This window comes from Chionomys nivalis, chromosome 20 (genome assembly GCF_950005125.1).
Source record: "Chionomys nivalis chromosome 20, mChiNiv1.1, whole genome shotgun sequence".
Lineage (NCBI taxonomy): Eukaryota > Metazoa > Chordata > Mammalia > Rodentia > Cricetidae > Chionomys > Chionomys nivalis.
In genome coordinates, this window is record NC_080105.1 from 24,758,546 (window position 1) to 24,902,724 (window position 144,179).

At 37.0% G+C, this 144,179-nt stretch overlaps 1 protein-coding gene across 1 annotated transcript; it reads right to left on the reverse strand.

Annotated features, from left to right (window-relative positions):
* Positions 1–9,435: 9,435 nt before the first annotated feature.
* Positions 9,436–110,366, reverse strand: Vegfc (vascular endothelial growth factor C). The gene is made up of 7 exons (XM_057752673.1): positions 109,628–110,366; positions 37,220–37,421; positions 35,155–35,345; positions 24,493–24,644; positions 15,463–15,569; positions 14,834–15,167; positions 9,436–9,926 (listed from the first exon to the last, which is right to left on the reverse strand). Exons 1-7 carry the CDS (start codon positions 109,772–109,774, stop codon positions 9,812–9,814), a joined length of 1,248 nt encoding a protein of 415 aa, XP_057608656.1. The 5' UTR covers positions 109,775–110,366; the 3' UTR covers positions 9,436–9,811.
* Between the last annotated feature and the right edge of the window lie 33,813 nt (positions 110,367–144,179).

The window sequence follows — 144,179 nt, forward strand, 5'->3', positions numbered from 1 at the left end:
TAGTGTACTACTCAGCTGTAAAAAATAATGACATTTTGAATTTTGCATGCAAATGGATAGAAATAGAAAACACTCTCCTGAGTGAGGTAACCCAGACCCAAAAAGATGAATATTGTATGTACTCACTCATTAGCGGACTCTAGCCATAAACAAAGGACATTAAGCCTATAGTTCGCAAACCCAGAGAAGTCAAATAACAAGGTGAACCCAAAGAAAAACATATATAGATCCTCCTGGAAGTTGGAAGCAAACAAGATTGCCAGGCAAAAGTTCCTCTTTTTTTTCTACAAGTTAAAATGCCTTCAATTGGGCCTGTTTAATTTCTGTTTGAGTTAAACTTTATATAACACCTAAGACTTCTATCCAGCAATGCACTGAAGGCAAGAGAGATTTCAATGAAACTCATTCTTTTGGTCTGAGGCAGCTAAGATTTTCTTTTTAGATATGATCTCAAGAGTTGATTAGTTGAGTGTATGTAGCTATGGGGAAAATATTTCAGAGAATTTGAAATTGTCCGGCTTTATATAAATATAACTAGCTGTCATAGAAACTCAAGAGGCTCTGAGAGACTGAAAGTCTTCTTATTCTGAAAACGGATGAGGTTAACAGGCTGCACATTTGAGAAAGCAAAGTCAGAGAAGAACTATAGGGACCAAAATCACGTACTTACCATCTTTGCAGGGCTTGGTACACCTCCGATGAGAAAGCTTCTGTCTTAAGTCCTGAAATTCCATTCCATTTGTAATAAACTCAGCATAGGAGAATTAGATTTCTTTGGTGATAAGAAAAAAAACTTAGGTGATAGTGTCAAACATTTTAAAATTGAATTGCTGTAGTAATGAATATTACTGATGGGTTGATTTTTTATTTCTTAAGAGGCTGGAGAGACTGTTCAGCAGTTAGGAGCACTTAGTATACTTTTCTTTTTGTTGCTAGGGGATGACAGGTGTGTGTTTTCTGCTTGGTGCAAGGCACAGTTATGGGTCAGGAAGGGACAGGGTTGTGAGAGAAGAGGGGACCTCAATCCAATTCTTTGTTTTGTTTTGTATTTCGAGACACAGAGTTCCTGTGTACCTCTGGCTGACATGCTCTGTAGACCAGACTGGCTCCAGCTCACAGAAATCCACCTGTCTCTGCCTCCCAAGTGCTGGGATTAAAGGCTGAAGTCACCACCATCTGGCTCAGTACAACTCTTGCTGGTGTCTGGTGCTTGTGACAGCCTGCCTAGTTTACATGGTGGGGTGGGTGGACCAGTAGGTCTCCAGCCTGGCACCAGTGAAGCTTAGGTCAGGAAGGGGCCTTAGCGGTGGCCTGGTCAGGAAGAATGACTAGTTGCTTCTTCATGGGCCAGGCAACCATGACCATGATGGTTCTGCAGGATAGTAGAGGTGTGTGGGGGGGAGGTCGGGGGGGGTTAGGGAGATGGATTTCTGCTGAGTGCTCAGGAGTCTCTAATACTGTGGACATGGATTGAAGGGGAGATTTCCCAAAGATGGAGCTGTCCCACCAGAGGCCATACTTGGCCCTGGGGAGAACTGAGTGGTACAGAATGGCATCTGTGGGGCAGGTACTCAGCACTTCTACAGGAGCTGTTACTGGACAAAGAGGACAGGGATCATTGGTAGTTGTCATGGGTGGCCACGAAAGAGCCCTAGAGAGGGATTGCTATTATGCTTCAGGGCCTGAATGTTATGGAGACCTCTGCAGTGATCCCTGGCATGCCTGGGCACTTGGTAGTCTTGCGGAAGATCAAAATTTGGTATGAGAACCCAGGCTCACCACTGCCTATAAATTCAGCTCCTACAGATCTTCTGGACCTTGTAAGCATTTGCACACATGTACACATGTGTGTGCCTTCATACACATACATACACACACACACACCTAAAATAAATGAAATCTTAAAGCTTCATTTGTTTGTTCGTTTATTCTCATTACCATGTGGCTCCCAAAGACTCAACTCGGCCTGTCAGGTGCGGCAGTGAGAAGTTTTCCCCACTGACCACCTTGCTGTCCCAGCTTTGAAAGTCTTAGTTCATCTAAGAACACAGGCACGAATGACCTTCTTGTTAGAGATTTATTTGTTTTGCATTTTTTTTGTAGGAAGTTTTTTTTTTTTTTAAATTTTAAAATAATCTTTTTCTCATTTTACATGCCAATCCTCCTTCCCTCTCTGTCCCCACTTCCCGCTCCCCCAACCTTCCTCAGAGAGGATAAGGCTTCCCATGAGGTGTCAACAAAGTCTACCATATAACTTTGAGGCAGGACCAAGGCCCCACCCCCTATATCTAGGCTTAGCAAGGTATCCCTCCAAAAAGAATGGGCTTCAAAAAGCCAGTTCAAACACAAAGGATAAGTCCTGGTCCCACTGCTAGTGGCCCCACACACTGCTCCAGCCACACAACTGTCACCCACATTTAGGGGACCTAGTTAGATCCTGTGCAGGCTCCCCCATTATCAGTATAGAGTCAGTGAACACCCACTAGTTCATGTCAGGTGTTTCTGTGGGTAACATGGTCTTGACCTCTTTGCTCATATTATCGCTCCTCCCTCTCTATGACTGAACTCTGGGAGCCTGGCTCAAATCTTAGCTGTGCATCTCTGCTTTTGCTTCCATCAGTTGCTGACTGCTCTTCGGGCTGTTGAGGGAGGGGGAGTTGTTTGGGGGAGGGGGAGGGAAATGGGAGGCGGTGGCGGGAAGGAGGCAGAAATATTTAATAAATAAATAAATAAATAAATTTAAATAAAAAAATAAATTTGACAAAGGAAGAATGTCTTCTCTAAACATTATTTGGCAAAAATGTATTTAAGTTCTTATGGCAACTAAGACTAATATAGGAGAAAAATGCATTAAACGGGGAGTTGAGTGTATAGTAGACTTATGAGACATAGCTAGATGAGGGAAATTGATTGAAAGGAAAAGTTAAAATACATGGTACAACAGTTTTTCACAGAAGCAGAGACAGTTAAGGAATAGGAATTTTGTGTAAGAATAATGTTTGTGCCTCCAACAATTGTTAAAGAATGGGGATTCATTGAAGGGAAGAGAAGGGGAAAAGGAGGAGTCATACAATTATATTTTAAATGAAGATAATTTTTTGTTGTTTTTTTGAGAAAAGATTTCTTTGTAGAGCCTTGAACACTGTCCTGGAACTTACTCAGAGAGATCTGCCTGCCTCTGCCTCCCAAGTGCTGGAATTAAAGGTATAAGCCACCGCCATCCAGGAAATAAAAATAATTTAAAAAATAAGGCCTGTGGATAAAGGTACGGATGTAACTCTGAAGGCAGTAGCTCAGAGAACATTCCGGTCCAGTTCATCTTGAGTTACTTACGTCAAGAGTATACATTTTCCTTTTATCTTTAAACCTGATTTAACACCTGTAGAATTGTTGCCATACATTCTTTGCTCTAAGTAAAATGGCTGGGACATTGGGAACTGTGTGGTGTCCTTCCCTGGGGTCACCAAAGTATGCATCCTTTGATGGGAAGAACTTCAGTACTCCAAGATTTTGACACAATTGTAGACATGTATATATTTATGTAAGGTAGTATTTAGTACATCAAAAGATACTGCTAAAATAATAAAGAAAATGTCATGTTGTGTGGGAATGTCTAGAAAAAATAATTGGCAAATATCTTCAACAAATCCCTCAGTATTTTTACATAAGACAGAATAATAATAATAATAATAAACAACTATAAGACTACATTGATTAAATAAGGGACTAACAATCTGATTCTCAAGCAGGGAAATTAGTGTGGCACTCATACATATTTCTGTGGAAGCAGAAAAAGCATGACTATACACCACTTTTTCCTGTGTTTTTATGCTATTGTGCCTTCACTACCCGTGTGGTGCAGTGAAAGGCTTTTACCAGTTCCTGGGCATAGTGTTTTATTCTAAAAGTGAGAGACTATCCTCTCTAATTATTTTAAACCCATTCTTGGTCTAACAAAAATTTCAGAAATTATTCTGAGAGCATGAAGGGACTGGACTGTGTTCAAATAAACTACACCCTACAAAATAAACTACACCCTTCCGCATATTGAAACCCTAGATTCACGATGCACAGAACACAAATACACATCATGACTAAAGTAAGCTTTTGCTATATGCTCTGTAAAACAAATTGTCCATCATGATTGCCTACCTTGATGTCACAGGAGCAAAGAGCTTCTCATCTCATATGGGGGCAAATAAGTCATCTAACGTGTTAGAGAAAATCCTCAGTGAGATAAGATAGATAAAAAGGTTCTCACATGATCTCAGCTTTCACGTGGAAACATCTGTCCTTAATCTGTGTGGGAAGAGACAGTTTAGCTTTCCCACTGACCTCAAAAGCAAGGCACCACTAGGGATGATGGGGAATGAAACAACATTCTGCACATCCATATGGACAATAAAACTGAAGTTATTTCATCACAAAGATCTTTCTGTGCTATATTTCAATGTTTACTGAAACATTTTTTTTTTTTATAAAACCATGATGGCATGTCTCATTCATGGTCCAACTCACAATTGTTGCAATGGAAAATATAGAATCTTCCTGTCATTCTGGTTCACAAATTGCTGAAATGTTTCTATGCCTCTCAAGGGTTTGTAAATCTTTCCAGTCCCTGTCTAACATGGTAGATGTCCTTAATTTTTTTTTACTTTAAAATCTTTGGATTTTCTTTTCCTGTTTGCCTTTTTTTAAAAAAAAATCCCATCTGCTTTCTCTTCTATATACCTTCTTTCTTTTTTCCTCACTTCATCTCCCTCTTCCTTGTTCTCTTCATCTTAGGAACAAGTTCAAGATCATGACTCTGATCCTTTATTGATGTGTTTTGTGAGGAGTATGAACTTCAAACACATCAACATTAAGAAATGGTGGGGAATACTAAGAGTAGGAGAGAGGCAGGGATCAAGTAGAGAAATGGCTGGAAATGTTCAATAAGGTAGATATGATAATGCCATAATGAAACCTATTATTTTGTGTGTTAAATTTAAATTCTGAAAAGCAGCAATACTTTAAAATGAATCCCAGTCTGTCAGTGCAAAGTTAAGAATGGAATCAGGGAAAGCTGTGAGTGTTTGATCTTGGATACCAAAATTTCATCTGATTCTCAGCATACCTTTAGCAGTGTTTGCCAACATGTTAGAGCAAGGATAAAAGAGGGGACCCAAAATCATGGCTAAAGGGTTACTTCTGAAGAATGAGTGACTATAGAGAGAAATAAACAGTTCCTTAAAAGCAGTAATGGGGGCTGGAGAGAAGGTTCCTCTCTTAGAATACTTGCTGCTTTTACAAAGGAGCCTGGGGTGCAATTCCCAGAATTCCTTTTGGGTAGCTCGCAACTGTATTCCAGTTTCAAAGAATCCTGTCACAATGTGAGGTGTGCATTTTCTCAGCCTTCAGGTGCTCTAACCATACGTAACTCAATCCAAAACATCTTCTGGCCTCTGCAAGCATATGTGTACATGTGGTCCACACGCACGCACACACACACTTAAAAGATTCTAATTTAAAAGAAATATGAAGCATGAACTAGAAAGTGAAGCAAAGCACTCAGCCTTTCTGCCATTCCAGCACTGCTTAAAGTGATGCCACTGGATTAAGAAAGGTACCCTCATTAACATCTTTATTGTTTGCAGATACGGTAAGATTCTGAAAAGAATTCTATTAGAATTATGTATATATGTTATATATATATGAAAGATTGAAATTAAAAATATTTTAAAAAATATACAATGGTGCCAAAAGCATTGCTACAAAGACAAAGGATGTGTGGAACCCTCTAGAAACTGTTTACACCTTTTTGTAGTAACAAAGCTGAGCCTGGTCACAGAGACTATGGGAGGTGAAAGTGGTCGGGTCAGGAGTCCAAGGTTAGCCTCAGCTACACTAGATCTTGTCTGGAAAAAAAAAGTAAATAAAATAAAAGTAATGTGTTTTATCTTTTGTTTTCTCAAGAAATTCTTACAGTATATCTCATGCTGTCCTGGAACTGACTATGTAATAATGGCCACTGGGAGCAAACTAGCAGCAATCCTCCTGCCTGACCCTCCTATGGGCTGAAATTATAGACCTCAATTCCTGTTCTATCAGTGAAATTAAGTATGAAATTCTGCATGGAGCCACATAGAATGGATTGTTTCTCGGGCAATCAATCATAACTTCAAGTTTTGAAAAAGAAGCTTTTAATATTGCCTTACTTTCAGAAAATTAAACATTTACCATTATCTGTTATGGATAGTTCTGTCTTCTGCCTAGGATATAATCAACACCGATGAGTCCACTAAACGAAACTTCTAAGAATTTTGGCCGCTATACATATACATTTGTACATGCTAAATTCTTCTTAATGCCTAACTCAAATTCTATGGTCAGAATGACAGACAACAGCAATAGTTCAAAGTCAATTTCTGTTTCCAAGCCTCTTTCTGGATTAAATACTAGTTATGTACAACTAATTGTACATAGCTTTGGAAGAAGAATACGGTAAGCCTTAATGTCATTCTGCAAAAGTTACATGGTTTTGGTTTTTAAGATATTTATAAAGAATTTCTGCTTCTATATGTGGCAACATTTGACATCAGGAAGTCAGAACGAACAGTGCTTCCTACCTATCCACATTACTTAGGATTAAAGATCAAATTAGAAGGACCGCATAAGGGAAGTAGAGTTTTTATTAATAATTTTACAAGTGAAGCATTTGAGTGGTGTTTCCACGAAGTTCTTAGTTGTGGTTTTGATTTCCCTTTTTAGTTAAGACAAATTGGAACACTACAGACAGGTCTTTAGACACAACTTTCATCCAGTTCTTTCTCTTCAAAGCCTCAAATGCTAATACTCAGGGACATTGGTGATTTTCTTAGGGACATGTCAGAATTTAACATGGTCCATTATTTATAATTCAGTGCCCAATTAGATTGGACTCTCTTACCACAACTTGCCTCTTGAAAGCAATAAGTTGCCATCTCTGGGTTAAAATCTCTGGGTCCTGTAGTTGAGCAACCGTCACTTTCAGTTAAAAAAAAAAAAAAGGACCAAAGAACATCAGTTAAGTATACTGAGAGATCAGCTAGTAATTATAAGCAGTGTTTTAAAATGTGTCACTGATTTTCTTAAAGAGTTATTTGTGCATTGTATGTGCATTTTAAAGGATTAAATAATGTATTAATTTAGAGCATTCTAGAACTCATAAACTCAGAAGATATCTTTTGGAACATCTTCTAATGAAAGTTTGTGCTATGCACACAGCAGAGTCACAGAGAGATGTGTGAATCTGAAGATGTTCCTTCATCCCTATCTACACATTCTAGGTTGACTAAACTTAGACCATAATGATGCAGGATTCTCCTCTGTATGCTGCAAATATGTTTTTATTACCATTTATTTAATAAAGAAGATGTTTTGACCTATGGCAGGGCAGAATATAGCTAGGCAGAAAGTCCAATCGAAGATATAGAGAGAAGGAAGGCAGAGTCAGGAAGACGCCATTGTATCTGATAAAGGAGAAGGATGCCAGAACCTTACTAGTGAGCCACAGCCTTGCGGCGATACACAGATTAATAAAAATGTGTTAAGATGGAAGAGCTAGTTAGAAACATGCCTGAGCCTTGGCCAAACAGTGTGGTAATTTTGTGTGATTACTTGGATCTGGACAGCCCGGAAACTAGAGTACAATCTCCGCTTAAACCATAATTCAGTTTTCCAAAGCTCTGACACTGTGGTAAAACTATTCTGTGTGAACACTCTCACCTGAAACACCCACATGTTCTCACCACGGAGTGGCATTCCTTTTAGAGCAAGGTGTGCACAGATGAAGGCTTGAGTCCAGTTTTGAGAATGACCCTTATTCCCTCTTGTAGAGCATGTGGTGAGGAACTTACTCTTATGTTTACGCAACTCTGTTCTAAGTGGTACACACACGGAGGAAAGGGTATTTTTAGACATTCTAGTAATGGAATAGTTTCACTCAAACAGTTTGTAAATATTAAAACTTCCTTCAAAAGCAATCTGGAAGCTAAATCTTATACAACTGCTTAGCAAAACATTTTTTGCCTTTAGTCTTTTAGACTGAGAATAGAATATTAGATTTCTGCACATGAAATGTTGCTTATAAACTTTCCAAGTTTGGATATATTAGCTGTTGCTGGGAGCTTCTAGTGTTTTCTCAACTTTATCTTTTGGATCAACCACGGTATCTTGGGATTCTTTGCAGAGTTGAAGAATATTCTCACTAATTTTTAGCTTTTTGTTAAATCACATGTGTGGATATTCTAAACAACTGTTCAGCTCTCACCCCAATCCATCTATACTGATGACTCAAAAAACCCATTTATTACAATGTGTTGAAGTGGGATTTTTTTTATGGTCCACATAAAATTGTTTTCAAGCTTCTATGGTAATGTGTTATCTTTGTCTATGCTACTCTTGGTTTTCAATCAAAATTATTACATCGCCAGGGACAAATAATTTTTTTGTCTCTTGAATACTTCTGGCTTTAATTTTTAGTTTAGTGATTCTTTTATTGTTTTGTTTTGCCAATAAATTTTAAGAAACACAAGACTTAGATTGATATTCAAGCTAATTCTTAACAGTCCTTGTATTGGGTTCAAACCTTCTTTACAAAGCTTCAGAAAGCTTACCAAATGAAGCTACAATACTATTTGCTAAACTAATTATTATGTTCCAAATGTATGAAATCAAACAACAATTTATCACATGGATAGTAACTGATATATAACATGTTTTGCTTCATTGTTGGAGCCAATGAGTTGAAAGATGATTTGAATTTTGGGTGAGTTTCAAAGATGGAGAACACTGGATGAACATGGATCATGCTATGCTGTTGGATTCAAAGAGGTTGACCATGATTTTCCTCTTTAAACGATGATGAACTCAGTTTAAACATCCTGATGTTATCAAATTGATTTTTTCTCTCACTTTCTTTCTTTTTCATCAACCTTAAAAAAGTAGGCTTTTTCAGTCACAGTCCACATTTTCTGGCTTTGTGGGAGCCTAGACAGTTTGGATGCTCACCTTCCTAGACCTGGATGGGGAGGGGAGGACCTTGGACTTTCCACAGGGCAGGGAACCCTGACTGCTCTTCGGACTGGAGAGGGAGGAGAAGAGGAGTGGGGGGAGGGGGAGAGGTGTGGGAGGAGGGGGAGGGAAATGGGAGGCGGGGAGGAGGTGGAAAAATTTTTTTCAGTTAAAAAAAAAAAAGAAGTAAGCTTTTCCCAGTGTATCCAGGATGTAAGTTAACGCACAGTGCACTTGATATCTGCTTTGAGTATGCAGAGTGCTCATCACTACGAAATGGAAGACAACTCATAAATCTGTGATGTGAGAATTTTGGAAGATGACATTCCATTTTCTACAACTGGAACATGATGTAATACGGCGATGGATAGAACTTCACCATTTATAATACAATTTTCACTTTATTTTAAACATAGTTTGAATGTTATAAAAATACTGATCACAGTGAGCTTTACCAATTGTTATTGCTATAAAAATGAATGCAGGAACAATATTTTTAGTGGAAATAAATTATATAGTCATTCTTTTTTTTTTTTCTTTTTCTTTTTAAATCACAAGAGAAAACCCTCGGCTGTCTGTCACTGGTAGAAGAGCGGTCTTTGAAGAAGCCTTTTCCTACGAGCACCAGTCCATTCCTGCAGCTCTCCACATGGTTCAGGAAACACAGACTTGGGCCTCTGTTACCGTGGTCCCACAGAGTCTTTCTGAGCACAAACAGTTCTTTCGTGACAACAGTTTTTCAAGACAGTAAAATGATGAACTGAAAATTGGTATGATCTTAGCTCATATGTGGTCTTTTCCAATATGATGGGACACAGCGACATACTTCTTCACTAAATGACAGTCCCGGGTCACAGTGCTTCAGTCGATTTGTGCAGGGTCGTCTGTAACAACTAGAAAAACAGAGAGAAACACATATGGTGAAGACCAAGGTAGAGATTCATGATGCTAAAAATCAGCTTTTATGTTTTCTGAAGTTTAAACCCAGAAAAATTACTAATTTTATTAAAATGTGTTTATAGGTTTATAAATGTTTAAGTGTGTGCTTATGCTTTCGGAACTGTAGGAGAACGGAAAAGCCTTTAAAAACATGTCCCAGTTGCTGACATAACAATGGAAAGATGGGCTGTTGTAAGCATTAGTTCTTTTGAAGTACTTTCTACTTTGTGGATGAAAGTAACATAAAACAGAAATTTTGAAAGTGAATATTTAAGGTCTGCTGATTTCCTGTGATCACATAAACATGGCAATGTTCACAAAAGTCTGGCATGTGCATGGGACCCAGACTTCCAGGCAATTAAACCCAGTCATCTTGGCAGGACCATAGTCTTTGGCTAGCAGCCCCATCCACACTCTTGTGTTTTTACTCAGCAGCTGGCTGGGTAATGGTGGGTAACTCTTCATTCCCCACCTGTACTCTGGATGGTGAGGGAAAACATGATTCGCTAGGGCCTTCTCCACCCGCACTAGACTTCCAGCTGCTGGTAGTGGTGAAAAGACAAATTTCTTTCATTTAATTTTTGGAAGTTCTGCTTGCTATAGTGAATTGACTCTAGCTTTGAAGAATGTTATAGAAGATGAGTACGCCTCCCTGTGTAATGGGCTAGAAAGGAAAAGTGAAAGTGAACTAAAAGAGACCCTTAAACACTTCAAATTTCATCTCATTTGATATGGAAAGGAAAGCATAGCCAATGATTTTTTTGAAGTATTTTAAATTTTTAATTTTATTCACTTTAATCTCTGAAAGTTTCATGTGCATATACAATGTCTCCTTATTACTCTTTCTCATGTCCCTGCCACTCCTAATCCTCTCTACTAGTCCCTCTCACATATTCATGACTTTTACTTTGGCTTTTGAAACATCCTATCATTCATTTTAACCATGGCCAGCTGAGTGATCACTGGTTTGGAAGTATCCAGTAGAGTAGGGGGAAGGACGGGTCAGAGGTGGGTATAAAACTAATGGCAATCATCAGGAACAAAGAATTCAGCAGTAAGGGGCTGTGTCCTTCTAACCCTAAGCCACTATGAGCATCTATAACTACAAAGAGCTCATGATTGGAATGGCTGTGCCTTTCCCAGAAGAATTCTGCAGCTCTTTGCTCTATCTTCCTAGCTCTTACATTCTTTCAGTCTTCATCTCTAGAATGTTCTTAGAGCCTTAGAGCAGGATAGTATAAATGCATTGTTAAGAACTTTTAAAATATTCATAATTACACAATGAATATTTATTTATCAAAAAGGCGTGTGATTTTTAATGGTCAATGACAGCTGATGATTAAGGCAGTAAAATGAAAATACATTCTGCCTTTTTTCATTGAAATAAATATTAAGAGAAATGTGCATATATATATATACTTTACAATTTTCTCTTTTGCTCCATCTATTTGATACCATAACCTATGGAACCATACACTTAGTGTGGCTAGAAAACCAAGGACACAAAGAGTTACAATATGTATAATAACTCAGCCTAGGGATATAGTTCAGGACTGAGAGAATTGCTTCATGGCCACTTGACCAGGACAACCAACTTCAACCTTAAATAGCAGAAAAACAGGAAAAGAATTTATGAAAGACGTGTCATGCTTGTTCAGCAAAGATATATGATACAGATATAGTCTACTCAACAGCTAACATGATAATTCTCTGTAGAAAATTTAGATGTCTGGCTAGTCAAAATGTAGTCTCAAAAGATTCAAATTTGTTAATATATACTAAATTCATTGAAAAAAAAGATTCAATGTGAAACATGGCTTAATCAAGTTTGCTGAAATATAACAGCTGTATTCATTTGGATATAATAGAAACTACCTTTTGGTAAGTACAGTAAAATTGGAAAATGTGTATTATTCAAAATGTTTTTCAAAAATAAGTATTAAGATTTATATAAGAAACTCTTCAACAACACAGGAAAGAAAAAAATATCAACGAAAAACCTGGATTTAGCGGTGACCCATTATGCAGTAACTACAAATGACAGTTCTTCAGAATTAAAAGTGAAAATAAGAACACAAAGTCTCAAGACGCAAAAGATAGCCTCTATTTAAGGAGGTACATGGTTAATGATAAATAGTCACAAGGATACAATATTAAAAATAAAAAGAAAACAGCTTTTATTTTAGATGTTGAAAGGGTATTGTTTGCCCATGTCTAATTTGTGGACGGAAGAAGATATTCAATGAAAGAGAAAAATTATTGAAAATGAGGGCACTAAAATCTCATGTGCTACGAGAAGAGAATAAAAGCAGAAAAATGGTGACATTAAACACACTGGTAGTTCTCAACCTATGGGTCATGATGCCTACGGGGAGTCGAATGACCCTTTCACAGGGGATGCATATCAGATATCCTATATATCAAATATTTACAGTATGATTCATAACAGTAGATAAATTACAGTTATAAAATACCAATGAAAACAGTTTTATGGATGGGGGGGGCACCACAACATGAGGAACTGTATTAAAGGGTTCCAGCAGTAGCAAGGTTGAGAATCACTGTTCTAGATACATATGGCAATCTTTACGGGATCCAAAAACTCAGAGGCTTAAATGCAACTTAATACAGAGACCTCTGCCAGGCTATGGTCCCTCCTTAGACTGGAGATGGAAGAGAAGAGAAAACCAATGCCATACAAAGAGGAGCAACTCCGAGAAACAGCATGAGGTGTTCTCAGCATCAAAGTTAGAAATCTGTATTCTTCATGAACTGAGGGAGCAGGGAGACAGTAGAAGATACTGAGGTAATTTAAGCAGAGGCAAGGCTGCTGGGCCAGTATCGAAGGAAAAAACTAAAACATCCCAAACAGAGGTCTGGATTAAACAGTAGTCATCTTATCTTCTGAGATATAAGAGATACAAATTCAGACATAAATATAGAAAGTCTTTGAGTCCAAGAGCCTCATTTTTGTTTCTTAATGAAAAAAAGTACAAAACCAGGCTGTAATATAAAAACAAGTGACAGATGTTGCAACCAGTAATGACAGAGCCTTTTAAGGACATTTCAAGAGGTTTTCTTTTCCTACAGTCTTTTTTTTCTTTTTTTTTTTTTTTTTTTTTGCATTGGGGGTTGTAAGAGAATGTTTATCATGTTTTGTTTGCTTCAGTGACTTTAAGACAAATTAAAAGTCCTAAACTCTTTTAAAAAAAAGTGAATGATGGAACAGAAGAGATGACTCAGTGGTTAAGTACTTGCTGCTCCTACACAGGACAAAGGATCAGTGTCCAGAACCCAGATAATTGATTTATAACTGTCTAACTCTAATGCCTGAGATCCAGTGTCCTCCATGAGCATCAGGCACCCACGTGGTGCACAGAACACACATGCCTATGGGTAAAATACCCATAGAGGTTAAATAAAATAACATTTCAAAAGTGAATCTTGAGTAATTTTCAATAATTTTGTTTTTAATTTTTAATTATGTGTTTAGGTCTGTGTTTGTCTCTGAGCATGTGCATGTGGGTTCAGCTGACCACAGATGCCAGAAGAGGGTGTTGGTTCCCCTGTAACTGAAGTTAAAGGCAGTTGCGATCTGTTTGAAATCAGTGCTGGAAACCAAAGCCAGTTTCTCTGAAGGAGTACCATGTGTTCTCGATCACTTAGTCATTTCTCAAGTGGCTCGACTAACCTTAAACTTGACAAATCTAGAGGCATCTGAGAACGTAGTGAATCTCAACTAAGGAAGTGACGAGATCAGACTGGCCTATGTCCGTGTCTGTGAGACATTTTCTTAATTGTTAATTGATATAGAGCCAGCCCACAGTGGATGGTACTATCCCTAGACAGGTAGGCTTTGATCCTGCAAGGAAGCCTGATAGCAAGCCAATATAACGTGTTCCTCCAGGTTTCCTTCAGTTCTTGCCTCCAGCTTCTGCCTTGGCTTCCTTGGTGATAGAGTCCAACCTGGAAGTCATATAAGATATAAGCCCATTCTTCCCCGAGTTGCTTTTGGGTATGGTATTTTATCACAGCAATAGAGAGCAAGCTAGAACGTTTATTCAGTTCTCATTAAGAATTCAGTGTAAATATTTCATTTTCAGATAAAATTCTTCAGAAAATGGTGCTGCGTTTTATTTTTAAGCTTTAAAATAATGCACTGGACCCGGTGGTAGTAGTGCATGCCTTTAATCCCATCACATGGGAGGCAGAGACAGGTGGATCTCTGTGACTTCAAGGACAGCCTGGTCTACAGAGCTAGTTCCAGGACAGGCACCAAAGCTACAGAGAAACCCTGTCAAAAAAAAGAAAAAAAAAAAAAAAAAAAAAAAGATGATTCATTTGAAGCATCTGGTCCTAAATTACATCTGAAAGTAAAATTTTTGAAGGCATCAGACATAGACTGCTGAATGCATTTCTAAAATAATATATCTATCCTCTACTCATATTGGACTCTGCTCCATTAGTCTCTTGAACAAAGAATTCGTTTGGGGTATATTCTAGACTTGTGTTTGTGCCTTGATGTTTCTTTGTTGCCTTTGATATTACTCAACTCCCAGAGACCAAACGTACTTATGTAATCCTGGAATCCGTCCACTTAGGAAATCAAAGCAGGAGAATGCTAAGTTCTAAGTTAGCCTGGCTATATAGCAAGACTGACTCAAAGAAGCTAGAAACCCCACAAAAAGTCTATTGTTAAGAAAGAATAGCACTGATTTAAGTAATTGAATTTTTCCCCTCCGAGGGTTTATTGTCTTCATTCAAATAAGCTGCTGCTACTTGAGGTTGAGAAAAACAGCTCCTGGTTGAGAAGACTGCATGTTCTAGAAGGGAATTAGCGTTGTTTACCTAGACTCCTTACCTGCATGTTTGATGGTGGAATTTCTTCCCTTTTAGGAAGCACTTCTGTGTGTTTTCTGTACATTCACAGGCACATTTCCCAGGATTCAGCGGTTGATTTCTAGGACAGGTTCTTTTACATACACACTGGCATGTGTTTTCATCAAATTCTCTGTTGGCTCCACATGAGCTGGGGAAAAGTTTGTTTTTACAGACACACTGGCACGAGTTTCTGTCCAGTTCTTTGTGGGGTCCACAGCTGGATGGCCGAAGCCCACCTTTGCAGACACACTGGCAGGTATCTTCATCCAGCTCCTTGTTGGGTCCACAGATATCATGGAATCCATTGGTTGAGTCTAGAAGAACACAGAACATATTTACCAGACCTTAGTACTTCAGGATGTGGGATTACATACATGCATTCAAAATATCCTCCTTTTTCATTTTTCAGTAATGTATGTAAACACCCTTTAAATAGAAGTTAAAAGTAATAGCAAAGGAAGTAGCTAATATCCTACTTTGTACTCATTTCAGTAAGTGATGAGCAGAATATTGTGAGCATTTAAAATAGAAATATGTTCATCAAAATACAGATAAGATACGGACTGAAGTGGTTTTTTTTTTTTTGGTTTTTTTTTTTTTTTTACTTACCACCCTCAGCATTTGAATAAAAGATAAAATCCTGCTGGGCCAGGCATCGGCACATGTAGTTATTCCACACATAGTTTGCAGGACAAGTTTTGTTGGCTGCTTGACACCTTGGGGGAAGACAAATAAAACAGGAGCTAAAGAATGGTGTGACTGGCACAGAGAAGGATCATTTCCTTGCATGTGCATGTTACAAGTCAAAACACGGTTACAGCAAAGCTTGAATATATACAATAGAGGAGACAAACCATTAGTGTCTCCTCTAAAACTACCCCACCTCACCTGCTCCAGGTTCCAATCTGAGCTTACCCTTATAAGTTATAAGGCCTAAGAGGACTTAAACGTTTTAAAAGCAAGTAGGCGTCTTTGTATAATGACATATTGTTTGCCTTTCTAAAAAATGCAATGATGCCTTCTATATTACCCTGTAATTTCCTTTACCAAATAAAATATATATTTCAGGCAACTCTAGAGGTCATTTGATAATTTTTTCTGGGAGGACTTTTAGTGACATACAAAATTTCATGAAAAGATGTAATATGGTTTATTTCTTATAATAATAGTTTAGGTGGCTTTCAGCTATTGCCTCACTAAAGTACTGCAGCTGTGGTGATAGTCTCATAAAACACATTTACTGTTTTATTTCTGAAGCCTAGATCCTATAGCTCTAATATCACTTGATTAATGTATAATTCCCACTTTCCATCTTTCCATTCCACCATAAATATCCAAGAGCACATTTGGGGTTTTGGTTTTTTTTTTTTTTTTTTTTTTTTGGTATGACTATCTCCTTCCTTCTTTTCTTTCTTCTTACCCTCTTTTCCTTCCTTCGTACCTACCTCCTTTCAATATTCAATATTTGTTTTAGAAAACATTATGAACAAATTGTCTTCAGTCGAGGACTTAAATTACTCCTTGGTCGTTTGCCCTTGGCTAATAGGAACCCATTCATCTTAATGACTACAACATTGGGCACTTTAGTGTGACAAACCTCAGTTATTCACTACTCCACCTAGAATGAACCATTCTTCACAGAGCAATATTACTCTTTATTACCATCACCATCATCATCATCATTATTACTATTACTAATACTTTGGAAAAATGACATTTAGAATCTATCATTTGGGTTTAATCGTGTTCTGTGCCATTATATTCAATTGCTTCTAGATCATCTGAGTCAAATGAAGATACACTCTGCAGCCTGTTCTCCTGGTTAATGTCTATCCAGCAGACACCTTTCTTTTTAATATTCTAATAGTGAGAGCATTCATGAACCTTTACTACTTGACTTGTCACGGACATTGGTGTGGGCGTCAAAGGCAAATATTCACTTAGATATCACAAATCATTCATTTTAAAGCATTATTATAAACAACAGTATGTGGCGAAGAATGCTCCAAAATGCTACAACAAAGAAATGATCTTCAGACACCCTGAAATGTGCTCCAAATGAAGAAGAAACAGGTCACATGCTTTGGATGTTACTAAGAAAAGTTACATAGATTATTCAAGATGATGAAACACTGTTTCAAAAACATCTAAGAAGTACTATGAAACCACACAAGGAATTTGTTTTGGGCTTTACTTTACAGAAAATGCAATTCCAAATTGTGCATGCTTGGCAGAAAGCCCTCACTATTTAGTATAAGGCTGGCTTTGGACTTCCGACCCTTGGCCTCCCCAGTGCTGGAATCACAGACTCACCATCTCTGTGCTTATCTTCTAAATCTGTATATTATAACCATGTCTACTGTCATTTTGAGCATCACCTCTGATGATTTATCAGTGTTTTCCTTTCCAGCAGTCTACAGCAATTCTAAGGAAGGATCTATTCACATGTTTCAACATGGCAGCTTGTCTAAAGTGTCCCATGTTTCAGTCTACTTAGGGAGTCTGTTACAGGGAGTTTCTTGATTTAGTTTAAGTCTGACCTGTTAATCGCTATATTATTTTATACGTCATGGAAACTACAGTCTCTTGTAGAGCGTGAAAATAGTCTAGATGATAACCAAACAAGTATATGTAAAAGAATTAATAATTGATAGATGAATATAAAGCTTTTTAAGCATCTTAGATGCTTTCAAAATGTGTCTTTTGAAGACACTATGATTCATGGTAATTCATCAGAAATTAGACTTGAGGGCTAATTAAATTGACTGTATGTTTTCCCCTTTAAAGTAAAATTAAACATGTTTGCCACACATATTTTCTGCAATAAATATATAATTTTATGGGAGATAAGCATGTATGCACTTTTAGGCAAAAAGAAGAGCACTTATGTCCAAAACAAACACAGGATAACTAGGATTTTCCGTATGTTTAACTTCATCCTAACAAATTCCACTAAAATACTTGGGCTTCAACAGTCTTTATACAAATAGCTGCTTGCTTTATCCTGTGTATACTACATGCCTTTTGTTTTTACTCTTAAAGATAAAACATATTTACTTATGTGATAAGGAGTTAAGACTATGAGAAGTGTGCTCATTCTGATCCATACCCCAGTGTGCTATTACTTTTTTGTTTATATATTTTTGTTTATATATTTTAGTATTTCTTCCTGGAAAACAACCAAAACCAAAAATCAACACAAAGGCAACATGTTTAAACCTTGTTTGTGCACTTGGTATTTCTCGGAACATGCCATACTATCCTAAAAAAATCCAGTTAATCCTAAGGGAAAATCTCTACCCACTCCATTATTTTGTCACTGCGGTGGTTTGAAGGAGGGGCTCCCTATAAGTCACAGATTCTTGGATATGCGGTCTCCATTTGGTAGATGTTTGTGGTTTGCTAGAGGGAGTGACATTGACAACAGGTTCTGAAATTTCAAAAAAAACTGATGCATTTTGAGTCAGAGTTCTGATTTCTGCCTGTGGATCAAGTTCTTAGCTGTTGCTCCAAAACCACACTTCCATCATTCTCGCTAGGATGGTAATGGGCTATTATCCTATGGGCACTGGAAACCCTCAAAGAAACTCTTTTTTTTTTTAAATTGTTATTTTGGTTATGGTATTTTATCACAGCAATAGAAGAGTAAATAATAAGTCATTATTTTATATTTTAGTTTAATCATAAATATTCATTGTTCCTGATAAATTTAGAGTATTTATCAATTCTATAAACAAATATCAATAATTTTGTATGTATATTCTATCCAAACTTTAGCCTCCTGCCATAAAATAACCTTTAGTATCCTTCTACAAGTGGTGACAGCGCATATAGGTTATAGGTAGACATATAATACAATGATGACAAGAGAAAAGATTCCATTTTCATTTTGCCAAAATGTAATTTATCATACACTTGTCTGATGTGGTATTTTTCTAGTCACTGGTTACAGCTCTTATGTGGAACATGAAACCAATTAAAGAGTCAAAATACACATCTTAATCCCAGCATGGTGGCATATGAAATGAATTCCAGCATCTGAAATTCTCAGGGAGATACATCAGGAGTTTAAGATAATCCTCCTAGACTATATAATAAGCTTGAGGCTAGCCTGTGCTCTGTAAGAAAGCTTCTCTAACACACACACACACACACACACACACACACAAAATCAAAATAAAGTCAAAGTCATATATTCCCTAGTGTGATGAGATGGCGTGCATTAACACAGCCTACTACTCCGAGTGTAGTAAAGATGGATTTCTACAACTTTCTTTCAATTAGACACAGACACAAACATTAATATGCTCATATAAAGTCTCAGACACTGGTCACCTCTCCCACTTGTGGTATGTGTTTATTTGGTTGCAGTTATCCCTTTTATTTCAGTCTAAAATTTTGTCAAACAAAGATGCAAGCTATATAAATGGCAGAGTTACAGGAGTCCTCTCAGTTTCTAGCCCTGCACGTACTGAAGAATCTTCCCTTTTGGGGGAGCTTTGTAAGGTTTATGCCTGCATTTAAATATGTCCAACAAGGTGGGTTTCTACCCTTAGTAACCAAGAAAACAGAACCATTTTTTCTTTTACATAGAGATTTCTATTTTATAACAGAGCATTTTCAAAAATATAAATTTAAACATATGAACTATATGTGTAGACATAATTGCAGGAATTTACTTTGTGAATGTTATACAAACATCCAGATATGTATTTTCATGCATAGAAAATGCAGAGTCCACATAATCTGGTTGTGCCACCTCTTTTTCTCTTTCATGCTCATGCTGAACAAGAACAGAGGTTTTGGCAAACACTTTCAATTATATTATACTGAAATATTCTTGATAAAGCAAACTTCGGAATAGTAAGTAACAGTTTGCTTAAAGGTAAATAAGTATTTTGAATTCTAATAGTTTTTAAAACGCAATTTAAATTTCTAAAATACATGAGAAACTTCACACAAATAAGAAAATATTACTCATCATAAACATATTCTAAGTTGAAATCTGAAATTATGCTAGATATTATTGAATTAAAGGAACCAATATTTGAAGAAATATATTTTTATAACTCCTAAATGACACTCCCTCCTTCAGGTGTAAAAAGCAACAGCTTAGGATTTATAGCATATTATCCTAAAAAGCGAAGTAGAAACAAAAGTTTTAAATGTTATTATATTATAATGAAAGGAAGTATTGTCACGATAGACAGAAGGATTACCACAAAGTGTTTATTGCCTTTATGTTTCAATCTTCAAGTCATTTTCATGCTGTTGAAACTGATATTCAAAAGTAACGAATGATTAATGTGCATATATACATCTTTATAAATAAGACATCCCCTGTGCTTCATTTGCAAAACATATTACTTGAAGCATACACTTTCTGCAAGGTATAAAATAATTTTTCATGTAGATCTATGTGGGGAACCGTGTAAGTAAATACACCTTCTTACTTTCTCATTTAAACATTTTTATGAAGGATAAGGTTACTTTCATACGAATTATTTCATTATTTGAAAACTTCTGGTCATGAATTCAAGGATCTATGCATTTCTCAATGAGAAAAACTGGTGTATTCTATACTAAAATCAATTTTATTAGTCCATTTATATCTCTGAAAATTTCGAAAAATGTATGCATTGTGGGTAGAGTAAATTCTAAGTGTTGGGTAGCAATTACTACTCCCTACACTTTGAATCTTACATCATGCTACCTCATGCATGCATATTTGTGACTCATTTTCTCTACATTTTTGCACTGAGGTTTTGGGCAACAAGAGATCCTTGACTCCCCAAATCTATGTAAACTTAACTAAAACACACTACCACTTGTATTTGGTATTTGATAGAAATGAACTGAAATGTTATGATTATTCAATAAACCAGGTCATGCAGCTACTACATAACATTTTGTTAGGAAAAAAAAATAATGCTTTGGGGTTTAAACAATACTTCTATTGACTGAGTTTTACTGGTAAATTCATTCATGTCAAAAGGTCCTAAACTGAGCAAGTTAGACTATATCTATTCTATAGCTATACAAACAGATATTCATAAATATTCTATACCTATGTTTCTATATGTATAGGTATATATATTCTATATCATTATATATAAATACAGCACTCAGGGGGCAAGGCAGGAGGATCTCTGTGAGTTTGAGGCCTGCCTGGTCTACAAGAGCTAGTTCCAGGGCAGTCAACAAAGTGACACAGAGAAACCTTGTCTCAAAAAAAAAAAAAAAAATTTAAAAAAATAAAAAATAAATAAAAAATAAACACATGTACATATGTTCTATTTCTATATAGAGAGAATACTGTAGAAACAGACATAAACATTAAAATTTCAAAAAACAATGACCTATGTACACAGGGATTTTAAATTTGCAAAGTGAACATTTCTAGAAATTCCTAAAATGATTTCTTTTGAATTCTAATGAAAAATTATTTCTGATCAGATGGTTTAAGATTGTGTCTTAATCAATTTAATAAGAGTATCCAATGTCTACATTTTTATAAATGTTAGTAAATTATTTTTATGCTTTTCTGTTTATTTATATTTAAAGGAAAGGAACAATGCATGACACTCAAGAATTCAAAGGGAAAATTAGACAATTGGGCAATTAGAGCTGGAAAAAGAAAACGTCATAGCTTTTGAGCTTTTAAGCAATGGGATTGAGGATCTATTACAGATTAATGGACTAAAGATATTGAGTTCTCAAGTCTTAAGTAAAAAGTTCCCTGGGCTATGTATCCTCTGTTCTCTTTAGGAAAAATAAGAGTCCCCACAATAATGAAACTCTACTCTTAAATCCCAATAATTGCAACTTATTACTATCAAACATATTTAGTGTTTTAGGGCCAACATTTTATAACAATTCAGGAATCAAATAAAAGATGAATTATAAACTGTGCTAGAATTTTCTATTTTATAATCCCCTTTTATTTTTCTTTTCAATTGGACACTATCTCAAAGAGTGCCATAATATGATGATTGATTTCAAATAATAATTTGCATCATTTAATGATGCATTAATTACAATTCAAGATGCTTTGACTATATTAAACCTCTACATAACATTTATTAATAAAAGTTCATATTCTATTTTCGTATTTTTATAAAAACATGAGGATTCAGAGATAGGTGTTCACTACTTCAAAATCACAGTCTTAGTCTTTTGATTATTTAATAGCATATTAATTTCATGGATTAAAATCTAATTAAATCATCCCAATTTTGCCACTAGACTTAAATTTCCTTACATCTTTGTGGTCAATGTAGGCATTAACCAACTAAGCAATAAATTCACCACTGGTAACTTTAAGATACTTGTGTCTTTCCAGTCAGTGGTGGCACACACCTTTAATCCCAGTACTCAGGAGGCAGAGGCAGGCAGATCTCTGTGAGTTCAAGGCCAGCCTTGTCTACAGAATGAGTTCCAGGATATTCAAGGCTACACAGGTAAACCTTGTCTTGAAAAGCCAAGATACTGTGTCTTTATATAATACTCACCTCTCTCTCTCTCTCTCTCTCTCTCTCTCTCTCTCTCTCTCTCTCTCTCTCTCTCTCTCTCTCTCTCTCTGTCTTTTTCTACCCTTCCATGATAATACCCTTCTATTTCTATTTTGTAGTACATTGATTTTCCTGTAGTATTTGCCATGGAAACATAATCAGTAATCAATTTAACAGAATATAGTAGCTATGAAATAAGCAAACTACATGTACATGTAATAACACAATTACATCTCTAAAGCCATATGTTAAAAGCACAAAGCAAAGATGCTATCAAATTAACACAGAAGCAATGCTGATTGTTGTATTTTGATGAGACAAATGCAGGGGAAAGGCTTTCATATGAGCTCTAGGAAATGGATGTGGCCTTCGAAAGGAAGAAAAGAAAGAGAACTTACTTCAAGTTAAAGTCATAATAGAAACAAGATACAGAATAGGAAAAGACCTTGTGATCAGGGAACCAAACTTTGTAAAACATAGATGTGGAGAATAATGACAAGAAAGATAACAAAGAGAAAGAATGGTGAGAAACTTGTGCACAATTCCTTAAGCAATAAATAAGCATTATTCTTGCTTGGATAAATCAAATGATGTCTTTTGAAGCTTATTTACAATAGCATACAGGAATGAGGGAAAGAGTTGATATTAAGAGACCGGTTTGTTGCTGATGTGCTAAATCCAACGTCTGCACAGCCTAGAGTGGATGAATGGAAGTGATGACAATTAAATGGCGGTTGGAGATGGATCTCCTCTTCTCCAAGATAATGAATCAGAGTTGTGTGGGATAAAAGAAGAAATTAGTGATAACTGCAACTTCTAAATTTCCAAAGAATATGAGGATTTTGTGATATGAAATAAAGAGAAATAGAAGGGATTGAACTATTCTTTGGGTTTAAGACAGAGCTAACATAATTATATGGAAATAAGATAAGTGTAGAAAATTATTAGAAAACAAATACACGATAAGATCTTCAAATAAAAGTTTGGGAACCATGAACAAAGAGATGATACCTCAAGTTCTCAGAACAGATGCTTTGCCTATGAGAATAGGGTCAAGAAATAAACAGCACTCCAGGGCCTGCATGAATGAGATGAGAGATGGGCCCTGTCAGTTAACAGATGGGTGGCTTTCCTTATATTACTATGGTTTTCTTCAGCGATATCTGCAAGATTTTTTCCAAGCAAAGGTTGGCAGATTTGTACTAATATCAGGCTATCACTGAGTTCCCCTAAAGTGTCCCAAAGAGAGCCACTTATTTGCCAAATTAAGTAGAGCAGGATGAAGAGAACCTTTGGGAAAACCACTCTTAATGCTGTGCATTTTCTGTTGAGGCCCTGATGGTGAGAGTATTTCTTAATATTCTGTAGTCCATCTCATGTGTTTACCAGTGGTGTTGTAGTAAGTGCTAGAATATCATATTATTCACTTGTTGTACCTACTACATACACTAGGAATGATAGAGAACACTGAACTGTATCTCTGTTTGAGAGACTATAGTTCCTAGGATCTAAATGACATAAAAAGTATTCCAATATAAGTTATTCAGTGTCCAAATCAATACTCTGCCTATCCCTTTAATCAAATGATACTCTTTGCTATACTAAAAGACAAGAAAACAACTTGAATGTTAAATGATAGTTTGGATAGTATTTCAAGTAATATGAGAAGAAAATCCAAATAATTAGTAAGATTTCAATAGTCAATCTTGGCTGAAACAAGAAATATGAAGTATATTTCAACTTACATTTTAGTATATCATTATAATATGAGTGGTTAATAATTGTTTTAAACTTAAATCATTAAGGCTTACATTTTGAAGCTTTAGAATAATTTCCAAGTGAATACTCAACTTCACAGACATTAAATCAGTGTGGCTACTTCATTAGTTGTGTGAATGGTGGTGGGATATGCACCATTCTATAGACAGTCTTCTTATGTTGTGAACTACCCTGTCCATACAAGGGGTAGTTCAGTATAAATCTACTTTTATTGGTTAATGTTTTATGTTTTGTATTTGATGAGTAATAGAACAGGCTTTATAAAACTTCCTTAAATAAACTTGGGTTTCTTTGAAGGTAATTTTAACTTAGGAGAAGGTGTAGAAAAACAGACTTAATTCATACTCACTGCGATAGTGTTGCTGGCAGAGAACGTCTAATAATTGAATGAACTTGTCTGTAAACGTCCAGTTTAGACATGCATCGGCAGGAAGTATGATTGGCAAAACTGATTGTGACTGGTTTGGGGCCTTGAGAGAGAGGCACTGTAATTTCAAACAACTACAAAGGGACAAAAAAGAAAAAAAATATTATATAGATGCTACTAAGGACTTCTATGGTAAATGATGGAGTCCACAAGAGTGCATGAAATCAGCTTGTTATGACTTGGAACTATGTAATATAGGCAGAGCCTCCTTAAAGCTTTTAAAATGATAACAAAGTAAAAAAAAGTTTGCTCCTAAATACTGTCTTCCATCAGAAAAATAAGTATTTCAGACGCTGACATCAAATCACTTGCTATAGAGAATATTAAAAATATGATGACCAACTATCAATATATAGATATTATTCTATAGATATATAGATGTTCTATAGACATATAGAACAGAGGAGTGACAGACCCGTATGTTCAAGGAAAAAGAATCGTTTCAGAGTCCAAGATCACTCAGTATCAAGGTCTTAAAAGCCTAGGAATTTAAAATGCAACACAAATTATCTGTAGTGAATATCTTCCTGACTTACGAGCAAAGCTACTGGCCACACAGCCTAGAAATGCTTAGTTAAGTCCTATTTTATGGCAACCACATCCACAGACATAAATTACAGTTATAAAACTCATTTCCATTCCAAAAGAAATTTCTTCTTGAAAGTTTTACACATCTCAGATCTCAAGAATTTACACTTAAAATAAAAACAAGCAATCCATTATTTTGACAAACAAAACTGTGTTATTGCAATCTTGACAGACCTTATAAAAATGGAGCTGAAAATAAAGTAGGGCATGTTATGTGTTGTTGGGCCAGTGTCTGAAGATGAGGTGTAACTAAGGTGTTTTCTGCATTTAGGAACTATAGATCTCAAAAAGGAATGGGGGCGGGTGTAACACATAAACTAAGTGGATTTTGATTCTAAGGTTCATAAGCCAGCTTATTACTAGAAAGAATGGTAGAAGCAAAAGCCTACCCATTAGCTGTAAGATCTACTTATAATAAAACAATGACAGTTGGACGCTGTGTTACTCTGTATTGCTTTAGCAGTCTGAGAAGTGCTCCAAAGGGAGAAATACCTCAGAGCTGTGGAACTTTCTCCATTCCCTGGTTGTAATTTCACGCCATCACATAACATAACAATTACTAACCATGGTTAAAATACATTTGACAGCTTGGGTCACACATTAGGAAGACATTTTCACTGAATATTCAAGAAAGAAATAAAGTTATTTATGGCATCATGGCTGAACCTGAATGAAGATTGTGTAAAGTGATAGAAGCCAGGCCCATATGTACGTGGAAAATCAAGTAACCAGTATCACTGAAATTAAGAATAGAAAGGATGTTTTTCAGAACCTGGGGAGGAATGATAGGACAAGGCTTCAGTAAGATGCTCTGGGGTACTATTTCACAGCAAGGGGACCACTTACAGTCATTGCGTGTTGCATATCTCAAAAAGCAAGAAGTATCCAGTATTTTTGCAGATATAACTTATAAATATTTGAGCACATAGGCTTTTAACCTGATTACACAATGCATACATATTTAAATATTTAGTATACTATCAATACTAATTTCCGTTTTTAATGTAGCTATCAAAATAAACCTAAATTAAAGCAAATGGATGATCTGAAGTATATGATGTGTATTTTCTTTACTTGAAGGGTACATATACATTCAACAATTCAGCTATTTTCTATAAAAAGACATAACATGTGCATGAGTATGGATATAAGATTATACCCAGAAAGGATATTTTTCTTAGTTTCTGTATTCATAAACTACATGCGTTTAGAAAAGTAGTTAAGCTTTTCCAAGAAATATATTTTGTTTTTAATAATCAGTTAACTAAAGACATTGACTGATGTATTACTTTACAAGATTGCTATGAAAATTATGTAACACAGTGTGCATGAACATGATTATGTATATAATTTTCTATAGAGATGCTATTATTTGCATAAATTCTCAAGGCTATGTTTTTTCCAGAATTCTATGTATTTTTCATAGATAATGTATGATTGCAACATGGCCAGAATTATGATTTTGAGCAGTTGTTCTCTGAGCATGCAATTGCTTATGTTGCTGGGATGAAACTTCTCATTTGATCTATAGATAGCTGTTTTAAGAAAGAATTTTGTAGGTTTCCATAAGCAACCACTTTTCTGTTTTTTTTAGAACTTGCACGAAGCCTACAATAACAGTAATCAGCATAGAAGATGTATAGGTTGTGCATCAAAATAGGAATTTAAATATATTTATACATTATTTCTTTAATTTATGTGATACTGGGGACAGAATCTGGGCACTTGCATATGATCTGACACTGAATTGTGCTTCAGTTCTTAATATTTTTATAGTTATATATGATTTTAACTGCATATTTTAATGTAGTTTACATTTTAAAATGATACAAATGATAGCAAGGTCTATAAGTTATCAATAAAGGTGCAATAATGATTATAATAAGCAGATAAATTTTTGTGTCTAGAGCTGTAGGAGAGTTTTCAGTATCAAAGTTATGAAATAAATCATGGCATTGCTGTGATACGAAGTGAGATCATTGGGAATGGAGAGAGGTTGAATATAATAACAGGAACATTAATAGAGGAGGCAGAAACACATAAATATCTTGTGAAAAGATAAGACTAAGTAGGGGGAAAGCCAGGAGGGATATGCAATGGAAGCTGAGCCAAAGAAAGAAAGAAAAACTTGAAAAGGGTGTCTTTGGTTAAGTGTTGGGCAAACAGCTCCTAACCAGAGTGGTAGGGACTGAATGGAGACTAGGAGCACCACAAACAGCTCTGCAGGCAGCTGTTGGGCAGAAGCTGTAAGAGAGGAGCAGAAAAGAGAACTGGAGGACAGGAAGATAAAAACAGTATGCCTGGAAAAGGACTCAGAGGGGGCAGATCACTGGGGAATCTGTTGTTACAGGTTTCCTATTGCAAGCGTTGACATTGGCATACATGATGAGGCAGCACAGACTCCCACAGTGATAGAGAAGATATTTTTGGAGATTATAGCTACATCAAAGGGTTGAATTGCCCTGCCCCAAGCCTTGGCAGTAACATCTCTATCTATGATATTGCTGCCACTCCAAGCTCCATCCACCCTGTTATCCAAGGGGGAAAGGGACCAGAAGGCCACAGTGGGTAGCCTCAGTGATCATGGTACCATTATTTCAACCACATAGACAATATTCACTATCAACGTCTCTCACACGTCTGGGTTGTATTTAGTAGCGAGAGCTTTGAAGAATGTTCTGGTAAGATGGAGGACTGTTGACCTGTGCATTAAGAAAACATATCTTTAGAAAAATCAACACAGCTGTAACCTTTGGAAGGTAGGAAGAGATGTATAATGAATATGTAAAGGTATGAGGTAGCAGGTGAAGAGGCTGAAGATCCTAACACTACAGAGTTGACTCTGTCATAAACTGAGGAGATGTAATAAGCGGCTACAGGGATGTTTTGGGAGTTAACCAAACACAAGGCAAACAAAATCACAATGAACATTTTCACAGTTCACTGTGGCTAAGCAGGGAATGGGGAAGCTGAATTGAGTCCACCTGACCTACAGGGGTAATTAGGATGAAATAAGACACTTTCATTCCAAAGACAAGATTTTCAGGGGGCTTTATTCATTCTATGGTTGATTATATCAGTGACAGGCTAGGGATCCCAGGAAAGATTTGACTAACATGCCAAGTAGAAGGATTCTTAATACTTAAGTTTTATCCATCTATCAACATCAAAAACATTGCCAATTATGTGAGTGTACTAAGGCTAACTTTTGCTGGATACTCAAGAGGCTTCTCGAGTTTCCAATTTCCTTCTCTATTGCCCTGTATGTGTATGTCGATGGAAAGCTGTCTTACATTTTAAATTATTGTAAACTTGCTCATTTGCATGTTAATTTGTGATTTTTTTCTATAATTGACAAACTCAATATTACTTACATACATAGGCCTCTTTTCTTAATCAGATGATATGCTTTCAAAGCATATACTTTAAAAAACAAGTAATCACTACAAGCACATTTTTAAAATGCATGTGCCACTCTCTAATTAAATGTGCACACTCTTCAAATAGTTGGTTGCTTTTGTCTTTAGGCAATCCCCAGTATAAAACAACACCCAAGAGCTTGAGGTTTTAAGGAATACCAGACATTGGGTAGAGTCTTGGAATTGCCATGTGTGAGTATAGCTTAGGAATGGTGATTTTAATCCTAAGCATCCATTCCGAATAGTGATGAGTAGTGATGAGTCTGGATTCTGTCTTCTCCCTGCTCCTCTTTTTAAAAACCATAATAAGAGATTAATGTGAAACTTTGTTGAATGGATTCTGATGTTTATTTTTCTTTATTTCTGTTTAAACTATTTTCTTTATTCTGATCATCAATAATTATTAATTGAGTGTCTCTAAACTGGAAAGATCCTAAATGGAATTCCCAGATGATAGTCATCAACACGATGCTCATGGTTAACAATATTATCACTAAGGGTGAATGGCAGCACAGATACCACGGGAGAATTTTTAAGGTACCACATTGTTTCTAACAAATGCTCTTAGTAAACAAGAATCTGCAGTGTAAACTCCATGTGAAGTTTCTCTGTCTATGTAAAATATGAACAGTTAACTACAATCATCTGTCAGTAGAGTCATGACCTACATAAAAATACTGATGTTTGAAACAGTAAGTGGACTCTATCATGATTTATTACTGTTCTCACACCGGTGTCACATTAATTTGCATTTTAATCTGTACCTAGTAGCATTTTTTATTCACTTAAGTCCAAAGTAAAAAACTCAGGCACTGTGTGCAGAATTAAATAATAGTCCCTATCTAGTGTGTCTATTTAGTAGGTGCTAAAATATAACACGATCTACTCAAAAATGTGATGAATTGCAGTCTAATATAAATAAATAAAACAGTTTTATGCTACAAAGAAAGTATTTCCCGAACAATACATAATATTAATTTATATTTGAGTGGTATTTAAATTTATATTTAAGTGGTAAAAATAATTTTATGAACAGATGTTATATATGTTTACATGTTTGGTTTGGCTTTGGGATAGATTTTAAAAGGTTTAAAAGGTTTTAAAAGATTTAAGAAGGTTTTCCTTAACGTCTGAAAATGGAAAAGCTTCTGATTTTATATTCTGCCATTACGTGCTAAGTAAAGAGAAATGGAAAATATTGCTGACGTTAGGTTCCCTGATGTTATCTACTGGCATTCTTTAGTAAGAATCTGTAATGGTCAACTCTCACCAACAAGAATGGACTTCAAGTAAAGCACACTTTGGAACAATAGTGTTTACCCAGCATAGCAACTGCTGCAGATCACCACTTCCCATCTCCATACATTACAGGCTGGCCAAGAAAAAGCGCAGAACGTCTTCACTGGGAATTAACTAGGCTACAGTGCATTACTAATCTCAACAAGAATATTTTTGAACAGAAATATAATCACAAATTGAGACTTTTCAACCATCTTCATATCTGAAATGTAATTCGCGTTTCCTCTAACAATCCTAACTTTTAGTACACTCAACATAAACTGTGTGTCTGGAGGCTGTAATAGCAATAGGAAAATCAGACTTAAAATTGCGAAACATTTAATTCTTAAAAATGGGAAGAGATGAAAGTTCAAAGCTGAGCTTAGTGGTTAAGCTTAGTGTTTCAGCGGCACACACAGCCATTCAAAGATTGTGGAACATAGATGTTTCTGGAAGGAAAAGCAGAGAGAAGACAGAGCTTCTCAAGATACTGTCATGCATGAAATGCATACACTGAGTTACATATAAACCCCAATTTAGGAGTTTCAGAGTATGTGATAAATTTTTAACAAAGCAATATCGTTATTTGACCGAGTAGTATTTTTTTCAGAGATGTCTTTATTACTCTCTTCTGGAAAATAGAATTATTGCAAAACTTCCTGATAACTCTTCCTGGCCAAGAGCCCTTTCTCCCCATCAAGATAAAACCTGTTTTCTAACAACTGTACTTGACAAATACTAACATGTTAAAGGTACAAGACAAATAATATTCTAGTTATCAAATTCACAAATATACATGAGTTGAATAAATTAATCTTTCACACTACTGCAGCATTCTGAAAAAAATGTTTCTAACTGCAGTACAAAAAATAGTGCCCATTTTTATTATAAAGTTCAATTTTATACTAAGGCAGAAATATAGCGCTACAAAGAAATTATGATACCTTTTCTTTAAATATAAACTATAAAGCAATAATTTTGTCAACACCTATGCTTATATGACTTCTTTTTTTTTAATTTGGTTTTTCGAGACAGGGTTTCTCTGTGTAACAGTCCTACTTGTCTTGCAACTAACTTTAGTAGACCAGGCTGGCCTCGAACCCACAGAGATCTGCCTGCCTCTGCCTCCTAAGTGCTGGGATTAAAGGCGTGACCTTATATGATTTCTATAAAAATTCTAAACATAAATTGAGAATTTTTGAGATGGAAATACAGTATTTTAACTCCTGTTGGCCAGGCAGATAGCTCTGGCTTAATACTATCGCATATACAAAAAGGGCCCAGTTTCTTGAGCGCAAAAGTCAGGTCTTTCAGTGAGATCCATGGTCCTAGTTACTTTCCTTCCTGTACTCCCATCTTTAAAATGACATTTTGGGCAAATGGGAACCTTCAGGAGCTTCTCACACCAAGCATGTGGCTTCAAAGCACCCACCTTCCTTCTGTCTCTACTTTCATCTCCAAATAACTTTTACTTCCGGCACAAATCGCTTTAGCTTTCTGTTTTATCACCTAAATATACAACTTCAAAGAAGAAAATACACTTAGAGAATGTTTCTGCAGGAGTTTAAGACGGCATCCAATCTGTGTGTTCCTAGGTGTTTAACGGGGAAGCCTCTGAAGCAGTTGGTATTGATTACTTCAGGTTGGAATGCTCAGCCCATGTGGTTTGACTTTACAACTAGAAACGGGCTTCCTCGTGCATTCTGATAACCTGCCCTTCACAGAGACCTATACAAACATTTCTATTTCTCCATTATAAAAAAATCAACAATCAGAGCACAACACCGGAAGCCCCGGTGGTCTTAAAATCTATATGACTCACACAGGTGACTAGGACTGCTCAAATATGTGTCTGAAACTTTAACAAAACAAAACAAAAACTTGGGTATTTTGTTTATTTGTGGTTTTTTTCTTTTATGTTAAAGAAATTTGGCAGTAAAAGCCTATTTCTTTTCATTGAAGAGAAATCTTTACACATGCTCATGTGTAAATTAGTAAGATTGTTTTAGGAGAAATTTTTTAAGTAGAAGATTTAGCAAATTGTATTAAAAAGCAAAATACATCTGAGTATTCCATCCTGCCCTTGGGAGTTTTATGCTCTAGCTACTTAGGATGGCTCACTGAATGCACTTCCATAAACCTGTGCAGTTCTCCTTCGTAATACTTGTACTACTTTTACTGACATCATAAATATTTTTATTTTACAAGCTTAGTTTTAATTATGTGTACGTGTGTGTGTCTGGGGAGGCATGTATATTAGAGAAGTATATTAGGATTCCTTGAAGCTGGTTATAGATCTTTGTGAACCATCAGGTCTTGGCGTTGGGAATTAAACTCTGGTCCTGTATGTATAAGATCAGCACTCTTAACCTCTGAGTTATTTCTCCAGTCTCAGACACTAATCATCTTGACCATATACAAAATCTTACTTGGACAGGATGTATATGTCGCAACTTCCTGTAAAACACAATGGGATGCTACTTATTTATGTGAATTTATGTCATATTCATTGTTTTAGTCTAAGGAAAGCATGCTTTTACAAAATAAGAAGTCATGGCTGAGACAAATAATGGATTCTGATTTTACATTGGTATTTATTTTTCTATTCCGAAAAATAAAGTTGCTATTAAAAAGCACATTAGGCTTCACTTCAAATAAAAATTAGCAGCATGGTGCTTTCTCAAAAATCAAAAGCAACAGACCCAGTCACTTCACTAGATAGAATTCTAGGTGCAACATGATTCTAATTATCTGCACCTTTTAGTGCTTTCAAATTCCTGAAACCAGCACACCGCAAACTCGGCCTCCGACCTGGAAGTAACATCTTTTCGCTCAAGTATTCATTCTACTCAGCCAAGTGTTTAGCACACGTCAAAGACTGCACTGTATTCTCTAGGTTAATAAACACACAGGTTTTGTTTTTCTGGAATTAAGGGGAAAGAATAAAAAATAAGAAGTAAACAAATGGCAAATTCGACAGAGGATGTGATGATGGGAAATGGCAGGTAAGAAAAAAAGTTATGGAATAATACAGCGCGATGTCATGGAAATGTGGAAACAGTTTCTGTGAGTGACTCTAAGGGCGAGCAGAGCCTCGCGGGATGAATGGAGACTTGGGGAAGAACACATAAGGAGACGTTTCTGACAGGGTGCACAACACTGAAATGACTGACAGGTGAGCAGCCACGTGACCCGGGTCAGAAGACTACGAGTAGCAGTGAAGAGCAGCTCTTGCGGGCAGAAGCAAAGTGAGACGGGAGCTGAGAGTGAGGAATTACGGCGGGCCTGGCAAATCACGTCTTAATGAAGGGAACGATAAAAGCAGTCAGCTTGCAGTCTTTGTAGGTGAGAAGACATGCTTTTCTGGGTATTCCAATAGTCAAACACGAGCCAATCAGTACACTGGAAAGATGCTGGTCGGGACTCAACAATACAGGGCTTCTGAAAAGAGTTTATGTCCCTACATAATGTTGCAAGTATGTTGGAAGGAACTAAGCATGGATGTGGGACAGCAGCTATTAGATCCATGTTTTATGGTCCTAGTGAGAGATAAATGTGGGCTACATTAGAGTTTAGACATAATCGGGGTTCCGGAGATAATTGGAAGTTAAGTTTATTAGTGGAACTGTTGATTAAACTTTTCGTTAAAAGAATACTTGGCTTGACCAAACTGATAACAGCGTGACAACAAAAACAGAGGGAAATGGGGGAGAATGAGATTGACTTAGTTGCTTCTCAGGCAGTCATAGACATACTGACAGACTTTCTAGGAGGAAGCTGAGTCACAGCTTTAAGTATGGATTATGGAAATCAGGAGAGATTTGGAATGAATCACTGTGAAAAGCAAACACGGAAGATGGGAGACCATGAGTGTGCAACTGGATAAGAGGAGTCTTCAGACAAATGTTAACTGGTTCCCAGCTTTCTTAAATCGCCATGTTTCCATTGTCATTGCACATCAAGGTGCCTTTGCTGCTCTTCCCTGTTAGTGCGATGGTATCCTTTCTGCCATCCATACTTTAGTTTCCTCTCTTCCGCATCTATCCCGTTACCATGGTTACCCACCATGCTTTTATAAAAAGCACAAGTCTAATGTTGTCATTCTCCAACTTCAAGGTCGTTAACTGAGCCCCATTGCTTTTAGAATAAGATTATCATACTCATCAGGGTCTGATGGCTACCCTGTAATTTACCCTTTAGAATCTCCTTCTATAATATATTCTGACTCTTTTTGTATGATCAATGTTCTAGGCTCTCTTCAGTTCTTATGGATCACCTAGTCCCCTCTGTTCTAGTGATTCCACATATACCTTTTAGTTAGACTTAAAGATTAGTGTTTAACTGGAAAGACCAGTAAGAATTGAGGGAATAGTCTTACTTTCTCCCGTCAATGAGATTATCCTAAAATATCTGATGTTGTTGATCAACTAAAGCGTGTATTCAATTAAAACATCAATTCTATGCAATTTTACATCATGCAAATCAAATCACAGTTTAAAATTTTGATTGTACCACTAAAAGTGATTATTTTCCTTTGTATTTTGAGAGCATATTTTTGCTACATTTCTAAAGCCAGAGGCTTTAAACATTTAAAAGTGCTTGGTCAGTAATTGAAAGTGGTTATTCTCTCTCTCTCTCCCTCTCCCCCTCTCTCTCTCTCTGTATACATGTTGTATGTATGTATGTGTGTGTGCAAGTGTGTGTACACATAACAACCAGATGTTAACCTCAGGTATAATACCTCCAAAGCCATCTACTGTGTTACTAGAGACAGTGTCTATCACAGAGACCTGGGACTTACTGGTTAGCCTGGCTGCTATTGAGCCTATCTCTCCCTCCTTAGCACAGGTACTATAAACCCCTATCACTGTACAGTGGAGACTGAACTCAGAAACTGTGCTTTCAAATTAAGTGTAACAAATGAGTTATCCCTCTAGTCCCCAATGACGGATATTCTTAAAGTTCACCACAAACGCGGCTATGAATAAATGTATACACAATGTAAGTAGCCATACATGTCCTATATGCAGCATATATGCATATGATTTACTGTCATGCATATTGTTTTCTTGATGAGACTTCAATATATGAGCAGAGTTTATAATGCATGAATTTCTTCCCTTGTGAAACTGTAGCACCCAAACCACAATATGATCAATATATTTACTTCATTTTCCAAATAAAACCTAAGAACCATTCTACAGGAAGTAAGTCACTATAATGGGATCAGAGGTATATGCTCCTATTCCCCTGATCACTTAGAGGGCTCTAAAGGAGAACTGAGGTATGCAATACCTACCGTCTTGCTGAGGTAACCTGTGCTGGTGTTCATGCATTGCAGCCCCTCGCTGTTGCAGCAGCCCCCACATCTGTAGACGGACACACATGGAGGTTTAAAGAAGGTGTTTGTGGCTGCTCCAAACTCCTTCCCCACATCTATACACACCTCACGTGGCATGCATTGAGTCTTTCTCCACTCATTATCAATACCTGTCGAGTCATAGGGAAGTCCATAAGTTACACAGAAGCCACCAAGTGAGAAACAAAGCCTACAGCATTGGAAACTTACTCCTATTTGACTTCAGATTTTAATATTTTGTGTAGGAATCGGAACGTAAGACAAGATTTAGGAGAATTAGCTGGGGAAGTTTCCTTTTAAAATGATTTCTTCAGGGAGGTAACAAAAATAGATTTAAATTAAGGATTTAAAAAATTACACCACTATCATAACACATATGTTTGGTTCTCCTTGCTTAAAAAAGGGAAATTTAATATATGGAGGCTTACAAGTTGTGCCATGCTCTTTGCCTGCCATGTGCAACTTCTGTGGTCATGAAACAAATGTAAACAAAATGTTTTTGTTTTTCTTTTTAAACTGAGAAGTAAATGAAAAGAAAACTATGGTTTTGGTGTCAATTCAAAGCTCATTTTCACACAAGCTTTCCAGCAATTATGAATAATGTCATGACAGTGGCAATGTGCAAGGCAAAGTTATTTTCTACCTATTATGACTTGTAACCTAAACTGACTCTTTTCAGGAACATCAAAGTTCTTATCCCCTTCATGCTATCTTTTGGACCTCTGCTTCCAATAAGATGTTGGCTTACTTGTGACATTATTGACTCTGTATTATATTAAAAATGATGCCGTTCCTGAGTGTTGTAGTTTATTTCTTCCATATTTCCTCTAAACCTTTTCAAGGATAATAAAATATGGGTTATCCCAGCATGATTCCTGTTAATTTGTTTGGTTTTGCTTTAAACATACTTTGCACTATCAAATTGTATGTGTGTGGTGGGGTGCATGCCATGCACAGGCTAGAGGGAGATGCTGAGATCTCTTCCGTTCTCTACCTTATTATCTTGAGATAGGTTTCCCCAGTGAACCAGAAACTCTGTTTAGGCTAGGCTGGCTGGCCTCTTAGTTCACAGGACTTCCCATTGTTTGTTCTCTGCAATGCTGAGGTTTTAGGCACTCCTAACTATGCATACTTTTACATAAGTGCTGGGCATTCAAATTCAGGTCTTCATGCTTGTAAAGACAACTTTCTTACTCCTTGAGTTATCTCCCTGACCCCAATATCAAATGTTAAAACAAAGTAATATTTAAAACTAAAAAAAACTTTTTGTTAATTGGCCTGCCAACTCCTATTATGTCATTTTATACAACATCATAATTTTGTGAGCTATTATGGTAGATATTCATCTACTTCATAAAGGGAAACTCTGAGTCAGTTATTTCTGAGGTGATATGAGAGCATGTAGCTTTCGGAAGGTGATGTGGATTAGCAACTACTTTCCTTTCACTGTTTTTAAGTGTTTGTGTGTGTGCGTGCATGTGCATGTGTGTGCGTGCGTCTGTCTGTCTGCCTGTCTGTGAAAATTGTGCCCAGAGTGTTATGTACCTTATGCACAATGGATAAACATTCTAATGTTCTAACACAAAAGTTAAATTAAGCATATCCCCCCCAAAAGGAAATGCATGCACTGCTTTTTCCTAATATACAAATTTTCTTGAAATGCAAACACTTAAACTAATCTAAGTTACTGAAACAAATTAAAACAGTATAGAAAATTTAAGTATTTTCAAATGTTTGCAGTGATCTACAGTCTTAATTCCCAAAACAAATATTTGTTGATATGTATATGTCTTCTAGCTGTGAATTTCAAGAAATCATCTAACTATGTAAAACAAGTTCCCGAAGTGTTTTATTCAAAGTAATTCCACTGATTTTTATTTTCTTTCTTTCTTTCTTTTTTTTAGCAGGGGAAACTTAAAGTATATTGAGCTGGAAGCAAAGGCCCACACCATTATCATTACTGATGAACACATGAGTCTTCTTGCACTTTGCTGCCCATACTTACTTTTCAGGATCTCTGTGTTATAATGTGCAGCAGCAAATTTGATAGTGTCCCCTGTCCTTGTGTTAAGGGTAGGCTGCTGCCAGCTGCCCTTCCTCAGCTGGCACTTGTACATTTTCCAGTAGTCTGGGTACAGGACCGACATGAGCTCATCTACACTGGATACTGCCCGAAGCTGCTCCTCCAGGTCTTTGCCTGCGAAAGCCTGTCAAGAGAAAAGCACGCGATCAAGACTTCACCAGGCTGAGAGTTTAGGAAGACAAACTCAAAACCCTTCTGCCTTAATATGACAGACACAGAATCTGCTAATAAACGTCTTATCAACAAATCTTGACTTGCTTAAATTTTTATGGTAGAACTGAATTCATATTAATATTTAATGTCTCTGAATCAGCACAATTAAATTGTATTTGGTTTTAAGACAGATACTGTGAATATGATTTTTGAATGATTTTAATTTTTTTGTTGTATAACAGCTGTTTTGCATACTGACAAATGTGTTGGCTTACAAACTTATTCATGGTCTTGAAGATCATGATGGAGAAATCTATAAATAAAGCTCCTGAAAACTTATGAACACTAGACCGACAGTGGTGGAGTCCCCATGGGACCGAACTCAGCCCTTCATATATGGGAAATAGTGGTGAAGTTTGGACTATATGTGAGGTACCCGGCAATAGGATCAGGATCCATCCCTGGTGCATGAGCTACCTTATTGGTGCCATTCCCTATGATGGGATGCCATGCTCAGCCTTAATGCAGCGAGGAGGGGCTTGGTCCTGCCTCAACTTAATGTGCAAGACTTTGTTGACTTCATAAAAGCCCTTACCCGTTAGGAGGAGTGGATGGTGGATGGACAGGAGTAGAGGTGCGGGGGAAAGATAGAGTAAGGGAGAGAACTGTGAATGGAATGTAAAATGAAATTTAAAAAATAAAGCAAAATAAAAAATTACCACATACACATTGCCCATCTACATATATAAACAAAATGAGATAACTTCCTTCTAAAGTTATACACCAGCATCTATACAACTAGTCTCTAAACATGTAGTCTTTAAAATATGTACATATTAATTTTAATTGAAATATAATTACATAACAGACTTTAAAAGTTGGATTGAAGGCCGCTTGATTCCTAGCACTAAGAAAAAGGGAAAAGGCTGGACCAGTTATGGCAGCATGACATAAAAACTTGAAGTTGAACTTTAGAGGAAATCTTAGCATCACTGAAAAGTGACACAATATCATAACTTCCCAGTCTATATACATGGTATATTTGCTTGAGGAAAACCTCACAAATGACACAAAACTCAAGAATCAAAAGTTTGGAGATACAAAATGTTTAGCGAGGGAGACAACCGTTTTTAAGACAAAATGACTGAATGACTGTCTATTAGATGACATCTGTGACAATAGCTTCCTAGAATATGAAAATACCAAGAGCATGTATGTCAAGACATAATGCTCACACACACACACATATATTTATATATATATGAATATATTGTTTGCCAATCAATCCTTAGTAAGGTTAGAGGATAAAACAGTAATCAGATATATTTTTAAAACTGCCAAGTGCAATAAAATGTCATAATGCTTCTATTAGTATCTAATTGTTACATAGCCTCTAGAAAATGAGGAACAGTGGGGGACTGTCGTGACAGGAAGGTTGCTAGAGCTCTTTCCCTACGACTCTGCTAAGACTACAGTCAACTTCTGACCTTATCAAATCACAGAGAAATGCAGAATAGGTCATGTTGCCTGTTCTGCCAAAGTATACATGCAAACTCACTGTAAGTCTGTTCATACATGAATGTGAATAAGTATTATATAGAAAATAAAGAATTGCTCAAACAGGTTGTGAAAAACAACAGAAATTACATTACAAAATGATGACAGGGCTGTACAATTTAAACATGGAAAAGGTACACAATATGTACATTAGCACACATAATGATAAGCTGTATACTTTTTGAACAAAATATACATATTGGATAAATGTATACTGTCTTGAGTAAAAGAGACACAGCAAGCCTAGTTATGTTCTACAAATTGTAGGGTGAATTTTGTCTTGAATACACTTTGTAGTTTAAGTTTTAAGTAATGTACAGACATAACTCTTAATAACCAGATAAAACTATGATCTAAGTACATTGTAGGTTCTCAGATTAGCTCTTATAATTTCATAGAATGTGCCTTTGCTATAGTATTTAAATTGTAAGAATCACTGAGAAGGGCAGAGGTTATTACAAACAAATGGAATGAAAGTGGATTACAGGTTGAGCTATCCAGTCCCTTTACCCACGAGATCTTCATTACTGTAGTACATTTGTATGAATGACAGCCTTTATTATCGAAAGACCCAGATGATCTCCATCTTGGATTGAAAGATCCTATTATGTTGCCTAATATTAAACTTCAACTCTTTGAGCATTATCTTACTTTGTGAAATGACAATCATGCCTATTCATGGAGTTTTTATGATGGTTCAAATAAACCACTTAAAAGCATAATGTAACTGCCGCAGACAGCACAGGAACTTTCATTTGCTCGTCTTTAGTTAAACTGAAGCTTTTACGCTGCTGTGAACACAGGTGTGGTGTGGAATTTCTTATATGACCCCTGTGTTTTTATAATAAGGGACTAGGAAGCTAGTAATTGAGCAATGTTGGCTATGAAGTGGCAGGTGCTCTGTTAGTATTTCAAGGAATAGTGATAGAGTGTCCAGAAGACTTAAGATTATATTTGACCATCTGATTGTGAAGCATTCAATTTGTATTCTATTTCTGAAGATGTGAAAAGGCCTCACCAACCTAGAATGAGTTCTCAACTGAGCAAGCGACACGCAAAAACCCTTCAAAGGGAAGAGTTAATTACATGAGAGTCAGGTTAGTTTCAACACACCCTTGAATATTTATTTCACTAATGTTGTCTAGAACACTTAGGTCATTTGCTTGAATACGTGCGGTTTTTGTTTTCCAGAAATCCCACACAGTTTGAAAGTGACAGCATCTTAAAAACAGATACATAACTTGAAGTAAAGCCTCATGCAATCTAAAACTGAATGTAATTTTACATGTCAATGTGGGTAGATCACCTAGGAGATATTAGCAGTAGTCCTTGCATAACTGTTAGCATCTCTCTATTAGCAAAGAACGACCTCAAAGACACCAAGTGAAGCAAGTTTGTAAAGGTGGAACAAACGTCAGAGGTAAGTTAGCGACATGATGAGCAGAGAACAAGAGAAACAATCGTCTCGGTGTCAACGTTAGCGGAACAACAATGCCCATCTATACTCCTTTCACCTCTCACCTCCACTCTGCGTTTCTCGTCTGTTATGAAAAGCCATAAGAGAAGCCAAGAAAGTGGGCTCCCAGGTGTGACCGACAACTTTGTCACTCACTAGTGTTCCTTCAGGTGCCTTGGCTTGATTAAAGTTTGCTCAGGTGAATGGCAGGGAGAAGACATGATTGCATGTAGACATTTCTATTTGAAAAAGCCCAGGGGATTATAGTAAATAGTAAGTGTGAAAAGCATGCTGAACTTGCTATGACTGAAAATTTGTTTTTAACAGTCTGTAAACAAATGCCACGCATTTGTTCAAACTGCTATCAAGTATATAGCATGCATGTATAAACTGGATCTTTATTAATAACTGGATGAGGTTGAAACTCATGGGTAAATCCATATATTGCAATTATGAAAGCTTTTCCCCTTAAATTTAAACAGTTACCAAGTGATAATAATCAGAAGTGATAGTGGTTTATCATTCTGTTCTATTTTTATGAGAGCCCAAAGGTTCATATATAAATCTGGTTGCTTAGCCAATATATTTGTATTTTAGAAGTGGGTAAAGAAAAAGACAGCTATACATAAGTTTAAATACTAAATGTTTGTATTTTAAGTTAGCCATGTATTATCTTTAATGGTGTATTATATGTAGTAATTGTATTATCTTACATGATTTATAAGATAGCAGATTGTATATCATAATTCTAGGTCAAGGTATCATTTCAATAAGAATAGAGTTTGACTAAACTACAGAAGAGAAAACATCTTTTATATTATTTGTTATACACATCACTTCTCTGTCTTAAGAAATCAAATTATTAACAGATGTCACCTAACACAGTAATCAAAGTCAGTAACTGACATAATTGCTTGCATTGCTTTCTTTTAAATAGTTTTAAATTAAATTATTAAATTAAATGACTACTGAATTTACTCATCCACTAAGATAGCAAAAAATAAGTATAAAACAAAAATGTGTTTTATTTTTGTTATTTTGTACTACTTCACAATGGCATTTTCATAACACATGGAATTTTCTCTTGGGCGAATGTATAAAAATTTAGAATCACATCCTAATTATTTAAAACACACACATATAAACACACACCACAGGAAAATGAGATTTAACATGCAATTTTAAAATTCACCTTTTAAATCTTTCTCTGTTATAATCCATAACTGTAAAAGGAAACTCAAACATCATCCTAATGAAAGGAATTTTGAAAATATTTTTCCAAAATCTTATCCAGTCCTTTCACCTAATGTCCTAAAGAAAGGGAAGAGTTAGGCTTATTTCACCCTCCAGCCACCTGCCAGCCAGGTCTCCACAAGTCTGAAACCACAAAAGCCAAAAGATGGAAAAGGTTATTTCAATTTTAGTTTAGTGTTCAAAGCTTCCTCTGGGAAGTTTAAATTTCTAAGTTTTATCTAAAACGTTACATTGTAAATGTTGTAAATAATTCTCTAATAATGAATAGATGCTTTTAACACCTATTATTTTTAAATAGGCTACATTTTAGTTTGTTACATATAGATATTAAAATTGAAATATTGGATTATTTTCCTAATGAAGTTTAAGTGATATAGTGAAGAATGCTTTATTCATTTTAAATTATGTTATTTCCAAGGCAACTTTCTGCTTCCCCTGTCAGCTCTGAAGTCAACACAATGGAAAACAAATGAAGACACGTGAAAGACGCAGGACATGTAACACTACTGGTAAGACTTTTTTTCTAGAATCAAATTCCCATTGATTCTACTTTCTAGAAAAATTAATAATTCTTCTGTTCCCCTCCCCTCAGGTATGACTGCAAACATAGCATTAAACAGATAAACGAAAAAAAAAGGGACAAAGAAAAGAAAAATGAAAAAAAAAAAAAAAAGAAACTACATTTGAGTTAAAGTTTACAATTTCCTGGGAGAATATTCTCAAATAAATTGTTAAGGGTGTTTGAACGAAAAAAAAAAAAAGTATATCATTACACATTTAGATTAATGTACTACAGAAGAATTGTCTTAGGGTAATGTTTTAACACTGCTAATTTTAAGAAACACTGCAGGGGGCAGTAGAGGGCTTCATTAGGTGGGTTAATTCAACTTCATGTGATGGTGTAATGTACACATCATGTATTGCTCTCAAGAACATTCCAGAAGGGGGAAATTTTTTTTATGAATTTCATTCTGTAAAATTCTTTGGAATTTGAAATGAATTAGTAGGTTTAAATACTACCACCTGCTTGGATTAATGTGTATCACTCAGTGACAGGAGCACGCTTCTGTTTTTACAAAAAGTCTTTCTTAATAGTGTTCTCTTGGCTCATAACAAATAGCAAAATGTATTCATTTATATATGGTATTCCTAAGTAAATACAAAATGTTGATCATTTCCATTTTATTGGTTATAATTTCAAAACCGAGCTTTACATCTTTGAAAAATGTGCACTCAACTTCTCAGGAGCTGGCTTCCTAGGTAAGCACTGGAATGGATCAAGCATGAGGACCAGTGTGTATCCACAGAACTCACATGAATTGGGAGCAGGTGTGGCAACTGCCTGCAATCTTAGTCCTTCAGAGATAGATATTGGAATTGGCCAGCTCTGGGTTCAAGTGAGACCCTACCTCAATGGATAGAGCACACAACATCAGTGTCAATTCCCATCTCTACCCTCATGAGCACACGTGTGTGCACCTCACACACATATCAGCAATCATGTGTAAAGACACACACACACAAGTGAATATTTAGAAATTTATGAAATTAAAACATGTAATAGGTTTTAAACTATTTATTTTAGTAACGTTTCTTTGATATGAAAAGAAACAACTGACGCTGACATTACTTACTACTAATTATAATATCAATAGTACGATTTTTAAATTTTTAGTAAACATATCATATTCCATTAGAAAGTGATTAGAGCATGATCACACAGTTTGAGGATCTTTTGTAAACCGAACTTTTGTAACCCTAAACAGATGAGCACACTAAATACATCCTAGAAGGATTTTTTTTACCATGCTTTTTAATTATAATAGTCCACTAAATGTAGCTAACATTATTCTGAGTTCTTTAATATGGTTTTTGCTTTGAGTTTACAACAGTAATATGCTGCAGTATGTATCCACAGTACTGGGTTTCTTTTCTCAACCTTGTGTTTGTGAAATCGAACCATTCTGTAAACTACTGCAATTCGCTAGTCTGTGTGTATGCAGTATGCACTTGGGGACGGTACATAATAAGAAAAGAAATTGAGACTCATGAATTAATCACGTAATTAGCTGTCCAGATAAGGCCAAAATAAATGTATCAATTTACACTTCTGAAGGCTGTATATAAATTCTCTTGCTCTGTGTCTTTGCCAACAAATATTAGTTGTTTTTAAATTTTCCAGCCATTTTAATATGTATGTAATAATATCTCGTTGTGGTTTAATGTGTTTGGCTGTTTGTGGAGTCAGCTACTAAAAGCTTTTTATTCATTTCTGTTAACCATCCTTGGTGCTGTTATTTGTGAGAATTATAAAAATATTCTGCATAAAAGCTCTTTTTATTGTGTACCTTTGGATATGTAAACCACAGACATATACTGTACAACTCTTTTCAGTCATTCAATAGTGATTTCTAGTGAACAGAAGTTTTTTATACTAACATTATCTGAGTTTTTTCAAGGATAGTGTTACTGGCATATTTTTTAAGAGAGGGAGGGGGAAAGGAGTGGGGGGAGGGGGAGAGGAGTGGGGGCAGGGGGAGAGAGAGGAAAATGGGAGGCAGGGAGGAGGCGGAAATTTTTTCAATTAAATAAATAAATAAATAAATAACCATTTAATTCAGGATCATGAAAATTGTCTTTCCACATTATTTTATAAAATTTTATTTTTAGGACAGTTATGAACCTGGAATTATTTGCCCAGGATAGTGTGAAGCAGATGCCAGAATCCTATTTTTTTATATCTAATTTATCCTGCATCATTTATTCAAATCTCCATCACTTTTGCATAGAGCAAAACTGATCCCCTTCTCAGGTATCTGTTTAGTTATCTACCCCTATGCTAACACAAACTGTTAAATTAAGTACTGTGGTACTAGAGACTGAGTCCAGGGTCTTACAAGTGTGGGTAAGTAAATTTTGTAGAATACATCACTAGTCCCTACAATAGCTTTACAATGAAGCTTGATATTAAGTATACTATTTGGATTGTACATGCAATTTCCTTATTTTAACAGCATTGATATCCAAAATAATTGAAATTTTATTTTTTTCTTCTATCACAAATTTCAGTTACATTTGTTTGTTTGAAAAAAATAATACTTCATGTTCTTTATTGCGTAAATCAGCAGGTCTAATGAAACGCCCAGTGTTTCATATATGGTATGTACTAAGGACTACTATAACTAAGAGTGTTGGTAACAACAGTAACCATCTAAGTACTATTTTAAGAGTATTCACTCTGATATAGCAAGTTCAACTTCAAAGCACTCTTCATTCTCAAGTTCTTATAACCTATATTCTGTGAAATCTCATTTCCCCCAATCGTATGTGCATTTTAATACAAAGCACACGTTGCCTACCTAAAGACATATGCTTAATACAGTATCTGCCTAAGCTCTGGGTTTTCTTGCAGATCATATTTTGGGGAAGCACATGTGCATAACACAAGAGCAAAAACGCTTTGGGCACATAGACAAACTTATTTTTGATTCTTAGCCACCACATTTACTGTGTGCATAGCCTTTAGGGTTCATTTCCTCAACCGAAATATGAGGACTGCTGTAAAAATTTAATGTGATCTGCGAAATAAGGTATGTAAGTAGACAGACACTTATTTATGGTTTCCTAATCTCTTTAACGTTTCTTTCCATATTAACGATGTTGTATTAGTTTTGTTTCATGGCTGAACTTGAACTGAATTTATTATGCTAATCTATTTCATATAAATTATTGTTTTCTTTCTCCAATGTTTCTATTCATAAAGCAACATTCATTTATTTATTTTTTTATTCTCTTCACTTATGGCCCTCTATGTAGCGGAGCGGGAAACAACTATTTCTCCTTCTGGCAAGGCATTTTTAGCCTTTCCACAAAAGCTGAAATGCGCTCAAAGTTACAAAATCTAATGAAGAAGTTTTAAGGTGCATCATTACCCGAAAGGGGGCTTCTTTGTTTGTAACCAGAGCCCATTTAATCCTATGAGGATGGAAAACGGGGAGAAGAAAAAGGATATGATTATCTGTGAGGACACAGACCGGAAGAGCATATTCCAGCTACTCAAGAGAATTAAGACAGAGCTCAAAAGTCTTGAGAATGAGAAGCCGGCCTGGTGCTCTGGATCCCTAGTGGTTTTTAAATGGTTACGTGATGCCCACACTTTAATCTAGGTGTGGGGATGATACACAATTTTAACAGCTTCCTTAATTCCACCACCTGTCCCATATAGCCAAGTGTCGGCTACAAACAGCTGAAACATTGTTAAGTATCCTACAACCCAGAGGATTCAAGGATTTGCATGCCTAGTTCTCAAAACAAGCATAACACACATCAAGGATTACATGGAAACAGAATGTGTTTATTTTTCCCTCCCTCCTTCCCTTCCTCCTTCCCTCCCTCCCTCCCTTATTTCTTTCCTTTCCTTTTTTCCTTCCTTTTTTCTTTCTTTTTTCTTTCTACTTTTCTTTCTTCCTTCTTTCCTTCCTTACTTTCTTCCTTTTTGTTTTCAGGCTTGACATTCTCATTAAGTCACTAATTCATGTATGCATATATTCATTTATTCAACAAACATGCAGACCTCTGTCCTACCTGATGACGTGTGTCGTATGTACTGAGTTACAAAAATGAATGACAGGATTGCTGCCCACAAAGAACTCAAACTGGTGGGAAATTCAGATATATTGTGATGGTTGCCTAACTCTGAATCTTTTAAACCCATCAAACTGTAATGTTTAGGTTGCTAAATTGTATTATATAAAAATGTCTCATAATTGTTTCAAATAAACAAAGATAACCTCTGTTTATTATACCAAACCAGGAAGAAGTCATCAAAACTCAGTCCTGGAAGTGTTAAAGGACATAGCCAACAATGCGTGAAGAACAGAATGCATTTTACAGAAAAAGAAAGATTGTCTACAAAGGCATGCAAAGTCAACATCTTCAAAGGCAGGCAAAGTCCACATAAGAAATGTCCAGGATTAAAGTGAATGGGAATGACAAGTGACACTGGAAGCTACCCACACTTTCCTTTCTAGCCCTACGTGGCTATTCTTGAATTCCATGCTTTACTTATTTGCGTGAAACTAAAAGGGTCACGTGTTTTCTCTTCTAAAGCATCTTGTATACCCCTGAAACCCTGAAGTAGAACTAAGATCTGTTTATATATATATATTTGGAATGTAGTCCTAATACATTTTATGTATAGATAACAACAAAAAATAATTATGTCTATCCACAAACAAACACTATATAGTGAGGTGTACCTTGAGAAGCTTCTATTTCCCATACTTAACAATTATCTTTGTAAAGAGCAGAGGACTGAGGCATGCTAACTAGGAAGCCTCTACCTTTAATAAAGTATTCAAAATAAATGGCAAAAGAGAAAAGATTATGAAGTAACCACTTTCTACTGAGTGACTACAGTGTGCCAAAGAATGTTTTAGGCATGTTATACTGGAACAAAGTCTCTGCTTTGGTGCAGTTTGTAAGCTAGAAATTACATATGTTTATTTTGAGAACTGAGAATCCTAAATAGCAGCTTCCCGAATTTCTTCTTTTCGAGGAACTTGCAAATCTTAAGCCATACCTGTTTTGTATAAAGGCAATTAATTCCAGACAAATTCTCTGTAGTTTATGTGCTTGTGTCTAAAGGATTCCAGATTAGTTACTAAAGTGTCAGGGAGAGGAATTTGTTGCTATGAAACAATGTTGAGGAAAACAAAGCTGAATTATTTAACCAGAAGTACTGCATCAAAAAACATAAAACTTCTCTTTTGTACTCTCACCAACTCATGAGTTGTTAAATAACTTTCTATGATTAAAACCTGTGCGAGAACTTATTTTAGAGAGGCAAACTATCAATTTTCAATTGTCTTTTTAAAAATCTCGTTACTAGAGTTGGAGAGATGGCTCAGTGGTGACAAGAGAGTTATGCCCTCCCAGAGGACCTAAGTTCACTTCCCAGCTCTCCACATAGGAGAGGAAATGACTGCCTGTAACTATAATTCAAAGGGTTCCAACACACTCTTCTAACCCTGAGAGCATCTTCACATACATGGCACACACACACACACACGTGAATGAATGGATGCACAAATAAAATCCGTTAACTCATCGTCTTATATGACACTAATTTGGTCCACAGTTGTATTTTGCATCTAGAATGTGTGTGGTGTGTGTGAGAGGGGGGAGGGGAGAAAGAGACAAGGAGGGAGGGAGGAACGAAGGGAGGGGATAGAGAAGTGGGTTTAGCAGTTGGTGGTTAGATTATGCAGCTATATACTTTTTAAGGAAGCTGGAAAAGGAACTATTACCACTATAGCTAATTCATCATTAAGTGTGCCTGAGGTCAGTTCACTTAATGAGCTCTGGGAAAAGTACTTACTCTGGGAAGCCACACACACTTCCTTATCACGCCAGGATTCCCTAGATCCATAACTGCTTACTTTAAGAACGTCACTAAGCCTGTTCCATTACTCAGTGTCAAGGCTGCTTTAGGCAATGCCTTCCCACAACATATTTCCTCATTTCATGCTTTGTGCAGTTAGAATTTCACAAGACTGTCGGCAGGTGTGTCATTGCAAATACTATTATTTGTACAGGAATAGTAAGGGATGAGGCATTCCTTCCTAACAGAAGATGAAAATTTAAAACCAAATTCCGTGTAGTAATAAATATTTGCTGTAACCTTCCCAGTCCTAACAAACTAGAATTTAGACAAATGAATGTGGTGTTAAAAACTCAGTTGATCTTTAACACAGACATTTCTACCTTTCCGTAGGATAATGTAAGTGGATGAGTCGAAGTTTTCATTAAATAAGAGAAGAAAACTATTATGTTAATGGAATTTGCAACCAATATTTATTCTTTAAATCTTAGATTTTAGTTTAAGAATAATCCTAGGCCACATTTTCTTTCTAGTTTAAAATCTTGACCTGTGGAGGTCAAGTTTAGAATTAAATATTTACATTCTACAATGCTTTGTGCCAATAAGCAGAATTCATGTTTAAAGTTTTACTAGAGGAAACTATCCATTTAACTGAGGCAGCAACTTTCAAACATTGCACTCTCCTGTCTGCTATTAGCTTCCTGACCCGAAGATACAAGCAAAGCATTATAGAGCTCAGTTCGTTTGATTTAGCTGTTAAAATTCCAAATTGTGTATTTGCTAAGATTTGCTAGGTACAGTTCTATATGACCAATATATTTACCAAACTGAATTTGATTTTAAGATAACTGCAATGAATATTCTTTATTCTTATTGTCTGTTAGACTGTTCCTAAGATATCATTTGACTTGAGAATCAGGAGAAGAAGGGAGAGGAGGAGGGCGTGGAGGAGGAAGGTGGTCAGGAGAAGAAGAAATAGGAAGAGGAGGAGGGGGAGGAGAGAGGGAGTTAGGAGAAGGAGAAGGAAAGAGAGAAGTAGGGAAAGGATGAGGGGAAAGAGGAGGGAGAGACGGATGGAAGAAACCAGCTTATCTATCTAGTAGAAAATCATGTCAATATATGTGCTGTATATAGTCATTAATACAATTAATATTTATTGGATATTTATGTGAAAGGAGCTTTTTATGTTTCTGGAGGGCCCACATTTCCCAACAGAAAACTCCAGTAGAGAGGGAAAACTAGAGCATGTGCACCTAAGCCATGTTCACAAAACTAATATGTCACTTCTTTATCTATTTATTTTGTTCTGAAAATGTGGTATTCTTTCAACTTGAATGTATAAAGAGCTTTAATAATTTCTACTATAACTAGCTCAGGCTGACAATGAACTGTTAGCAAGCTGTTTAGCCCCTGTTCAATTGGTCTTATTATTGTGTCTTACCAACATTTCCTCGAAGAACCAAAGGTCATCGTTTGGATGTTGACTCTCCCCCACCCCCCAATGACACTGTGATAGTATTGGGTCTCAGGAGAATAACCATAGAAAGCATTAGAATATTTAAGTGGTGGGATTCAGTGGGAGGTTCTTTGGGTTACTGGGGACAGGCAGCTAGCAGAAGGAGGTTGTGTGACCTTGACTCCTTCTTGTTCTCTTTTCCTCCAGGCTCATGATGACTTGGATTCTGGCTGCATTAAACACTCCTGACATGATGTGCTGCCTAAGTACAGGACCATAAGCACCTGATGATAAACTGGAATCATCTGTAAGCCCCAAATCAACCTTCTGTTATAAATTAATTACCCCAGTTATTTGATGCAGTGATGAACATCTAACTAACGTTTTTTTTCCCCACTAATTGAGTTTAGAGAGACCCTTATCTCCTTTCATAGGTGATCACCTGGGATATTTGATCAAATCTCACATTTCCCAGCAATTCCTGGATCACATCTGATTACCTTATCTGACCTTCAACAAAAATCCCATTTTGAATTCTTTCTTTTCCTTTCAAGAAAAGTAATGTTTTTTCATTGTCGTCAGAGGCCATTAACTCCACAGATGTCTGCATCACTTCTGTCTTTATCAAAGCAACTCTTAACTATTCTTGTTATTGGGAATTCTACACACACACACACACACACACATACTCCAGCATACAAATAATAAATCTGAGCATACAAAGAAAATATCAAGCAGATAAAAACACCCCTTAAATCCATATCCTCTTTCTTCCCTCTCAGAACTTAAGTGTTTGGAAGGACTCCTGTGCTCTGCCCTTCCTTGCCAGTCCACTGTCAGTGTTCCATCTGGGTTCTTCTCCCCAGCAGTCCACTGAAACTAGCCCATGGGTCACTGTGCTGTTTTTCTATTAACGCCGTGTGTGTGTGTGTGTGTGTGTGTGTGTGTGTGTGCCTCCTCGAGGCCATATTTTTCTGCTGTTTTCTCTCCATCAGTGTCTATTATTATCTGTGACCTTTGCTTACTTCCCCCCATATATAATCTCTCCAATTTGGGCATTAAAGATTCAGAACTATTTTGTCTCCCAACCTCTTACTTCCCTTTCTTAGTAACTTCATCTATTCTTGACTTTCCCCAAATAACCTGTGTCTGAAGATGGAAATGTGTACATTCAGCTCCAAAGTTTGCCATTAGACTTCTCAAGACACCACTTCCAGCATCTAACATAGAATTCTCTAACTTCCCCTCCGAATCATTTTCCCATATTCACAGATTTACTAACTGTACCTTCAAGAGCCTGAAAATTAGATGTTATAATTCATTCTTATTCCAATGAAATCTATCAGCAAGTATTAAAGGCCTTATTACTAAATTCTATTAATGCCATCCCTGTTTGCCATGAAATTCTTGATCAACACAACCATCACCTCTGCCCAACTCACAGCATCATCCTCAAAACTGGTCTATCCACTTGCTTTTCTAATCCATGCAACTGGCTTTCTACACAAACCAGAGACGTCCTTATCAATGCTCTCTTAACCAAGCCACTTACGCAGCTGATCTGTTGGATACGTAACTCACTTAGTGTCCTTGGATGGTCTGGCTCCAGTTGATGCCTCAGTTTTTCTCAACTGCATATACAACCCTTTAAACTTCACTTTAGAATAGTGGTTCTCAATCTGTGGGTCGTGACCCCTTTGACCAACTTCTATCTCCAAAAAATAAAAAAATACATTACAATTCATAAAAGTAGCAGAATTACAGTTATTTGGTAACAATGCAATAGTTTTATGGTTGGGGGTCCCTACAACTCGAGAAACTGTATTAAAAGGTCACAGCATTAGAAAGACTGAGGAACCACTGCTTTTAGAATTTTAGCATCTTACAATCTTTAAGTTTATTTTAAGCAAACAACCTAGGCAAAGATCTCTTTCGTTTCATAGAATCCTAACACTATATGTGCCTGGTACCTTCCTGTCACTAAGGGGCAACGTAAATCTCAAATTATCACTACAGACGTCCATCTGATGTAACTTGATATCCTGAGTCACAAATTTTATTTTAACTCCTGTTATGTCTTCCATACCACCTATGTCACTATGAAAACATCCACATTCATTTTTTGCTTCATTTCTTCTCATTTACTTCCCGCCACACCTCTTTTGTTGCTTCTAAGCACCTCCAGAAAACAATATAACGGGGTCACAGGTAAGCAGTCATTTTTCATTTCTCACATCAAAAAATAGCATCACTGATAACTTTCACAAAGCCTTATAAAACCAGTTAAAAGTAATTTCATTAAACTTGCTCCAAAAGTAACTGCTTCTACAATGGTATTTAGGAGGGTTTCCCTTTTTAATCTCAATCATGACTAGAAAAAATAAACACAATTTCCTTCTAAGAGGGAAGATTGAAAGAATATTTGTCTTTCAGCCAAGTTTTTTTACCATGTTAGTACTGTAACTTTCCAACTAGGCTAAGCAAAAGGAAGAATAATAAACACAGAAATTTTATGGTTTTTTAATCTGAATTTTTTAAAATTTCCTTTTAAACCAACCAAAATGTAATATGAACAGCTGACTGTTATAAGAAGTTCTATAAGGACCATTGAATATGATGCAAGAAACATTGATTTCATCTCTTTCCTGAAGACCTGAAACCTAAAGTCAGAGAAGACAAAGTATCACCAGTGCTGATACGTAAAGTCTTACTGGGTTGTCATTTATGCCTGGTCCAAGCCTCTTACTGGCTAATCACTACCACTGACTACTGCTACTACGCATAGACAACTAACCCCATTTTACCTGAAGCACAGCCCTAGCATAACAGAAAATAAAGATGAAAAGCATGTAAGGATAAAAGTAGTTTCAAAAGTACCAGTATGGAAATCTACCAAGCAGGACTATGGAAAGGGATCCGTGGTAGGAAGACTTGCTCTGCAGACATGAGGGCATGAGGACCTGAGTTCTGATCCTCAGATCCACATAAAAAGTATGGCAAAGTTATACCCCAGTAATGGGTGGTAACAGACTGGCAGATCTTGCCACTACTAGACAACCTCTACTAGACAACCAAGATCAAAAGTGAGCATGTATGAAATCTGTGTCAAGGAAGGAAGTGGTAGAGAAAGGTGTCTAAAGCTCTATTCTCTTCACGTGCATACACAGGGGGCACATACTAGTACAGTCATAAGCATGTTCCACATACAAGTACATCCATCTCCCAACACATTGCTACCAAATTTCAGAAGTGCCCCAAAAGATAAAATTGGGAGTCAGGGCTTTGAACTCAGTGCTGGTAAATGTAACTTGTATAGCGTTTACTTTGTGAAGGTAAAAAAATATCAATGACATCTCTTTCTAATGTCTTGACTCTTGTGCAAGTCTTACATAAGCAAGGACTGTCACAGGCCTTGACGAAGACAAAGCGATGTCATGCAACATCTTCAAATCTTGTAATATTCCTCCATCACTTTGTCCTTGTCTTAAATACATATGCTGCATTAAATGCTAAGGTAAGAGCTAAGACCATGTGAATTACAAGTGAGAAATTAGGCGTTTGCCGTGCAAGTATGGGGGTCAAATTTATACTTCCAGTACCCATAGGCACAGTGACACGTGCTTTTTTTTTTGTTTGTTTGTTTGTTTGTTTTTCGAGACAGGGTTTCTCTATAGCTTTGGAACCTGTCCTGGAACTCTCTTTGTAGACCAGACTGGCCTTGAACTCACAGAGATCTGCCTGCCTCTGCCTCCCGAGTGCTGGGATTAAAGGCGTGCGCCACCACCGCCCGGCTTGACGTGTACTTTTAATTTCAGGACTGAGGCTGGCCAGTGAGTGGAAACAGGAAGACCAGTGTGTGTGTTGGGGCGGGGGGGTGGATTCAGGCCAGTCATCCAAGGCAAATTGATGAGCACTAGGCTCTATAGAAGATATTGCTTCAAAATATGGATGAAAATTAGGTTCCACATGAGACGTGAGTCCAGGCAGTAAACCAGGGAATAGAAAAGAAAGGCACTTCTGCCGTGTACACTCATGCATGTGCCCCCTAAGCACACATGCCCAGACCTACACAAACACAAACAGAAAATGTGTGAATAAATAACTTGAAGTGGAAGATTAATCTTTCAGCGTCTAATAAAACATGACAGGTTGAATGCAGGCTTACAGCTTGGATTTGTTCCAAATCTACGAAAATGAGAGTAATATGTTAAAATCACAGAAATAAAATGAAATGAAGTCATGCTGCATGTAGAAGAGTACAATTTTTTAGGATGAAGATCAATAGGTTTACCTGGCGAGGTAAAGCAGAATAGATGTGCCTACTTATACGAATGATTAAATGAAGAGGGATTAAAAACTCCAAATACATATGTCTATTCATGCACTAGCTACTATGCAAAAATGGAAATGGAGAGACAGAGAATATGTTGGTAGATTGATTAAGGTTTAATTAAAGATCAAGGTTGCCGTCATATTTCCAAGCTACTATCCTCATTCCATCAAGCAAAACCATTTTTCAAATCCTACCTGAAACCAAGAGATTTGTTCTGGGCGGCGGGGTGGGGTGGGGGATGGAAGACCAAAACTCAGATCTTACTTCAATGCAGAGTGGCAACTACAACACCTGCAGCACCAAATGCAACTTTATCTTTGTGACTTTGACCTCTTTGAAACTCTGACACGACACCAAAATCAGAGCTTATGAAAATAAGAATAAGTTGGATTAACCAAAATTACAATTTACTCTTTAATGAAAAGCATTAAGAAAAATAAAAGACAAAGACTAGTAAAACTGTTGAGCCAGTATAGGCAACAAGCTCCCACACCAGAGGATCTAAGTTCAATCATGAAGACCCACATGACAGAAGGAGAGAATTTGTCTTAAAGTAGTCCTCTGAGTAATTCAACTGAGACCCTGCCTATCTATCCTCTCTCTCACCCCCCCACACCCCCCCCACACACAAATACACACATGCACACACAATAAATAAATATACTAAAATTTTAAGAGAATTAAAGACAAACTAAAATTATGAATACAGTATCAAATATCTCATAAAGAATTTATAGAGAATATATGGATTTTTCCAATAACCCTGTTTCAAAAATATAATACTTGAACAGATTATTTTAACAAAATTATATTCAAATACTTGATTGTTATGCTTCAAAAATAACAAAAGATCAAAAATTCAATAGGAGAAAGCTAAATAAGTGTAAAATTATTTGAAAAAAGTATTTGGAGAATTGCATGTGTTTGCAAGTACATATTAACTAATTATGTTATATGCCATATCTCAGTTGAAAGTCTCATTTATAATATGTCTATGTATAAATAGTAACATAATATTGAGCCATAAAATTTCATAATAATAATGTTACTAGAGAATTAAATAGCAAAATAACTATGACTTTTCAGTTAGGCAAAGTATTCAATGAATACACTTTGAAATAATCAATCATGCATTTTATTTCTTTACTTTAAATGACTAGCAAATCAAACAATATAAGATTTTTAAAGTCATCTGTGGCTGGAATAAGTTTTTGCTTTGGAGGAGAGAAATTACCTTTTAAGATATTTCTTTCACTTTTAAACTATTCATTTATTTTCTTGAATATTTACTTAGCTAGCCTTGCAAACCTGGTTTTAACTCTCTTGCATTTTAAGTAACTATTGTATTTTAACTATATTATATTGGCTTTCTCTCAGCATTTTCTTCTTTTCCTTCATGTTCTTTTTTCTGTCATTTTTTAGAAAGTACATATTTTGATGGACCCTGTTGATTCTTGGAATCTGTTTATAATCCAATCTGTTTAGAACTTTTCCCCCTTGCTGTATAATGCTTTCTCTTCTCATGGAGTCTTTCCTGTATCATTTACTAATTATTTCCTTAAAGTTAGCCAAACATGTTCACCTAACATTTGCCTCTTATTACTATTTATCTAAACCAGAATTTAAGCATAAATAAAAACTTGACTTCAGTTATTCACATGGCTAGGAATTTTAAACAGCATTCCTCTTTCACTGATTTATCAACTCCTTTAGCATCAAAAATGGAATCTGTTTGTTATTTCACCATAGTATTAATTATTGCATGCTTTTCACAATTTAAAATTGTTTTATTTTTGTATACACACAAAGCACAGTTAATAAAATAACAACAGTATTAAGTAATTCATATTTGTAATAGGAAAGAATGGGCCACATTTTGAATGTGGGTCATTTAGCTGTTCTATCTTTTAGCCATTAAAAAAAGAGCAAAAGAAGAAGAAAAAAAGGTGTAAATTAGCAAATGCTACACTGAAAATTTTTTACATTTCAGCACTTGGTATTTTGGACAGAGGCTTTTGGAAGAAATTTGTACAGAAATTAAATTCCTATTTTTTTCTTTATTTGGAATTAGAAGAAGAGTTCAGTGTAGAAAGGAATTCTGAAACCCTAGTTTAATAGTTTAAAAACAGGCTTCTGAACAGGGTCCTTTTTACAGGAACTGCAAAGTTTACAACGGATTCAAGGGAACTTAGTATTGACTTCCCAGTGTGAGGAGAGATTGTTCCAAGAGACAATAAATACCACTGCAAAAGATGTCTGGCATTTGAGTGTTTTAAAATTCATCATTTGGGAAGATCATGAAATTGTTTTAGTATAGTATGGAAAAATATTTAAAGTGGGTATTATTAAATTGTGACATATGCATAGCCTTTTATAAACCCTACAACACCAAAGGCTTTGGAAACTAATCCACCTTAACTGAAATGAAGAGACCAAATGACAAGCAAAAAAAAAAAAAAGTTTTTATAGTCACTGCTTACTTCTAGAGAAAAAAAATCTTTTGTCTGTGGAGATATTTACATTAATTTTTATTAGCAGAAAATTCTTTAAGGGTTCCAAGTTTTTACTGAATAGGGAGAGGGAGAATCATTTTGGAGAAAACAAAAACTATAACACGAGAAAAAATTATGCAACTGAATGGTTTGGACAATAACTTTGAATTACTTTGTTCTGAGTCTGTAGAATTCACTCACCAATTAAACATATTTACATAATGATGTCATCATATTTTACACAAGTATCTGTAGTTCAGTTCAACTGTTTCCTTTTGGCTTAAAATTCAACTTTTTTTTTTTTTTGGCTTAAAATTAAAAATCACATTTTTTTTTTCTGTGCACCCAAAATAGAAGCAGAGAGAATAGTCTTTAGATTATGGCCACTGTTTCTTGGTCATTTGGATAGCATCAAATGTGAGCTGGCCTGAGCACATAATTTATCTTTCACTGACAGCTGTGGAAATTGAGTAAGTTGTTTAGTTTCTTTTTGCTTCAATTACTTCTATTCCAAAAAGGCAGGAATCTGTTTCGTGAATCGCTGTGATGATTAAAAGGGAAGTCTTGGTAGAATTCAGTATAATGCTTGGGACACATAATAGACATTCAGTAAATATTAAATAATTTTCCTTGAGATGTCTGCCAAGAACTTTAAAATTTAAATATATACACATACAAGGAATGAAAGACTTGCATATAATCTTTCATTTCAATGGAAATATTTATCATACTTATTTTAATGTTTCTCTTTTGTAAATTTACTATTTTATAATCGCTTAGATGTTTTTCATATTCCTAAATTTGCTCAAATGACAAATACAAAGAGACAAAACAATGAAATAAATATTTATCAATAAGCTGCTTATACAGAAAGGCTTATCTGATTTTATGTTTAAGGATGCCATTAAAATAATGATCTTCTGGATCCACAATTTTAAGAATACTTAAACAAAATGTCTAATGTAATAGTGTGCGTTGATTTTAAATAGTTATGCAAATCTAGAACTCGCCACAAAATATGTGGTAACAGTAATTTAAGAGACCACCCACATTGTCACATTAAGTAGTAAACTTTCTAAAGTCAAATGTAAAATAACATTGAAAAAGAAATATAAACTAGTGTGAAAATTAGTTAATTGAAACACCAGGATTATGTAATAAGGTTATGCAAAAACATTTTAAAAATGTCTTATAATTATTTATTTCATATAAAGGGCTATGTTTAAAATGCATCTGTAGATTTAACCCAGAATTATTCAAAAAAAGTTTTAAAAATTTATTTGAGAGTTCATGAAGATTTGAAAAAGACCTTTCTTTAATTGATAAACAAAAAACCATATATTTAAAAATAAGTTACTATTTTGAAGAGACCCATTATAAGAAGAGTCTACTTGCATAACTGTAGAATTTTTTGTCAAATAAAACCTGTATTAGAAAAATCACATCAATACTTCAAATATTTCATGTTTCAACCTTGGTTCTACTTCAGAGTAGGTTTCTTTTTCTTTATAACTCGTACATGAAGAAAGCAATAAATGAGTATAATTATGCCTTACTAACTTTAAGAGGCATTATGCCACCTTCTTTGGTGGCTTAATTAAGGTTGTTTGATTGTAAAATATCAATAACCTATCAAGTAGAAAGTAAATGCTATGTGATGTCTGCTTGAGATGCTAGGATATATCTAGTGGTGCACATTCAGAGCTTGAGAGGTAAAAAAACAGGAATCTCAAGTTTGAACCTACCATGGACTACACAGTAACTTTGAGGTTCAGTCTGACCCACAGAAAGACTGTCTCAAAACAAAATACTTGTGAACATTCACAGCAGTCTAGAAACTCCAGAAGCTACTGGAAAATGGTGACAAGGGAGAGAAAATAGAACACAGTGATATAAAGGATTAAAGGGAAATACTAGAAAGGGGTGGGTTAAATGGTATGAGGGATAAAGGGCCTGGTAGAAGAGGGAATGGACACAAGAAGTGATAAATAACACTAAAGATTTTCTGGAAAGTTCATATGAAAAACTACCACTACAGAAGTGTCCTAAAATATAAACATACACACATATAAAAAGAATTTAAATTAACTTACCCTAGTGTGGGTAACCCATGCTCTCCTACACACCACAGATTATAAAATAAAAAGTACAGTGCTGGAAATGGGCAATCTCCCACCAACCCCCTAAAAGTACAGACTCATGTTATTGCTTGTCCTTACACTCCAGAACTTTATTTGAGTCATAGAACATGCATAAATCCAGCTGGTGCTGAAACGAAAGCTTCATCTCTACTGGCTAGCTTTCAAAATGCTGGAAGTTGCTACGACACTACCGGAAGAGAAAATTAATCAATGGTATCGAGCTGTGAACTCTGCGGAGTACAATAATAGCACGCTTGGCAGATAAGCTCAGTGTTATCAAAGTGACATGAATGTCCTGAGTTTAACAAAATACTTCCTGATTACACTGAAGGTCCAGTTCACAAGATGGAATCCATACCTGGCACCATGATTGGGGCTAAGAACCTAGGGCTAGACAGATCATATGCCCTAGGAGAGAGCCTGCAACTGTTACTCTGCTAATGGGACATAGCATTAAACCCACTCCTGATGACTTCTCTTTACACTCAAAGATTAGTGTATCCTTCATACCTCAGCAGAGAAGATTCTTTGTTCAGTAGATGGCATTTAGCATAGAGATCCACTGCTCATCAAAGGGCAAACAATAACGGGCTATGGAGTGCTCAGCCCTAAATGGACATCTATGGCACATCTCCTCCAGCCAAGACTCAGAAATCACTGTAGAAGAGTAGGTTTTAAAAAATGTAAGAACCAGAGGTGGCAATTGACTACAAAGAAATAAGGAAATACTGTTTTCCTGAAACAACACTCAACATTGTGATGGCAAGCACAATTCAACTGAAATCCAAGCAAGGAAAGAGCAGAAGGTTAAGCTATTGCCATGGATAGTTGTCAGGAGACAGGGTGGTAGTTTTCTAAGTGCATGTTCTGTGGGACAATGGTATTGTACCCTGTCACTTGTATTGTTTTAATAAAACCCTGATTGACCAGTAGCCAGGCAGGAAGTATAGGAAGGGTGACCAGGCAGGAAGTAGAGGGGATGTGACAAGAAAGAAAGAATTCTGGGAAGAGAAAAGGCTCTGTCTGCAGTTGTAACCCAGACCAAGAGGAAGCAAGATGAGAATGCCTCACTGATAAAAGGTACCAAGTCACGTGGCTAAGACAGACAAGAATTATGGGCTAATTTAAGATGTAAGAGTTAATAAGAAGCCTGAGCTAATAGGCCAACCAGTTTATAATTAATGTAGACCTCTGTGTGTTTCTTTGGGACTGACTGGCTGTGGGACAGGGCAGAACAGAAAACCTCTGTCAACAGGCATGGACCCTGGTGTGGAAGAGACTCCAGTGCATGGTCACACACCTGAGTACACAGCCAGAACTAATTGAACTGGATGGGCTTTAAAGAAGTGAAGATACAAGGCAGGTTAGGTATAGAAAAGGGGGTAAATCTATGAGGTGCTGGAGTAAAGGAGTAAATATGATCAAAATATAATGTATAAAATTCTCAAAGAATTCATAAAAAATACTTCCATATAAAGAATCAAATACAGGCTTTAGGAGATAAAATTTCAAGGGCAGGGTGGCTTGTCCTCTCTTAGAACTGGAGGAGTGGGAAGGTGTGTGTGGGGGAATGGGAGGGAAGTGGGAATTTTCATTGGTATTATTTATAAAGTAATAAAAAATAGATCGCCAAATTTGAAAAAAAGAGATAAAATTTAAAAACAAAATAAATGAATCATAAGCACGAATATTATAAGCCAGGGAAAAGAGAGTAATAAACTATAGCTTGCCATTAGGATCTTTTTTTTTTTTTTTTTTTTTTGAGACAGAGTTTCTGTGTAGCTTTGGTGCCCATCCTGGAACTAGCTCTTGTAGATCAGGCTGGCCTCGAACTCCCAGAGATCTACCTGCCTCTGCCTCCTGAGTGCTGGGATTAAAGGCGTGTGCCACCACCGCCCGGCTAGAAATGTTTTGAAATCTTTTAAGAACTAAAATAACTAATCAATTGATATACTTTGAAATTTTGGGAACATGCGACGGACAAGTAAGTCATAGCAAACTCTGTACAGAGTCCTTTCAGGGTAGAAATTTGGGCAAGTACCTAAACTAAAAGTATCAAGGGTTTCATATTACACGTGGAGACCGAGTACTCATCTCGTGATCATCAGGTTCTGGGTCCCATTTCCAGAACCACAAAAATAGAAAAATGAAAATAAAGCATAATATCACTCACAGTGTCACCTTATAAAACACATCAAATAACATTTAAGTGGTGACTTTTCTGATTCCACATGTTTCTGGCGCTCATGCCTTTATTTATAGCTTGATACAGCAAGGTTAGTTTCCCAAGAAGTCAGCCTCCAGATCATTCATGTACAGGGGGATGACAAGCGGGCCCTCCTGATGCTTCACCTGATTGTGAGTTTGGCAGACGAAGAGCTGTAAATTCAGTTAGGGAACATGATTCAAGCATAAGCTCACAATTGTTTCAGAACATGGAAATAAAACCCTTCAATTTATTCTCAAAGAGGCACTTGGATAAAACTCGGCCTTACCTAATAAAACAAATATTTATTCATTAGACTTATACATGATTGAGCTTATCTGTATATATGGCATCATTCAGACATCTCAGAATAACAAAAATAAATGCTAATAGAAGTCAAAATTTAAATACACAAAATTATCTAAGCAAAAGTAAATCATCTTGGCCATGAGCTCAGATATTTACTTTTCCTGAAATAAGGGACTCTGCAATCAAGGATGAATAGCAAGACTCAACAAACACTTGTTCGTATTTACTCGTTAACCTATTTTCAGCCTATGAGGCTGAAAAGAATTGTTCAAATCTGATTAAAGAAAGAAAAAGGAAATAGTGAAAGGGGAAATGAAGCTGAAGGAGACTTTTACATTCTACATTTGAAACACCATCGTCCAATATTTCCTGCATATTCTTTATTCTTTGTCACCTGAATAAACACTTCTTTGTTTGCAGCCTAAGAGCTCTGGATTGTTTGCCTTGCTATTAAACCGTTGTTTTCTAGTAACATTATGTAACATATGGAGAGTTATGTTCAATTGACTTCAAGGCCTAATATTGGAGCAAGAAAAAAGTGCTTGTGCTAATTCCAAGTGATTTAATTGTTAGAATAATGACTTAGCTTATGTAAATCACTTTAGTGCCCTAGGCAGCAGCAGCTGTGTAATCGGCAGTGATGAAGATTGCATTGGGAGATTACAGAGGCACATTAAAGCTTGAGCAATCTGGGCTGGAGAGTCCACTTTGGGGCTTGATTTATCTGCTGTGGTTATCTTTAGTATCAGAGCCATTGGGAAACTGCCAGAAGCTACTGAATTATGCTGTGGATGTGATACCTCAGACCCTTAGTTCCTAATTTAAGGCTAATAGAGTACATGGTGTTCTATACAATCTACAATATATTATACTGTGGCTAATAAAAAAAAGATAAAGTGTAACCTTTGCTTGGAAATCTATTTAATGCATGTCATGAATTAAAATATTTGTTTTGAGTATTGCTGAATGGATTGTTCATTAGAAAGAAAATAACCTGGACTGAAACCAAGATCTGTATAAAGGAAGGAAAAGCAAATTATATCTATCCATGCTACGCAGTACTTTGGCGTTTGCCATTTTTAGAAAAAGACACTGAATGGTCGACCATCAAAACAGTTATCTCTAATCCCTTCCTTCCCTTCTACTTCTTCTACATGTCATCTAGATGTATGACTTAGGAGCAATACCAAAGGTTTGGAATTACAGCCATCTTAATTCATACTCTCCATCTTAGAACATTCTTAAATCTACATTCAAATAATATCAGCAGTCATTTTAAAACTCAACTTCATCAGGTTTAAATGCGTCTCATCACAAAGATCTTTTCGGCCATGCTGAGGACTAAAACATGTGGTACACATAACGACCAATCACTGCTGTGACCTATGCTCTTAGGAATGACTTTTTAATTGTAAAATTATGCACAGCAATTCTTTTTCCAGTCAGCTCTTTTCAAATCTCTCTGATATTTGCAATGTAGGATTTGCCCACAAAGACATGAAAGGTCAAATATTTAGCTTATCTCATAAAATAATTACTTGGCTAGAACTGAGCCAGGTTCTAGAGACAACAGGATCTCCTGTTCTCCAGTATCTCATAGTTTCGGACAGGAATTAAATACTAACATTAAAAACCCAGAAACAGATATTGGGGTTAAACCCGAAAATCAGAAAAGTAAAAGAGCCAAGCCACTAGAGAAGTTTTACCTCTACCAAGGCTGGGTAACTGCAAACTGTGCAGACTAAGGACACTAAGCCTCTCTCTCCTCCCATTTTATATCCACTCAAGTGCTGGGATTAAAGGCATGATTCTCTAGTGTTGGGATTAAAGGTGTAAACCATCTCCACCTGGATTTGTTTCTGCTTAGTGTTTGTGAAGCCCCATGTGGCCTTGAACTCACAGAGATCTGTCTGTCTCTGTCTCTGGAGTGCTAGGATTAAAGGCTTGCTGACCTCTAGTGGCTTAGCTTTGCCCTTCTGATCTAATTTAGGCAAGCTTTATTTATTAAAACAGAAATAAAATATCACCCTACTGAATGACCATGATCGCAATGGAGGTGAATCAAGCCCCAAAGGCGAGCTGAGTGAATGCTGGTATAATGGCACAGGAAGAATTAACACGGAAAGCCAGATACACTCAACAAAAGAAGAGCAACCCAGCAAAGCCAGGAGAGTAACAAGTTAGAAGAAAACAGTAAAAAGTAGAAAGGGCAACTTTGCTGAGCACAATGGGAGTCTCTCCTTGTATATTTCAATGTGGGTTTCCCTGGGGAGGCTCACCTTGAAATGACTGACGGCAGAGCGGAATATTGAAGTTTGTTTTCAAAGTATCTATTTTTATGTGGATAATACACAACAGTCAAAATATTTAGGACAAGAAAATCCCTAGTAAATTAGGTGGCTCCTGATTTGATGTTTTCCTCATTAATAAGACTTTATAGTCAATCAAAATTGTACTACAGAATCATAAAATATGGTTAAGTGGCTAAAAGTCTTGTAATGACAAGAGATTTAAGATAGTATTCTTCATGTATAATCATGTGATTGTTATATGCAAAAAATGTGCAAAATTTAAAAAGTTAAGTTTTATAATATACATAAAAACAACCTATATATATTTATATGTGCTATGTGTATTATAGTATATATAATAATGCTTTTATAGATACTTATAAACATGTCTGATGATATAGACTGTAAATAACTGGCTTAAAATTCATCGAGGAAAATCAAAACTTGTTTATCTATTTTTATACAGAATGGTGACTGTATTAAGGCATTTAGTGATGTATGCTATTTATTGAGTTTTAAAACATTTATCCTACAAGCTAAAGAAATATAACCTTTCTCAATCCTTCATAATACCAACAATAAAGTAAATATGGAATAAATGCCATTTAACCTATGGCCTCAAATCTCCATCCTATGCTTAATTTTATTTATAATTAAGTTCACACAAAGGCATCCAAGTTTAGATTTCCAAAAGCTCTAGTCTTTTGTAACAGCCACTGTCATGGGATTGTAGCTAATATAGGCAGTGTTGTTCTGTGTGTTTGGTCAACCATGTGAGGATTGATTTGGTTTTGGTGTTAGCTACTGAACTCATGGCTTTGCTTCATGCTAAGCACATGCTAATTCTAAGCTAGGCTTCTGGTCTGTTACTCTGTTTCCAAGGCCATAGTCATGTATTCACAAATGCACGACCTGTCTCAGAACTTTTCGTGCTTACAATATTAATAAAATTTGAATGCAATAAGAGCATCATTCTGAAGTATCTCCTTATGTTGACAATGTTTGGCTGCAATTAATCTTGCACATTCATTCCCAAAAATCTGCTGATTAAATATGAAAATGAAGTTACTGACCATGAAATTATTTTTATAAAGGCAATTGTGGCTTATTATCATTTGCAGTGATCTGGGTTCAATCACTGATACCAAAAAGCAAAACAAACAAACAAACAAAACAAAGTCAACTGCATTGTTTGTGTATCAGGTGCCAATTCATAACCATAATTTATTGTTAATGAGGCCTTTGGCAAATGAAGTTTGCATTAGGATATACAGGCTGATCAGAGCATCTGGAGAAGCTTGGACAGCCAGCACACATTTTAAGGAGGAAAACCATCTTGTATTCTTATAAATCCTGCAATGTTCGTGACTAAAATTTCCTTACAACATGAGAATACTCTTCTCTAAATTAAGAAAAATGACTTCATTCTTTAGGAAACTTAGCTCCAATTGAGAGGCAATATAATAGATTGTGCAAAGTTCAGTAAAAATGCCCCCGGGCCTCAGGGCATCCTACAGCATGCAGCAGCTGAGCTGTCAGAATCCACAGCCTAATATTACAAATGTAATTTTCATCTTTAGAGATATGAATATTTTTATTTTTTTCTTGACCAGAATCAGGGCTGCTTATTAACACATGGTTATTTCATATACTTTAAGCTAGAACACGTCAGAATGCATAAGATAAACCTGAAGTTTAAAGAGAAGTTAAGTTCTGAATAAGTTACTAAGGAAAAGCACAAACTCTATTCCATGATGTTTTTCCTCTAGAGTCTGCACTATCTATCCAGACGATCTTACATTATTTGTGCAATTCTGAAACGCCCTTATATCTCGGGTGGTAGTGTGCTCCTGGGTAACTCCTGTCTGAGTGGACAGTTTCTGACGAGCTTCCTCCACCCAGCTGATGAAACAAAGTACAAAGACAGTGACAGAAGGCCCTGAGCCATACACTAGTCACGGATCCTTATGGATGTGCACATGTCACTGTTTCCTTGAGGACTGAAGACGCTTTATCACTTCTGATATGAGTCACCCAGTTGCCCAGTTACTTGCCTGCATAACCACTGCTACTGTCTTCCTTATAACAGTCATTTTAAAGCCTTTGTTAAAGTGAACAAACACGAACACATGCTGCTTAAAATGTATAAATTTGGGTCCCTCTCTTTAAACTCTGGCTCATGAGTCCTTGACAATTTGGTGGGCAAGCATTCTATGTGGCATGAATCTCTACAGCATTCTGTCTGCAGTGCACACTACCCAAATCTGTCAAGAACTACGGGGTTATTTGTGGGTTTTGCTGCCAGCCTATGGAAATTTTAGATCTGGTTCCAAGGACAATCGTGTAAACAATAGTCTCAATAAATGTGCACACAACCTAAATACCCTTGTTTATCAAGGATTCATGGGAAATGGAGTGGAAAGACCTAACAAATTTATTACAAGACATACATACGACAGTCTGCTAAAGCTGTGCCATGGCCTGCCTGGGTATGACCTAGGTCCTTCATAAATGTCATATGGTGTCCAATTGTAATTGTGATTGTTGTACTTCAAGACGATGGGATAACAACAGCTACAAGTCAGACTGCCTAATGTGTTATTAATGGCACTGTGGATAAACATGCAGAATGGAAAACAAACAAAAGATGTATCATCATTTTGCATGCACTTATTGTGTTGACCTGCAGAAGACATGTTTTCAATTACCCAGTTTATGTAATCAGAGCCAGTATACAAAGACAAAAACCTCAGTCCAATGTAAGAAATGGTTTCCTGAGATGCAGTTCTTTCTAATCTGGAAGTTTTCAGGAATGTAATGTAGAGGGGTGAGATCAACATAACGGAAGATAAGTAACTTGTGAGAGACGGTATGGAAGATATCTGGCAGATAAATTTTTATTTCTTAGTGCCCTGAGTTTTTTTTCCCCAATTTAATGTGACAAGCAGAGGGGCCAAAAATACCTTCCACTCTGCCTACTTTAGGTAAACCTGTGTTGCCCATTCTCTGCCTAGACTCTGTCTAGAAGAAGGGAAAATTAATTCATGTTGGGCTAATAATGTCTGCCTTTTGGGAAACTCTCCATTTACTAAGAAAAACACACGATACATTAGTACCAGAAAGTCAAAAGCAAAGGATGACAGGGAAGTGGGGAAAAGAGAAAGAGGAAGCTAAGGACTAAGAGGAGAAAAGAGAAATGAGGTATTTTGCTGAGATCTAGAAGAACATTAGGATCCTCCCAGCACAGTGTGTGTTGTTTATTAGCTTCCTGCACTGTAAAATACAAGAGAGAAAAATTATCCTTACCAAATATTTTCAACAATGTGACCACAATCTTCATTAATTCTCATATTATCTTGTTCGAGTTTATTATATTTTGCAAAGATGTACCAGTTAGTGTGGCCCATGTGTAAAACTTAAGGCTGAGTAACATTTGGGTGGTCAAGCCTATGAATTCCAATGTGAGGCAAGTAACCATCAAGAGGTTGGTTGTCATATTGAAATTCCCAGTATCAGAGAAATAACATGAACCACCATTGAAATTCTAAGCAAACACAGAAATTATCAAAGGTCACCATGTATTAGTTATTCATGGAAATTCACAAAAGGAAAGCAGATGCCAGATGTAGATAAACTTTTGTTTGCTGGGTTTATTAACCAGATGCAGAAACTTATTGCCTGAGTGCATAGATACCACAGAGATATGCACTTTGCAAAAATGCAGATAGGGAGATAGATAGCCTCACTTGACTATGCATAATGCCACGTGATAGTGCATATTGAACAAGTGGCAGGCATCTGCTTCATGTTTCCATTTACATAATTCAAAGCTTTGACATCATGGAAATATATCATGGGACCGTATCCTGTTACATCATGCATAAGGTTTAGCAATGTGGTTTATAAAAGCATTAAAAACAGAAGCACGGGGAAATGAGATGCACTTATAAGCAAGTCAAGATAGATGCGAACTCACATTACAAACTGAAAATGTTCTTCTTTAGTAGGTCTGGGTATAGAAAATGAATTAATTATAATTATTTGTTGATGTCAGTGTTTTTTGAATAATTAAGAAAGATATATTAAGGCAGAAGCAAATGATGTAAAAATGAAAAGACCATTTTTTAAAAAAAATACCACAGTCCTCATTCAAAAAATATAAAGAATGCGCTTGGAAGCCCAGTGTCAGAAACAAAGATTAGATGCCTTAAGTTCATCATGCACGTAATAACCAAGGTGTGCTTCATTGAACAGATTTTAGAAAGAAGCAGTTTGGGCCTAGCAATAATTATTTTCTTTGACAAATCTTGAATTTACATTAATATTTTTAGATTTATGTTTGTATGTATATGGCTGTGTGGATTAATGTACACCACCTGTGTGCAGGCGCATGCAGGTTAGAACGGCATATCTGACCTCCTGGAACTAGGATTATGGGCGGTTTTGTGCTGTCCAATGTCAGTCCCAAGAACTGAACACAGGTCTTCTGTAAGAGCAGTTAGTGCTCTTAACCGCTGAGTCATCTTTCTAGCCTACACTAATATTTTTTAAAGACTGCAACAAAAATAAAAAACAATATATTAAATAAACTGAGATTGGTAAAGCCATTTAAGATATGTACAAAATCATTTAGCGCGTGTATCAGAACTTCCTAAAATTTTAGACTTTATCAAGACTACATTGAATTAGCTCTGTATTAACCCCGCATCTTAGACATCATTATCATGTGATAACATTTCCTTTAAGGGGAGAGAAAGATTTTTCTGTATTTTCTGTATAAATAGGTCAAGAGTAACTATGGAAGTAAAGGCTATTCACCATAATGGATGGCAAAGCAAACCAAGACAGAAGGGAAATGAACAAATTTTGAAGGGGTATACGGTATAAAACCAAAATACAAGACAAATGAATAGTAGTTAAAGGTAATTTGCAAAAGAGAAAGCAGCTCATGCAGGGAGAAAATAAGCAATTAATGAAACAATATAAAATAAAGATTGATCTAAGGAACTGGGAAAGTCAATCATATAAAAAGATGAGAACAAATCACAATCCCAGAGAACCTAGACAACACTGAGGACTCTAAGAGATACATACATTGATCTAACCTACATGGGAAGTATAAAAAGACAAGATCTCCTGAGTAAGTTGGGAGCATGGGGACCTTGGAAGAGGGTTGAAGGGGAGGGGACAGGCAGAGGAGCATAGAAAAATATAGAGCTCAATAAAAAAAGATTAGCAGAATAGATGGGAGGTACTGAGAGGAGAGGAGGAAAGGAAAACTGTAATCAAGCTGGGAAAAATTAATTAATAAAATAAGAACATGAATTGTCATTTTATTCTTAAGAGAACATTTATAATGTATAGCTATCATGTGATAATCTAAATTCTGTGATCACATTAAAAACTAAAAGCATATAGAAGCAGGGCGATATTAGTGATATCAAAGAGAGAAGAAGAAAATGTACCTAAATGTAACCAATCATCTTGACAATAAAGAATATTCCAGGGTGGTGGACAGTAGCTTAAATACTGAAACCCAGTTTCTCTCTCTGTAAGATCATTAAAAGATTGAAAACCTTGGAAAATAAATGCAAAGAAAGAACAGCTGAAGCATACACTCTGTAAACTAAATGTAGGTTAGTCTTTTAGATGATTTTTGCACATAGTAGCAGTTAAGTATTAATACAAGCTGAAATAAAATTTAGAAATATTAACTAATCCAAAAATATCCTATGACAAGACATACTTTTCTTTAAAAAAAAGCAAAAAAAAAAAAAACAACTCCAAATAATTCTTTTAAAATTTTTTCATAATACATTTTCTGAGAACTTATGGAAACTTGCAATAGATCAGTAAACAATACGTAATTACTTAGAAATTTAAAACACCAGTTGTGATGGGTGGGGGTGGCTGCATGATGTATGCATATGTTGACATGATTGCATGCACATATGTGCATGGGCGAGTGCATGCACACGGATGTGTGTGCAAGGGGAGACCAGAGGATAACACTCCATTCTTCACCTTACCCTTTGAGATAAGGTTGTTCCTCACTGAATCTGGATCTCACCAATTAGGTAGCCTGGCTAACCAATGAACTCTGGAGATCTACCAGGCCCCATCTTTCATGCAGCCCAAATGCTAGGTTTAAAGACCCCTCCACTATGCCCGATGGGTGCTGGGGATTTGAACTCAGTCATGTCTCCAAGCTCGGACAGCAAGCATTTTAACTGCTAACTCATCTCACCAACCATAGAACTAGTTGGTTTTGATTTTTATCTAAGATTATTTTGAGAAAAATTAAATATGAAATAAATACATTTTCCAGGAGAAAGAGAAATAAACAGAAAGAAAAAATATTAAACAAATTAAACTTGTCCTTATTAAAAAACCACAGGCACATATTTAATCCTAAGTACTAAAATAAAGCCTGAGGGTGAACATTCATCTAATACCCTAGCAGATCACTAATACCCACATTGAGCCTACTATTCATGATCCTAGAGAAGCTAAATAAGAGGGTGAACCCAAAGAAAAACATATAGTTATCCTCCTGGATATTGGAAGTAGACAAGATTGCCAGGCAAAAATTGGGAGCTTGGGGGTGGGGGTGGGGTGGGGGTAAGGGGAGATGGGGAGAGAGAAGTGAGAAGGGGAGGATGGGGAGAGCTTGGGGGAATCGGACAGTTGGGATGAAGGAAGGGTGGATATGGGAGCAGGGAACTATATATCTTAATTAAGGGAGCCATTTTAGGGTTGGCAAGAGACTTGACTCTAGAGGGGTTCCCAGGCGCCCAAGGTGATGTCCCCAGCTTGTTCCTTGGGCAGCTGAGCACAGGGCTCCTGAAATGGCCCTGTCCTATAGCCATACTGATGAATATCCTGCATATCACCATAGAACCTTCATCTGGCGATGGGTGGAGATAGAGACAGAGACCCACATTGGAGCACTGGACTGAGCTCCCAAGGTCCAAATGAGGAGCAAAAGGAGGGAGAACATGAGCAAGGAAGTCAGGACCGCGAGGGGTGCGCTCACCCACTGAGACAGTGGGGCTGATCTAATGGGAGCTCACCAAGGCCAGTTGGACTGGGATTCAACAAGCATGTGATCAAACTGGACTCTCTGAATGTGGCTGACAATGAGGAATGACTAAGAAGCCAAGGACAATGGCACTGGGTTCTGATCCTACTGCACGTACTGGCTTTGTGGGAGCCTAGCCAGTTTCAATGCTCACCTTCCTAGACCTGGATGGAGGGGGAAGAACCTTCGACTTCCCACAGGGCAGGGAACCCTGACTGCTCTTTGGACTGGAGAGAGAGGAGAGTGGGGGGAAGGGGAGGGACATGGGAGGAGGGAGGAGGTGGAAATTTTTAATAAAAATAAATAAATAGACAATACACACACAAACATATATGAATAAGATTATTCTGTATATTCTTATACAAGTCTGGGTGTGTGACTGTGCCACTATTTTTGCATATGTATGTGTAAATGTGGTGTGTAGGCATGTATATATGAATGTTTGCATGCATATGCTTGTATATGAGTGCATGCATGTATGTGCAGGCTTTATGTTATCATACATCATATATATATATATATATATATATATATATGGCGCACACATATACATATGTCAACATAAGGCAAGTTGTAAGAAATTTCAGTGACCATGAAAGCTTTGGGTTTTGGCCCTCTTCTGTATTTGGGATATGTGACAAAAGAAAACCAAACAGATGGATAAATATCACACCTCATACAATTCTGTTTCTACAAAATATGTCAAGTACAATATAAAATCACTACTAAAATATTAGTAATATGACTAAAATTTTATATTAAATTATGTTTAAATTCTTGACCTCTAATTTCCTTGGGATGGTTACTTCATTATTCTCAACACTTGAAATAAACCTCTAATAAAATCCTTCCTCTAATAAAAATGTCAAACTTATGATATAAATGTGCACATTTTCTCCATCAAGGGTTCTTCTCACACTTAACTCAGAAGTATTTTCCCCACAGAATTGAAATAATAATAATAATAATAATAATAATAATAATAATAATAATAATAAAGAAGTAGGATGCCCCAGACACTTAACTTCCAAACCCATCAGCCTTGCCATTTGTTTGCATTGTTGGTCACTGTTAGAAATGTTTCCTTGTTTGTAAGATGATACCAATGTCCTGGTCCTGGTATTATCATAAGAACAAAAGTACAACGTGAGGTATGTTTTTTGTTCAGCCATGCTTACTTGTAACTTAATGATGGACATAAATACAGAGAAACGGGTCCAAAACAGTTTGTTAGAACAGCTAGCAATGAAGTGAAATCCTTAAGGTGGTGGAGCTTTGCTTTATCTATCCCTGTTTCTCGTACGCACTTCTAGTCTGACCCCAGCAAGATACTTCAGGGCTGCAGCGGTGGTGCTCCTACCAGCTGAGGGCAGGGGATGCTGTTGGAAATTAAATTGAAAGTTGTGCATTGTTGTTCTGTTTGGGGCTGACTTTGGGGAGGGACAGGAAATGGCAGCGGGTGTCAAGAATGAGCTAGAGTCTGCACTGTTGAACAAGGAGCAGTAATACTGCATGCCTCGGGCTTAAGAAGAGAGAAGCACCTTATGGAATTCATTAGCTGTGTGGATTCCTCAGCCATGACTCTGGCAGCCTGGAGGATTGCAACAAAGTTGTCAGCAAGCAGTTCTTTTGGTCACTGGAATCTAGGGTGACCCTTTCATCAGAGATCATTGATTCTTTTTTTGTGTGTGTGTGACCCCAAGGCATCTTTGTTCATGTTAAGATAGATGCAAAGAAAATACACACAACAATTTTACCAACATTTTTAAGTAAAGCTAAAATTCAGTCTTCTAATTCTTTCAAAGTGAAAATGTGTTCTGTATCTGAGGTTACTGCATCCATCCATACATAAACCAGGCTGGCTTACATGCTGCAGATACATATAGCTAGTTTGATTTATGAACACTCTACTGAGAACTACGTAGCATAGTTTCTATCTTCTGAATGTTTGACTTTGGGGATGACTTCTGCAACTATCATTGTGTGAGAGACAAACAAGATTGTTTGCACTGCTTTGTCATCTGCAATGTATTTTTAAGATGAATTATGCAAATTAATACAACGAACATCTAAAAGAAAAGTTGCTGTCCTCATATTTCTGATGTTGAACTGAAAGCTACGAGAAATGTAAAACTATCTGAGAGCTAATGGAGAGTAACTAGGAAGAATTCTAACCCACTGTTACTTACATTTCAAATCTCTTCTTGTAGCTTAGCGTTTATAAGTACTTGGATATATACAAAAAATGGAAGTGCTGCCACAATTTTAAAACCGCAATTCTTTATCCTGTTTTCACTTGAGGAAAGAAGACTTTATATCTCTGTGTTTGATTAGGAAAAATAACGGTTTCCTGTTGCTGCTAGAATAAATTACACAAGGAAAGTTGCTTAAAACAACACAGATGCATTATGTTACAATGTAGAGGTAAGAAGTTGAAAATGATTCTGTTGGGGTCAACGTGTAAATGGGGCCTGTGCTGCAGTCTACAGAAGGATCCCATCTTGCCTTTCCAATGTCAAGAAGCAGTCTGCACCGCTTGGCTTATGGCCTTACTGCCTCCAAGGTCAGCCATGATCCAAGGAGTCTGGTCCATCTCATTACTCTGAAGCCAACTCTCTACCTTCTGTATCGCACTTATAAGGACCCACATTATTACACTTGGCCCACCCAGAGGTACAGGAGAATAGGGTAGGGAGTAAGGTCAAAATTAGAAGATAAAAGAAACCATTAGTCAAGGGGAAAGACAAGAAACCTCCCTGAACAAGCCAACATGCATGGGACAGCATGTGAGAGAAAAACCAGCACTAAGCAAATGAGCCATAAAATATTATAACCCTCTCTGCTTGGAGCCACTGAGCCTCTGATCTTTCCCCCAGTTCTGACCTATTTCCTTTCTTGGAAATGGTTTCTTTCCTAATAACTTGTCTTTCTTCACCACTATCCATATATCCAAATTCTTGTTGCAGGACAGAAGAATGTAGAAATACCAGAAGGTACTCACTGGACTCCATTACACATCTACGGCCCAAATCACATTCTTCTCATCTCAAGAATCTTAACTTGGTAACATCTGCTAATGCAGAGCACTGCAATGAAGGAAGTCATTCATTATCTAGGTCACAGCACATGTTCGTCGTTAGAGGTCATTATTTAGTATAATACAGGTGGCTTTGAGTTATCAGAAGTCTCTAAGTAAGCCAGGCATGATGGTGCACATCTGTAATCCCAGCACTGAAGAGGCAGAGGAAGACCGATTTCTGTGAGTTCCAGTCATGTTGGTCTACACGGTGAGCTCCAGGACATCCAGGGCTATATAGAAAGATGCCCATTTCAAAACAAACAAAAAACAAAATCTGTAAGTGTGGGATGAGGATGAATAAGTCAGGGAAATATAGAAAGGTTTAGTGTGTTACTGACACATCCCGAAGAAGAGTTGTAACTTTATGTATGGAGTGCATGACTATAACACAAATACTTGGTAACCTGGAAGAGTATGAGTACCACACCAGTTTAGGTTACATGGTAACATCAACATGTGTGTGCGCACGCCCATGTGCATGCGTGTGCATAACTTTCAAAAGTACACCTACGATTCTTAATACAAATTGCCTTATTATCTACATCAATGTACATATTCACATAAAATCCAGTATACTTAGAATACTGTCTACATTCTAATGCTACTGTTGGATTTATGTACTTCATATATTTGATTTTCACTTAGTTACTCTCATCTGCTCTTCCTAATCAGTTGTAAACGCACACAAATGCATACAGATTACCACACATGTGGGTAGTTAATAAAGTTAAGAAGCTGCTTCCCCTAGTATGTTCAGGTCCTTCCAACTTCAGTAAATTCTAGTCTAGTTTCCATCATCAGCTTCTGCATTTTGTTGTTTGTCTATGTGCTGCCTAACGTCACAATGCCCACTTACAACACGATGGGCATTTGGGGTATTAAAGCCCCTAAAATAGCCCATGGCTGCTTAACGCGTGACTAACAAGAATTGGTGAGTAAATTTATATGCGTCAGTCTCAGGCACATGTTCTAGAGCTTCCAGAGCTCGCCCATAGAATTAAGCTTCAGCTTCCCTTAGTGGCAATCCTTTCCTATCCTCTACTACTTTGTCATCTCCTTGCCAGTTAACCTAGAATCCCTCCCTCAGAAAACTCTTCCTTCAAATAAGTCTCAACGTTTACTTCTGGGAAAGATTTAAACTCAGTTAATCACAAATATTTATGGGTAGATCCATAACTGATTGATATGCTACGCAATTTCTAAAAATCATACATGCATATGTGATTAGATTTTGGTTCATTCTTCTTTGCTTGTCTGTTTTGTTTTTGAGAAACAGTCTGGCTATTTAATCTATGTTGGCCTTGGTCTGGGGACCCTCTTTTGCCTCCACCCCCGCACTGCTGAGATTACTGACATATGCCCCCACATCTTATCACTGACTTTAAAGGGAATAGGCTTTACTGGAACTGCAGCTGCTCTTTTGTGGAGTTCAGCATGAACATAGGACCTTAAATATGCCTGGCAAGTATGCTACTCAGATACTCATATTGCCTTAATCCATATTTAGTGTTATTCAAATCTTGGCTGTGGCTAGTATACAAAGCACAGATACTTATTTAGAACACAGTTTTGAGTGTTAAAAGTCAAAGATCAGACAATACACCAAAGGGTATCTTGTGAAGGCCTTCTGGCTTAGTCACCCAGTGTGGCAGATGGCATCTACATGGCAAAGCGTTCAAATGGGAAAGAGGAAGGAGAAGAGTAAGGAGCCAGTTCACTGTGCTACAGTGCCGCCTGTTCTTGTGGGAGCTAAACCATCCTTCAAGAACCATATTAGCCTCTTGCAGGAGTAATACTCACCTGAGGTAACCATCCCTCAGTTTTTAACAGCGCTGACACATGACACTTATGTAACCCTAGACAAATTCTTGGCTTTTAAGATCTATCAGATCATAATAATGTGATTAAACTTAAAATAGTATTCCATGATCTTATAAAAAGTTTACAATTGAATAAAAAAAATAACTAAATGTTTATAGACAGTGATAGAAATCACTTTAATCTGTGGGTGGCATGCGCCAGTAATCCTAGCAGAATCGGGAGAGTTACAAGGTTACACAACAAGTTTCAAGCCAAGCTCAATTATACAGTAAGACCCTCTCTCAAAATAGAAAAGAAAATGATATGACAAAGAGAATGAAGAAAAATAAATTTCACTCTAAATTATGACCATTCAGCTTTACACAGCTATGAATGGGATCCTTCAAAGCTTTGGAAGTTTTTTTTTTATATAAGGGGAGACAAAGTCAATTAGGAAATATGCAAATAAAGAAAAAATAATCGAAATTATGCTGAAAACAGAGGGCCATGATAGGAACTTGGTGGTTACTTTGGAAGAGAAAAAAAAAGTATACCCCCCCTAAGGAATTGGCATTGAAGCCGGACCCTCAACAAAAAGCAGATCCAGCTATGCTCATCTAAGGAAGAACATTCCAAGCTCTCAGAAAAGAATGCGATTACAAAACAGACAAAAAGAAAAAGCAGCATTCTTCTGAAAATGGTGTATGTGGCAGCGTGGTGGAAATATAAACCACAGAAGTACTTAGTGGTCAAAGCAGGATGGGTTGCATTATACTCCGTGGTAGCGTTATCTAGGGATGGTGTTTCTTCACAATTAGAGAAACATTCTGTCTTCCGTGGACAGATTTGACTTGAAGATGCAAAACAATGAAGGAGGAGGAGGAGAAGGGGAAGAAAAAAGAGGAAGAAGAGGAGGAGGAGGAGAAGAAAATGAAGAAGACCAGTCAGGTATTTTTCTGCAACCATGAGAACAAGGTATAATACTAACTAACAGTTGAAATGCAAGGAATACATGGATTTAAGATGCATTTTAGAGAAAGAGAAAAGATGACCTACTGATAGGTTACTTGAGGATTTAGGCAATAATATTAAATGACAAAATCAAAGATTTTAATAAATTCATTTCAGTTAGACACACACGCTCAATGTCTGACACATAGGAAGCACCCAGTAAATGAAATGATAACCAGACACGTAAAGAAAGAGGACCACGAGGGATGCACCCACCCTCTGTGGCAGTGGAACTGATTTATTGGGAGCCCACCAAGGCCAGCTGGTCTGGGACTGAATAAGCATGGGTTGAAACTGGACTCTCTGAGCATGGCGGACAATGAAGGCTGATGAGAAGCCAAGGACAATGGCACTAGGTTTCGATCCTAATACATGAACTGGCTTTGTGGGAGCTTAGCCTGTTTAGAGGCTCACCTTCCTGGACGTAGATAGAAGACCTTCGTCTTCCCGCAGGGCAGAGAATTTGGACTGCTCTTCAGTATCGAAAGGGAGGGGGAATGGTGTGGGGGGAGGAGAAGAGGAGTGGGGATAGGGGGGGAGTGGGGGGAGGGGGCAATATTTGGGAGGAGGGGAAGGAAATGGGAAACGGGGAGCAGGTGGAAATATTAATTAAAAAAGAATAAAAAAATAAATAAATAAATAAAAAAAAGAAAGAGGATTAAAATACAGATCACTTAACTGAGAAACAGGGTGAGTGTATGCTAATAGACAGCAAAATAAGCTAATGGATAAAACAATTATTTCTTAACATGTTCTTTTTTCTACATGAGGATATCCACATTGTAGATCCATCTAACTAGGTTGTTAATGTTAAATCTATAAAAAACCAACTGGGTGGTGTTGGCACACAAAGGAGTCTGAGGCCAGTGTATTCTACAAAGAAAATACCAGGACAGCCAAAGTTGCACAGAGAAACTCTGTCTTGAAAAACAAAACAAACAAAAATCTATAAGAAAGTCACACATATGACACTAGTAATACACGCTAATTGCAAACTGAATAGATCATAATCGCTATGAAAGTCAGAAGATGTGAGATCCCTGGATCTGTGCTTATATGAGCATAGGTACAATTTATATCACAAGGCATTTAATTCAAACCAAAAGTTTGATCTGTTAAAACTATAACAAATAGACACAATCAAAAACAAAGCTTACACTCCCAACAGAAGAGTATTGGTTCAATCATAGGCAACTAAATTTTAATGGAAATTCTCAAGTATTCATTAGAGAGATTAATGAACCCAAAATGCTATTCCCACCACAAACATACAGCACGTACTCACTAGTAACATTTACCATTATTCCACACCATCTTGTGATCAATTTTAAATGATCTCTTTCTTCTTCTGAATATATCTTCAACAACCTTTCTTCATAGCTTCCTCAGAGTCTAATTTTTTTCACATATCCTCGACATATATTTACTCCTAATTTTGATGGGCAACAGCCTCTTTAAACAGCCTGAAACCATCACAAACCGAATCATTTGGCCCCTTAGCATTCTTTGTTGGAACAACTTACATTCAGAAAGTTTATAGAGTCAATGTCTTTTGGGAAAATTTTGTCTCTTCTTTTCATTATTTTTTTTTCATAGAGGTAAATGCACAATCTCACTGAAGGTTTTCTGTGTTTCATAATCTGAAATGATGTAGTTCACATCACAACATTTTCTTTGGTAAACATCCATTCAATAACATAGACTTGTTTAATACAGAATTCTAAACAAAAACGGTCACTGACATGGAATGCAGCGAATGTGCAAGTGCATCATTAGTGGACAGAAACTAGTAACGCATGATTACATAGCTGAAGGCTCATCTTAGTGAACAAATCTTTCAACTATCTCTGATTTTCTTCGTAGGATATTTTTTCTAATCATCCTGACTTCTGATACACCTTACTGTTTTGCTGCTTTACCAAATGAACATTACAGCTTTAACGTACTTCCTAGCACTAAACTTGTATTTAGATGAACAAGTACCAAGCATCAATCACAGCAGACAGTCGTGAGTATCAGGGCATGCAGACTCTCAGTCTTGGCAGTTGGCACTAGAACACTTCCATGCTGACAAAAACTAAATTAAATGTGATTATCAATCTTGATCCATGTCGGGAAGGATATAAGCTGCATTTGTCAGTAGATTCCCAAGCCAGCCACATTTTGGACTTGGTGCTTTGCTTGGGTGGGCAACTTGTTCCTAGGAAATGCATTTTTCTTCTAAATCTAGTTGTTACTGGATGTAGTTTGTAACTTAGATACAAATATGAGCCCTTTCCATAACGGCTACTTCTTAGCCTCTGCAGTATTCAAATACCAGACCTTACTGCTATCTATGTTGTCAAATGCTTTTCTCTTGAAATGCTCAGGGTCAAGCTCTTTTTTACGTGGCAACTGCATGGACAACTACACACACACACACACACACACCATAGTTGCAATCACTCTTCCATAAATCAACTATTATTGAAATGCATTTAAATGTTTAAATGTCTGGAGAATTCCCCACTGAAAGTACTAGAACTTTCTGCTAAGAACCTGTGTCCCAGTTACCTGCTTTAAAGAAGAAAGCAAGAGAAAACGGTAAATATATAACTAAATCACAAACAGTTATAAATACACATGAAACTAAGATAACTTCCTGGAAAAAATCTTAACACCAAAAATTGTAGTACAGTGTAGTATTGTGATAATAAATAGCCCTTATTTGTTAGATAATTAGACGAGACTAGAAATCTTCTCCTGTGTTAAAAATTGTTGGATTTAATCCATTAATTCACATAATTGTGACACCTTTTTTTCTTTTCTTTTCTTTCTTCTTCTTTTTTTTTTTTTTTTTTTTTTTTGGATTTTCGAGACAGGGTTTCTCTGTAGCTTTTGGTTCCTGTCCTGGAACTAGTTCTTGTAGACCAGGCTGACCTCGAACTCCCAGAGATCCACCCGCCTCTGCCTCCCGAGTGCTGGGATTAAAGGCATGTGTCACCACCGCCTGGCTTGACACCCTTTTTTTGAAGATGTCATTTAGCTCCCGTGGCTTTCTTACCATGATGGAACATGAGTTTAATTAAATTATTCTTCCCTTAGTTATTTCTAATTGTACTTTATCAAAACTACAAGAAATTAATTACTATTAATATCAATGTGAAATAGTTTATATATGAATATGAGATTTGCAGCATTTTTATAAAACTAGAATGAAAATCTCTGGTATTTGGGATGTCACTAACAGTCAGATAAGAGAGAGGGCATGGAAAATAAGTACGATGGGAGAATAAACTTACTGGACACTAACATGAATCAAAATAAAGAACATATAAAATGATGATTAATTGAATTCAAAAACCAGGAAACAAAGTGTTTACATACATGTACATAGGATTAGATGAAAATAAGTCAATGAAATCTTTTTGACAAGCATAAGTATGTTTTCAGCAGTCCCAGAGTGCTGACAATACCCAAACTGGACTTTCAAAACCAGAAAGATGTACAGCACCTTAAACTTTTGTCTCTAAAGTATATCTACTAAATGTCAACTCCCAGTCAACAAATGTGGATCAAACCAGCCAGAGCTAGCAAGGGCTCCAGACAATACGCTGTGGCATTCGGGATATAACTGAAGTGACCTGCTTTAATTTCAGGTGACTATCAGAGGTTATACAGTGTTCTATTGCTGTGAAGAGACACCGTGACCACAGCAACTCTTACAAAAGAAAGCACTTAACTGGGGCTGGCTTATGATTTCAGAGGTTTAGTCCATTCTCATCACGGTGGGGAGCATGGCTGCAGAGAGCTATACATCTGAATCTGCATGCAGCAGATAGTGACAATGACACACCGGTCAGACTTGAGCATCTGAGACCTCAAAGCCTGCCTATAGTGAACACTTCCTCCAACAAAGTCATACCTACTCCAACAAATCCTCAACTCCTAATAGTGCCACTCCCTAGAAGCCTCCGGAAGCCATTTTTATTCACATCACCACATCAATGTTAGACAGAAAAGAGAAACAGGAGTATTTGAGGAACAACTGTCTAGGGTTTTCTTTTTTCTTTTTTTTTAAGCAGAAAAACTTTTTGATTCAAGAACTGCTATGAACTTCACAGATGTAAAAGGAGATGCTCCTAAGTGCTTAAGCAATAATAGCATTCAAGGTCATGTTAAACAAAAACTGGATATAGTTCTGCAACAGATTAATATTAAATATGAAATTAGAGAATTAAGCAATGCATCTTGATTCAAGGTATAATTGATATAATAACAAAACACAGTCCAAATGGAAGCTTCAGGGAGGTATCATTTATGACAGGAATGACAGGGTGAACAATGAGGAGAGAAGATGCTGATGCAGCCAAATATGCAAATGAAAAAACTAATCTCAATCCCTTTCCTTTGCCCTTTATAGGGGAACTATAAATATTAATGTGAGAGCAAAAATAATCGAGCTTCTAGAAAGCTGTTTTCATGAAACTGGGTATACACAGTTTTTTTTTTTTTTTTAAAAATCAAGACATAAAATCAAATAAAATAAGAAAGAGAAAAAACTCGGCATTAAAATTAAGAAACTCCAGTTTTTAACTTCATTGCTATCACTCTTTAAAAATCTTGTTTTAAGCAGAGAGCCATCCTAGGGCCTCACATAGAATCGAATAGAAATGTGTTATGATTTATATCCTCAGTGATCATTATACCTGTTTTGAGATTAACATTCTCTATAGAATGTAAGTATAGACTCCTTTAGACATTGGCATTTAGATCAGAGACTCTAGTACTTGGGAGAAAGTGGCAAGACCTTGGAAATATCCTCAAGACTGAATCAAAAGACTAGACTGCCTGACAATATGGACATAGGGTAAAAATGAAATAAAGAAAAACGTCATGAACTTCTACTTACATAATTTAATTTGCTGCAGTGGAATGAGTTGGAGAAAGCCATGTATAGAGCAAATGTGACCAAGAAGTGGGGAGTTCACTAACTTGGTTCTGAACGTCCTAAACTTGTTAGAGTAATAATATCAAATAAGAAATTGGTCATATTCTAAAGTTAAGAAGGTAGGTTCAGACAGAGATGGAGAATTCGGGAAAATTTATAAAGTGAGAACAAGAGTTCTGAGAGTGGTAGAGATTTAAGTAAATTAATCGAATAAATAAACAAAGTGGATATATAATAGAGATATTTCTGTATTTAAAAGGTGAAGGGGGTGGGTAGATGACTGAGCCAGTGAAGTGCTTGACACTCAGTGTGAGGAACTGAGTTTAATCCCCAGTACCCAGATAAAGATATGGTATGGTGGCATACACTCAACCGCACTGCTGGGGAGGCAGAGACAAAAGGATGCCTAAGGCTTGCTTCTCACCAGTTCTAGAAGATTGTCCAACTTCAAGTTCAGTGAAAAACTCTTTCTCTAAAGACAGATGAAAAATTATGGAAGGAGGCATGTCACATTGATCTCTGGTATCTGCACTAGTGTGCAGACACACACAGAAACACACAACACACACATGCTGATACACACTAAATTAAAGAAAGAAAAACAGTAAATAAAACAAAACAAATAACAACAAAATAAAACTTAAAAATGCTTAAGTGTATGGAGGGGAGAGCCAGCATGAAAAATAGGAAAACTAGCCAGGCGGTGGTGGCACACGCCTTTAATCCAAGCACTCGGAGACAGAGGCAGGAGGATCTCTATGAGTTTGAGACCAGCCTGGTCTACAAGAGCTAGTTCTAGGACAGGCTCCAAAGCTATGTAGAAACCCTGTTTCGAAAAGAAAAGAAAGAAAGAAAGAAAGAAAGAAAGAAAGAAAGAAAGAAAGAAAGAAAGAAAGAAAGAAAAATGGGAAAAGGTAATTAGTGAGGTAAAACCATGTAACTAAACACAAAGTTGAGCAAGAAGAATGGAGTGTTTGCAGATGCTGCTAAAGAAGGAGGATTATTACAGTCTTAACTTCTCTCTCCCTGGAGTTGTTTCTCCTCTCTCCGACTCCAACTCTCTAGGAGGCAATATTTCTCTACCTTGCTTTTGAAGGCTGCCAATCAACAAGGGTCAACCTTAGACTATAGGGTCTACTGAAACTATTTGAACTAGTCAATCCTGAGCAATTTAAACCTCCTACCATTGCTTTGTCCATAGACATATCAATAAAGGCTGTGATCGAAACTCTCTCTTCCCTACTGATCACTGCCACCTGAACAAAACTTAGTACTCTCTCCAATCCATGGATTAGCAAAAGTGTACTTTTATAAAACTCACATTGAAATCTAGTCCTCAGGGTAGTGGTGTTCTGGTATGGGGACTTTGAAAGGTAACTAGGTCTTGAGGGTGACGCCTTATGAATGAGATAATTACGTGTCTTGATCAAGGTTTCTATGGCTATAATAAAACATTATGACCAAAGATATCTTGGGTAAAATCAGCTTACAGATTCCAGGCCATTATGAGAAGTCAGGGCAGGAACCAGGCAGGAGCTGACAAAGGTGTCGTGTTTCTTACTGGATGCAATAGCTCTGTTCTCATGTCTTTCTCAACCTGTTTCCTTAGACACCCTGGACCACCTGCCTATGGGTGGGACCACCCACAATGGCTCATGGAAAAGTACCTCTTACTCATTTGCTCTTCGTGACTTGTTCAAACTACTTTCTCAGATCACCCTGGATCATTAGCACAGAAGTGGTAGGAACCATTATGGGATTGACACCACACCAATCAATAATTAAGAAAATGACCCACAGGCCACCAGCCAGTCTGGTAAAAAAGCGTTCAATAACATGAGGTTCCCTATTCCCTAATGACTCGATGCTGTGTAGAGATGGCATGAAATAAGCCAATACAGAACCCTTATGATAAAGGAGGAATAAAAGCAACTAGTTGCCCTTTCTCCTTTTCTGTATGAGGCCACAGCCGAAAGGTGGAGTGTATGATCAATGACCTTCCTGATCTTGGACTTTCCAGCCTCTAGAACTGTGAACAATAAATTTCTGCTGTACCCAGGTCTCAGTGCTAAGGTATTTTGTTACAGGGGCTTGAACAGAATAAGACATCATGTTACCATGTATCATAGAATATGGTCCCAGCCATGTCTTAGACCAGTGGCTCTGAACCTTCCTAATATTGTGACCCTTTAATACAGTTCCTCATGTGCTGGTGACCCTCAGCCATAAAATTATTCTCATTGCTACTCCATACCTGGAATTTTAAAACTGTTATGAATCGTCATGAAAATATCCGAGATGTGGGATATCTGATATGTAGTCCTTGTTAAAGGGTTGTTCTACCCCAAGGGTGTCTCAACTTATTAGCAAAGAACACTGGACTTGTTCCTTTTCTGTATCCTTGGATGATAGACAGTGACTTAAAATACAGAATCTGATACCTTAAAATGGATTCTGCAACATGAAGGGTGTTGGTATCGTAGAGTTATTTTTATCTATATCTCCTAAGTGTGTAGCTAACAAACACAGATAGCATTAATAAATGAGTGCTTGGGAGATCTTCCTTCTCTTCTGTGGGCCATGACAGGAGTGTAACTGAAGCTTATGGAGTTCACAATTTTGATAGGCACTGGAGAATGAGCCAATGCTTTATTGGAACTGGACACAAACATAAAACTCTGATTTAAATGGGCTTCCTTGCAATGTGGGAAGAGCAATAGTTTGAGTAAAATGGTCCACATGGACCCTAGATGGAAGAAATATTTTGGGGAGATTTGGCAAACTTTAGAAAGTGGGTTCTATATGGAGGCAGTTAGCCACCAAGGGAATGTCCTTGGGTTATCTTGATCCTAGACTTTCTGCCCCTCTCTGTCTCACTTCCTGTTTGCCATGAAGTAGGTACAATAGGATCCACCAAATGTTTCCTCTGTCAGGATGCTCTTCTTCAGCAAGGGTCTAAAAACATGGAGCCTCTATTAAATGATGAGATAAAAGCATGTCTTCCCTCCTTTACATGGTGTGCATCAGATACTTTGTGACAACAATGAGAAAAGCATATATTGTTTTACTTTCCAACAAACAAAAATATCTATTGTTTACCCAGTTTATAGTCAAGGAAGCCAGACTTAGTAGGCAGAAAAACAATGACATCAACAAAAAACTTAGGTCTGACTCCAAAATCTATGTGATTTTAATTATCCTATAATCTCTACTAATAGTTCAAAATATAATGATTAAAGATAATATTCTTGAATTATTTAGGAGTCAAATCTAAAATCCCATACTAAATAAAAATGTTGTTTACCTAGTAACACATAGTTAATAAATTCAATAAAGCATACTCTTACAATGTTTGATAAAAAATCCCTGTTAGAAATAAGTTCCTTAGGCAATTTTCAAAATATCGGGCAATTATATAGGATTATAAAACAGTAACTATGGAAATTAAACTAGAATAAATGCTCAATCTCTTGGTTGTTACTTGGCTCCTATCCCTTTTATCCCAATGACCTCAAAATACTTAGAAGAGTTATACCAACTACAACCAGGTCCACTTCTCTCTGAAGCAACTGAGTAGTCTCTATAAATACTATTACTTAAAAGTAGAATTTTATGCTTTAAAAAAGACCTTTTGTTATTAAAAAACATTTTATGATATATTTGGCAATTATATTTGGTTTTGAGAGACTTTCATTTCAAATTTGGCAAGTCATTTAGGATGAAAAACATAAATTATAATATTACTGAACCTGTTATTATGGAAACATTTTATGATAATAGTCACCAGAATGATCTTTAAAAATATTTTCAGCAACTTGATTTGACTACCCCTGAAGTCACTTTTGCAAAGTGACCTGGCATTTCCAGTGATGACAAATGGTGTTGCCATGAGACAGCAGAGCAAAATAAAGCCCCAAGGAAAAAGCACATTACATGTTTCAACGTTGATATTATCTACTTTTGGGGCCCCGTCTCTAAAAAGAATAACTGAGCTATTTTAGAAGCCGACTCACTGTGCAGTAGTTTTAATAGATTACAGTTTAGAGTTTAATTAAAATGATGGAACTGTGCTATGGCTGGTGAATAGTGAGGTTCGTCATAATTCGTTTTGCTTGTGATTACCACCTTTATGTCCACAAAGTGGCTATTCTCACTGGATGCCACAAGTTCTCACGAGAATCATGCAACATCCTCTTACTTCATACTACGTGGAAATTAAAATAACTGATAATTATGTGAGGATTGCGTCTCTTATAGCAATTGTTTATTGAGCATCTTTCAAATCAAGAAACAATGTTAAATGTAAACTCTAATGTGGAAAACACTGGAAACATCAGCCCATTTGAAAGTCATCCTATGAAAACAGTTCAAAACATTAAGGGCACATAATCCAATTGCAGGTGAAAATTCAAGTAATGTAAACCAGTCAAGTCGTAGTAAGGAAATTGAATGAGAAAATGCTCAAATTTCAAATGTTCTTGGAAAAATAGATGTTTTCAGCTCAAGTTTAAATGCTTTTCCTGCCAAGTCCCATTACATTTAATATGCAGTCTATGTAGTGAAAAAGTAATTTACATATTATGATTTAGAAATAGAATAATAGGAGCTGGAGAGATGATGGCACAATATTTAAGAGTTTTGTTCTTAAGGAGGTTCTGGGTTCAGTTTTCAGCACCCACATAATGGCTAGCAATTGCCTGTAACTTCAGTTCCAGGGGACCTGAAGCATTCTTCTGACCTCCAAGGGTATCAGGCAGACACATGGTATACACATATACATGCAGGAGGACAAAAACATTCACACACATAAAAATAAATAAATCTAATTTTTAAGAATTAGAATCATGAAATCAATAGGGTGAGATATCAAGGATAACAAGGAAATATAGAAATTGTTCCTATTTTTCATTAACTTCACAAATGCACTAAACACATTTTTAAGCTTCTGGTTTTCTTAATATTTTTTTTAGTGGTTAAATCATAGAGTTCAAAAGTGACACCCATACATGTTGAACACACATGAAGAGTTCCATAGTGCCACATTGGACCCAATGACATAGGATTCCACTTGAGAACAGGAAACATTAATTTATTACCAGGAGGGATTGCAATGCATGTGTAACTGGGGTGCTATAGCAGTGCTAAAAAATGTAATCATATACCTGGCCTGATGACTTGCTGAAGGGGTGTGGTCGATCGGAAGTTGTAATTAACCAGACCAACTTAAAATAATATTTAAGAATGTGATTGGCTAAAGTTCCCCATCAACTTGCCTTTTTTGCCATAATCCCATAGCGCATGGCTGTGATCTAGCATCACAACCCACTTTTTATACAAAAGCTCAGCATTTTGACTGAAGAATGCTAGGTCATGGTCCATATAGTAAGAAATGAAAGAAAATTCTCAGGGAGAATCAATACTGAAATTTTTCTGTTTTCCCATCATACATAGTAAATAAGAAAGTGAAAGAATGCTGAATACCATTATGTTGCAAAAACTAATATAATATTTACCTAATTTTATTTTATTTAAATGAAACATCATTGTTTTAGTGTTTTCCGAGAGCAATAGTCTTCCCAAGATTTTCCCTTCTCTATCGTGCATCTACTTTTGACACATTAAAATTAGTGAGTTCAAACCCTCATCTGTATGAATATTTCATGTAAAAATGCTTTCTGCAAATTAGGTCTTTTAGACATGTATAGTAATATCAATTTTACTAAAATCCCAGTGTTTTGAAAATATTAACCTTGTAAGCAAATCTAAAAAGAGCACATCAAGATTGTAAGTTGCAAAAAGGTAAAATATCTAGAAACCAAAAAAAAAAAAAAAACAACAGCAACAATGCAACCAATACTACCAGTATTCTAATTAGATTTATTCTCCAATTTCTTTCCTATAAGGAGCATTTGGACATCTTGGAAGTCACTGAGTTTTTGCTTCTTAGAAATTAAAGATCTCTTAAAAAAAAGACAGTTCTTATCAAAAATTATTTTTGAGAAGCTTTGCCTTTTTGTTGAGGTATTACCACCCCACCGCTACCCTGCTCCTCCATTTATCCTTCCTTGCAATCAGCTATAATGTTATGGAGACCTAAGAGTCACTGCAAACATGAAAGGGGAAACACAGTAAAAGAAAACCAAACTCATGCTAAAATGAACAACTGAAAATGAGACTGAAGTCCAGAATATTGGCAATATATGCCAGAGAGAAAAATCTATGCTGTACTGTATATTAGCCACACACGGAGGTTGTTTGGTTATTGTTTAGTAATAAACTCCAATTTTTCAGCAACTAATTGATTGATAATCTCAAAATATTGTGTAAAATCATTTGAGATTGAAAGAAAACTATTTTACGGTTTTGACATTACTATTAAAAGTTCTTTCTAGTATCAAAGAAATGGAGTATAGAAGAAAGCTCGGGAATGAAGTATAGACGTAAGCTTCTGTCTCACCTGGTCCCACAGTTGTTCAGTTTCAAATAAACACACACAGACTTATATTAGTTATAAATTGTTTGGCCTATTTCTCATGGTTATCATTAATAAGCTACTACTACTTAAATTAACCCATATTTCTGATCTATGTTTAGCCACATGCCTAGGTACCTTTTCTCAGTGAGGCATTCTCATCTTGTTTCCCATGAGTCTGGCTGTGCCTGCATCTCTCTCTTTCCTCTTCTCAGAATTCTCTAAGTGTGGTCACCTCACCTATACTTCTTGGTTACTAGCCAATCAGTGTTTTATTAAATTAATATAAGTGACAAATCTTTGCAGTGTACAAAAGAGCATTCTCCCACAGCAAAGAAGAGCAAGGAATGTAGAAGGAACTGTTGAAATGTAGGAAGGTAAGGAGGAAAATGATAATGAGAGCACTTGATCAGTGAGAAGCAACCATGATTCTGGGACTTCAGCTGATTCATTAAGATAGGGTTATGCTCAATACATATTCACTTAAAATGCTTATTTTCAGAAACCCAGACATACACTTAGAAAGACAACTTCAATTCAAATAAAAATGAATGGCCATTTAATACCCCATGCATGTGAAACTTAGATGTTCTCAGCACATGTCTAGGGGAGGAAAAAGTAGAAACCATAATCATCAATGATATAGATTATAAATGAGTTTTATGCCACACATATTTGCATATTGTGTACTTCTTAAACATTGTACACTCTAGGATCACTTAATTTACATCACAGCAAATGATTTCAATACAATGAATACTGTGTGCAGTTAGGGCATCCTAACAGCACTCAGCCACTGTGTACAGTTAGGGCATCCTGTCAATCATTCAAAAACTGTGTACAGTTAGGGCATCCTGCCAATCATTCAAAACTGTGTACAGTTAGGGCATCCCGTCAATCATTCAAAGCTGTGTACAGTTAGGGCATTCTGTCAGTTAGTCACTCAGCAACTGTGTACAGTAAGGGCATTCTGTCAGTCATTCAAAAACTGTGTACAGTTAGGGCAGCTATTTCAAAATTCATGGAGTTTGTCAAATATTCATAGGAAATAAAGTGTAGACAGCATATAAAATAAAATAGCATGATACTAAACCTTTAAACAAAACAATGCAATCAGAAAAAGTATGACCAGTCTTACCAATTATAATGATATAATTTGCCAAGTGTAGTGGAACACACCTTTAATCCCAACACTCAGGAAGCAGAGGCAGAGACAGGTAGATCTCTGATTTTGAGGCCAGCCTGATCAAGAGAGCAAGTTATTTGAGAGCAAGGCGGGTACATAGAAAGATGCTGTCTCTAATTTTCTTTGAAAAAAGATTGATTTCGCTATGTAAGCTTAGTAAAAATGTCATTTGTTGATATAGATTATGTCTTGAAAGGACACATCAGAACATGTTTTAATTAACATTGCTTCTTATACCTGACTAAATTTATATTCTGCAGATTGCCAAGAAAGAATATCTTAAAAATTAATTGTTCCTGCTTCAGACCAGGACAAGCTACAGAGCAATTGATCAGATTTAAATAATTGATATTGTCAAAGTGCCTCACTATAGGAAATATGTTGCATAAATGCTGCCGACTCCAAGGAAGTCTAACCAACAAACAAATGGGAAATGATCTGGCAGAAATGATTTTAGACACATATCTATGAGTTAAATTGAGCAAATCTAAGCCCAAAAGAGAAATAAATACGTTGCAGGTAGGAAGCTATCAATATTCAAATCTTGAATCATTTTAGCTGTACTGCTGCCTTGCTTGTACTATTTAGTTCCAGTTTATAACTAAGAAAATAATTTAATTGAAAGAAATGCACCAAGTCTATAAGTAAACTATTAGAAATATTATATTAACATATACAATATTTCACTTATTGCTTGATAGTTTTGACAAAAAAATGTTAACCTGAAACCCTTAATCAGTGTAGAACAGTTTGCACACATTTGGGTGTATGATGTACTGAATGGTTTGGAAGAAAACTCTGCAAGTCACCCAATCTTGTTTTTTTATCACCTCTAGACATTCCTTTGAGATTTAGAACTGCAGTTAAAACAGTTATGTGACATCTGCAAGCCGTTGCTGACAGATGTGATAAGCCTGTAAGTCATAAACTGTAGACCCAGCTGTTTTACATTTCAATGAACATTCTTTCCTAAGGTCGCATCTGAGGACTGTGATGACACACTCAGGGTTCCCAAGGCCTATAATCAATCACTAGTTCTGCACAGTTCAGGTGTGTTAATTATTCATTGATCCAAGAAAACTTAGGAAAATATTTTCTTCAACATCGTTTCTTGTCAGTTTCAAGACTTCTCATCCAATTTTCCTCTCTAATACCTTAAAGAATGCCCCCCTCTATCCTGCCTAATTTTCCAAGCAATCAGAACTAGAAGAGATTCATCTTCAGGCTACAAACACTTCTTTTATAACTTTCTTTTTTCTTATTGAGATCATAATTTAATTGCATTTCTCTGTCTCCTTTCCTCACTCCAAACCCTCCCATATACTCACCCTAGCTCTCTTTCAAATACAGTCTTTTTGCATTAATTGTTGTTACTTGATTTATGTGCATACATACATATTCTTAAGTATAAGCTACTTAATCAGTATAATGTTAAGTATATATGTTTTCAGAACTGACCATTGGTATTGGGTAACCAACTGGTGTGCTCTTCCCTGGAGAATATTATTTCTACATTCTTAGCATTCTTCAGTTGCCTGTAGTTCTTTGTATAGGTTTGAGACCTTATGGGCTTGTCCCTGTCTTCTTTGGCATGGTCCTCGTTCTGCTCATTTTGGGATCATTGTGTTGGTGATACTTTATGGTGTATTTTCTGGTATTACTAGGACACACAGTTTCACCACACATTCCGTACCTCCTGGTTTTTGCAATCTTTCTACCCCTTCTTCCACAATGTTCCTTGTATCTTAGCTGTGGGAATGTTTTGTAGATGTATCCATTGGGACTGGGCTCCACACTGCGTTTTGATTGGATGTGGTTTTCTGTAGCAATCTTCATCTGTCATAAAGATATTTCTTGATCATGAAGTCTTCCAAATGAGAAAGGCAACCAACAATTTTACCCAGTGATGATTTCTGAGTCATAACATCAATGGCCAACATGACAAAATAATCCTAAGGTTGCAAGAGTAGTGGCATGTACAACTCAGTGATAACCAATTACTCTCTAATTGGACTTAAGGCCTAGTCAACAAGAGGAAATCATGCCTGATACTGGAAACCTAGTTAATTACTTAGTGCTAATGAAGTCGTGGATGTTGAAGGAGAATCTATAACCACTAATTTCCTAAACCAGCATAATCCCTAACAATGTAAACATTTAGCCTTATACTTAAAGATAAGTGTAATCCTCACTCCCCATCAAGGAAACAGAATGAACAATGAGTATATGGGCATTTCCAAGACATATGACCTTTATTTATTTGAAATTCACTCTTGAGTAAGACATCTTAAAGCATGCATAAAACAGAACTATTACATTTTTAAAGTATCCATCAGCCGAATATAGAAATTAAATTACAAAGATAAAAGTTATTCTAACTTCAAGGGTGAGTACATTCATGGCACCATGTGCGCAAATTTAGAAATGTAATCCTTCATCAAAGTTTTATGTAGTAACTATGAAAGTCTTGGTCCACCTAAATGTAAAAACTTTAATTCTCTTTTGACATACAGAACAGTCTGAAATTGTAATACACGTTCTGCTTTGCGAGGAAGAAAATAAGGAAACAAGAAGAAAATAGTTGCGTTAGCAGAAAAGCGATTAAAAAAAAAGCAGATAACCCCCTACTGCATTTTATCAACTAACCTCTGGAAGTACTTACTAGAAGTTACTCTGGGTTCCATGACCTAAATTAATTAGGTTTCAGCTATGAAAAGTTCCAATTATTTCTTTGAATTGCACAAACAAATTGAATCAGGGCTGACAGAGCTAGGGCATAAAACACAACATGATCAATTCTATGAGGAGAAAAAAACAGCACATTCATGTCCTGAGATATTTCAATTTTTGCATTTTTTATTTTATTACTTAAAAAAAATACTAATCAAAATTCCCACTCCCTCCCCTCCTCCCAGTCCCCCCACTCCTTCCACACACTCTGACACCCCACCCTCTACAATCCTAAGAGGAGAGGACAATGCATCCCGCCCTGTGGAAAGTCCAAGACCCTCCCTACTACATCTAGGTTGGGCAAGGTATACATCCAAAGAGAATAGGATCCCAAGAAGCCAGTACATGGAGTAGAGACAAATCCCAGTGTCAATATCAGTGGCCCCTCAGTCTGCCCCAACTGTCAACCACAAAGACCCACATCGGAGCCTGGACTGAGCTCCCAAGATCCAGTTGAAGAGTGGAAGGAATAAGGATATGAGCAAGGAAGTCAAGACCATGAGGGGTTCATCCACTGAGACAGTTTGCCTTAGTTGATGGTAGCTCACCAACTCCAACTGGACTGGGAGTGAACGAGCATGGGAACAAACTAGTCCCTCTGAATGTGGTCCTGAGATATTTCAAAGTTGTTGCCAAAGCTTCCCGGAGAACCAGGAAGGACATAGAAGATTCATAGCTCCCTGGCCCCTCCTCACTCCAGGCTAGACCTGAACTCAAAAGCAGTTTTCTATGATGATGTCATAGCCCAAGGATTTGGGGAAATTAGAAATTTTATTATGCAAGTTTTAGGTTTGCTTTTAGTGATTTGTATATATCAGAATGAACAATCCACCTATATCAAACATAAAATTTCATCCTAGTATCAATATTTACATTTATTAAAGTATATGTTCTTTATCATTTTATGTTATGGACAGCCTTGTTAGTCTTAGTCTAGTATTTTTATACTTTATTGATTATTATTTGATGTGTCCAGATGGGAATGATTTCAACTCTTAAAACTCTTTAATACATAAAATACTTCGCTTCCTTGAATCATCTATCACATGGCTTCTTCAACTTATACACTAGAACAGAAAGAACAATAACTAAATGCTAAATTCACTGACAGATGTTATAAAGTGATTGACAGAAATACACAACTGTTCTTGGGTGAATGCACAGTATCTATGCCACAGACCCTGTGTACTTAATATCTGGTTCCTTGGTTTACTTCAACTGATATTGATTTTTTAAAAAGACCTAAAATCTAAAAACTTGATAACTTTTAAATAAGGCTTTATTTTATGCACAATTACACTCAAAAGTACTTTTATTTTAATCAAAACAAATATAAAATAATTACAGGCAAGCAAAGGACAATGTGACTTGCTATGCTGATGGTCTAGCTGTGTCAAATGCAGATTCTTTGTAGGTACCACTGTTCAGAAGCTTCAATGACTCAACTCTGATGTGATGAATTTATATTGTGGTTTGCCAAAAGTAAAAAATAAAAAGGGCATATTTCTAGGACAGGCTCTACAGTTAGAGCACAGGCTGCTATTCCAGAGGTCCCACACAGGAGCTCCCAATTGCCTGGAACCCCAATCCCAAGGAACCTGAACACTCTTTTGGCCTCTCTGGGAAACAAGCACACACATACAATACATACAAGCATACAGGCAAAACACACATATATAGAAAATAAAATAAAAATAAATTCACAAAACACATTTAGAAAGAAATCGATTAAGGAAGTAAGACCCCCTTCTAGAAAGGAATGCTATTTGAAAAAGTGATTCTTAACATGTCCTATATAAACTATTTTTCCAATAACAATCCCAGAAATTCAATTAACAAAATCCATTCTGACAAAATTTTAACAAATTTTGTATTACCAAAGACTGATTGCATCCTCCGTACTGTTTCACAGAGCTGAAAATGATTGTTTCTTTACATTATTGGTGCATACTTCATACAGACACAGTGCTATACTGATAATTACTATACATGTAATAAACATTTCAACTTATAACAACAGCTAATATTATAATAAAATCAAATCCACCCTCAAAACAGGTATCTACTAATATCCAAAATAATAGGAAGATGCATAATTAGTTGTGAAAATGTAATAAAAAGCTCCATGTTACAAAAGAATTTAAGTTCAAACTCAAACTGATTAAAAAAAGAAATCTCAATATATACTTCCATGTATTTTATGAAGTCACATATATATTGTGATATGAATGTACATAAACAATAAAGACAATTCTAGCAGTGATGGACACAGTTATTCTGTAATAAGAAAATACAGTTTGGGGACAGGAAAATAGCTGGTGGGTAAGAACACTTACACTGTATTTTAGTTACTTTTCTTTTGCTGTAACCATGACCGTGCAACTTATAGAACACAGCTTCTCATGCCCTCGTGTACAGTTTCAGAAGGTGAGTCTGTATCCATCATGGTGGGGAACATGTTAGCAGCCAGCAAGTGTAGAGCTAGTACAGAAGCAGGGAGCTTACATCTGATCCTCAGCAGGAGACAAAGAAAGGGAGGAATACTAACCAGGAATGGCATGGGCTTTTGAAACCTCCTTCAAAAAGGCCACACCTCCTAATCCTTCTCAAACAGTTTCCCAAACTGAAGAATAAGCATTCAAATATGTGAGGCTGTGGAAGCCATCCATCCTCATTCAAATCACCACATTGTAAACCACATGACTGAGGTCAATCCACACTAAAAACAAATAAACAAACAAACGTTTGTTTGATGGGGTAATGGTTGACTTGCTCATTTACATCTACAATTCCAGAATGCCAGTGGCTGGTGAGATGGAAGGGAGAATTGGCTTGAAGCTTACCAGCCTGCTAGTCTGGAATACACTGCACAATAGAAACAAGACTGAAGACAGCCTCAACAAGGACTCCCGGGAGTTGTCCTCTAGCGTTAACCCATATACTGTGGTATATGTACACCTGCAATATCCCCCTCCCTCTTTCATCTTTTAAAGTAATTTGAAGCCTACTTAAAATATTTAATTGAAATATCACAGTGGCAATAAACATAATGTAAAAAAACAGTGTTGAGTTGTACTATAAGAAGACTTCCTACTGGGTGTCTGATATTTTGATTTAAAACAGTGACTATATTGAAGAAGGACGCTTAAAGGAAATCTCACACTAGCTCAGAATTGAGAATAATAGAGGGTTATTTAATGGTAGACTCACAAGTCACAATCCTCTGCTGGAACAGAGAACAGCAACTGAATCCCATAGGCAGAAAAGAGACCAGATGTGCACTATACATGGGCATAAACAGTATAAGAGGCCCCGCCCAAGTGGGCCAGTAACTTAAAGCTGGTAGGAATTCCTACAGCACTATATCTTTGAGTATCAAAGAGCACATTGTCCAATAGGATACCTTGCTTTACGGTCAAACAGTATAATCTAATTTCAACTTTCTTACAAAGATCCTGGCATGGTGACATAATTTTTCCTACTTCACATAGAAAAGGACAATTTATTGTCAATTAAAAAACACAGGACCTAGAGTATAGCAAAGTTCTCATGGGAAAAAATCAATTAAAATGATAACAGCTGCCGGGTGTGATGGCACACCTCTAATCTTAGCACTTTGGGAGGCAGAGGCAGGAGGAGCGCTATGACTTCTAGGCCAGCCTGGTCTACAAACTGAGTTCCAGGAAAGCCAGGGCTATTACACAGAGAAACCTGTTTCAAAAAAAAATCATATAAATATGTTTATGTATATAAGATATTATATATATGTGTGTGTGTGTGTGTGTGTGTGATGTGATATATAAGAACTTCAGTGTTCTAAGGTAATATCATGCAGTTTCAGAAACAGGTAAGTCATTGATTTGGAGTGAAATACATAGTCACTATATTGAAATTCAGACTTAAGAGATTTTGGTGACCTTTTATTAAAGAATTAAAGATTTTTTTTTCGTATTTTATTTTATTATTTTGTTTTTTCGAGACAAACTTTTTCTGTAGCTTTGGAGTCTGTCCTGGAACTAGCTATGTAGACCAGGATGACCTCAAACTTACAGAGATCGACTTGCTCTGCCTCCCAAGTGCTGAGATTAAAGGCGTGCACCTCTACTGCTGGAAGAATTAAAGATTTGTAAAATGTACCCTTTATGTAGAACTCATAATTCAGATTAATGGCAAATGGGAACTTGGCATTTTACTGAGCTATTTATTAAAACTCACCTATTGCTTTCACTAAGCAAAAATCTACTTTTTACACACAATACACAATAGTTCCAATAAAATGTATAGTTCATCTCAATATCAAAATTTAACTTGAATGCATAAAATTTTAGTTGGTAAAGTATTTTAAGTCATGTTGGGAATTAAATTATATTTATCTGCTTAATTTAATTTTTTATTGGTCTGAGATCCTATAAAGGGGAAGCTGTGCAACCCCAATGGAATAAGTGTGGCTATTAACTGAGGTACATCAGGCATATACTCACCACAGTGCACACATTTCACAGTGGTATCATAAAATCTCCATCAAGAGCAGTTTCAGTACTAATAAGAATGGCACAGGAGAGCCAAAATCAAATTTCAGAGCGTGTCAGCTCAAGAAAGATTGAGGAGCTTTTGCAGGAAGCATGCCCTTGTGAGAGTCTGCTTTCCACAGGCTGACAAAGTACTCAACACTTTGAGTATAAAAGTGTTATTTGAACTCACGGTTTTCAGATTTCGGTACATGATCACTTGGCTCTGTCATTTTGGCATGTGGTAAAAACAGAGTATCATGGTGGGTGGTATAGAGTACTCAAACCTCATGGAGAACTGGAAGTGGGGAGATTCTAATATCTCCAAGGGAATGGCCTTAGTAACCAAACTTAATTCATTTTCATTAGACCTCAAATCCTAAAGGTTTCACTTCTTCCCAGCAGCCCCAGCTACAGGCTGGCAACCAAACCACAACAGAGGTAGAAATGATGAAAGGAAAGGAGGAGGGGCACATGACTCAAAATGGAGTCATTTCAGTGTAAAATGCAGCATTCACAGAAACAACACTGCTCTGTTATGACTGTGGTGGCAGTTTGAATGCCCTCCATTGGCTTTTATATTTGAATACTTCATCCCTAGTTGGTGGAATTGTTTTGGAAGAATTATGAGGTACGGCCCTGTTGGAGGTGGTGTGATGGAGAATGGGTTTTGAGGTTTCAAAAGACTCCTGCCTACCCAGTATCTCTCTCTCTCTCTCTCTCTCTCTCTGCCTAGTGGTTGTGGATCAAGATGTGAGCTCTCAGTCATTCCTTTACTCCTTCATCAAGGATTCTCATCTTTGAAATTGTAAGCCAAATTAAATGCTTTCTTTTATGAATTGCCTGGATCATGGAGTTTACGACAGCAACAGAAAAGTAACTAAGAATGTGAACAGTCAAATGAGTTTGGAGCCAATCGGTTATACTGATCGTAGATCTTAAATTTCTTGTAATTAGCTCACTGTCATGTTTCACCATGACATAGTGATGCTCCACTCACGGAGGTAACCACAAGCTTGTATTTTTCTAGATTAGAATTCATCTCTACCACATCAGGTATCATTACTGGCAAAGTTAAGAGGGGAAAATATTATATTAAAATCTATGATTTCATTTTTTGCTTAATTTGTGTATCTAAAGCAGCTTTAGACACCCTGTTTTTAAGCATGATTATCATGACTTATGAATGATTTTGGCCCCAAATTGTAGTTTAGCGTGGATAATCACCAAAAAAATAGACAAAAGTCAGGAGACTCAAAGAAAACAAGCAATGAATCACTTTCCTCTCAAAACTAAAATTTGGCTTCGAGACAAAAGGATCAGTTTGTTTTCCTAGGATGTCATTAATGTCACGACCTATAAGCAAACATGAATCTAAGTAAGGATTCCATTTTCAAAACAGAAACTTGGAAGAGGGATTTAAAAGGAATAATGTAACTACATACAACAGACACAAATAAAGAAAAAGAATTAAAAATATTCCATTTAGGCAATGATACTGTAGTAAAGTAACCCATGGTGGTTTCAAACAAACCCACATCTGGTCCTTGATATTAACTGGCTACTTCCAAGAATTTTTTTGAGTGAGCAGAAATAGCAATGCATTTTACAGATTATAGGAATTCAATTACGGGACAGAAGGCAGCTGTGGGGCCACTCGTGTTAAAAGAAAAAGAAAAAATTTTATTTAAGATTCCAATATGATTTAATTTGTCATATGTATACACGTGGTGGGGAGGGACCTGACTTATGTGTAAAGAAAAAAAAATGAGAAAAAGCGACATTTTCTTGGTGAAAGGCTGTTACCAACACACCTTCTTCAGTTTGGTAACTATGTTTGCCATTTCTGAAAAGGTGGCACACATTTCACAGTACTTGTTGAGGGAGTAGGTCCCCATATGCCTAGTCAATTCCCACAAGGGTGATTGATGTGCTGTTTGTCTCTGCATGGCACACACCCATGCACTCGTTTGCTCTGTTTTGCTTCCTTTTGTTTTGAAACTCTTCTAGTATCTTAACAAGCTAGGCTCAAAAATATGACCGATTTCATGAAAATTTTCTCTGCGTGTAAAATAATATTAAGCAAACAATATTATTTCTAATTGTGATTTGCCCAAAAAAGCAAAATAAAAGTAAGTAAACAAAAGTGCAGCAGTAGAAACCCTGTCCTAAAAGGAAAAAATAAAAAGCTCAGCAGTGTTTAAGAGAAAATAGTTTAATAATCTATAAATGAAAAAAGTCACTACAAGAAATTATTTTATGTAAAAGTCTGAATCTGAACGCTGTGAAACTTCCATATAAGTGCTTTGTTCAGATGAAATTCTGATCTTTAAATTAAAATTCAAAATTAAATTTTTAAAAAGATGATATCAGTATGCTTGTAGACAAATGTATGGATAATGAAATGTCTATGTGCATATCTATTTTTGTGCTGGATGGTTACTGTGTTCTGTTGGGAAGTATGATTGATAGCTGATTGAAAGTCCTAAAACATGGGGATCCTAAGAAAATGACTAGGCTCAAAATGATATTTAGAGCTTAGAATTGTACATTCTTCTTTCTTGTGACCCTTTTTCTCTCTAATTGTTGTAATATGTGTATATATATATATATATACATATATATTTCTAAATACATAGATATGACCTTCTTAAGTCTGTATGTGACTTGTATGCATATGTTTTCATGGCTGATCATTTGCGTTGTAAAACCAATTGATGTCCCTTTTTTTTTTTAATTCTTTTTTTCTGACCACTCATGTTCCTCAATGCCCAGCAACACACAGCACTGAACACAAGGGAATCAGTAGTTGATAGCATTGACTGATGCCCTTATAGAATGGTCAAATGAAACCAACTATGGCAGAGTGAGGGCATTCAAAGCACCCAGGTAAACCAGAAGTGTTGATTCCATGATTCATCTAATGAACAACAGACATGGTACATCCCATACCAGCTGCCATACGGGAAGACAATCGCAAAGAAGCAATGAAAGCTCACTTTTCCTAGCAAATCCACAGAAGCTTGGCTATTGCATGTAACTTTCATTGAGTTTTCTTCATACTTCTTCAGTGAAATGCTTTTTAATATTTTAGGCATACACACTAACTTAATTTTAGATTTATAGATTTGTCAACATAATTTTGCTGAGATTGCTAGATGTTCACACATTGAAGTACCGTATTAGCATATTTATAATTAGCATATTCTGTTCAAGAGTGGTTTTTAGGTTTGTTTTGTTCTTAAGACAGGGTCATGGTCTGACCTAGATACACTGTATATATATATATATATATATATATATATATATATATATATATATATATATAATGGTTGTGATGTTTGGTATTCTTGTAGGAATCCTAAAAGTGGGAGAGGGTGCTATTGTCTCTGACTCTTTCGTCTGCTTTTGGGACTGTCTTTCTCCTTTTCCAGCCTTAATATGAGGGGATGTGCCTAGTCTTACTGTAACTTGATATGCCAGATTTAGTTGATATTTCCGGGAAACCTGCCCTTTTCTGAAGGGAATTGGAGGAGGAATGGATGGGGCGGGAGGGCAAAGAGACTGGGAGGAGAAGAAGGAGGGGAAATTTTGGTTACAATGTAAAATATGAGAGAAGAAACAAAAACTAGTAAACAAATGCATGGGGATTGAACAAATAAAAATATATTTAAAATGTTCAAATATTTTTTGCTAAAGGGCCAGGCTGTCACTTTCAAGGACAGACAAAACTCAGGACACAGAACAGGTGAAAACGTGGTATAAGTACCACATGTAAGGCTTTAGCCTGAACCGTTAACTCTCTACGTACGTAACTTCTTAGAAATTATGACAATTTACAATACATTATTTGCAATAAATTTCTTTTTAATGTCCTAGATAATCAGAGTTACTTTCCCTTAGTCATAGCTAACCACTGAGGCCAGTCATAGTGTTAATCCATCCCTCTAGCCATTACTTATCTCTCTACTCTTAAAGCCTCAATGATAGAGTGGGAAACTTTGCTTTTATCTTCACCTTACTTATAAAGAAGCTAACCTGTGTTGTCCTACGCAGTGTAGGAGGCACTGGCAGGGTATGAATGTGGATAGCCATGACAAGGATTCAGGAAGTATCGCAATGCTTCCACCCCTCTCCATTGCTTAATTTTCTGTCCAAACAGTTCTACTCTTGGCTGTTATGTGACTGCAGCAAGTTGCAAACAATCAGCATGACTTCTAGGCACTGTTCTTGAAAGTTCAAAGGAATGTACAAAGGTTCTGCCATCAGAGGAAAAAGCAAGCTTGGGTCCAGATTTCACCACTTAAGACCATATACTTTGTGTAAAAGAAAGAGGGTCATTTAGAAATCAAGATATGCCGGGGGAAGGCAGAAGCAAGCAGGTATCTATGAATTCGTGGCGATCCTGGTCAAGAGTGCGAGTTCCAAAACGAAAGAAAGAAAGAAAGAAAGAAAGAGAGAGAGAGAGGGAGGGAGGGAGGGAGGGAGGGAGGGAGGGAAGGAAGGAAGGAAGGAAGGAAGGAAGGAAGGAAGGAAGGAAGGAAGGAAGGAAGGAAGAAGGAAGGAAGGAAACCCAAGATACAAGGTAAAATGAATACCAAAACAATGTCTACTGAACACCTGTAGATGATACATACCCCATCTTTCCAACCTACCAGGGCAATGTTCATACAAGGAAACAGTAAAACAATGAGAATTCATCATACCAAAAAGTATTTTTATGTAAAATCACACAAAACAGCATTTGCCCTGAATGCTCAATAAAACCAACTAATTGAACACAGTCTGTTTGCATAAACTACAAACTCTGAATGAGCAATAGGAACTCAACATTTACATTGCAGAAGAACCAATTTCAAGCCTAAAGTGTTTTGTTGTAAACTTTAGAATTTAAATATAAGTCAAACTCATTATCACCTCTTGTTATTCAAAGTTCTTTGCTGAATCCATTTTTCATCTGTCTTGCAATTATTGAAGACCAATGTTCTTAAAGTTTCCTTTCATCGATCCATTGCTTTTGACCTTGGCATTCTGCATACTTCACTTAATCTAACTTCCACGTGTACTCTGCTCGGATAATTTGGAAATATATGTCACATTCTCCCAGACCTAACTTTTCCTACCAGTGAAAGATTCCTTTTTATTTAACCTGACAGCTCCAATTATCAACAGTACCTTATATCCCAAAGAACATAAAAATGAACCTGCACTTATGTAGCAAAAGGTCAGTTCAGCTTATAACAAGAATGTATATCCTCCAGTAATAAAGCAATCTTTAAAAGATGTCAGAATACATGCCTGGAAGTTGGAGAAGGGATGGGTCTCTTGTTAACTCTTTCTGAGCCCTCTAATTGGTGAAGGCTTGTTAGACGTGAAAATCCCTCCCCCATTTTTTTTTTCACAAAATCATATTGCAAATTTAGAAAACCTATTAGAAATTCTTGCAAAGGCCCTGGCTAAGCAATTTTTTTTTCAATATTCTGGCAGCCAGGACATTTGTGCACTAGGCATTGTGGCAAAAGCCTGTAATCTTATCACTCTGGGGCTAAAAGAGAATTCCTCACCCCAGATTGCATAGAGTTCAAGAGCAACCCAGTCTACATGAAACCTTGATCCAGAGAGACAGATGAACAGACAAGCAAGCAGACAGACAGGCAGGCAGGCTGACAGAGGTATATTGTCCATCTATGATCTACTTTTAGTCAAAGGTGTGGCAAAGGGTAAAGGCTGGAAAAAGGTTCCTGCTTATTCATAAGTAATGTAACTAGTTTACCCTAATGGCTGTAATATGATTTCCTCTGTGTTCTTGTACAATGATACAATAAGCAGAAAAAGTGCAGATCGATTCTGAAAGGAAATAAAAGCTTGAGTCTTGGAGCTGGGGAGATGGCTCTAAGGCTAAGAGCACTGGCTATTCTTCCAGAAGTTCTGAGTCAATTCCCAGAAACCACATGGTGACTTACAACCATTTATAATGGGATCTGCAGGCATATATGCAGATAGAGCACTTACATTTAAAACAAACAGGAAAAAAAAAGAGCATGAGTCTTCACAGCCCAGATGGTTGGTGAAACCATTACTATAAGATAAATGTTGCAAAGGTTCACTTTTTTTATAAAAAGGAAAAACAAAACAAGAAGCTGTTCTTGAGATGGGAGATAGCTGTCAGTAAAATGCTTGTTGTGAAGGCCTAAGGATGTGATTTTGAACCAGAGTACACACATAAGCCAGTCACAGCAAAGTTCACTTGTAACCCAAGGAAGAGGGGTCTGGACTCTGAGACAAACAACCTAGCCAAACCGATGAGCTCTGATTTCTGTGAGAAATACCATTTCAAATATAGTACAGATTGAGTCAAAAGTACACTAAGGTGGACTTCTGTCCTCCATGAGTATTGGGCACATACTGACAAACACTTCTGCACATCCACACGCACACAAATACACAACATCAGCACCATCTCATACCCTAAGACTAAAGACTGATATTATTCCTGGTTCAGTAACTTATGTCTTATATGCTTATCATCCTTAATATAACATGGTGGCCATCTATGGATATGAAGTGAAAAACAAAATGATATCAGATTATGAGTCTAGAGCAACGAAAGGGATGCACAATGTTTTCAGGGTGGTGAGGACCATTATTATTCGCTCATAGTCTCAATGTTGAAGGAATAGCTGGTATCTAGAGAATGGTGTATGTTTGCAGCAGCTAGAGCAAGACCAGCACTGGCACAGAAAAAATCTGACATCCTCCACATGCCCATCCCCTTGTCCGTAAGACCCCAGTTGCAGCTGAGGCAAGCATCCAGGCTGCAAACAAGGTGACTATATATCCCGTAAGAGCTACAGCCCCCAAATCTATGATTCCAAGCTTTCAAATCAGTGTAGGATTGGAACAAAGACTACAGACCTAAAGAGGAATCACTGCAGTCAGAAACTGTTTGCTAAGTCAGTTTTTATGGAGTGACATGAAAAAAAAAATGATTACCAGGAAATCATAGTTGAGAATAAATATAAAGAAGTAAAGCCAAAGAAACGTGAATTGAGCATTTTGGATACAAATCCACATGTATCCAGCATTGTCAGAACACAGTTCAGGAACAGAGTCAGAGGGAGATTTCTGAGTGCTGGTTAGAAAACTCCAAGAAGAGCCGGGCGGTGGTGGCGCATGCCTTTAATCCCAGCACTTGGGAGGCAGAGGCAGGTGGATCTCTGTGAGTTCGAGATCAGCCTGGTCTACAAGAGCTAGTTCCAGGACAGGCTCCAAAGCCACAGAGAAACCCTGTCTCGAAAAACCAGAAAAAAAAAAAAAAAAGAAAACTCCAAGAAAACAAGACAAGAGTCTTGTGACCTCAGTTTCTTCATAAACATGGAATTTTTTCTCAGGATATATTTTTCTGCTTCTCTCAGGTGTAGTGGAGAAGAGTGAGTTTATTTCAGATTATTCACTACAAAGGGTTATAGTTATTTGCTTATATGCCTGTATGGAAAACACGTTTTTGCCATGTGCAGCTTGCCTGTCATGTGCGGTTTGCCCTTGTGACTGTCCACTTTACTCGTGTGACTCCTCTTAACCCTCAGAGTATAAATTGTCTGATGCTCTGTATAAAGTTGGCTACTGCATGAGACTTCAGTTAACCTCTTTGGTCCCATTCTCCCAGGTCCTACCACCGTCAGAGCAGGAAACACAGAATGGCAAAAACCAGAGAGAAGAATGAGAAAAACACATTATTATACTTTGAGCAAAACCAAGCTGTATGACTCTGTGTCTGTTCTTAGATAGTAGCTAATTCAGAAAAGCATACAACAATCTAATGCTTCCCTTAGACAAACTTCTGCCTTCCTCAGAAGAGGCATCTAAGAAGTCAAATTGAAGCCTCTAACAGAAGTTGAGGTGGAAAGAAGTAAGGAGAAGTTAACAGCACCTTATTCCTAATCTTAGCATTCTGATATTGTGGAAGGGGGGAGCTTCCTACCAAGAAGTTTATAGACAGGAGAACAGAGAAACACAGACAAGGTTCGAACTAAATGATGACACATCATCGCTGTATTAATTGTCTGTTTTACTTGAATAAAATTATGTTTTAGGTGTTAAGTACAAGCTAATATATTTTAACTTTTCACAGAGATTGTAGCAACAACTGTCACAACTTTATCACACGCCTTACGTCCTACTGACCCCAGACAGTCACTTTCCTTTAAAACAGAGGCTCTCAACCTATGGGGCTCAATGCCTTGGGGGTTGCATATCAGATATCTTGAAAAATAATAACAAAATTAGAGTTATGATGTAGCAATGAAATAATTTTATGGCTGGGGGCAATCATAACAGGAGGAACTGTGTTAAAGAGTCTCAGGTTGAGAACCACTGATGTAAGAGCTTTCTTTGAGGTTTATTTTGCTTTTCCAACTACGTCTTATTCCTGCTAGTACCTTAAGTAATCTGTGGAATTATACTGCTACCCATATTTTCTATGAAATAGCCTAATTCTACAAGTGGAAAACAATATTGTCCTGTGACTAAAATACTGAGGTCAGGCCTAATTTCTTCTGCTCCTTCAACTTCCACAGTAATCAATCCCCAGAATGATGGGTCCATCCTCTGGGGACAGCTCCTTCATCATGTCCTTCTTGTATCTGCCCTGCTGGGGCTGTGCATGACTCTCCATGTATCTCTTTGACTTCTGAATTAGACACTCTCCATTAATCTTTATGACTTTTATCCAGTCTTAGGATTGATTTTAATGGTCTGCTTATTATTTGCTGAGATCATAACTACCCCTTCCCCCATGACTCACAGTGTTAAGTCAAAACCCTGAAGGCTGAGTGGTGAAACAAACCGAGCAGAATTCTGGTTATCTAAACATACTGATACTCAGGAGAACTCACTGTTATCTATATAACACCCCAGCTCCAAACTGCCCTATTTGCTTCCTCATGTCCCCATGCTATCCTGTACAGCAAGTATAATTCTGCTGTTGATGAATTCATCTATTAAAGATGCACAATCCAATTACAACCAAAGCTCTTCTCTGAGATCAAAGATTCTAGATCAAATAACCCCACAGATGTGTCTCTCCCAAACTTCAGAACATATACAATGCTAATTTAATAATTATAGATCATAATAGATAAATTTTTCATAATTTTAATTTTATGATAATAGATAATAATTTACCTTGACTTTTTCATCTCATTGGTAAACTACTTAAAAAAAAACAAAACAGAAAAGGGCCATGTCTTTCAAAATGACCTCTGCTTGACATATATCACAAATTGAACAACTACATGATGATCATGATAAAATCTAATGAACTTAATCATCCATATACACCATGTAATACTTTTATTGAGAACAGAAATGACTTGGGATATTACGTCAAATGTGTATTCCTAACCAAAGCAGAGAGATTTACTTGGTATCAGGTTAAAAAAGAAAACAAAGACCCCTAGGGAAATCTGGAGCAGGCACACATATGGTACCTTGAAGAACACTGCAATTGATTTGGTTGACAGAATAAATAATAAACTAAAACACACAAAAGTATATAAACCTTTTAAAATTGATAAAATTTGATCTATTGTAAACCAAAGTAAGTAAAGACGTACATATTTGCATATCCTTTTCCAAGAACAAATTAGGAAAACATGAAATTTGGGGGAGGAAAGTTCTGGAAAGATTTGGAATGGCAAAGTGGAGGAAGGATATGAGCAAAATACATTGTACACATGAATTAAAAAACTCAAAGAAAAAATAAAAACATTGTATTTAAAAAGTTCGATAGCTACCCAAAAAGACAAATATGATCAATGCCTTGCTCAGCTATTATTGGAGAATCTTCTTCCTGCAGCAGATGGGAGCAAATACAGAATCCCATCAGCTAGACATCATGCAGAGAATGAGAGATCTTGGAACATTTGGCTATAACTGGGAGTCTCGGGGATCAGGGAACACTGCAGAAGAGGCAGAAAGATTGTAAGAACCAGAGGGAATGGAGGACACCAAGGCCCTCTGGTGGTCCCTAAATCAACAATGATCAAAATACATATAAACTCACAGAGACTGAGGAAACCACATGGTTCTTTGCCAGATGGAGTCTTAGACCTGGAAGGAGAAATGAACACATGGCCCCATCCCTAACCCAGAAAAAACAAACTACAATTAAGTCTAGGCTGCATGCTCAGCAGTGCATGGCTATCAGAAAATGAATTCAGTGGCATCTTTGGAGGCCCCTTGTCTCATAATTTCCTGTCAAGTCTTTCCTTTTCTTTCTTTCTTTCTTTCTTTCTTTCTTTCTTTCTTTCTTTCTTTCTTTCTTTCTTTCTTTTTTTAAAAATATTTATTTGTTTCTTGTGCCTCCTCTTGGGCTCTTTTCCTTCTGTTTGTTTATTTGTTTGATTTTGGTTTTTTTTGGATTTGTTTGTTTGATTGGTTGGTTTTTCAAGACAGAGTTTCTCTATGTAGCCCGACTGTCCTGGAAGTAACTCTTATAGACCAGGCTAACCTCAAACTCAAACAGATCCACCTGCATCTGCCTCCTGAGTGGCGAGATTAAAGATATGTGTCACAACCAACAAGCTCATGTTTGTCTTACATATTACATTTCAATTATTATCAATTCATAAAACCATTTGTTTTTAAATAAGAGACAAAAAATGGAAGTAGAAGTAATTGGAAGGGGAGCTGCAATCAGGATATATTATGTAAGAAAAGAATATGCTTTCAATAAAAGAAAAAACTTTGATAGTTATAGTTTATATGGCGTAAGTATTCCTTCTGGTTTACTTTTTGTCATAATCCAATGTCTTTCTTAAAGCTAAATTTTTCAGTTCCAACTCACCAGAGTATGCTCTGTGCAGATTTGGAATGCAAATTATTAGCTGTAGCAATCAGGTGCTTTTTCCAATATCAACAATAGTCATTAGTTTTATAACAAGTCTGGAATATTTCTTTTTTAAAAAAATATTTATTTATTTATTTGTTATGTATACAATATTCCATCTGTGTGTATACCTGAAGGCCAGAAGAGGGCGCCAGACCTCTTTACAGATGGTTGTGAGCCACCATGTGGTTGCTGGGAATTGAAATCAGGACCTTTGGAAGAGCAGGCAATGCTCTTAACCACTGAGCCATCTCTCCAGCCCCTGGAATATTTCTTTTTATATCCACATTATCCAGTTGCTTTAGTTTTCAGACACTGTCCTGTTTTCATTAACACCCTTCAGAAAATGATTTAGGACTTTTCATTACATCATACAACCATGAGAAAAAAAAAAAAAAAAAAAAAAACACCGGAAAGAGGAACCTACTTTCAACTATCTGCATAGCCTTGGGTGCCACAAGGAAGGCTGGATGCCCAGCTCTCTTCATAGCTTATTAGCTTTCCTATATTTGTGAATTTTAAAAAAGCGACACAGGTAGCTATGCATTAACAAAACTTTGTATGAGTTAATACTATGTATAATTGACACCTTGCTTTTATCTTGAGGTTTTAGGAAACTTACAACGGGTTTCCTTCGGGTTCTCCACTGCTTGAAGGGAACTGAGGTGCTTGGAAAGGCCACTAGGGAGAGACATGGAGTCTTTTACACCAGTGCTTGGCTCACTGTGTATACTGTATGTTGTGTGCACAGCAAGGGCACAGCGGTGTCCTGAAAACATCTGGAAAATAGGCTGTCATGGTCCTCTTCACCCACTAGGGAACAGCTAAGTACACAGGTACACTGCCCATGAAACTCACAGACACAAAATAAAGTGTCCTCCTACAGATTAAAAAAAAAAATTGTATTCCATACCAAATATGAGTGCTTGTTCACCATACAGAATTTAAGAGGTGATTAAATATAGAAAGAGACTTTTGCAAACAAAATACATAGAATTTCAGAGAAAAGGAGAAATTTAAGGCATGCAAATGACAATAGCCTTAAAAATTAAAAATGAAGAAACTTTTTTTTTTATCTTGCAACTCTCTACCTTTCTGGAACACACACCTGAGCACTCAGACATACACACACACACACACACACACATTTGTGCTCTGGTACAGTCACTCAGAACTGACTCGATGGTGACTGACTGTTGTGTAAACTATTGGCTTATCAGAAATTCTTTCTCATTTTACTCAGTGCTAAACACTTCCCTACAGTAAATCAAAGCCAGTTAACAGAGGCAATGGACATGTTGTCTGAGTAAGTCATACCTATAAAGGTCGAAGAGTCAGAAAGTGAATGGGTCTGGCAAAACTGAAGGGCTCAAATTACAAGAAGCAGTATTAGGTTCAGAGCTTGATTTTGGTGGTATTTTGAAAAATACTTTTCTCGTCCCTTATTGTTACACTAATAAGTTTATGTTGAGAGTTAGGATTCTCATAATGAACTACAAATTCTGATATTTTTCTCAAATGTAAACACAATGGTAGTTGGCTATTTTAGAAAGTAGTCTTTAGTCTTGTTCCTAGCTAAGCGTATCTCATACAAAACCCAGGGAGGGTGATTTGATCTATGCACATTCCGTATGAGTTCCCCAATAAAGTCAGCTGGAAGTTGAGAGGAACACACCCCTTGCCTGTTTCCCACTTGCAGTCAGCTACAGTAAAACCACTTCAGTCTGCTCCCAGCCAGAGGGGCTTCGCGGTGCAAACTTCTTCAGGAGCTCAAAACTTTAAGATTTACAGAAATTCTTTAGAAGGTCCCAGTGAGAAATACAGAAGAACAAGGTAAGATAACTCCTTTTGAGAATCAGAATGTCTTCCAAAGTGCCTTAACTTGTTTAGGAAAGGGACTTTAAAAAAAAATACTTAAAAACAAAATAAAACACATTGACTCTTCAATATTTACTACATCATAGCCAGAGTTTAGAAACGCAGTTGATAAGGCTGGGGAGAAGTCTCCCTTGAGAATGATTTAATAGATTCCAATCTCTGTTACATCTTTGATTTGAGCGAGTTCAAGTTAATCCTAAAATCTAAAACCGCCAAGCCTAGTTACTAAATTTACTTCCACTTTTTCCGAACTAGTTCCCAGTGCCCAGGGCTCCCGCTATAAACACTCCAGGGCCAGAGAGCTAAGTTGTCTAATTACACATCACAGAAGTTCTTTGGAGTCCAAAGAACCAGCCAGGAAAAGAAAAGAACATTTCCCTACAGCAATGAAATTCTCTCTGGAGCCTTGCCATGGGGACAGGGTACAAGCTCTCCTGTTGGCACCAGGATACCACTCTGAAAGAGAATGCTCCATCTGTGTCACAGGACACCTTTTTGGGCCCCTTCACTCCTCTAAATTGCTTTCCTTTCTAGTAACAGCTCTCCCCCTGAAAAAGGAGAAACTTTGCTCCAAGGAAGCGTGCACCAATCTCTCACTTTGGATCCAAAGGTTAAATAAATAATTATGCACACACTCTCCACTGCAGGTTCTCTGTACACCCAGCAAAGCCAAGCCCACAGTCCAGGACTGGGCGCTGAGGAGTCTCAGCCCAGCCCGGCGGGGTCCGCGCACCTACCTTGACCTCGCCCCCGTCGGACTCCGCTTCCGAGAAGCCCAGTCCCGACTCGAAGGCGGCGGCGGTGGCGGGCGCCTCGCGGGGTCCCGGGATCAGCGCAGCGGCGAGCAGGGAACACGCCAGAGCCAAGAAGCCCAGCAAGTGCATGGTGGAAGGACCGGGAGCGGGGAGGCCGGTCCGCTGGCAGGCGCAGGCTTGGGCGCGAGGCTGAGGTCCTGTCCTCGTGCCAGTCCCGCGGTTTCCTTCGGGGGACCCCCGTGAGCGAGCGGATCCCGGGGACTCCGCAGCTCCCAACTTTTGCCCTCCGATATGGCAGCCCGCGCCAGGGAGCGGCGCCGGGTGTCAGGTACGAGGCTCACAGGAAACCGGACATCCGAGCTGCCCTCGGTGGCGGCCCGCGAGGTGAAGCGAGGGCGCCGGGGGCCGGCTCCGCCGCCCGCCGATCGCGGTTTTGTTTTGGCGTTTTGCAAAGAAGGGGAGGGGGGTTGGTTAAACCCAGTCACCCCGAGATGTTCCACTGGTCCCGAGGAGCCCGTGGGTCCCTCGTCCCCCTCCTCCCTCCCCTCGCCCGAAGTGAAAGGAGCCGGGGCCGCGGGAGCAGAGGCGGTGGCGGCGGCGGAGTCGGGGGGCGGGAGGAGGGCGGCGGGGCGCCCGGCGGCGGCGAGGCCGGCGAGCTCCCGGGCGCTCGAGCCTCCTGCGCGCGCGGGGCCGAGCGGTGGCGGCGGCGGGCGCAGGGGCAGGGCATGACTGATGCGCCCTCTGCCTGCGCTTATGTGAGAGAAAGCGGCCGAGGGAGGGAGCGTGCCGAGCCCCGTCTGCCCTCCCCTCTCTTTCCCTCGGAAGCCCGCTCCCTCCAGCCTCGTGCTTTCCTCCAGCCCCACCTCCATCCTCTTCTTGCTTTCCCTTTCTCTCCCCTTCTCTCTGGACTCTGCTGGGAGGGGGCGGCCAGAGGCTCAGGTTAAGTCTGGGGACTGGAGCCCTACCCTCATGATCAGTTTTAGAGGCCACATGACTGAGCTCAACTACTAAAAAGATAGGGGTAGGAGTTTTTTGGGGGGCGGGAGGACGAGAGTACAGTGGGTAAGGGGAGATACATGCTTTGACCACTGAGGTCATGTCTTAACTCTATGCATTCTTTGTCGTTAGAGTCCCCCCAAGAAGTTTGGAATCAGTCTAAGAGTTCTAAAAATCTAAAGTCCCCATGGCAGAGAACTTTGGGGCCATGGAATAAGAAGTCTCATCACCACCACCACCTCCACTGTTTTCTTTGTTGCTTGAAGTAAGAATGCTGTACTTCTTAGAATACAGGGCAGTCTGTTGAGATAGTTGCAAGATTATTGATCTTCAGAAAGTTCCATACTTATACCAGCTTGGTAGAGGAGCCATTCTTCAAGGACACTTAAAGAAACACACCCCCAAAAGTTTCTGCAATACATACCTTCCATTTACAAGAGAAAGTCGATGAGGATGTGACAATTTATATGCTGAAAGAGCCATCTGCTGTGGTGCCTTTGTCCTTTGGAAAAGCACCTAGGGACTGTGTGGTGTTCCTGGAGACTGTAGTGGCTTTCCTCCTTGGGGCTGGTGGGCATGTTGCATAAGTTCCAGTTAAGCAGTTTCAACTGAGTTCAAAACATAAAGGGTCTTATTCATTTTAATAAAAAAAAACTATATTAAGTACACTAACGTATAAAATTGAGGAAAGACTTTTTTTCTGTGACTCAAATCCTAAAATATGAAGATCTCCTTACCCAACACTTACACAAACACTCAAATACCCCTACAAACAGGGAACACTCCGTGGTTTGCTCGATTGTGTTCCTTTTACTGAGGACCTATGTTTTTGAAGTTTCCTTCTTTCTATCCATTGCTTTTGACTTTGGCATTCTGCACACCTCATCTGATCTAACTTCCACGTGTACTCTGCTTAGATATTTTGGAAATATATGTCATATTCTCCTAGGCCTAACTTTTCCTACCAGTGAAAGATTCTTTTTATTTAACCTGACAGCTCCAATTATCCTCATGTTTATGCTAAGTTTATGTTCATAAAGTACGCTGTTCAGAACATGTCTCCATACTTAAACTCCTCCATTGAAGCATGCAAGAAAAGGGTCTTCCTTGTCCCAAGCATAAGCATTTGTTGACATAGTCTTGGACCAAGTTTACTTTCTGGCAGCCAAACCCAACTCTTGATGCAATGGACGCTTAAAGTTGACCAGATTTCTCAAGAAATCTGCATGCATACTGCTATTTAGTCACATCTGCATAGCTCTGCCTTTGTATCAGGGTTGCCTTCCTGTGCCCTAATTTGTGCTTTGTTATTTAACATGAAGAAGTTCTACCTTGCCACAGTCGGCCCATCACAATGTGTTGAAATAATTAGGGATCTTGATTTGGTCAATATGTTCCCCTTTTTCAGTTTCTTGTTGTAGGTGTATTTAAAGAACTTAACACATTTATCTTCGTATCTTAATAAAGTTATAGGGATTGAGAATCTAAAGACAGGCTGGACTGGAACTCGAGTGGAAATGGAGTGCCCTTGTAATCTTGTCACAGTGCAGTGATCCTCGACTTTTATTGTACTTGGAATCACAAGGGGTGGTTGTAAAAACAGATGGTTGGGCACACCACCAGAATTTACGGCATTCTGGGAAAAGACTTGGATGTCAGCAGGCCCACACTGAGAACGTCACACATTTCCAACAGCCTCAGGGTGTAGCATGGTATGAATACCATAACATCGACAGACTCAATGTGTATCAAAATGTATTAGTGGCAGGATTTTAAAAAATCCTTAGCACATACTTTTTCCATTGAAATATAGTTAACTTCCTACTGCTATTGCTGTTTGAGGCAAAAAAAGTTCTATTTAAATAAAAAAAAATGTCAGTAGTCTTTCAAAAGAATACAGTAGAGCTAGCAATAGAGCCCAGTGTTAGAATGCTTACCTACCATGCACGAAGCCTAGGGACTCAAAGCAGCAGCAGCAGCAGTTGTAGTACTAGTAGTATCATTTCTTAACAGCATACAATTTAAAGAATAAGCCGGGCGGTGGTGGCGCACGCCTTTAATCCCAGCACTTGGGAGGCAGAGGCAGGCGGATCTCTGTCAGTTTGAGGCCAGCCTGGTCTACAAAGGGAGTTCCAGGACAGGCTCCAAAGCTACAAAGAAACCCTGTCTCAAAAAAAAAAAAAAAAAACAACAACAACAATTTAAAGAATAAGAAGTCTTGGAAAGTAAAATGAAAGACTTTCTGGGGATTTTTTTTTCTCAACTTAACACCTAAAAAATTATATGAACCATTAACAGATTTTGAAGTTTAAAAAAGATCGTTTTTAATTGGGTTTTGTTTTGATTTTTTTTTTTAATTGGTGACGTCCTCCAAGATCTTTTAAGACCGATTGCCACTGTTCTTTTAAATGTGCTTCTAAAGGAAGGTGTGAGGGGCATTTTACTCTTTGCTTTATTTTGTTTTCCAGAAAGTATTACGTTGTTAGTAGACACTGAGATGAGAGAATTGGATAAAAGTTGGATGATACCTACAGTTTGTTGTAGCCATTGGGCTTCAAATCTTTTTGGAAGACAGTTTGACAGCAAATAAGAATATGTCTATGTCTGCATATTATCAGAGGTTTTTAGCCTCCTCAGGGCCAAATTCTGTGATCTGCCACTGTGAGAGTCCATCAGAGTCAAGTAGTAGTGATGCAAGAAAGGAATTTTCTTTGGGTCTGAAACCCAGGATTCACTTTCACAAGTTTGCATAATGACCTTTCAGATCACCTTCTTCCGGAGTCTCATGTCACATACTGCCTGGCCTCACTGGCCCTCTGAAAGCGAGGAAGAATTCATGACCCCATCCTTCTAATGTTAGTACCATGTAAACAAAGTTACCGACATCAGATAAAGCCCGGGCTCTGTCTGGACCATAGCTTCTGTGTGCTGACTCTGAGGAAATACTCCCCAAAAGATGGCACTTCAATAATGTTGGCCTCCTATTAATCACAGCTGATTCCTCAGTCCCAGCTAACCAGCATCTATTTTCCAGTAAAGCAAAGGTTTTAATTGAACAGATCCTAAGTCTGTAATATCAAATAAATGGCTCTAAGAGGGTCTTTGCCTCCCTCTGCAACTTTGCAAGCCAGTCTTCCATTTTAATGTTCCTGTCTCCCAAGATCCTACAGCAGTTCACTCAGCTCTGCACACTCATAGCCATTCTCTATCTCAGGATTCCAAAATTATTCTACAGTCCTTCTGAGAAGAATAACATGGTCAGAACCACCATGGCAATTACTCCACTCTCGGTACCATAATCTGCTTCAGCAAAAGATTCTGTATAAAAGGGTTCTGTAAAAGATGAGAACGAATAGAATGAATACATACATACATACATACATACATACATACATACATACATACATACGTATGTGCATATTACATTTTGGATTTATTAGATTGACTTAACAGTATGTGGTCTGAAGAGTCCAACTATGGTTATCCCACACTGGAGAGGCCAGAAGCTGTTCAGTTCAGGACCCCCAATGTCTCATTGGTTCCGTCTGATGCTGAAGGCCTGGAAGAGTCCAGGAGAGCTGCTGGTCTTCAGTCTACACTGGAATTGCTAAGAAGTGGGTTCTAAAATCTTTGAAGGAGTGTCTTAGAATTCCTAGAGTCAGGAGAAATGAACTTGCTAGGGGAAAGTGAGGACAAACAGTAGAAGAGCAAATTTTCTTCCTCCGTGCCTTTTTATCCAGCCTCCACCAGAAGATGCTGCCCATATTTAGGGTGGATCTTCTTCCTTCATCCATCTGCTCAAGAAAAACCCTCGCAGAAATGCCCTGCCAATCATGTCTCAATTGCTTCTAGATGCAGTCAAGTTGACAACCAAATTATCCATCATAGTAGCTTAAATTAATTTTATATTTGTCTTTAACTAAAAACTTATTTGTGTTTTATAGTTTGAAAAGAGAACTGTAGCTATTTTACAATTCTTCTCTATGTAGTTAGGCTATAAATAATGTACATTTTTAGAAGTACAGTAGTATTTTCTTTGTACCTAAACGGTTGATTACTGTAACTAATTATATATGTACCGTATTTGCTAGAAATAAATTTTTGAGATTCTTTGGCAATATTAAAATCATACATTGGGCAAATTTTAGAGATCTCCAGTTATACTGGTCTTTATTCCTATTTCAGAGTGCAGATTTGATTAAATGTTTTTACTACTATAAACTTTCCAGTTTAAAATACTATTTATTCTCATTAAAATCATAGTATGACAATTTGACACCAGGTATAAACATGAAATAATAAAATTGTAACCATGTCAACATGACTTGCTAATCTCTTCTAGAAAGCTCTAGTCTGATAAAGGCAAAATTGTAAAAAAACAACTGAAGTTTACCATTGGCTTCAGGAAATGCCAACAAATCAATGTATTGATGAAAATAATGTTTTCACTCCAACAGGCAGCCTGATTATCAATAACAGTTGATATTTCAAAAGGCTTTCTTGTGTCTGCCAATGCTATAGAGTTACATCACTAGCCCTCTGCCCAATCTTCCTCAGTTCCTCACTTCTAAAACTCTATCTCGAAACTTCTGGAGTTCTGACTCTAATGTCCTTCAGTTTTCTTACCCGCTGACAAGCTGAGACTCTGAGAAGATTGGTTAAAGCTGTTCCCCAGCATGACAATAAATCCTACGGAAATGCAACTTTTGTTTACTGAGAGAGCACCCGCTGTTATTTGAGAAGGTCCCACTGAGATCATAATAATATCCCCTTCATTGCTCAAACCAAAACCCCCTAATTCAGAAATAAATCACCCCCCCCATGGCTTTGAATGTTCTTGCTTTGAGATTTTTCTATCTCCCTCAAGATTTCAGTAGCAATTACTTTTTATAAAGCTACCAAGTGCATGGTGACTTTGTCTCTTTGGACTCCCTTTCAGGGATGCTTTGATTATTTGATTGTATTTATCACACTTATTCCTTGTAGAAATCGGCTGCTTTTCTAACAACATTGTCTTTTGTCACCGCTCTCTTTGTCATTCTCCTTTGGGAGTGAATAACAGGAAGTTCACAAGAAAGAGACTAAGTGTAAACCTTGTTAAACCAATTCCTTGAGCCAGCATCGGACATGCAGATATTGTCCCAGACTGACATTTATTGGTCAGACTTTCTCAAAGGCTTTATCAAAAGTTGACAAGACTTTCAGAGGTATTGTTTTGCCTATGAGATGCTGACTTTGACAGTTTCTCACCAGTCTTTTCCCACTCCTTAAAGCTATGAGTTCACTGGTTATACCCTTAGATTCTGTAGCCATTTGTTGGAGAACCCAGTGCATAAGGCTCTCAAAAAAATGCCTATCAATTATTGCATTAAAATGATATTAAAAGGCAATTCTTTTTAGTCTTAAGTATGTTTCTATTTTTTTAAGTAGCAACAATAGAGACCTCAAGTTTCATAGCAGAACTAGAAGCATTAAAAATTCAATGAAATTTTAAATAAAAATTTTAGAATTTGTGAGCCAAAGCAAACAGAAAGAAGGCTATCCTAGAGACCCGGTAGAGGCTCTCTCACACCTCTAGAAGCGTGCACTTGTAGACTTGAAAAATCACTTGGTTCTCAGCTCATGTTACCTCGAAAACCTGTAATTCAGAGAAACAGCAAATTTAAAACACAAGGAAAAACTAGAATCCAGGGGAAGGGATGCATGATGGGAGCAATAGGAAAAAGAAAGAGACAAGAAGGGAGAGTGGGGAGGAAGAAAGAGAAAATATGAATTCATACATGTTGTTAGAGAAAAAAATAAATCAACTAAAAAAATTTCAGCTGGAATCTATAATCGAACACAACCCTCCTAATTGCAGATCTCTAAAAATTCTCAGCGAATGAAAATAATGGAAAAACAGCTAAGTGAAGGGTTCCATGTCACTGCCACAAGGGAGTTGAAGCAATTTCCCATTTACCCTTGAACTCCCACAGAGAGTCTTGAAAGAAGGGACTTGATGGGGGAGGGGGAGAGAAATGGGAGGTGGTGGCAGGGAGAAGGCAGAAATCTTTAATAAATAAATAAATAAAATAAAATAAAAAGAATGCCTTATTCGTTTTTGTCAATATCAGTGCTGCAAACTCAGCCCAAATCCTCACCACTGCTACTCCTTCTGAAGAATGGCTCTTCTCACGGTATTCCAGCTGCCATCACTTTGATCCTGGACTTGCCCCCTTGAGACCCTCAGTTGGGAATATTGTTTCCGTGTGTCACTATGCCGGTGTCTCTTCACTTAGCTGTTTTTCCATTAGTTCCGTTCACTGAGAATCTTTCGAGGTCTGCAATTAGGAGGACTGTGTTCTGTTATGGATTTCAGTTGAATTTTATTTTAGTAGATTAATTTTGTTCTCTAACAACATGTATGTGTTCAGGAGAGGAATTGTAACAATGGCAACAAAAATGATAGAGATCTGTGCTGATCTCAGGACTCTTTTCTACCAACTGCCAGAGCCCCCTCAAGCCGAAACCTTGCAAAAACATTTTAGACGATACGATCCACCAAAGGAGAACAAGATAATATTTCTCCTTTTTTCTCCAATATTAGTGGCAAATTTTAATAAGACTATGTGAACGTGTGCCGTGGGAAGCCTCCTCTGCACTAGTCAGCTTGTGGTACACTGTAAAGGTAAATCATGAACCAAGAGCCCATGTGTCAGAGAAGTTTGCACACTGACCATAGGTTTCCCTTAGAGATTCTTTGCAGAAAATGTTAATTCTATAGCCACATTTGCTCCTTTCCAATGGAGAAGGGAAGTTTTGGTTTGCTAGAATATTCTTATTCTGCCTAAATAAATAAATAAATAAATAAGCCTCCCTGATTTTGAACTCTTGATATGGAGGATTCCCGCCTGTCTCCCAGCATTGACTCAGTTATTAGAGACCTTCGCAACTCCAATATGCTATAACCACCACCCCAATCGTCTGCAAAAATGTAAAAATATGGAAATTATTACATTAAAACTAAAACCAGGGGCTGAGGAGATGGCTCAATGGATAAAGCACTCTTTTTTTCTTTTCTTTTCTTTTTTTTTTTTTGGTGGGAGGATCAGGGAGTTAGGATGCCAAGAACTCATAGAAATACCTGATAGATATGGTGGTCACAATGTATTCCCTCCACTTGGGTGGCAAAGACTGATTATTCCTGTGCAAGCTGGCTACCTAGACTCACTGCAATTGGCAAGCTCCAGGTTCCGTGAGAAACTCTATCTCCATAAATTAAGTAGAGAACAATAGAGGGAAAGACCTAATGTCAACTTTGGACCTACACACACGTACGCACGCACATACATACGCTCACATATTCATGCACACAACATGTAGCAACAACAGCAACAAAACCCTCAGGTCACCGCTCAATTACTCTAACCACATGACCAAACCATATTCCCTTTGAAAATAAATATTCTCTTCCCCTCAAATCTTGAAATCTATCTTAGTTTATTTTCACTTGCTATAACTGAAGACCACAGATTGGTTAATTTATAAAGAAAAGTTGTTCATTTATCTTTTGGTTTCGGAGGCTAGGAAGTCCTTGAGCATCCTACCCATTCTTTAAGGAACTTCCTCAAGATCATAAAGGGCAGAGAACAACAAGTCTAGATAAAGAAAGCTGACTGACTCAAGTCTCTCTTCCTCTTCTTGTAAATCCATTAAGAACATAATGGAGGGGTCTTTCTGACTTTGTCTGGCCATGACAGAGCATTACAAGACACTCACGCAGGGTTCATCTTAGCATCAACAGTTAGGAGTTTCATTTCCTCTATGTTCTCTGAAGTTGCCTCCACAGATGTCTATTCTAAAGTCTTTGTCCTTGTGAAAAGACTGCATAGAAAAGTCCCTGGAACAACACTGGCCACACAGGAGGGAAACGAGGAAATTTTGACTAGAACTCTAGTAAAAGGCGAGGCTATAAACACTGGGACTAAGATTTCCCGGCTATATAGACACAAGATTTGACCTACTGGCAAGCGGATTGCTGTTGTTTGAGGAAATTTAAAGTTTGAAATTCTTGACAATTCTCCAGAAGCAAACAGTCCTCAGAAGGAGAGAATTTCTACCACAGGACTGTTTCTAGAAGGATCCTGCAGGACAGGGATCCTTCTATACAACATTCCAAGGACTAGTACCCAAATGTCGGTGGGCTAGTGGCCATCCTAGGATGCCTGTGCTCCTTTCTCATTCTTCTTGGCCTTCTTTCCTCCCCCATGGCCTCCGTTCTCCCCTAAGATACATTATCAGTACAGACTCAAAGGTTCTAGATAGTTGGTGACTTATATGTTTAGCCTTCCAAAGTTCTAGGTCTCTATCTTTAGCGTTGCTTTCTATGTCTTTAGTCATTGCATGGCTCAAACTCTGAGAGTCCTGTGCACGGCCTGAGCAGCCTGAACATTGAAGTTCTGATTTGCACACGTTTTTCTGCAAGCGCTGCCCGCCAGTTCCTATAGTAAAATACTCAGTTTTACTCACAATTGTTTAAAATCATTTTCTCTTTCTCCCTCCACTCCCAAAGGATATACAGGACAGGTAAGCAAGAATCAAAACCCTCTAGAAAGAAAGGTTCTGCCTCCAGTGAAAGCAGCTCAAGGACCCTCTGTCAGAGATAACATCTGTAAACAAACTTTCTGGGAAGAAAGGGAACAAGAAACAGATGGTTTGAATTTGAGACCTGCCTGCCTCGTATTTACAAACCTTACAAAGGATTGCAAGCCTTACTGCGTACTATGGCGGTAACTGACTGTCTGTCAGTGCTCTCTTATATGACCTTTGGCGAACCCCTATTTGCCACATGTGAGTCGTGCAAATGAAGCATTAGTTAATCCTGGTAAACATCTCCAAAAAATGCCTGAGGTTTAATAGTCTCCCAGTAAACTTTCTATTGGGTGTAAAAAATAATTATGAAATAATGGCTATTATATGCCATTAAGGATATTTTTCAGGTTACTGGGGGAGGGCTGTCAATGACACAGAAACTACACGTTGGATTATTTTTTAAGAAAAGGCGTTAATTTGGCTCCTAACTCTGGAAATCCAAGATTGAGAAGCACAACTGGTAATGGCCTTCAGGCTGACATACTCCCAGTCTGCTATTATACAGGTTACAGCAAGAGACAAGTAATACATGTGTTTATCTTGTATATCTTTGCCTTATTATTATTTATTTATAAAGCCTTTAGGACTAGGATCGATTAATCATGGAGGCTCCACCTTAATGCCCTTATCCAGGCTTAATCACCTCCCAAAGGCCTTCTCAACAAACATCATAGATTAAATTTCCACTGTTAAAACAACTCATGATAGGAATGGAATTTCAGTGCAAGAAGCCTTGAAGGACATTCCTAAGACCTTTCCAAACCATAGTACTTAGCAAATGTTTGAACAGTGACCTTATGGTTTGTTCCTTTTCCTCCATTCCCCTCCACAAGCGAAGATCTGATCAAAATGTTTATATTGATCCTTGTCATCTTTATCATTTTATATTGATCCTTGTCATCTTTATCATTAATGGAAAAAAGCTGATTGTACAGAGATTGGATTTTACTCATCAATATTATCCTCAAAATGTCTAGCATAGCAATTTATTAAATCTAATTAGCAGTTTGGATAGGGAGACATTTGGATAGGGAGACAGTTGAATGGGTAAAGGGCTTGTTATGCAAGCATGGGCACTTGAGTTTGGATGCCCAGCACCCACACAAAGAACAGATGCAGCAATGCATGTACTATTCCTCTAGAGCTAGGGGACAGAGTACAGGTAGATCTTCAGAGTTCCCTGTTCAGTTGATTTGGCTGAAACAGAAGCATGGGAGATCCTATTTCCAATAAAAGGTTTAAGGTATTAAAGGGAGACACCTGATGCTGGCCTCTAAGCCTTCTGTATGTGCTTATATGTGTATGCATGCACATGAATGCATACTTGCATATATGTACCTATAGTTTACACACACACACACACACAAGTATATACAATTAAAAGTAAATAAGGTATTTGAAACAAACATTTGCTTATTTATTATTTAAAAGCTTTCTTGTGGCCAAGTGACACACAATAAACTCCACATATATAAACGGAATAACTTACTATATAAAAAACAAAACAAAATTATTGGTAGTTTATTTCTTGGAGGTAGAATGGAGGGTGATATTTTTGCACTGCTCTTATATTGTAGAATGTAGAATAATACATATTATGTATTAATAAAGTTTTAGGAAAATAAATGTGTGTAAAATTGTTATCATATAGAAAAACTACTTAATATAAATCTGTATAAAAATTACTAAATGATCAATGACTTACTAAAAACTATTTATTCTGCAGGAATTAACCAAGATAAGAAGAAATCAAGAAAGAAATCATCACAGAGGTCAATGAAGAGGCAGTAGAGAATTGGAAAGCAACAGGTGGGAAAAGAGTCTTCTATACTTCCAAGCAAAACATTGAAATGGAGGTAGTGAGAAAAGATACAAGGAAGGAGGTAAACAAGTTGGATATGGGTAAAAACACAGAGATGTAAGTAAGGTAATATAAGATAGCATTTTGTGGTAACAGTATGATGTTAGAGATAGTCGAAAAGAAACACTTCAGATTGTGTGTCAGTTTAGTTTCAGCATCAAAGAGGCACATTAAAGTGTGTGTGTGTGTGTGTGTGTGTGTGTGTGTGTGTGCATGCGTGCGTGTGATGGCTACTATTGTCACTTGACAGAGTGTAGAATCACCTATGAAACAGATGTAGGAGATTTCTGTTAAAAAATTTCTGGATTGGCTTAACTGCGGTAGGAAGGACAATGTTAAAATGGGATGGGCACACCTTTAAGTAGACTAGAGTTCCAAACTAGATAAAAAGAGGGTGTGTGGACCAGCAACATCACCTCCCTCTCTCTCCCTCTCCCTCTCCCTCTCCCTCTCTCTGTCTCTCTCTCTCTCTCTCTCCCTCCTGACATTAGGTACAATGTGACCACCAATGGATTGTATCTGCTCTCACTCTGAGCTGAAAATGGCCCTACTTCCTTTAAGTGGCATATATGTCTGCTATAATCAGAATCAGGCTCAACAATGAGGAAAGTGACCCATATACACTAAAGGTTGGATTTTATCATAAGTTTCAGAATAGAGGCATGTTAAGAGACAGGAAAAAGCAGGCATTAAAAGTAGAGGAGCAGAATCAAATTATCCTAATGAGACCTTGAAGACAAATGCCAAGATTATAAATTATGTAAGATTTAATATAAATTAACCTAATATGCCAATGAATATTTGAGTAACTGAAGTAGCTTTGAGTTACTGAATCTGTATGACATACAATTTTACACCTATCACCTTGTCCATCCCAGCTATTTGATGGTAGGGGTGGGAATTGCTGTTCCTTATTTATGAAGGAGGATATGGGTGGAACATGACCCAATTTAAATTTATATTCTACAAATTCATATATTTATTTCTAAAATGGTCTTGTGTTTTCTTGACACATTATATAGGAGAAAGCAACAAGAGAAAACAGGGAATCAAAAGAAATGTTTGAGCCTGGGACCAGGTGACTTCTGAACAGGATCAGGATACATAAACACAGCACCACTTCTGTTCGCACCCAGGTCTTTGTCATTGTTTTGTAATGGCTTTGTTATTGTCTACCCTGAAAAATTTCAAAATTCAATTATTATTGAATGCTGATGGATTTTCCCCTCTCTTCCTTCTTTATTTCTTCCTATTATTTTTACATTTTATTAGTTCATAGTACATGGTTTGACTATATTTACCCACTTCTTCAGATCTTTCCCAAATCTTCCCAACTGAAAGTTTATGACAGAATATATTTAATTGTTTTTTGAAAAAGTGGTTATTTGGGATTTTATAACAAACAAAGTTTTAATGGGTATTTTTAACAAAATAAAATACATACAAATTATGTCTAAAAAGTAGAATAATTTATAAATAGATGTCATGTTTTGGATACATAAAAACTGTGAAAGAAATAATAAGAATACCTCTTTTACAGAAAGAACACTGTAGACAATATTATAGATAAAAGATCATAGATAATATTACTTGCTATTAGTGATAAACAGGTTATTGATAGTTGATAATATACATGAATAATTAAAGCTATATTATATTCTTATGACAATCCATTGATAAGTAAAAGTAATATTCACTTTCAGGGAAATCATAAAATAGTATTTCAAAATGATGATCAGATCAAAGAACTAAAAATTCTGACTTTCTATTTGATTAATTCATGTAAAAGACAAGCTGGTTAATAAATTTCCCTTAGACATTAGTCTTCCTAAATTATTCATGAATTTCATGTCGTTGAATTTATGCTTTTAGCATAGACATTTCTTGTCCTTTTTCCTATATGAACTGACAAGCTAAATTCATTCAGGAATGAAAAACACCAAAGCCGTATAGAAAAAGATAGATGTAGTATATACAGAGTCTTAGAAAGTCTGTATTAATGTCATTCTAGACTTAAGATATGTAAGTATTTTGCCTTAGAAGCAACCCAAGGCTTTAAAAACCACCATTCGGAAAAGAGGCATCTCCTACATATGTCCAGTGGCTATCAAACTGTGAGTCATGATCCCCTTGGGGGAGTCTAATGATCCTTTCAAAAACCATCCTGCATACCAGATTTTACACTATTATTCATACCAGTAGCAAAATTGCAATTATGAGGTAGCAACATAAATAATTTTGTGGTGGGGGTCACCACAATATGAGGAACTGTATTAAAGAATCGCAGCATTAGCAAGGTTTACAAGCACTGGTCTAAACTGACTATATAATGTCCAATATAAATTGTACCTTGTGCCAGTCTCTGAGGAAAACAAGAGCTTCATGGGTTCTCCCTTTACAGTTGTCCTCTACCAACCTTCTCCTCAGAACATAGAGCACTTTTAAAAGCAAGCGTGGTGTTTCCTGCTTGTAAGCCCAGCACTTAAGAATGACAACAGGAGAGTCAGACCTTCAAGATCTGGGGCTTGAAGCTACTTGACTTTGTGAAACCCTATCTCAAAAACTTACACAAAATAAACCTTTTCATTTGTTATATTTTAAATGTATCCTTATTTTGTGAAGTCTTCCTGTGCCTTTCCTAAGCTTTAGCTTTTGTGTTTAGGTCTATATTGCTTGATGTATCTTCAACTAATTACAAGTTTGTTGTGGGTAAGACTTTAGTTCAATGAATTCACCTTTGTCTATTTTTTTCCCTGTTGCCTGTGTTTGGGTGTCATATCTGAATAATCATTGCCAAGGTGTATGAAGAAATTTTACTCTGTTTTATTTTTTTTTTCTCTAGGAATTTTATGGTTTGACATTCTACATTTGGGTCTTTAACCACCTCAGGTTAACTTCTGGTTCTGTCAAGGTATAAGAACTTATTTCAGGAGGTTGGGGGTTAGAACTGAGTTAGCAGAATAATGTCAATTACTGTGTAAGTAAAAAAAAAATGTTAGATTTCACTCCATTCCAAATTGAGTATCTGGGAATATTTGGGGCTGAAATTTATTCCAAAAATTTTATTCCATCCACCAATCCTTTACTTTAAAGAATTTTATTCTTATATTTAAATTGTAAGGCTGATTTTCAAAACCATGAAAGTGTAGAACCCTACTTTTCTTCTTCAGTATATAAAAGGAAGGAAAAAAAATACTGATTAACTGAAATCATTTATTTTTTGACCACCTTCTTCACAGAAATACAAACCACAACTGCAGTATTGAGGCAGTTTTAAATTTTAAATATTCTTGTAGCTGTCTTAGAGAAAAATAAAAGAAATCCATGAAAACAATTTAAATTATATATACATACGTAATATATGTATCTATGTACGCATGTATGTACTAAGTATCCTAATATATCTGAAAACATTTCCAGTTAAACACAATATAAAAATAAAATTATTAGATAATACATTTTATAAACACTTATATTATGCTAAATATTTGATATTTAGTATATTTTGCTATTGCACAACATTTCAATTCAGATTTGATAGTCATTATAATCAAATGTCTACAATAGACAATATGGTTCCAATGACAACTTTTCTACCTAAGAAGTGCCCTCCATACTACCTACTCATGGTTGTTTTGCTCCTGACTGGTAGATAAGGCTTCTTAATGTGTTCCCATAGTCACTGTTTTGTCTTTCACTGTAATTCTGATTCCAGTCTTTATGTAGATCAGCAATTCACTTCGGTATGTTGGCCTGCTCCAATCAAGTGAATTTTGGTTCTGATTTTAGTCATTCACTGTTAGAAACACACCATGGACTTCATATTTAACTTCATATTCATCTCAGACTATACTTTCTTATTTAAATAAAAAGAAGGAGAGAGAGAAAAAGGGAGGAAAGGAAGGAAGGAAGGAAGGAAGGAAGGAAGGAAGGAAGGAAGGAAGGAAGGAAGGAAGGAAGGAAGAAACCATTTAGATCTCTGTTCTTTGGTCAAATTGAGACTCAGATATCTTCAGGTTTGTTGGTTAATTTTTCTCAACTAGACACAAACCAGAGTTATTTGGAAGGGGGTACATCAGCAGAGGAATTGCCCCCATCATTGTGCATGTGGACGTGTCTGTGAGGTATTTTCTTGCTTAATAATTGATGTGGAAGTGCTCAGCCCACTTTGGGCAGATGGTCCTGTGTTATGCAAAAAAGCAAGCTGAGCAAGCCATGAAAACCAAGCGAGTGATCCAGTTCTTCCTCAGTTTCTGCTTCAAGATCGTATCTTCAGTTCATGTCATGGCTTCCCTAGATGACAGGCTGTAACCTGTAAGCCAAGCAAGCCCTTCCTTTCCTAAATTGTTATTATTTAAGATGTCATTGAGATAGAATTATGTCCCAGCTTCTTCTTCCTCTTCTTCTTCTTCTTCTTCTTCTTCTTCTTCTTCTTCTTCTTCTTCTTCTTCTTCTTCTTCTTCTTCTTCTTCTTCTTCTTCTTCTTCTTCTTCTTCTTCTTCTTCTTCTTCCTCCTCCTCCTCCTCCTCCTCCTCCTCCTCCTCCTCCTCCTCCTTCTTCTTCTTCTCCTTCTCCCTCTCCCTCTCCCTCTCCCTCTCCCTCTCCCTCTCCCTCTCCCTCTCCCTCTCCCTCTTCTTTTTGTTTAGTTTTTGTTTTTTGTTTCAACACAGGGTTTCTCTGTGTAATAGTTCTGGCTGTACTGGAACTTTATTTATAGACCAGACTGGCCTCCAACTCAAAAAGATCCTCCTGCCTTTGCCTTCTGAGTGCTGGGATTAAAAGCCTGCACCACCACTGGCAAGTGTAGCTTCTTTTTCTTTGATTATTATTGTTACAAACATAAATGTGTGTGTGCATGTGTGTGAATGCACAAATATTTATATATCTTGAATATAAAATATGCAAATACAACTTGTTGAGTCCATTTTTGCCGTTGTTGCGTTCAAGGTTGGCCATTCTGCATCAGACTACTTTAGTTAGTATTTTATCACAGTAGTCTTGAAGCAAACTAGGATCTCATTGGAGATACTTTATTTTTTCCAACCTTATCTATTTATTGAACACAGACAGCGAAAGGTTCAGAGAGGTAGGTCTGAAGAAGCTCTAAGATACTGAAGTCACACAGAAATAACATTGCCTTTGGCGCTAGGCCATTCCTCTACAAGGGATGCTATGCACTGATCTCTTTTTTTTTCCCTCCTGAAATATGTTTGTATTTCACGTGTTCTACTTCAAAGATATTCTACCTGATAGGAATAGGTCCAGCTAGTCTCAAACTTTAACATTTACATGTGCCTGCCTATATACACACACTTCCCAAGGGATTTCACCAATTTCCATAATGTTAGATAATGCACAGTATCAGTCCCAAAAGTGACATTTCCAGTCATTTGCTTTTCCTTTAGTTCTCATATCGCTTATTCTCATTTATTCTCTCTGGCTTTTATGGCCTTTTCCATTCTCTTGAATGGCATTAATTTCTGTACTATCACGCCCAACAAGCACAAAATTTGAGTTTTTTTCTAACAATGTTATCCCTTCATTTTTCCATATGTATATTTAAATTTAATTTCTTAAAAATTGTGGTGTGTGTGTGTGTGTGTGTTGGTATGGGTATATTCAAGTGAGTTCAGTGCCTATGGAACCCACCTCACATGAGTGCTGGGAATTCAACACAGGTTCCATCTGCAAGAGCAGTATGGCCCTTTTATCACTGAGACATTAATCATTCCCCATGCCACATGTTTAATCAGTCATTAAAATCTAGTCATTCTTTTGCGGACATTTCTCTTGAATTCTTGCTTTGTTCTTTCTGCTCAGCATGGTTCACTTTAATGTCTGACATTAGACTAGCATCAGTCTTGGCAATGCTGGGTCTATATTGCAAATGACTTGCCTTTCAGTATTTTCCTTCTTTGAAAATTATAATGATAACAATGATGCCTGCACTAGAAGTTTTCCCTTGCATTATTCAGAATATTTTCCACAGAAGTCAGAGATGTGGATCCTAGACAAATAAAGGGAACTACATTTGATAAGTTAGGTGCAGGGTGCATACACCTATTTTTCTGAATAATAATGTGCATTTTATGTATTCTATACTCTGTGGTGTTTTAGTGAAGTGCTGGGAATAGAAGAAAGTTGCATATTCTTTATCCTGATGTGCAGATGCTGGAGCAATCTTGGCTCTGTCTTCAGCTTTTCTATCAAGCACTGTGAGCCCCACTTCTGTTATGATAAACTTGTTTATTTTAAATTCTCAGTTCTCTTCCACACAGAAATAATTTTTTCTTTTTATGATGTGAGATTATTTCAAATTCTGCTTATTCTTTCAAAATACTTTGATGAACAGCTGTCCCAAATTTCTGGAGAGAAGGAAAATCATAGATTCATAAAGGATTAATGCGATTATATCTGTCAGTGCAATCTTCCAAGCTCCTTTTCCTGAAAAAGTTGATTTTTGTCTTATTAACTGAACTATAAATGTGGCTTATATGGTTGTGAAAACAGACATCTAATTAGAAGAACTGATTTTGTACAAAAAAAGAGAGAGAAACAATGAAGAATGAAAGATGCAGCAAAAGTTAAGGAAATATATTAGATATAAGATTATAAAGGTTGGGCCAAAGATACAGATAGTTTTGAATTTTTAAACATTTCTGTTGTATTGAAATATGGACCAAGTTTCTCAATACAGTTAATTGCTCTTGGTTAATATTTTCCATTAAATCGAGGACAATAAAAAATATGAACAAAAGATTTATTAAAAGAAAAGTTTCTTTTCTCATGCAAGGTGCTTGGAAAATTTGATGTATGAGCAGAGTAGACTTTCTGAATAAAAGATTGTTTCATTTTGAATCTTAAAAACCCCTAATTGAAAATTTGTTTTGGTAATTTATGATTGAGTGCAATGGAGCAAAATTTAGCAATTGACAAAGGATATTGACAGCCTTACTCCTGTGTCTTCATAGGATACAGAAAAACTTCAAGATGTGCCCTGAAAGTGCTGGGAAAACTTACAAAGACAAAAATAAAGTTGCCTGTGAAAGAAATAATCAGGATCTCATTTCCTCTTTTGAGGAAATACCAACAGAGATTAGTAGACAACAAAGGTTGCAAGTTTCTCATGGCGGGGGTTGTGTCATCCTGTAAGAGGAGGTATTGACACTTGTAACCAGACACAATGCCAGGATCCAGCTTGCTGTGAAGAAGTACTCAACAGCGAAGCCAAACACCTCTGCTTAATCCTGATCTACTTGCCCAATCTGAAGACCTAATTTATGTTTTTAGCCCGTACTGTAAACATAGGATCTTGGGTGTCTGGAACTATAGAGTAAGTATTTCTGACTGTAGCTATGGAAACGGAAGAGCACTAAGTTCCACTTCTGTTTCCCTTCTTCCACAGCTTCCTTTCAGTGCTCCTGTACATTAGCAGCGACAGGATGCACAGAACAGAGAAGGCATCAGATGTACTTTCTTCCCACGCAAGTACGATTCTTGCTCATACTGGTCTCTTGAGGTGTATGAAACAAGTGCTGTTTTCAAGAGAGTTCCCTGATGCTTTTTTGTATGTCCAGAGTTCTAGACTTCCCACTGATCCTCTGGAATATCTCCACGTGGTGACACATTCTCAAGAGTAACCAAAGAAAATTTCTTGTCAGTATGGTATTACCAGCAAGATGGTGTTTTTTTAATGGTGATGATGCCACTAATACAAAACCAATTAAGTTGACATTGTATGTTTAATATTAGTAGGTAAGTGAAAGTATTGGAATAGCATCACAGTAATGTGGTGGTACATGCTATAATAACAACACTTGAGAGGTAGAGAAAAGAATCAAATCCAAAGTCATCCTCAGCTACATAGAAGACTATCCTGGTCTACATGAGAGCCTTTGTAAAAACAAAACCAAGTACATACATAGAAACAAAAACTAAGAAATGTATTATTTTGGTGTTGTAAGTAAATGTAGCACATATTTCCATAAGATAGGATTCATTATTGTATAAGACCATTCTGTTTATTATTATGGACTGCTCTAAAAGGAAAAACATGCTTACCTCAACAAAACAAGCTGAAGATATTAGCTAGGTATACTTTCTCACTTATCTGAACAAATGAAAGTAATCTAAGCACTTGAACTGAGAAATATAATTTAATAAAATAATTGTACCGAGTTTAAGAATAAACACATCTGTAATTAGAACAAAATCTGACAAAAAGTTTTGAATGTTAGTTCAGCTATCAAAATTATCTTACATACAACTGATTACATTTTTAATGGGCTTAGAAACTTGTTTATACACACGTACATCATTCATTCCATAAGCAAGCATGTCTTCCTATTAAAAGACTGAATATTAAATTCTACATTGAGGACTGGGGACGTAGATGATAGGTAGGACATTTGCCTCTAAACTGTAAGAGCCTAAGCTTAATCCACCATGACTACAAAAACTGGGAGGGGGAATCAAAACATAAGAATTAAAACATGAGAATTTAGTTAATGTCCTAAAATAAGATAGTCTTATCTCAATAAAAATGACTTCTTTTTCCAGTCTCAATTGCACCTCATCTTATAGCCCCATCACTGTAGTTATCATGTATATATAATTTTAATATTGGCCCCCTAATAATTCTTGTTGCAGAAAAGACCATATGTCTGCCCTCAGGACCCATTATGTGCAATACAGCTAACCAGCCAAATACGAGAAGCAATATTCCTACCTTTTCAATGCTTGCTCTGTTTTACTTCTCTGTTCCCAGAGGAAAAGTGCACAATGTTACCTGCAGCTGGTTACAAGCCCATGTGTCACCCAGAAGCTCTAGGAAGGAATCTAGGGCATTCTCTGCTGAGCCATGATCAATCTGTGTTAGTCACACTCCGGCTGGGTCACTTCCCACATGGGTAGCAGTACAATGGAAGCAAGGAAAAGAACCAAATTCCTGTTGCCTTTGTTCTTGGAGTTTGCAAGGGAGAAAGAAAAATGGAATGCTCGGTTCAATTCTGTTTAGCCAAAATCAAGTAAGGAAGGCTAATCTTGGATTTAGACCTTTAACTCTCTTTTATCCTCTGTGTTTTGCTTGAGAGTTTCTTTAAAAAGGATGTGATAGTACAAAGTGATTCTTTAATGATAAAATACAATGGTCCACAATATACCTATCTCACAATAATCACCGTAGCTGTCCAGAAAAGGTGGATACTGTAAGGCTAATGGCTTTTCTCCCACTTGGCATTAACAGTCATAAGAAATGGCACTTTTGTGGCACATTTACCAGTTTACAGGGACTGTCAAAAGACAGCAACAGTAGATAGAAATATGAGAAAAAGAATATATCCAGATTAAAATAAGAAAAACTATACTGTCTTAATATTTAACGTCATTAGCTATATATTCCTGCCTTTTCAATGGGATATAAACCTCATTCCTGACTGGTTGGTTTCTAGACCAAGGTTACTGGCCATGATTCCCAGTGGTATGGCTGTTCCACCAGACATCCGGAAAGTCACCAAGATAACACAGAATTTATGCTTCATTGAGCAACTGAAAGACATTGTTCTTACTTCTGAGTTGCGCATTTTTCCTGTACAATATGGGTAAGTAATATTTTCCATGTGAACTTAAAAGATAGAGATTCTCCTTTTGTTTGTCTCTTTGTGCTGAGGTAGATCTCATTGTTTAGCTCAGGCTGTTCTTCAAGCCGTGTGCCTCTTGCCACAACCTCCCAAATACTGGAATTACAAGAATGTGTCACTACACCTGCTGATGAGTGACTTCTCAAAGTCTAATGACAAAACTGGAATCAGTAGCTTCCAAGGTTCAGTGTCTTGAATTAAACACTTCCCAAACTGAATCAGAGCTCAGTTTCAAATATAGATGGAATTATTTCTTCTCTTTAGAAAGTGGGGAGCATCAAACATTAAAATATGGGGTGATTATACAGCAGGACAAACTAATTGAGCAATCTGGGGTCAGCTGCTGGATGTTGAATTTTAGCTCTTAGTTGCCAGCTGAAAGACAAAGAATATGTTGCTCAACTGTTTTTTGTCTGTTTGTTTTTGTTTCGCTTTTTATTTTTGCACTTCAAATTGTTTTCTACCTAATGCAATGTCATAGAACTACATTTGATCATTTTGAATTAATATTATTGAATGTTTAATGCAGTGCCTGGAACAAGGAGCACTATAAGTGTTAACTAACAAATTCAAATTCAAAAATACTTAACTTCATGACATCTCCAAATTGCACCAGGAGTAGATTTGCATATCAATTATTCTTAGACTTAAATCTACATTACTTCCAATGGTTGTGATCAGATTAGTATTTAGAATGGGTTGTCCCAAGCTGTGGATGTGGGGTATACTGTTCTGGGTCAGCAATTTATGATACAGGAACAGATGAGAGAGACATTCAGGTCAGGATAAGAGTCAAAGCGACACTATGAAAAAACCAGTGCAAGGTTAATCTCAATTGTCAAACTCACTGAAGTGTAGAGTCACCTGGGAGAGGATCCTTTAGGAATGCCTGTGGAGGATTACCTTGTTAGATTCATTGAGGGAGAAAACCCGTCTGTAGAGGGGCGACCCAGTTCTCTAAACTGGTATTCAGGGCTATGTGAAAAAAAGAAAGCGAGCTGAGCATCTGCATATATAGCTGAGAATGCAATAGGACCAGTTGCTTTAAGGTTCTGCAGTCTTAACTTCCCTACCATGGTGGACTGTATTTTGAACCAAAATAAACTCTTCTTTCCTTAAGTTGCTTTGTAAGGGTGTTTTATTACAGCAACGGAAATGTAACTGATGCGTAGTGAGGAGAAGTGTGGACGAATCTATAAAACTGCCTGACTAGCATTGACTGTGTCTCTGTGCCTGAGAATAGCAGGTAGAACCTCATCATAGCTCTACAGCAGCTACCATGAAAATTGCTAGGCCCTGACATAATAAGCGGCTCAGACTTCTCATCCCCTCCTGTAACTTAGTTGGATCAAGGACTTCTAGCCTCTATTCATGGCAGGCACCTATGGTATGAGATTAAATTTGAAAAGAATCCCCAAATTCCTTTGATTGTGAACACGGACCTCGTCTGTTTCTCTTTACTAAAGCCCCCACTACAAGGAATCTGTCAATACACAGCTATATTAACTTTTGCCAACGTTCTGTCATACCAATGGATTTCATGATAACTATGTTTGAATATACTTGAAAATAAAATTTCCAGTGGGAGAATGCCTGAAATAGAACAGAAATATGCTGGGAAACTCAGAGGCAAATAATTTGGGCACTTCATTTAATAAAAATGTTTTAAGCCACTGTATAAATCATTTGATATTTTTGAGAGTTATAGAATGTTCTCATGGGAATGTATCATAGGAAAAAGTACATAAATGTATAAAAAATGGTAAGTAATTAAAATAAGCATCCACAAAAGTAACTTAGAAGTCTTTGTAATTCATAAATACATGTACTCCAAAAGTAAAAGCATACTTCTTCAAAAGTTTTGTTCTATAGTCATGTTGTTCCAAAGTAACTTAGGATTTCACTCTTCAGTGTAAGGAATTATGTTGACAAATTAAAAGTAACATTTTAAAATGAATAATTTTATCAGAAGATAAGATCTTTCACATGATTTTTCACATTGTTATTTTAGATATTTGCTCTTTAAAATAAGAGTTTGTTTTCTTCATTGGCTGCAGAACTAATATATTCCCAAATCATCTAAAGCCACTTCTGTGTTTCCTATTTAGTCTCAAAATTCAAAATGATGATGCTTACTGCAGTTCTTATTTTCAATTTCACCCCCTGATGCCAAGGAGATGAAGAGATAACCATGTGGGTATAGCTAGACAATTTGAGCTACAGGATGCTATTAGTAACCAAACCCAGGGTAAGATCCTTGCCTCTCACAGTTGATGTCATGGAAGGATTGAGGAAAGGAACAATTGCATTTCCTTTGTCCTCTAAATGATTTCTGACACCAACTACCTGGAATTGAGCCAAACTTCACAATTCAAGGATACACTCTTCTCCAAGAAAGCTTGCACCGCATACACCAGCTGCTAGTTTGGGTTCTCTGGACCACCATTATTCTTGCCAGCTGGCTTCAAATTTGGGAGTTCCCACTACTACTTCAAATTTGATTTGCTAGACTGACTCACCAAAACTTACAAGAGTGCTATACTGATGGTTACACTTTATTATGACTACAGGAAATCAGACCGTCCAAATGGAAAACTTCACTGAGTAAGATCTAAGAGAGGTTCGAATACGGAAACTCCCATCAGCTGTGAACGTGTGGACTCTGTGAATTTGTAGACCTTATTATCCTAATATGTGGTAGCACTCATAATATCAGCAATCACTGAAGCTCAACTTTTCCTCAGGACTGTCATTTTGCTAGGGTTCCATCACAGGCACTGTTAGCTGATTCAATGAACTTGTCCTTCACTCCCCAATGTCCTCCCTTCTATGGAACCTAGACTGATATCACCTAGCATGAAACCCTTACTTTTTATGGATATAGCAATTTAGGTATAGAACCCCAATGCTTGGAGATATAGGTAAGTAGAATCAGGAATCCAAAGCCATTCAATGCTTTACAGTAAGTTCTGTTCCAGCCTTGGCTACATGAAATGTGACTCAAAGAAAGGGGGGGAAGGAAAGACAGACAGACAGACAGACAGACAGACAGACAGACAGAAAGAAAGAAAGAAAGAAAGAAAGAAAGAAAAGAAAGAGGAAGAAAATAAAATAGTATACCCCCATAATTACAACCTTGATGGTTGATCTTCCTGATAATTCTACCCTAATGATTCATTTTGTTGACATAAATTATCTACAGGTTCAGCATATATCACTTTAGTAACATAAGTAGTTAAGAAAAATTATCAGAGGGCAGTACTACACATAACAAAGACAGACTAATTGTTTGAGAAAGTACAAGGACTTTCTTCAATGGGAACAGAGAGCAGTTAAATTTCTTCTACACGGTCCCACCCAATTAAAAGTCTTTGAGCTCCTAGGGAAATTAATTCAATATAAAAGATGTATGTAAATGGTTTTCTACTAGTAGTTTTCTAGAACTGTCTTTTTGCATATGATTTGTTTCTTTCGTGGAAGACCCTAAAACTAAGGTAATAACTAGATAATAGATAGAATGGTTGATATAGGAAAGTGCTGCACAGTCAGTGGTGTTCTCTGCTCCCTATATGTGCTTCTCAATTAAATCAACACAATCTCTTACTGTTGTTTTCCTTCTATCTGTTAAGATCAGATTGATCTAAATATATTGGAAGAAAAATACAAAATTAATAGTAATAGCAGCAGCAAGTAGTGGTTTATATATATAGAAAAGCTGGAATGATAGTCAGAGAGTGGGTTAGTTGGTCCCTCAGTGGTTCAAGGACCTTACCTTTCTGCTATGACTATTGTTGTTGTACTGTGTATTGTGCTTATTTTATAGTAACTCCACACCCCCATAACCAGCCCATCCATGGAGAACTACATCAATCTCTTCATGAAAAAAAAAAATTGTTTTTCTCATAGTATCAAATATCTCCTAAAGACCTCACTGCTTCTCAATATTATTATGTTGCGGGGATCAAGTTTCTAATAAATTTTGATGGTGATTAACCGTATTCAAATCATAGTAGTTATGCTCCATTGGAAATTCATAGCTATATCCCACTATATTTTATAAGAAGAAAGATTTTAGATCAAGAATTTCTTTTTTTTCTGTTTCAAGGAATTAGAAAAGTAAGGATAAACTAAAACCAATGCAAACAAAAGTAAGATAACTTAAAAAATTTATTGTGGAAACATAAAATAGAGAAAAAAATGACATGAAAATCAATAAGAAAAAAATTAATTTTTAAATGATCAAGAAAATTGACAAAATTTTCCTACACCTATTAAGAAAAGAGGAAATGATAGACTACTTGACTCAGAAAAGGTATCAAAATTAGACAAGACAAAAGGAAAATGAAAGACCTACATATTATATAAATAGTTGGCAAATTTTCCTTGTCAAAATATTAGCAAGCTTAATGCAGCAGCATATAAAATGAAGTATATGCAAATCAAGAACAAGTGAAATTTATTTTGAGAATAGAAATATGGTTTGGTGTAAGAAAAATATCCCTGAACAACAGAGAAATACATACTCATCTCTGTAGACACCCACATATTCACACACAAAAGGGTTGATAAAAATCCAAAGACCTCTTATACAAAAGCATACCCAGAAAACTAAAAAGAAAGAAATTATCCCCAATTTTAAAAAGGGTATCTGAGGGCTGAAACAAGATCTTTGACAGGTTTACTAAGAGACCATGTAATGATGTTGCTGAAAAATCTGCCCTACAAGAAGTCACACAGAATGAATGTTACCATTTGCCACTTCGTTGTACTAAAATTTTTCACTAGTATAACTGAGAAAATAATTTAGAGTACACTTTTATATACAGAAAACCCTAAAGAATGCACACATGCACATGTGCACGTGCACGTGCTTGCACACACACACCCTAAAGATACAAGTTAAACCAAACAGCATGATGCAAATTCACTATAAACATTTCAATATGCTAGTAATTAACAGATTAAAGGTACTATCTTCAGTTATTTACAATAGTACCCCAAATAATAAAATGCTTGGTTACAAAAGCATTTCAGGTTTGTAGACTCAAATTATAGAACAGTTGAGTTAAGTTTAAGAAACTTAAAAATGGAAGTTCTGTGTTGATAAGTTGATGGATTAATGTTATTAAAAGATCAAACCCCTCCAATTTAAGATTAAAGTCAATCTTTATTAAAATTCCAATAAAGTTTCAGTAGAAATAGAAAAATGGGTCTTAAAATTCATGATAAATTCAAAAGTACTCTAAAAGTCAATGTAATATTGATAAAATATAAGGCAGGAGAACTCATACACTCTATTTTAAAATAATAAATCTACATTGATAACTAACATAAGAATAGATATTCAGATAAATACAATGGAACTGAGAATACAGAAAGGTACCCACATATTTCTAGTGAACTGACAGATAATTGTACTGACAGTACTATTTAATGTAGAAAATATAGATAGTGTTTGTAACAAATTGTATTGGAACAATAGGAAATCTTGTGTCAAAGAATAAATGTTGATTCCCTACCTAACACCATATGCAAAATCTAGCCAAACTCATTAAATATATACATTTAAAAGTTTAAAAAATTATCAAAAGGAAAAATTATCTTTAATCTTAATGCCATTGGATTAATGTGAGTTGGGCAATGACTTTATTAATATGATACCAAAGGTACAAAGAACCCAAGTAAAAAACAAACAAATTAGAGCTCATCAAATTAATAACCCTTGTCTAACCAAGGAGACATTAAGAAAATAAAATGGTTAAGTTTACAGTGAGAGAAAAGCTATAATTAGTTCCCACTTCACATCCAAGAATATTAAGCTGTTGAGAAGTTAAAACTTTCATCCATTTTGTGTGGGAATATCATATAAACAAAAATCATAAAAGTCCTGTAGAAAACACTGTAATAGCTCTTTAGAATTTCAAATATAGAGTTACTACAAAATCTAGCAATGTTGCTCCTTGATATATATCCAAGAGAAATGGAAACAGGTGTCCAAACAAATGCTTTATAGAAACATTCAGGGCACACAATTCACAACAACTAATAGGTAGAACTAACAAATTATTCAACAAATGGCAATGGAATTTCTTAAATTATACAGAAATATTTAGCCAAAAAGAGATGAGTACTTAAACATGCAGTCACATAGATGAACATTGAATGTTCCTATTTGTGTTACAAGTGAAAAAAAAAGACAAATGATGAATTAAACAGTGTATAATTTTGTTTATAGATCCTTTTTAAAATAGGCAAGTTCAGAAAATCAGTAAAAAAGAAACCAAAGTCCAAAATAGTTCTTAAGCTAGGAGAAATAATGGAGAATGACAGTACTATATTTTGAGTACACTATAATTTGCCAAAATGATATTCTTTATTACATCATTTAGTTGAAGTACTCATTCAGCTTGTGTGAGTTTATTATATCTGTCTGTCTGTCTGTCTGTCTATCTGTCTGTGTCTTTCTATCTACCTGTCTATTTATTTATACTGTTTATGTGTGTCTTTGTGTGTGTGTGCGTGTGTGTGTGTGTGTGAACCCGTGCAAGCATATCATGCAGTGCCTGTGGAAGGCAGAGGACAACTTGTGAGTGCTGGTTTTCTTTTTTACCACATGGAGCTCTGGGATCAACTTTGGGTTGTCAGACTCAGTGGTAGACATGGTTTTAACCATCTGAGCCATCCATACAATCTAAGTTATATGATTTTAATCTCACTTAAAATACATTTTGCACACAAGAGAAAGGGCTCTGCACCCTATCTGGCATTATACTAGAGCTGACCCTCTTGTATGGGGCACAGGTGAACCAGCTCTGAGGATGAGAGAGCAGGAGAGCTGACACCATCCTCCCCTCGATCTGCCATGTGGTGGCATGGGTGAGGAAAAGACGACCTTCCCCCTCTGCCCCTTGCCACCTGCAGTAGGCAAGAAAACTCACCCTGGAGTCACAAGACTGAGAGAACTAGCCCTGTCTCTCACTAGTTACAGCACACAGGAGAGTGAGTCTCACACTCTGTCTGGGCAGCATACTAGACAAGAACAACACAAGACAATGACGCACTGGGTCCCACAGCGTTCCATACTCATTTCTAAGATTCTATACTCACAATTGTGATCGTAGGAAGACAATGGCAAGCTGTTATGTATAAACCCAAATGCATCTAGATGTATACGCGCTGTACTGAACAATATCCTACTGGCTCCTTGTTGGATACTGTATTCCCAATTACTAACCTAAACACTCTATATAATCTCTTGCCACTTTCATTTTACTTTATGGTCTTGGTAGGTGGACGTCACCATGACACTGAAACTATGCCATAAAGAGAAGGTAAATCAAATAATACAATATGATTGTACACATGTGATGGAATATTTTTTTTTTTTGCTTTTGGTTTTTTTCTAGTTAATATATTTGAATTGTATTTTTAATAGTCAAATGTGCAAATATTGTTAATTTATTTACCAATATCCTCATTTACTTTCTGCTACTAAATAATGATTTCTATGGGTCGGAGTATCAGGATGAGTTGAATTAACCACTAGACTTTCAACTGTTTAAGAATGCCTTACCTGTCTTTTATTCTTACTGTCATTGAAAGTACACAGTAAATATTTGTGGGACAGAAGTTACACACTCTCTAATTTATCTGTTTGACACTAATAGAATTTCACATATTAGACCTGCTCAAAACTGCCCGGAAAACCAAACTGTGTCTCAAGGAGCAGTTTGCTTTGTAAAGTCCGCATTAACGAACCATGACTCTGCCTTATGTCACAGCTGGGCACTGAAACCCTCTCCTTGAAGTTTCAGCTCGGCTAATTCCCTGCGTAGTTTCCCCAGGAAAAGGTTCTTCTTTTAAGTCTGGCGCTGTGCTATAAACACACTCCTGTTTATTCCAGCTAATGAGAAACAGGCTGTCTGGAAATGTGTCTCCGAGGAGAATGCCGAGGAAATCTTTAGAAATACTGCTCTCCGGGATGACTGAAAAGATAGCATGTGGGAATGCATTGTAAGCAAAACCTATAGCTGATGTTATACATCAAGCTCAAAAAGATGTCTAATTGGGTGTAAAGCTTCCTTGGATACACCAGCTTTGGATTTGTGGTAAGAATGGGCAAAAGTAGTGAGAATTCTTTTTTTTTCTCACATACATTTAGCTTTTTCCCCTCTCCATTTCCCCTACACTCTTAGTATTGCCGCTCCCCACACCTGACCCCAATTTTGCTTTCCTGCTGGGAATCCTTTTCTGGTCTTGTTATCTCTCCTTGGGATCAGTCAGGCTGTCCTTCCTTTATTCTCTTCTGTTATAAGGTGTCTAATAGTTTATAGCCTTTTAATCTTGTGGCTTTCCCCGTAGACATTTTCAAATAGCTTCTACCATTGCTCTAGGTCCTTTCATTAAAAAAAAAAAAATCTACTAACTTTCGAATCACAGTGTTTATTATTGAAAAGTTTTCCAAGGGTCTGCCTCACTAAGTTTTTAGTTCTTGGAAAATATTTTTATCCAAAAGGTAATTTTCACTTAAAATAAATGTCTAATAGCAAAAAAAATGACAAAGGCTGTTTGTTGTTCTATAGCTTCTCATCAAACTCTAGCTGCTCATATCTCTTTTCTCTATAGTCTTCAACTGCTTGAAAAGATATAGACTTCTTATTGGTTATTATTCATTTGTAAACGCAAATAGCACTCTCATTTCAAGTATATGATTTTACACATTCTAAGGATACTGTACATTTTCTCCAATGTTCATTCATTCCGATTATTATTCACCACTGATTCTTTAGTTGCTGTCCCAATGCTCTTGGAAACTCAGTATTACCAGTACCATACAATCCTCCTTCAGGAAGCACACATGAATTTTATTTTTCTATGGAAAACTTCATTTGATCAATATTATTTGCCTACTTCTTGTAGTGAAAAGGTGTTGTACAATATGAGATATGAAGATTATATGAATTTGGGGAAGTACCACCTGTGGAGATCAGGATTATAGGTCCTAAAAGAACTGTTCATAAATAATTCAGTCTTTCTAGGGGTACGGATTCTCCTATCACCATTGCCTTTATACAGCCACACATTCATATTTTCTTTGTCTATAGCTTTTTTTCTGTTCCCTTTGATTGCTCTTAGTATGATGCCCAAAGAGAACCAAACCTTCTGTTGTGAAAACAGTTCTGGAGCTTGTTCCATGTATACCTTGCAGCTCAATAAAAGCTTTCGGAGACTAAAGAAAGCACCTGGCAAACTATATTAGGTTAGTGGCAGAAGCCTACTAAATCCTGTATTCACATTGAAAAACTGGCCCCAAATGTATATGTCATGGGCCTGTAAGATTATCAACATCACTGTTGTTTCAAAAATGCATATCCACAGAGATATATCTGTAAACCGAATCAATATCTCACTGACTGCTTTTTACTGTGATAAAACACAAATTAGTTTTACATTACTGGGTTTAGAATAAATATTTAGCATTATATATTTATTCAAAAGGTTATCATTGTGTATGTATGAGTTTTTTTTTTTTTTTTTTTTTTTTTTTTTTTTTTTTTTTTTTTTTTTTTTTTTCTGGGTATGGGTCAGGCACCACTTGCTTGCAGGGCCTTTTGAGGCCAGAAGAGGGAGTATCCTTTGGGAATGGAGTTACAGAGGCCTGTGAGCACCCACGTGTGTAACTAAGGACGTGCCAGGGTGCTCTGAAAGAACAGACAGAATTCTTTTCCACTGAGCCATCAACTGTAACCCCCCATTACATATTCTCTAAGTTATATTCAGTAAAAATAAAATTGTCAATTTCATAATTCACAGGTCACTCAGCAAACATCAGAACAGCTCTTTTTTCCCTTACAGAGGGGAAGTAGCACAGAAACCCCCAAGTGAGCAGTGTACTGAGAGTGGCACTCTGCACTCTGTCCTAAATGGGATGTCTTTACCAACTCTCTCATTTATCAAGAGCTCCCCTCGGGGCTCAGTAATCCATAGAGAAGAGGAAGCAGAAACATTGTAGAACCAGGCTGGATGTATAACTTCAAGGAAGCAGAGTCTTTCAGACACAATAGCACTAATGTATATGCGAACTCACAGAAATTGTGGCAGCATGCAATCAGCCTGCACATGTTCAAACCAGATGTGGTCCCAGAGCTGAGAGGGGAAAGCAGACACCAACTCCCACCCCTTACCAAGAAGATATCTGTAATTGATACCCAATGGTAGAGGAAGAATTAATTTTCTTTAATGATATCTTGCTAGGTAGGTATACAAATCACACTTTAAGAAGGTATCATACTCAGGAGTAGTTGCTCAACCCTAAACGTCAATAATATTTTCATAGATTTTTAATATTGTGTTGCTTTAGTTGGACATTTTTTTGTCTGTTGGTATTTTGCATATATATTTGCATATATATTTTTGTTTCCTTTTTTATTTTTGTAGATTTGTGTGTGTGTGTGTGTGTGTGTGTGTTTCTTGTTTTGGTTTGTTTTGCTTTTAAATGCGAGAGAGAAAGGAAGGGCAGAATTGGGTTGGTAGAGAGGCAGGGAGAATCTGAGAAGATCTGCGGGAGGGAAAGTATTATGCAAAAAATATTCTTTTCTGTGTTTCTGCTTCTTCCTCCGGATTGTTGACTGCACTGCTTCATAAGGGAGGAGGGAGTAGAGATGTGCACAGGCTAAGGATATTTGGGGGTATGACAGAGACAGCCTTCCAGGAGACAGATTTTAATAAATCGGTTCAACTTTATTCCAGAGTATAAGGAATCTATAGAATCAGGGACAAACTCTAATTTGCATTAATTGGCATGCTCTTAACACAAGGCTTCCTATGTGGCCATAGGGTCCTATAGCAGAACTCCTAGCACAAGTCTTCTAGCAGAAATCTGTGCCGAGGGTCAAGCTAAAGCTATATCAGGCATCTGGCTTAAAGACAGCTTTCAGATAAGGTCAGGCAACCAAACCCAGGGACATTCTCCAGATAAGGGCAGGTTGAGAGCAGGAAATTTCACTGGGGAGGGAGGGAGTAGGCCAGGCCGTCTTAGACTGTGACCTTTGACCAGCCAGCAAGGCTTTTCCAACCCTCTTCAAAAGATAACTAAGTAGTGGAAGTGCTAGAGAGTCTCCTCACCAGGTGAGGGCACTGGTTGCTCTTGCAGAGGTCTTGCCTTTAGTTCCCAGCACCCAGATAGTGACTCAAGAGTTCTGTTGCCCTCTTCTGGCCTCTGTGAGCACTGCATGCATTTGTTGCAGATACCAATCTGGATTCTTTTCAGCACAATGAGAACTCCAGGGAACTCAAAGACCATCACCCTACTGATTTTAGCTTGGAAGTTGAAAGCCTTTCCCTTTCCTTTGTCATTTTTGCCTCAGATTTGTGGTTTCTGGTTGAAGATACTATAAACCAAATTTCTAAGCTATTTTTGGGTGTTTCTTGCATGAAATGGTCCATACATGAAATATAAACCATATTATACACATTATTATGCTATTTAAAACACTTATTAAAAACATTAACAGTAGGTAAATAAAATTGCTGTCATGGTGTCTAGAATTTCCTTTAATTTTAAAAGAAGAAATCATGCCTAAAGATGTTAGAAATGACTGACTCCAAAGCTACACAGAGAAACACTATCTCTAAAAGACAAACAACTACAACAACAATAACACATGCGTGCGTGCACACACACACACACACACACAAGTGATTCCATGAAATTGGAAAAAATATGGCAGAACGGACCAGCACATGTGGTTGAGAGACACCGCTCACAGGGCAGGGTGATGTATAGCAGATCCTGCCCTCAAATGTGCTGCCCAGTCCCAGGATCACCTTGACTCTGAGCAACAGCAAGATATCAAAGGTGATTTTCTGAATTAAGCCTCCTTGAAACACTTCGTTGGAGGCCATGTTGCTGTGAACAGTTCATGTTGCCATGGGCTGCTATGGGCAAGGAAGAGTCTTCTGTGGTGGTATCAAAAGACTGCAGACTCATAACAGGATGAGAGACACTGAAGGCCATTGTGGCAACCCTTCCCCCTCCCCAAAAGGAAACAGTCCAGTCATGAAGCTATTGAAAAGAGGCCATAAAAATTGTAATAAAAATGTTGAAGTGTAGCTCTTTATAGTTAATAGTTTGGAACTAGGTGGTAGGGTGGTGGGGTAGGACTCAGCTTCCTTTATGGCTGGCACTGGAGGTTTGATAACGCACATGGTCAACACAAATTGGACTTGGTGTTTTTTGTTTTCTGTTTTTTTTTTTTTATTGACAAGTGGGAAGTTAGACAATGGCACAAGAGTGGGACTGTGGGCATGGGAGGATTGTGAAGCAAGTATGATCATGGTTACTTTGTATGAAATTCCCAAATAATTAATAAAAATATTATATTGGGAAAATAGAGCAAACAAAGCAGAACAAAAACTAAAACATGATTTCTACTAATTGGATTAAATTTTTCTACCATTTAAATACAAACAATCACAAATTGGCCCATTATACTTCTGAAATCATATGCATTTTCTATAACAGACCCAGAAAACTAATACTGCTCTCAGAATTCATAGTCTATGCAGTGGAAACCATTTCCTGTTTCTCGTTCTGTTTCTCTGTCTCTGTCTCTCTTTCTCTGCTTTTTTAAAATGAGATTTTATTTTATTATTTTTACTTATTTATTTCAAAAAAGAAAACAATCATCTTTTTAAATTATGCATACCAATCCAAATTCCCACTCTTTCCCCTCCTCCAATTCCCTCCACATACCCCCCTACCACATCCACAGAAGGCAAGGCACATTGCTTTAGGGAAGGTCCAAGGCCTTTTCTACTATATCTATGCTGAGCAAGGTATTCATCCATAGAAAACAGGTTCCCCAAAAGCCAGGACAAACAGTAGGGATAAATCCTGGTGCTACTGCCAATGGCCTCTTAGTGTGCCCCGGCCATGCAACTGTCAACCACATTCAGAGGGACTAGTTTGGTCCTATGCTTGTTCCTTCCCAGTCTGTCTGGTGTTTGTGAGCTCTCATGATCTCAGGTGGACTGTTTCAATGGGTGGAGCCATGATGGTCTTGACCTCTTTGCTTATATTGTCACTCCTCCCACTCTTCAAATGGATTTTGGGAACTCAGTCCAGTGCTCCAATGTGGGTCTCTGCTTCTGTCTTCATCAGTTATTGGATGAATGTTTTATGGTGATATTTAAGATACTCATCAGTCTGACTATAGGGCAAGGCCAGTTTGAGCACCCTCTCCTCTATTGCTTAGGGTCTTAGTTGGGGTATCCTTGCAGACTTCTGGGAATTTCTCTAGTGCCAGGTTTCTTGTTAACAGCACAATGGCTCCATCAATCAAGATATCTTTTTTTGCTCTCATCTCTGTCCTTCCTCCATCTCAACTATCCCGTTCCCTCAAGTTCT

Bases quoted from the DNA above. Each gene is read 5' to 3' on its own strand.
- Vegfc (XM_057752673.1), bottom strand. From the start codon at position 109,774: ATGCACTTGCTGGGCTTCTTGGCTCTGGCGTGTTCCCTGCTCGCCGCT. The intron at 15,570-24,492 runs GTGAGTATGAAT...TCTTCCCCCAAG, and splicing joins CTGCCAGCAACACTATCGCA to GTGTCAAGCAGCCAACAAAA. The intron at 9,927-14,833 runs GTAAGGAGTCTA...CTGTTTTTCTAG, and splicing joins TTCCACCATCAAACATGCAG to TTGTTACAGACGACCCTGCA.